We start from the raw sequence: 139,285 nt of genomic DNA on the forward strand, positions 1-139,285 counted from the left end.
GGTGTTGAGTTTTCTCCCTTCCTTGGGTAGGGTCCTTCAGACTCACCCCCTAGAGTGGTTTTAGAGGGTCGGAGCCCAAGGGCTGCTTGGATCTTTTTGGCAGATGCTGGATAGCTTCCATTTTAGCACCTCCCTGCCAGTGCGCATGCGCACACACAAATAAAAACTGTTTCTTGCCAGTGAGACATTCCTTTATGTTTTAACATGAAAAAGAGGAAAAGCATTCATTTATGTTTTAACATGAAAAAAAGGACTTGTCAGGAACAGTCCTGACAAGACGTAATGTTCTAAGGAGACGTGGCTGAGCAGTGTGTGGGAGCAGCTCTGAATTATTTTCTCCCATAAACTGGTTATTTCCCTATTCTTTTTTTCTTATTTTTTTTAAAGCTTTTATTTATTTATTTGACAGAGATCACAAGTAAGCAGAGAAGCAGGCAGAGAGAGAGGAAGGGAAGCAGGCTCCCCACTGAGCAGAGATTCCCCACGTGGAGCTTGATCCCAGGACCCTGAGATCATGACCTGAGCCGAAGGCCGATGCTTAACCCACTGAGCCACCCAGGCGCCCCCTTATTTCTCTATTTTTAATGCCTTGGATCAGGGAAGGCATTTTCAGGGATCATAACAGGAGAGAGATTTGACCACCATAAAAAACTTCAAAATGTTGAGTAAAGCCACCAAAAACAAAGCCAAAAGAAAGCAGCAAAGTGAGATGCGGTGGTGAAACGGAATGGGGAGGACGCTCTTACCTTTTGACCCACTAATTGCTCTCTCGGGAAGGCCCTAAGGAAGCAGCCGGAAGCTGGGGGAGAGGCACCGTAGATGCTTTGTACAAAGAAGCTGACAGGATCCAAAGCCCCTGGTGCCCAGGGTCTCTCAGGTGGGGAGGGATTCTGGGGGATTCTTTCCCCTTCTATTTCCAGTCTTCCTGAATTATCCATAATGGGGAGAGCCTTTTTAAAAGGAGGAATTCAGAAGCAGACAGAGAGCCCCTGATGCAAACAAAGGTGTCCACTATTGCGCTGTTTGGGAATTAACAAACAGTCCAGACACGCAAGGGAAGGACACAGGTATTCACGAGTGGGGTGTCTACACTCGGGCCATTGCTCCGCCATTCGTGAAGAGTCCGCTTTCAGAGTAAAGTGCAACAAGCGGGGGAAACACTTAGGATCTGTCTCCCAGAACCGTTCAAGGGGCCAAGGGCACCGCAGGACGTTGACCAGTTTGTAGCTGTCTGGAAACACGTGCGCGAAGGAGGAGACTGGAGGCTCTGCCCCCGCAGGTGGATTGCAGGGGGTTCTTCCTCCTTCTGTCGTGGTCCTGCACCTCCTCGGCTTCCTCCTGTGTTGCCCATGGCGGGGGCGCCGGGTGGGCCCGCCTGACCCCCCCGCCTCTGGCAGCAGAGCCAGACTCTGGCTGCGGAGCAGGTGCCAGCAGGCAGACCCCATCCAGAGACACAAGGAGGCAGAAGACACCCAGGGTCACGGCTGGGGCCTGGCGTGTTTGCACCCAGCGCTCCCGGCGGCAGTGGCCTCAGGGTCCTGTCGTCCTGGGGGTCACTCCTGAGGGCCTGACCGGAGCCCACAGCTCCAGCCTCCCAGGCTGCCGTCGGCGCCCCCATCCCTCTTTTAACCCCCTTCCTGTTTAATACCCCTGCAGTGGCTTCATTTAGGCTCTGATCCCGGCCCCAACAAAACCATGAGTCGCTCTCCTACTCAGGGAAACAAAATTCGAGAGCTTTCCTGGATTTCTAGATGCAAATGAAGCCTCTGAGGCAGACAGAGGGTGGGGCTGTGCTCATTGGTCAGAGAGAGAAAGGGCAGAGCACAGCAGAGAGGCTGAGGGTCTCCCCAGGGCCATGGGGTGTTGCAATTGTCTGATGCGCTCAGGTTTTAATATTAGAATCCCACTTAAGCCAACGCTGTTCCTAGAACAAGGCCCCCCAGGCCATGACGCACTTGCTGTCCTTTCTGTAGACCCCCGACTGGGGTCGGCGGGAGCCTTTCCTGCTGCTCCGGTCCCGCGGGGACCACGCTCCCGCCACAGCTCTCCCTCCCTCCTCTGCAGCGAGCATTGGTCGCCTGCATCTTTCGCTTTTCTCTTTCACCTGAGCCGTGGAATTTGCCAGCATCAAGGTTCACGGCGTCTCCCTCCGGTTCTTAGGCATGCGGCTGTGTGGGGAAGGAGGGGCGAGTGAGACCTGCTGCAGACCCACAGCGGGAAGGGCCCTGGGCACCGCGGCAGACGTGGGCCCATCCCAACCCCCTGCCCCATTCTCGAAGCGGATCGTGCGGACGGACAACACGCAGGTCTCCCCCATCTGAGGAAAAGCAGGGCCTGTGAGGACAGACTTGCGTGGGGGGGGGGGGGGGATCAGGGTCCTCTGCCTGGGAGCTGAAGGCCCCGCTGTCCCCATGGGCCCCGGGCGCCTTGGATCAGCAGATGGGACGAGAGCCTGGGCGGGGGAGGACCAATGAGGGGCAGCCGGAGGCTCGAAGGGCAGAGGCCACCTAGGAGACTTTATTCGCATGTTCACACTCCTCTCCGTGCCAGGCCAGCCCAACCAGAGCACTGAGCCCAGGCTGCAGTTCGGGCAGGAGTCCCGGAGCCTCGTGGGGGTGACAGGGTGGCAGGTGGGGCTCCTGGCCCCACTCACACGTGCTGCCTCCTGTGGCGCAGCACCTCTGTGGGCGTGAACAGAAAGTCCTTCTGGCAGGCCTCGCAGTGGTAGGGCCTCTGCAGGGCAGACGTCTTCTGGACGGGTTCGGGGGCGGCTTCCTCTGCCCCTACAAGACAAGTAGGCTGTCGGGGGTGGGAGTCACTCCTGCGTGTTCCCACCCCACCCTCCAAGTCCCAGGCACCCAGAGGACTCAGGCCAACTCCCAGTCTCTGGGGCCTCTGGTTCCACCTCCTCAGGGAAGCCTTCCTTGATTAACACACACACACACACACACACACAGGCAAGTCTCTACTCTGTGTGTCTCGTCGTGTCTGTCTCTGTCACCCCCTGGGACACAGAGAATGAGGAAGAGCACATCCTGGCACGGGGACCGTGGGGTCCCACTGCCACCTCCCAGACCAGCCCCGGCTGCTGTGGTGGGGTCTGCCTGCTGTGGCATCCCCTGGGTGACAAAGGGACAGGGTGGCTGAGCCAAAGACAGCAGCCGGACAGAGAAAAGAACAAGAGACACAGCAACAGACAGAAACCTAGGCAGACAGAGTCAGCCTCACATGGAGCCCAGAGAGACAGACACAAAAGAATGAGAAAGAGGCAATGTTCTGGGCCCTCCCGTCCCTGGTTCCCGGTCTCTGTGACAAAACCCGATGTGGCACCAACTAGAGCCAGAGGGCTGAGGGTCCTCAGTCCCCAGACGGGGAGCGGATGAAGGCCCAGCCTCGCAGTAAAGGAGGTGCGGGTGGACACAGCTGCCCCGGCCTCCCCCACGTCCCTACCTGGCGGGCCGTCCTGCGGGGCCTCGGAGCACGTGTTTTCGTGGGCGATGCGCTCCAAGGGCGTCAGGGGCAGGTGCAGGCCGCAGTGGGGGCAGGTCCAAAAGGTGCGGAGACAGTCACTGTACAGGTCCGTGTCACTCTGGGGCAGGAAGTCTGCATCAGGATGTAGCCCCCTGCCCCACTCACCAACCCTTGCCTGCGACCTGTGCTAGCACCCCTCGGGGCTGACGGGCCCCACGCCAAAACCACCTCCTGCCCTAAGCTGGGATGTGGCTGGTCGCGGGGAGGCCGGGACTCCCTCCGTTTAGGGTCAGGGGTGGGGTGATGGGCCGAGGTGGGGTCCATGCTTACCGCAAGGCAGTTGTAGGTGAGAAAGTCAGCGACTGCGTAGCCCCCTTTGGTGGGGTGGGGGGAGAGGGTAGAGCTGCCAAAGAGACCCGGGAGACTGGGGGCAGCGGTGATGGTCTGGGGTCCCACATATAGGTTCTGGACTTCCAGCCCTGTGAGCCGCCGGAGGCTGTAGGGAACCTGGGGAAGGAAAGAGAGACAGACTCAAGGAAACATTGTTAGGGCACCTGGATCCAGCTATGCCTGAAATTGGACCCAGGACAGGGCCAACTGCTCAAATCGGTCACAGCACGGTCTCAGCCACTGGCTATAAGAGGCTGGTCTAGCATCCATGCCGGTGCCCCTTTTCTGCTCCCGGTCACCTGTGGGACAACAACCCAACCCACCATCACCCAGCACGCTGGTCCATCCCCCCTGCCCTGGTTCCCCGGGCCTGCAGCTCTGGGAAACCACCCTGGTGCACACCCTTCTCTCTACTCCATCTGCATGCAGACCTGGGAGCAATTCCCAGCTGCCCACTTACGAGGTGGGGAACGGACCTCACACCTGCCCCGCCCAGTTCTTCCCTGCGCCCTCTGTGAACAGACTGCTTCTTACAGCTTCCCTCTCTGGCCTGCACACCCTTCACCCCTCATGAGAGCACCTCACACAGCATGTGCAGTGGTGCTCAATAAATGCACACAGAACTGCGCGGGTTGGGGGAAGGAGTCCCGCAGGGGCTAATGGCTTGGCCTCTGCCGCTGGGTGCCTGGGGTCAAATGCAAACCCCAAAGCATGACCAGGGAAGGAGGGGGAAGACAGGCCTTCCGGCCTCTGAATGTGGGCACAGCCATGCAGGCAGCACGGACCTCAGATGCCACGAACCGCAGCAGGTCCCGGCTCAGGTCTGCCACCTCCCTGCGGTCCCCCGGAGCCACCGCGTCCTCCCCTTCGTCCACCTCTGGCCGCTGCCTCTGGGCCTGATGGGCCAAGTGCCGGTCCAGGATGCTTTCCCATTGGGTCCGGAGCCGCACAGAAGCTGCCAGAAGCCGGAGCGCGCTCTCACTGTCCGCAAGCTGGAGCTCCAGCCAGCCGTCAGCCACCACGCGTGAGCAGTCGCCATTGGTGTCTAGGGACCGGCTGAAGAGCAGGAGGGACTGGAAGGGAGGGGACGAGAGGCAGACGGTGGGGTGGGGTGCGGGGCAGGACACCAGCTTCGAGAGACCCTGTCCACCCCTCATTCCCCCCACTTGTCCGTTCACCCGCACCCCCCACCACACCCCCCCACGTGCCAGGCCCCTTCCCGCCTTGGCTGCAAGCGAGCGTCCCTGCCCCCCCAAGCACGGACACTGTACTTGGACAAACAGACCAACCAAAGTCAAAGCGTAAACTGCACTACATTCTAGGAAGTCCGGGTCCTCATCCAGTCTCGCCAGTGGCGGTGACCTCGCAGATGCCTCTGTCAAAGTCGCCTCAGACAGGGTCCCTCCCATGTGAACAGTCACTATTTATGCTTCCCCCCTAGCCTCGCTCCTCTGTAGAGCGGGAAGGGAGGGCGGGCCTCGGCGGGCAGGGTGGTGTGCAGAACTCAGGAGGCGGGGCAGCTAACGCTGGCAGGACTCTCCCTTCTTGGCTATAGACATACACACCAACCTATCCACAGCCCACACGTGGCCCCGGCCCCCACCCTCTCCTGCCAGGACAACTACAGTCGCCTCCTCGCTGGGGTCCTGATACTGCCCTGCATCAGACCCTGTTCCAACCCTACTCAAACCCTCCCAGGAGATGGGGAGACGCCCCAGCCTCTCGGACCTCCTCTCTCTGACCCTAGCTCCAGCCACTTTCCCCTTCACTACCTCTGGTCCAGCTGTTCCCTGGGCACAGTGGGCATGCATGTGCCTCAGGGCCTTTGCACTTGCTGTTCCAAGACACTCTTCTCCCTAAGTATCCTGGTGGCTCCTTCCTTCGTTCCACTGCACCTTCTCAGTGAGGCCCACACTGATCGCCTTCCTATTACAGCCTGTTCCCTACCCTCACCCCACCCTAACCCCTTTACCCTATTCTTTTCATTTTCCCCAAGTCCTCCTAACCCGCTAGCATGTCTGTCATTACTGCCATCCTCCCCAGCTGCATGTGACCCCTGCGCCAGCAGGGACCAGGGCTGATCTTACTGCCTGCTGGGCTGTTGGTGCCTAGGCCAATCCCCGGCACCCAGCAGGTGCTCAGCCAAGCGCTTACTGGATGAATACTCGAAGGCAGAGACAGCAGCAAGGGGGGGAAGGCGGCTCTTCCGCCCAGCCTGGCCTCCTGCCCCAGGGACATGGTCAGGCTGCGTGGCAGCTGGGACACACCTGCAGAGCAGGGACGCGGACACAGTTCACCAGGTAGGGCTTGTTGGTCTCCAGCAGCGAGACGAAGATGAGGAGCTGGTGCTTGCTGCTCACCTTGTCCTTGTCATCTGCAATGGTCCGGATGGCGGCTCAGGGCGCCCCCCCGCCACCCGATCTCCTGCCCACAGCAGCCCCCGCTGGTCTGTCCCCCCAGGGCCATTTCCATGCGGTAGGAAATACTGCTGATTTCACCAGGCATCACAGCAGCGAAAACACCAGACCTTGTTTTACGCTTCTCAGCGACAGGCCTGGGACCAGATCCCAGCAAAAAGAAGCAAAACGTAAGGTGACAGAAGACACAAGGTGGCAGGAAGCTGGGCGAGGCTACCGCGGGCTCGTCCCATTCTTCCCCAGGAAGGGGTCTGGGACTTTTCAAAATGAAAAAATAAAGGAGGAAAACAATGTAACAAGAAGAGAGCAGACTGTCTAGAAATTTACAGCTGTTAAAAGATTTGAGGGGAAGGTTTCAAATTCTACCCTCACTGTTTTTAAAATTATAAACCTCAGGGGCACCTGGGTGGCTCAGTGGGTTAAAGCCTCTGCCTTCGGCTCAGGTCATGATCCCAGGGTCCTGGGATCAAGCCCCGAATCGGGCTCTCTGCTCAGCAGGAAGCCTGCTTCCCTTCCTCTCTCTGCCTGCCTCTCTGCCTACTTGTAATCTCTGTCAAAATCTTAAAAAAAATAAAATAAAATTACAAACCTTACCTTTTGGAGTTAATGTTCACATTTTACCGTGGTTACTTTGTTTATAAACAAGGACAGAGAGCAGCTGTCCCAGAACTCACACAGAGGGCACCCTGACCAGGCCCCTGCCTGGCCCAGCGCTTAGATGCTGCGTTCCAGGCCCCAGCGGCCAGGAGGGGCGCCCTGGGGCAGGACCAAGCTCGGGCGCTCATAGAGCCCCTGGGACAGGTCCTCTCTACTTGCTAAAAGCTCTGGCCTGGGGTGTGGCCACAGCGCCTCACTAGTCACCATGGGGAGGATGGGGCTCAGCGTGGGAGTGAGTCCCCAAGAGGTCTGGCTCTTGGGACCCCAACACCCCGACACCAGCCGGGTCCCGGGTCCCAGCTGACAGGTCCCATGTCAGCAAAGTATGGGCGGGAGCCAGGAGGCAAGCCCCGATGGTGAGGGGTCCCCTGACGTTATTGTCCCCCCACCCCTCACTCCCCTCCCAAGGGGATTTTCTCTCCCTGCCTAGACTCCCAGTACCTCGGCTGGCTTCGCCACCCCTGGCCGCCTGCTCCTGCGTGTGCAGTACCTCCGGGCTGTTGGCAAAGATGCAGGTGGGGTGCAGCACGGTCCCCTGCTTGGACTGCGTGTGGAAGATCTGCAGAGGCAGATGCCAAGTGACAGAGGCCCTCAGACCTACTCCTCCGCTGCCCACAATCCTTTTCCTCCACTCTCTCGGCCAGATTCCCCAGCCACGTCTCTGCTCAGGAGTCCCCTCCTCCAGGAAGCCTTCCCTGACACCCCCACCCCTGCCCCGGTGCACTGGAGCCCCATGAGGGCAGGGCCAGGACTGTTCCTGTGTCCTTAGCACCGAGCACGGCCAAGAAGGTATGCCGAGGGGCAAAGCGCCAGAGGAGGCCCACCTGGTCCGAGTCCTTGCGGCTGCTGTTGAACGGGTCCGGGACGGCGAGCTGAGGGTAGAGGCCCCGGCCCAGCACCAGCTTGAGCAGTGCCATCTGGTCCCGTGTCAGGTCTTGGGCCGAGCTGGTGGCTGCCTGTAGCTGATCCAGGCTGTGCCGCAGCTGAAACTTCACATCCTGCGAGAGGAAGGGGGGGGGTAAGGCAGGTTCCTGGGGGGCCAGCCCGGTACCCGAGGGGCTGCCACTAGGACCCCAGGGAGCCACAGAGTACGGGGGTCAGGTCCTGTCTGTGCCCCCCGACCCCCGGCACCCACCTGGATGTCCACGCCATCACCAGCCCCCCGGTCCTCGTCGCTGGAGCCGCCGTCCACACCCTCCTGCAGCCGCAGCACCTTGCGCCGCCGCCCCCCGCCCTCCTCATGCTGGCGTTTCAGACGGTACAGCTCCCTGCGCTCCCGGCGCTCCTGCAGCCGGCGCGAACTGTCGCCTGGTGTCGCGGGCTGTGCCCGGGCCAGCAGCCCGTGGTCCTCCAACAGCTCCTGGGGATAGGCGGAGCCCGGGTGAGGGACACAGGGCAGGCTGAGTCTGGGGCTCCGGTCCTGGGCCTGCCACTCGCCGGCCCCTCCATTTCAGAGGACTTGGGATATCGTGTGCGACACAGAGAGAGGAGCCCCGGCCTTTCACCACCCTCTCGGACTCTGCAAGCCAACCAAAGCCAAAGCAAGGCCCTGGAAAGCTGGAGATGCCGAGAACAGTCCGAGCATCTGCGGTCCCCGACGGGGGTGGGGATGGGGGGCATCTCCTAAAATCGCACAATAGGCCATGGTCGGGTGACCGCCCCCTCTGGGCCCCAGTGTGGCCATGCACAACCACGGACAGCCATGCCACTGGGGACTTACCCTGTTCTAAAGGCACTTTCGTCTATTAACTTTTTTTTTAGATTTTATTTATTTATTTGACAGAGAGATCACAAGCAGGCAGAGAGGAGGGGAGGCAGGCTCCCCGCTGAGCAGAGAGCCCGATGTGGGGCTCAATCCCAGGACCCTGAGATCATGACCCGAGTGGAAGGCAGAGGCTTAACCCACTGAGCCACCCAAGTGCCTCTCATCTATTAACTCATTTAATCCTCACAGGATGGCACAGAGGCCAAGGCCCAGGGCCGTGCAGGAACTTGCCCAGGGCCGCACTGCTAGCAAATGACAGAGCTGGGACTTGCCACTGGGACATCCGCTCAGATCTGGTGTGCCAGCTGCTGCCCCCTGCTGCCTCCCAGAGCTCAGCACCCTGCTCCAGATGGCAAGGTTCTTTGTGAGGATATAGCATGTGACCATTGACCCTGTCCACTTCTCCAGAAAGCCCTCCTGGATTTCCACCCATGACTCACCCAGGCCACCCCACATCTGAGTGTCTAATGGCTGTGGAGGTGGGTATAGGGTGGGACACCGACTGCTCCATCAGAGAAAGAAAGGGGGGTGCCCCCGCACTAGCTCTCCCACCCCCACCTGGCCCCCTCACCGGTCCTGAGCCTCACCTTGAACTGGCGCCGCAGGTTGGCCATCTCGTACAGCCGGTGCTCCTCTACACCCCGGCGGCGGCACCACTTGCGTGAGTTTCTGCTCCGCTCAGATTTCACCTGGGTGGGGGACCGGACGCCGGGGGGTCAGGGCCTGGTCGGTTAGAGAAGGGTGTAGGGGCTGACCCAGCACCCAGACACCCCCAGCCGCCCCCAGAATGGGCCCAAACAGCAGTCCCTGGAAAAGGAGGCAGGAACACATGTGTTCTCCTTCTTCTCCCAAGTCTCGGTGTCACTGCTTCCTCCTACAGGAAGCCTTCCAGACTACACTGGGTCAGACATCCCCTCTGGGCACACCCAGCCCCTTGGACTGCCATCACAGCCCATTCTGGGAGGTCACAGCCCAGGGACAGGTCTGCCTCCCTGCACAGGACTGTGTGACCCTGGAGGGCAGGGCCGAGGGCCTTCAGTCAGTCACCACCAGGTCCCTGGGACTGCCTGGCCAGAGCATGTGCTGGATACTAAGTGCCATCCTAGGAGCGTTGGCCCTTCCTCTGGGCGGCAGTGGTCTTACTCAGTGCTTTGGAAACACTCCCCTCCCCTCGACACTGGGCCCCAGCACCTGCTGGTCCCATGGCCATGGAAGCAGATGTTGGGAGACAGGGGCCTTCTAGTCCGCAGAGGGCTCAGGGTCCTCGCCGGGGTAGTGGGCCTCTTCTCGTCCCACTAGCAATGTCACAGACAGGAGCCCTACTGCTGGCCTCACCTGCACCCAGGCGTTGAAGACGTTGAAGAGCGTGAAGGGGTCCCCGTGGTCACTCTCCAGGGGCCGCCGTGCCGCCGCACACTCCGGGTGGCTCTGGGCACTGCGGGTGAAGGGTGACTGGACGCTGAGGGCAGCCGCGATGGTGAGCACGGGCTCCGCCAGGTGGAACATGCAGCCCAGGATCAGCATCTTCCCTGGCAGGTCAGGGAGATGCTGAGCTGAGCCTCTTGGTGACTGGGACCGCCGCCCTCCCCGCCCTCCCACTCCCAGCCGGCCCCCCACCCCTTCCACCTTATCCACAAAGGGCCCTGGGAGCCACAATGACAGAATCGAGCCCACACTCTGCCTCCCAGGCATGCAAGCTTGGGCAAAGCCTCAGTTTCCCATCTGTAGGTTGGGGGGTGACCACAATCTTGCCCCCTGAGGCACCAGGTGGGCACGGTCGGAGGGCTGGTCCCAGCATTGCCCTGCCTGCCTGGCTCCCTGCTCTATATCCGGCGCCCCCTCCTGGCTTGGCTCTCCTTCCCCGCACGCCCCCCTTCCTCTATAAGGAAACTCCACTGGAGCCCTGACAGCCTGGCCTGCCTGACACACCACAGACTCCTGTGCCTCTGGACAGGTCCTCTCCTGCACTTTGCATACAAGGTGGAGGCGGCGGACGCAGGGGCCGATGGAGGTGGGGAAGGGAGGAGCAGGAGAAGGGAAGACAGGGAGACATCAAAGCAGCAGGTCCCTGGTCTGGACCCCCAGGCCCTCGCCTGTCTGTCCTGTAGTCAGCAACCTGCGTAACACATTTCTGACTCATCCTTACCAGTCCCTTTGGCCGCCTCTCTGGAAAGTTCCTGTTACACATCTAACCTTATAAAATAAAACATGGCAAGAAAATGAGGCTGTCCCAGGGCTCTCTAGCTCTGTCCTCTGGGCAAGTCCCTCCCTCTTCCTGCGCCTCTGTTTCCCCGTCAGTGAAATGAGCCAACAGCCGCATCTGGCTGCCGGGAGAACGAACCGGGCTTCACCGGGGAAGCATCCGGCGCCCCACCTGGCACAGGGGAGGCAGGACTGAGCCATCTGGGCCTGGAACCTCCTGGCACTGAGTCAGCTGTGCCGCCTGCCCTGTGAGGCTTGGGGACAGACAGTGTCCGCCCGGCTGCGGGTGCCTCCCAGCTCTGCCCACGACGTGACCCTCAGAGGCTGCAGTGAGTCACTCCCCTGTCACACCAGGTCCAGCCCAGGGCCTGTTGCCCACCTGCTCCGGACCCTGGGGTGCAGGTCCTTGTCCCTGGCCAAGCTTCAACTTTCTCACCTATACAGAAGGGGTGACCAAATGCCCTTCCGTCACCAGATGAGAGTGAAATGATACAAGGCACACAAAGCCTTTCACTGACACACAGCGAAGGCCCACAGAACGTTCTTTTTCACTTCGGATCAGATTCCCCTGGCTCTAGCCCTGTGTCCTTCTAAAGCAAACAGAACCGTCTTCATAACCATGAGAGGCCCTTGGGGTCGGTGGTTCCCAGTCTCCTGTGCCCCCTGAAGCTCCGGCTGGTGCCCTGAGGGGACGTGAATGATGGGAACACGGCCGGATGGTTCTGTGGAGCATCACGCCTGGCCAACAGTGCCACAGCGAGTCCTGCTCGCCCGGGAATATTGGCAGGCCACAGAGCATCCAGCTCGTCACGAGTCACGAGAATCAGAGCAGGACACATGTCAGTCAGTGAGCTTCTCAGAAGGGCCTGGGATGACTCAAGGATGAGCAGGAGGAAGAAGCGGGCTGTGTTGACATCCTTACGACACCAAGGAGGGGCCAGCAGGGCGGAGCTGGGAACAGGGTGTGCGGAGGAGACAGGGGCCTGTTGGTTTACTCCCACACCCCAGTGCCCAGAAAGAACGGTCTGGCACAGGGAACTTATGAGTGATCAGACAGGGCCCAGAGAAAGTACAGGCCGGCCTACGAGTCACGCAGGGCATGAATGGTCCCCACGGCCACTCCCAGCGCCCTGGGTGATCACCCTGGAGGACGTCCTCACCAATCACGACATCCACAGGCAGCTGAGCCAGCAGGGATCCGATGGGGGTAAGGGACTCGGAGCTGTCCAGGGCCCCCTGGTCCCGGAGGTAGAGGATGGCCGTTTCGAGGCTGGCTGGTGGCGGAGGCTCAATGAAAGGGAAGGTTCGCGGGTCCCCCATGCTCATGCTTTTCATCTGGAATGACAATTGAGCCCCCCAGGAATGGGGGACACGGGAGCTACTGTGCAGCACTGGCCGGGGGCTCACAGATCACAAACTCATGCTACCTTAAATCTCCCAATGTCAAGGCCACTGTACAGAGGCAGGGGAGAGGGGCCACTGGCTGTCTGTCCAGCACCTCTTCTCCCAGACCAAGGACAGCAGCAGAAGTCCTTAGCCATTCCTAAGCCAGACCACCCCACACAATGGATGCACAGCCTTGTGAAATCCTCTCTTTGGCTCGGTAGTTTGAGGCGGGCCGGCCTCCCTCCCTGCCACCCAGAAGGATGCCCTGTGCTCATGAAAAAACCTTTACGTTAGAAGCTCTGGGTGTGGGGCAAAGGCCAGATTTTTTTTATTTCAGCTCTCGAGGTGATTCCAGTGAGTGGCTGCGGCCGGAGGTCCCCTCTCTGAGCTACTCAGCCAAGGCCACGGCCCCAGGCAGTTCCAAGTCAACCAGGAGACACCAGTGACCTAGTGCTGCTGACGAGCCGGGGTGGGAGATCGGCCAGGGGCCTTCAGGGAAAGGTTCCCGGGGCCTTAAAAATGAGGCCTTGAGGGGTGGCAGTTTCGTCTGCCTCTGGATGGTAGCGAGGGAGGTGGTGACGCCATGGCTGCTGAGCCAGGTGGCACGTACGGGCCAGCATTGAAGCCCGACAGCCTCAGACAGAAACCTGCTGGGACACCTGTGGCAACTTAAATCACCTCTCTGTGCAACTGGTTCCTTATCCAGAAATTGGAATAAGACTACCTGCCCCCTAGTATTTGTGGGGATCCAAACAGTTCTAGACCCACAACACCAAGAAGGGCGCCCGGCCCACAGGGAATGTGAGATAAGCGCACCGTCACTGCCTCCACTGCTACGCTTGGCAGAGCTGATGACGGATGGAAGACAGAAAAGGCTAGAACAAGGGGCACCTGGGTGGCTCAGTAGGTTGAGCTCTGCCTTCGGCTCAGGTCATGATCCCAGGGTCCTGGGAGTCCCGCATCGAGCTCCTTGCTCGGCAGGGAGCCTGCTTCCTCCTCTCTCTCTCTCTGCCTGCCTCTCTGCCTACTTGTGATCTCTGCTGTCAAATTTTTTTTAAAAGGCTAGAACAAGCCTGAGCCCTAGAGGACATCACCGACCCAGTTCAATAACCAAGCCTTCTGCTACCCTGTCTGCAGACCGTGCCTCACCTAAAATGGCCCATCGTCCAGATCGGGCAGGCCGCACGGGTCAGGAATGCACAGAGGATCCCAAGTGGCATTTTTGAAAAAACAAAATCTGACAGAAACCCTTGGGGTGCACCACCTGCGGGCAGGGGGCTGGTTTGTGCCCCGAGCCACTCCGCCCACCCCAGAGGAGGCTGCTGTTGTGGAAAGCCCCTCCCCACCCGCCTTGGCCATCCTCTGCCCAGGCAGAGCCCAGGGCCACGCTCTCCATGGGGAGGGGTGAGCCCTGGAGTGAGCGCTAATGGGGCAGGGTGAGTGTGGGGGCCCTGGCCCTCACGCCCTCCATGCTCCTCCGCAGGCTGCACCAGGAAGGGGCCTGGGTCCCCCCATGAAAGAAACTGCCCAGCACCCTGAGGACTAAGGTCTGTGTGTCGGCCACTCCGTGAGGGGGCCCACGCGGCCCTGCAGCCCAACCGCAGCAAAGCTGCCTGGGAGCCAGGACCAGACTGTCCCGAGAAGTCCCAGTTTCAAGAGCCGCTTTGGGGTGGACTGGCTGTCACCGCTGAAAGCATTCCAATGGGGGCCCAAGCCTGGGGACCCAGGGACAACCCTGCCCTTGCCAGGAGAGCGGACGTTTGGAAGCACAGCGCTCCCCTGCCCCGCCCACCTGCATGGCACAGAGGGTCCCGCTGGAGGCCTCACCTGCAGCACCAGCGCGTCCAGCGCTACCCTCCGAATCTCCGGGACGGGATAGGGGGCAAAGGCGTCGTAGTCAGACTCAGCATAGAGCCGGAAGCAGACGCCGGGACCTGTGCGGCCGGCCCGGCCCTTGCGCTGCTCAGCACTGGCCTGACTGATCCAGAACTCCTGCAGCCGGTGCAGCTTGGCCTGCGGGTCGTAGCCCATCTCCTTCACCTTCCCTGCGCAGGGAAAGAACGGCCGGTGCAGTAGCCGCAGGGCCCCCACCTCGGGCTCAGCCCCTGCCGCCTCCGCCCCTGCTGCCTCCGCTGCCTCCTCTATCCCAGTAACACGGCCCTGACCCTGACATCTTGACTCAGCCTTTTGCTCTTCATTCACAGGTCTCAGATTTGCATATTCAGAAGCCAGGTTATCTAACCATTCTTATTAGGCACCTGCTGTATGCCAGGCTCTGTATGGGGCTCAGCTGTAAACACTGTCCCCAGCCTCATGGGGCTGAACAGAACAGAGGTCATCAACGCTAAGACCAGCTCTGGCCACTTTCATTGCCTCTGAAAATGGGACGCACCTCAGAAGCAATGACAAATCCATATTTCATGGCCAGCATTTAAAAATTTCGATGGTGCGTAAAATTATGGGATGTTTTATCACGGCGATCCCCAGATTCGGTAAGGTCACTGCTAACACCGAGGGCTCTCTCTGTGCGGGGTACCACCCAAAATACCCAGGGGAATGTATTCACTCACTGAAGCCTTCCAGCCCGAGGGAGGCTCTGCTATTACTGTTGCTTTACAAATGAGCGAACAGACACACACAGTCTCAGGGACGCCACCTCGCTCACACAGCCAGGCTGGCCCCAGCGTCTCTCAACCGCTACGCTACACTGACTTCCCAGAGAACCGTCTAGCTGGGAAGACAGAAAAGAAATAGACCAACAGATATAAAATATAAGGCCCATACTCTGAGGAACAATGGGTCTCGTAAGGGAAGCTACAGCGGGAAGAGGAAGGGGAAATCACCAAAGCGGACAAGCTGAGCCTCTCTGATGGTGACACGTTTATGCAGGCCCTGAAATGAGATGAGGGGGTGAGCCTTGTGGATATCTGGAAAAAGACGGCTCTTGGCAGGAACACCAGTAAGTGCAAAGGCCCTGAGGCAGGAGCAAGTTTGGAATGTCTGACAAGATGCTAGCGCTGCTCTACAGCCCTAAAAACCACCTACTCTCTGCTTTGGTCTGGAGTCCCCCACTGCATTTACACATCTCCAGACCCCACACTTCTCTCTAGCAACTGAGGGGTGGCAGGGAGCAGTCCTTACCAGAATCGACAACAAAGCGGATCCCATCAATGGTGACAGAAGTCTCAGCGATGTTGGTGGAGAGGATGCATTTCCGAACTCCAGGGGGTGCCACATCGAATACCTGGGGGGGGGGTGTAGGGAGGAGGTGACATCCGGGACTAACGGACTCCTTGCTGACCCATGTCCAGTGGCCTCCCTGACGTGTCCTGGATGGCCCACAGGCATTTCACACTCACCTACAGTATCTTGAATAGTCTTAGCGCCTCTCACTGAACGCTTTCCTCCTCCTCGAGTTCCCATCTCGGAGATGGCTCATCACACACATGCGCTACAAACCTGGGCTGTCCTGACTCCCCTGCCCCTCCCCACTCCAGCCACACCTGCATGTTTTGAATGTTTCCAAAATTCATTCCATTCTCCCCAAACCCACAGCCCTGTCCTGGTCCAGGCCCTCCCTTCCAGCCCAGGTCCTGCCCCAGCCTCCTTCCTGGCCTCTGGCCTCCCACCCATGATCACACACAGCAGAGGGATCTGCTAAAGGACAAACAAGCGCCACTCCCCACCTTGCTAGAACCCTCCTGTGCCTCCAGGAGCACTCGGGACAAAGCCCAAGCACCACAATGGGTCTTCGAGGCCACGCAGCCTAGGTCTGCCCACCTCTCACTAGCACCCAGCCTGCCTTCCCCATCACAGACCCCAGACGCCCTGCAGGTGGTCTCCCAGGGACCCCACCTTTCTCTCACTGCAGGCCCTTTGCACAAGCTCTTCTCTTGGGCCCAGGAGACCAACACAGTGGACAAGAGTGGAGGGTCTGCAACTAGGCCTGGGGGCCAGATCCAGTCTCCTGTCTGTTTTTGTGAATCAAGTTTTAACCCAGCACAGCCTCACCTGTGTCGGTCTGCACCTGCCTTCCTACTGTGAATGGAATAGTTGTGCTAGATGTGAAATGGCTCACAAAACCCACAACTCTGGGGCCACCTGAGTGACCCAGCTGGTTTAGTTTCTGACTTTAGTTCAGGTCATGATCTTGAGGTCCTAGGATCAAGCCCTACATCAGGTCCCCCTCTGAGCGGGGAGACTGCTTCTCCCCCTCCTTCTGCCCCTCCCCCCTGCTTACGCTCTGTGTCTCTCTCTCTCAAATAAACAAAAGAACAAACCTACGACTTTGTGCTCCCTGGCCCTTTACAGGAAGTTGGTAACCTCTGGTTAACAGCGTGGGCTCTGGTGCCAAACTACCATATTCCAAAGCCTGGCTCAACTACTTATGTGAGCTCACACAAGTGCCTGACCCACTGTGTCTGTGTCTGTCCTGGGTAACAGCGGACCCTGGCAGACAGGGCTGCTGGAAGGTCTCAACAAGGCAAGGCGCACACACAGCTGCCCGCTCCGGCCGGCTCCACACACATTAGCCAAGACACCCTTCTCCCTGCCCCCTTCCTAGGCTGGGGCTTTCTAGGGTCTCAGTTTTGAAGTTTCTTCCTCCAGGAAGCCCTCCCTGAATCCACCACAACTGTGCTCTGCTCTCCCATTTCCAGAACTTTTCTTTTCCATTTGTAAATTATCATGGCTTGCCATCTCCCTCCACAGACCGGCAGCTACTTGAGGGGAAAGACCATATCTTGGCTCCCAGCGTGTCCCAAAGAGCTCCCTTGGCGTGAGGGGAAGCACTGAGGAGGTGGTCTTTTCAATCAATGACTGAGGGTGACCTGAAGGGTCTCCTCCCCAGGGGACTGCAGTGGTCACCCTCCACAAAGGCCTCGATGCAGCCCGCCTCCTGGGATCCACACCCTCACCCAGTATCTTCCCCCTGATCAGAGCAGCCCAGGTCAGCTAACGGGACCCTGCAGACATGACGGCTGGGTTGTCCAAGGCCAGGCCGTGAAAGATGTTGTGGCTTCTGCTTGGTTCTCTTGGAGAGAGCCAGCCACCAAGCTGGGATGGCACTCAAACAGCCCACACGGAGGGAAACTGAGGCCCCGGCCAACAGCCTACCACAGAATGAGCCATCTTATAGGAAGGCCCTCTGGCCCCAGGCCAGCCTTCAGATGGAAGCAGCCCCAGCCGACCTCTCAGCTGCACCCCCCCAAGACAGCCTGGGCCAGAGGCACGCCCCCACCCCTCCAAGCCTCTCGCAAATTCCCAACCTGTAGGAGCCATGGGAAAAGAGAACAGTATGCATTCGCCAGCTGCCAGGTTTGGGGGCTCCATTACAAGGCAACAGACAACTACCAGGATGACCCAAAGGCCTCTCTGCCAGCCCCTCCTGTTCCGGCAGGGCAGCCTCTTGACCCTTCCCCACCCCTGGCTCGCAGACTCCCACCTCCACACCAGAGCTCGAGGACTCCCGTACTCACACCCTGACGCCCTCCCTCCCTTGGCTACTCCAAGCCCTCCTTGTCCCACAAAGCTCCACTCATGCCCCCTGCTCACCACGAAGCTCACCTTGGCAATACTTCCTCGACCGCCCACAGCCCCCTCCTCCCTGCCCACCCCACCTGGCCTGGTCGCACAGGCCATGCGTGGTACCTTGTCCTGGTCGGCCACAGAGAGGGCGCTGTGCAGCGGCAGCACCACCCAGCGCTGGGTGCGGCCGGCGTACGCCTGGGCGGCCTCCAGGACCGAGCTGATCTCCGCCATGCCACTGAGGAAGACGAGGACATCGCCCCGCTCCTCGGGAGGGTACTTGTTGTCAATGGCCTCCAGCACCCTGAGGAAAGGCCGGGGGTCCAGCTTCTCAGACTTGGACGCTGGTGGCTCGGCCTCCTGTGGCTGGTACACGACCTGCGGGGAGATGACAGGGGCGCGCCTGTCACCTGAGGCGGGGGCGTCAGGGGGGTGGTGTGTGGCAGACAGTGCAGGGAGATGGCGCAGGCCCATCAAGCAGGTTAATGAGAGGAGAAGGTTCTAAAAGGACAGCATATCAGAGTAACCAGAAGGCTCCTGGGGACGTGTGAGTTTCGCATCTGGCCACTGGCCACATACAGGTATTGATGCGTGAAAACTGGCCGAGCTCCACGCACGACACATGCTCTCTCTCAGGTTAGGAGGGGACCTTCAGCACAGAATTTTAAAGGGTGGGGCCAGGACCAAAAGCCTAGAAAAATCACTTCTCAGACAGCATGCTCCCCCCTTTGTATTTTTTTTACGGCTGCCTGGAAGACAGAAGGATGGGTATTTGGAACCCAAAACCACAGGGACCGACCGGTGCGGTTCCTGGTGCTGGGAACTCCGGGGCTCCTACCAACTCCCGCTGCAAGAGGAAGGAGTGGCTTTCAAAACACAGAGAGAACTGAGAGCGGGGGCAGACCGGCATGGAGGGCCACTGGGAAGCCACGTGGGAGGGGTCCACGAGTGCCACCCAGAGTGGGAGGGTGGACACATACGGAAAGGGGTGCAAAAGGGGATCCGAAAGAGCAGAGAGAGGCTGTGGGCCCAGGTAGTGCCTGCGAGCAGGATTCCAGGCCCCACTCTGCTGCTCCATGCCTTCCAGCCTCTATCTTACCTCCAGGGGTGAAAATCCCTGGCACAGGGCGCCCACGGCTGTGGTGGGGCCCCCATGAGTATTCACTCTGCTTTCTGACAAAACCACCATGCTAGCCACAGCAAAGAGGCCTGACCGAAGGGAGCAAAGTTCAGGGCAAAAGTTTCCAGAGAACCTGAAGACCTGGGAAGGGAGGTCAAGGAGTATGTGGAGTCAGGCCTGGGCAGGACCGCTGTGGGGACAGGGTGAGGTTGTGGGGGGAAGACAGTGTGTCGAGTGGAGTGGGAGACCCACAGTGGCCCCAGAGACCCAGCCCCTTCCTTCCTGGGCACGCCATCCCCTAGCAAGAGAGAGTACCTTCCAGCCCCCTCACCTCGAAGTGGGGTGGGATGCAGAGAGAATGAGACAGCTGCAAGGTCATGTCCAACTTAAAGACAAAAGGGCCTTTTCCTGGACTGGGGCTCTCTCCCTCTTCCTGAAAGCTTTGACCAGACAGACCTGGTCAGCTCCCTAGGACAGTGGTGCTGGGCCAGGGTGGGGGGCACCCCCAGGGGCATTTGGTAACATCAGGAGACGTCCTGGGCCATCACTCCTGGGGGAGGAGAACGCTGCTGGCAGCTGGGAGGAGAAGCCAGGGAGGCTGCTGAACAGCCTACAACAGGCAGGGCAGTCCCCACAGAAGAAGAATTATCCAAAAGGTCAAGAGTGTGGAGACTGAGCAGCCCCACCCCCTGAGACAGGAGAAAAGAAGAGCCCAAGTCCCTGAAGGACCACATGCAACAGAGCTGCACACTGGCCTGGACCGGCAGGACTGTTACATAAGAGGAATATAAACTCGTAGCTTTCCAAGGCTGGGTCTCCTCCCCGGGGCACTGAGCACCTGCCCGGCAGAATGTACACGCTCAGAAAACAGCAGCTTTAAAAGAGAGAGGGCGAGCGAGACCGCCTTTCACGGAAAGATGGGAATCTGAGCCGGAGGGAAGGGACAGGTCCGGGCTGGCCAGAGAGCGGGTGGGAGGACTGGAGGACGTGGGGGCAGCACTGACCGTGATGGGGAACAGCCTCCCAGGCACCTGTACCACCGGGGCATTGCCGAAGTAGCTGGAGAAGAGTGAGATGTTGATGGTGGCTGACATGAGGATGACCTTAAGGTCCGGCCGCTGGGGCAGCAGGCGCCGGAGGACACCCAGGAGGAAGTCGTTGTGGAGGTGACGTTCATGGACTTCATCCACTATGAGGACCTGGTACTGGGGCAGGCTGGGCTCCCGCTGGATCTGCCGCAGGAGCAGCCCCACTGTCAGGAACACGATCTTGGTGGCCGCTGTCCGCGTGCTCTCAAAGCGGATCTGGTAGCCAACCTGAGATGGGGAGGGGGTGGGGGTCAGGGGAGGCGCCTGGACCTCAGCGCCAGCCCTCACCCGCCCACACTGAACATTCAAGCAAACGCCCCCACTCCCCGGCCCCCTCAGACTCGGGAGTACAACAGGTGTGGACCCCATCTCTGCCGCTTAGTGCTGCTGACTCTGGGCGAGCACTTCCATACCCCCAGAGACATTTTCACCCCTAAATGCTGGGAGAAGGGGCGCCTGGGTGGCTCAATGGGTTAAACCTCTGCCTTCAGCTCGGGTCATGATTCCACGGTCCTGGGATCGAGCCCCGCATCGGACTCTCTGCTCAGCGGGGAGCCTGCTTCCCTCTCTCTGCCTGCCTCTCTGCCTGCTTGTGATCTCTCTCTGTCTCTGTCTTTCTCTCACTCTGTTAAATAAATAAATAAATAAAATATTAAATGCTGGGAGAATGGGACGTGTTCATGCACATAAAGTGTCTGGCACAGAGCCTGGTGTCTATGCTAATTAATGATCATGGAGATAGTCCACCTTTCTTTGAGTCCCTACTCTAACCACTGAAATGGGCGCCCCCCCGCTAATTTCATCCTCACAGCCACCGTGAAAAGAACCACTACTCTCACCTCACCGATGGGGAAACTGAAGTCACTCATCCAAGGCAAAACACAGTTCAAAAGTGGTACTGGGAGGAAATGATCTCTTTTTTAAAAATGTTATTGATTTGAGAGAGACAGAAAGCACAGTGGGGAGGGGCAAAGGGAGAAGGAGAGAGAGAATCCCAAGCAGCCCCAGATGGAATTCGATCCCACAACCGTGGGATCGTGACCTGAGCCGAAACCAAGAAGAGTCAAGCTACTTGACCAGCTGCGCTACCCAGGCGCCCTGTGAGAAAATGATCTTAACCCCTACTTCACGTCACACACACATCAATTCCTGACAAATTATAATTTTTTTTGTAAAGATTTTATTTATTTAATAGAGGTCACAGGTAGGCAGAGAGGCAGGCAGAGAGAGAGGAAGGGAAGCAGTCTCCCTGCGGAGCAGAGAGCCCGATACGGGGCTCGATCCCAGGACCCTGGGATCACAACCTGAACCAAGGCTTTTAACCCACTGAGCCACCCAGACGCCCCGACAAATTATAATTTGAAAGGTAAATATTTTTAGGAAAAAACACAGGATGCATTTATGTCAAGGTAGGGAGATACTCCTTAAACAGAACCCAGAGTGCCAACCACAGAAAGAAAAATGACAGACTGGAACATACTTAAATAAAGAAACACTGTCATCAAAAGAAGCCTTTAGAAAATGGAAGACAGGGGCACCTGGGTGGCTCAGTGGGTTAAAGCCTCTGCCTTCGGCTCAGGTCATGATCCTAGGGTCCTGGGATCGAGCCCCGAATCGGGCTCTCTGCTCAGCAGGGAGCCTGCTTCCTCCTTTCTCTGCCTGCTTCTCTGCCTGCTTGTGATCTCCGTCTGTCAAATAAATAAATAAAATCTTTAAAAAAGAAAATGGAAGACAGCTCACAGAGACAACATCTGCCATACAGAAATCCTACAAAGGACCTATTTCGCTCATCTTTAAACCCCAAATGTCAAGAAAAAAAAGACAACACAAAAGACAAACCAGGAAAAAGACCTGAACAGACACTTGGGAAAAAGGATTTCCAGTTGGCCAACAAACGCGTTCAACCCTCAGTTGTCAGACTAATGCAAATGAAAACGTGCTACTGCGACCCACCCACCCAGAAAAGCCAGAACAAGAAAGAGTAACTGTAACAGGGCCAGCTGGGAGTGTGGATGGGTGCGGCCACTTCGCAAAGCATTTTGGCAGCATCTGCTGTAGCCAGACGTCCCTGCAGATCTGATGAGCTGGCGGGCACCTTCCTGGCTACATCCCCGATAGAAATATGTACCGACAAACACCTAATGGCATGTGCTAGAATGCTGACCGCAGCACCCGCACATAAGAGCCGGAAACTGGAAATGCCCCAAGTTCCTGTCAATAGCGGAAGGGACGGATACCTTGTGGTGTCTTCACAGGGGACACTGAACAGCAGCGACAGAGAACTGTGCACCCACATGCTCTACCGCAGACAAGACTCACAAGATTGGTACCGAGCGCCAGAGGCCGGGCACCAAAGAGAACACACGTTTTGATTCCACTTATAAAAAGTAAATAAAAGAGTCAAAGTTGATCTGTGGGATTTCCTCTTTAACTCAGTTATCATGACGTAAGACGATAATGTATCACTCAGAACAGTGACCACTCTTGGGGGCTCAGGGCAGTAACTGGGGCAGGGTGTGGGGGAGACAGAGGGTTTCTGGAGTGTTTACATAAATGAACTCAATTTGTGAAAATTCACTGAGCTACATAAGATACGCACATTCTTCTGTTTAGGGTATTAGAATTTCAATAACGATTCATAAGTGGTAGAGCCTGGATTCGAACCCTTGAAACCATTAGTAAAGAAGTATCCTCACTCTCTTTCTTACGGCTGCTAAAAACCAAATGATCCCTGGGACATTTCCAATTTTTTGCTGTTAAAAATATTACATGAGGGGCGCCTGGGTGGTTCGGGGGTTAAGCCTCTGCCTTCGGCTCAGGTCATGATCTCAGGGTCCTAGGATCAAGTCCCGCATCGGGCTCTCTGCTCAGTGGGGAGCCTGCTTCCCCCGACCGCCTGCCTGCCTCTCTGCCTACTTGTAATCTCTCTCTCTCTCAAATAAAAAAATAAAATCTTTAAAAAAAAAAAAAAAAAAGAAGTTACATGGGAGGTGGGGGGCACCTGGGTGGCTCAGTTGGTTAAGTGTCCCATTCTTGATTTGGCTCAGGTCATGATCTCAGGATCACGCCCCACTTCAGTCTCTGCGTGCAGCCTGCTTGAGAGTCTCTCTCCTGCTCTCCACACTCCCACGCTCTCAAAAATAAAATTTTAAGAAAGGGTTATGGGTAACGCACTGGAACCACACTGGGGCTAATCTGCAGATCGAGCTCTAGAAGAATCCTTGCTAAGTGAAAAGGTAAGTGGTCTGGTAACCTTCACTGGTACTATGATAAGGGCAACAACCTAGGCTCGAGGTTGTGCTGGGAAACCCAGAAAGCCGACGTGGCCCACTCACCTGTGAGCCGTACTGACTAAGGCTCTCGAAGCTGACACGCTTGGCCAGGGAGATGCAGGCGATCCGCCGGGGCTGGGTGCATGCCACATGACTGAAGCCAGCGGCCAGCAGGTACTGGGGCACCTGGGTGGACTTGCCACAGCCCGTGTCCCCGGCCACGACCACCACCTGGTGCTCCTTCAGCGTCTGCAGGACGCGGTTCCCGTACTGGGCGATGGGAAGCGCCGCCCGCTCACGCTGCAGTTTGGCCAACCGGCTGAACGCCTGCTTCTGGCCGAAGTCCAGGTAGTGCAGCAGGGCTCGGCGGAACTCGGCCACTCTCTCCGGGGGCTGCCTGGCTAGCCCCCGGGAGTCCCGGGTGTCGGGGCCCAGAATCGAGAGGTTGATGCGGTAGCGTGGGTCGTAAGTGCGAGGTAGGTCAGCCAGGGCTGGGATGCTGTGCTGGGGACGCGCTGGGGCTTTCTCCCCCTTACTGGTGGCCTTGAGATTCTGGAATCTCTGCAAGCGTTCAAAGAAGGCCCAGAACTTCTGGCACTCCTCCGAACCCTGACGTATATAATCCTCGTCACGGAAAAAGGCATCCTCGAAAATGCGTCGTGTCTCTGGACAATTCCAGTCCCATTTCTCGAGGGCCTCCTCCTCGCTGGGATCCCAGAGTCGGCCTCTGTGATCCCCGCCCTCCTTCGTTCTGGGAGGAGGCATGCTGTGGTTATCACAGCTCTGTCCTAAAGTCGCAAGGAGAGAACCACTCCCTCTTCAAAGAGACAATCTCCCTCCTCATTGATGGTCCAGGATGACCACGGGCAATGACAAAGGTGCTCAGGGACTGGCTCAAGCTGGTGATACCCAGGGCCCCTCACGACTCCAGCAGTGATTTCTGGGACAGATGCCAGTCCATCCTGGGTTTTCAGGTCCGGAACACCTGGAGGAGAGAAGCCACTCATTCGTTTTTAGAAACATTTCCTGAAAGCCTGCTGTTTTGTAGGCACTGGACTAGGCCACCCTGAGCCTTCTTATGTGGTCGTGGTCACAGGCAAGAGACAGACAATCCTGTGATGGGACTGTGGGAACCCACAGGAGCTGCCTGACCGTGCTTGGTAATCTAGAAAAGGATGCTCAGAGATGTTTGACCTGAAACCTGAAGAAGGCGGGTCACAGGGACAATCAACAGCAGAACCTTGCCATGAGACAGTAACACAAGAGGGGTGTGGCACAAAGGAAAGAGTAAGGCAAGGGTTTCTGGGGTCTCTGAGCTTCAGGACGCCTAGGAACGCTTTGAAATCGAGTGCACAATTTTGCAAGTGTCAGATTATCCTCCGTCCTTGCTTGCCTGGCACATCCCTTCCTTTTCTGGTAACAGTACCCACTGGCTCCCCTACCCTGTGAACAGCAGCCCTTCCTGGATTCCACCCAGCTCTGCTGGTCTTGAAGTCAGGAAACCCCTGATTGGGCAAGCGACAAAGGCCTGGCTAATCATGTTCCCCAACTCCTCCTCCTTCAACCAGTGATTGGTGCGAGAAGTGGAAACATGACCCACAGGGGGCCAATCATGGTCTTTCTCTGGAACTTACACTAGGTTGCCAGGACAGAAAAGCCCTTCTGGTACCTACTGTGGTCACAGGGATGACGTATAAACCTGGAGCTGTCCGTAGTAGCTCATGAACCTGAATCTTTCCTAGAAATTTAGCCTAGAGAAAAGCCTGCCCTTGGACACAGGGAAGGATGTGCCAGGACAACCACTGAGCAACTACAAGGAGAGAAGTGGAAGAGAGAGGGAAGAAGCTTGGCTTGGTCCACTCCGACCCTCATGTCCCAGTAACACAAGAAAATACCTTCTTGGGCAAAGTTGGTTTTCTCTCAGCTGCCTAAGTCCGAACTAATATGAGAGCATAGCCTCGTAGCTACAATTTTCTGGAGTGAAGCACCTCACTCAGATTCTTAAAGTTTATGACCTTAAGAGGATTCAGAGCCTTCCTTGGTATAGGTCTTGGAGTCAGGCAGATCTGGGTTTGAATCTCTGAACTTCATCATTTGTTAGATGTGTGGCCACCTGCAAATTGAAAATGGGAATAGTATCTACTTCCAAACACTGCAATGCTTAGCACCTAGCCTGGCACAGAGGAGCTAAACAGTAACCAGAATTCAAGTCCACTCTTCCTCCCGGTGATGACTAACGTGCGGAAATCAGTGAGAGAAACCAAAGCATATAGCCTGGAAAATTACACTCAAAAGGCCACCATTTGGGGCTCCTGGGTAGCTCATTTGGTTTAAGCGACCGACTCTTGATTTTGGCTCAGGTCATGATCTCAGGGTCATGGGATCAAGCCCCACACCAGGCTCTATGATCAGCGGGGTGTCTGCTTGAAATCCTCTCTCTAGAATAAATCTTAAAAACAAAAAAGGCCACAATTCACCTTTTTCTGAAATGAGCAATGATTTCACCTACTCTCCCTTCAGTCTCTCGGTGCCACCCGGAACAGATTTCAGAGATTCGATCTCTGCAGTCCCGGGGGATCTCGGGCCATCCTTGGGAGTTTATTAGAGACAGAAAGGGGGTTCCTGCTGACGAAGAACCTGTGAGCCAGCGGAGTGGTTTCCCACAGGAGCAGCAGCCCGTGATTATCATTTTCCAGCAAACACCACTAGTGGCTTCATAGGGAACTCCTGTTGCAGGGGAGGCAGCAAGAGGAAAAAGCCTTAGAAGGCTGTTGATACTGAGCCTGGGATCCCGAGAAAAGGATCTCGAATGAAACAAAGAGCATTCCTCCCAGCTGCAAGCTGCCTATGAGCGTGTGGGCCCAACTGGCCGCAAGTACCATGGTTCTCAAAGAGTCTCTTCTTGTAGGCAACCATGTAGATTTCCTGGGTCCCCTCGGTCCTCTGTCACAGTGTCTGTGACTATCTCTGGGTCTTGTGGCAGTGGCCTGCAGAGCTCTCCCCCACTCTGGCTGTCCGTCCTCATGTCTCAGCCTGTCTTTTTCAGCTCACCGTGCTCAGCCCTCTTTCCTTTCAGAGACTGGTCCTGTCTCTCCTCATTTCTCTTATCTTCAGGTCTGAGGTCTCTCCAACAAGCCTTCTCCACCTGACCCTCTTCACTCCTCGTTGGTAATCCATCTGACTTCCTCATTTGCTCGTTCAGTCGTCTTTTTCGGACGCTCCATTTTTGTCTCTCTCCAATTCCCAGTCTGTTACCACCTCTCCCACCACTATGACCATTCATCTCCATTTCTCCACCTAACATTTTGTCTCCCAGTTCTGCTGCTTTGAAGCTAACAGAGCTCCCCATGGATCAGGTGCTATTCTACATCACACACGTATATCTGTGTGCACAACTACATACATACACACATCTACACTTTCCTCATGTTAAAAAGAGGCACCTGGGTGGTATAGCCAGTTAAGCGTCTCTTGGTTTCAATTAAGGTCATGATCTGAGGGTCGTGAAATCAAGCTCCACGTTACTGGAGGCTCTCTCTTTCCCTCTCCCTCTGCCCTTGTCCCCTTCTCTAAAATAAATAAATCTTTTTTTTTTTTCCTAATATTTTATTTACTTATTTTACAGAGAGAGATCACAACCAGGCAGAGAGGCAGGCAGAGAGAGAGGGGGAAAGCAGGCTCCCCACCAAGCAGGGAGCCCGATGCGGGGCTCGATCCCAGGACCCTGGAACCATGACCCGAGCCGAAGGCAGAGGCTTAACCCACTGAGCCACCCAGGCGCCCCTAAAATAAATAAACCTTAAAAAAAAAAAAAAGTGCTATTATCACTCCTTGTCATTGAGCGAACGACAGGTTAAGTACACAGTGCGACAAGGAATTCAAATCTAGGGAGTCAGGCTCCCATTTATTCCTCTTCATCTTAGCGGGAGTCTCCGTGGTCTGGCTTTATCTCCCCATTTTTAAACTTGACACTGTCTTTTCAGTTCTCTTTGCTCTCCAAGCTTACCAAATGCACTCGCTCTCCCGAGCCCCATGTCTCCACACTGGGACGGCTCTCTTCATCGGGCTGCCCAAATCACCCAGCTCCCATCCATCTCATTCACTTCCCACATCCGGCTTCCTCTCCAAGTCTCTTTCCTTGGGGGCTCTTCCCCTTTCTCAGTCCCCCCATCAGCTTTTGCCAGGTTCTCCCTATGCCACTGCATCCGTCTCTGTGCATCTGTCAGTCTCCATCAACGAAGAGAAATCTCACTAAGATGGAGCTAGGAGGCTGGAAGGATGAGAGCTCTATGAGGATACCACCTGAGGTCAGTACAGGAACTGTCAATTAGAGGCTCCAAAAGAACTACCAGCAGGAAAGAATCATCAATTACAGGTGGCAACAGGGAAGGAGGTACAGCAGCATCTCCTACAAGAAAAGGACCACCCCACAACTCGGCCAGAGAGAAACCATCAACACCCTGAACTCTTGCGCTCTTCCAACAGACTTTCCATTCAAAACAACCCCTCCCAACTTCCTCCTCTTCCTCCATAAAATTATCTTCTCTTTTATTGGACTCGCCAATGATTTTTGCTGTAGCTGGCTTGTCCCAGACTGCAAGTCGCGGTTATCCCCCAAGTAAACCCATATTGGCTGGTAAAGTAACATTCTAAGGTCAAAGACAGTCTTGTTCCTCCGTTTGTCTACTTCTGTTCGGTGGCTTGCCCCCCACCCCCAAGTTCACGGTGCGACCCCATTTCTCTGCAGCCTCTGGGAGGCGCCCTCGGGGGACCCCATTAGCTCCCTGCCCCCCATCGCCACAGTATGCGGCTTCCGTCCTCTCTCTGCCTCCTCGTCTCTCGGTCCCTCAGCTTCTCCAAGCTTCTTTTCGTGACTCCCATTCCTGCCAGTCTCGAGCTTCTGTGTCGCCCAGGTGTTCTCGGGGCGCTCAGGCTCAATCTCCGTCCGCTTCTCCCGGGTCCCTTGTCTCCTCCAACGCACGTCCTCATGGTGGAACTTCCCTTCTCACCCCTAAGCTCGCTCCCAGCTACCCAACCCGGTCCGACACCCGCCATCGCCGCCTCCACGGCCCAGCTCAGCCGCCCCGCCCCTCACCTCACTAGCCGCCGGGATCACTCCAACTTCCGGTCCCCAGCGCCCCTCGCGCGCGCGAAGCCGGTTCTACGCCTGCGCACGCCACCCTCACGGCCACGCCCCACCCCGCTGCAAGCAAAGGAGCCTGGGCGCTACGGCCAAAACCCATTCTGCGCCTGCGCACAACATGCTTCAGCTCTTCCTCTCTTCAAGCTGAGCCATGGATGACGCTGCGCCCTCTAGAGGTCGACTGTAGCGCTGCAGCGGAGACTTGCAAGCGCCTCCCCTCTGCCCCTCCACCGCCCCCAATGCACCGCGCGCGCTCTGCGCTCCCCCAAACTTTCTTTGCACTGGATCGTCCCCACGCCAGAGAGAAAGCTGGCCAGAACCATATTAAACACTAGGGCTATTAAAGTGCTCCTGTGATTCATTCACTATAATCCATAATTATGACTCAGCTCAACTCCCCAGCCTCATGAAGGCAGGGGCCACTCTCGTCTTGGAGGTCCCGTGCTGTCCAGCGTCCACCACTAGGATCAGAGAGTTAGTCAATGTTTGTTGAATGCATGATTAAACAAATGAGAAATTAGAGTCCTCTCTAGTCCTAGGCACTCCAGTCATTGTGGGTCTGAGCCTCAGTTTCCATATTTACAACATGAAGATAATATCTGCTTTTCAAGATCGTTGGGGAAAGTAAGCGGAAAATGTGCACATACGGTACATAAATTGCTTTTTCACTACTGTGCACCGTAGGCACTCAATAAATGTTAGATCTTTCCTTCTCCTTACAGTCTCCCATCATTCTCCTTTCTCCTTAAGAGAATGTTGCAGTTGAGAAGGTAGAGCCTTCAGTTCCAGAGCCAGTTCTAGGCACTGAGAATTCAGCAATGAACAAAACAGATGAAGCCAGGCTCCCAGGGAGTTCGGGTTTTAGTAGGAGAAACTGACATTTAAATATTTTTATTTATTTTTTTAAAGATTTTATTTATTTATTTGACAGATAGAGATCACAAGTAGGCAGAGAGGCAGGCAGAGAGAGAGAGAGGAGGAAGCAAGCAGAGAGCCCGACGCGGGGCTCGATCCCACGACCCTGGGATCATGACCCAAGCCGAAGGCAGAGGCTTTAATCCACTGAGCCACCCAGGTGCCCCTAAATATTTTTATTTAAATAAAAATAAAAAGAATGTCAAGCAGTATCTCCAGGCTCTGTGCAGAAGAACAAAGCAGTAAAGGGGCAAGGAGTCATGGTATTTTAAGTAGCCTGGTTAGAGAGGACAGTTCTGAGGAAGTAGTAGTATTGGAGCAGAAATAAGTGAGGCAGCAAGCCATGGAGCACACCAGAGCTGGAGGAAATCACAAGTGCAGATTGCCATGGCAACATTGTTGGTGAGTTCAGAGGTCAGCAAGCTGGCTTGTGTGGAGGGGGTAAAAGTGGGGGAAATAACAGGAAATGAGGTGAGGAAAGGAGGAGAGTAGACCAGGCACACTAAGGTGAGGATTTTGGCTTCTCATCTGAGTGAGGTGGGAGCCATGGGAGGAGTTTGAGCAGAGGAGGGACCTCTGACCTTGCGAGATTCTGTTTCCCTTGGTGAGAAACGGATATAGGGAACCAAGAAGAGGAAAGAGGGCCTGGAAAGCAGCTGATGCAGTAAGTGAGAGAAGGAGGGGGGACATGACACAGGATGATGGCTGAGAAGGTGGTGAGAAGTGCAGAATGGTTCTGTGCATACTTTAAGGCAGAGCCCGGAGGCGTTGGCTGACAGATTGGCCATTGAATGTGAGAGAAAGAGAGGCGTCAAGGATGAGCCCGACTTTTTTGGCCTCAGTGCCTGAAAATACAGAGTTGCTGTATTTTCCTGATCCACTGAGATCAGGAAAATAGAGGAGGGCTAAGAGAGAAAATCCAGAGCTCCTTTTTGAATGTATTCAAGTTTGAGTCCTGTGTTGGACATTGAGTTAGGATGTCAAGATGAAAGTTGGCTGCAATTATTAAACCTTTGGAAAACAATCTGAACATAGAGAAGCCAATTCATATGTCATGATCAAAAGAAGAAGGGGAAGAAATTGACCAAGCATTGCTTGAACTTTCCAAAAGAGAACTCCAATTTCTTTTTAAAGAAAAATGGGAGGAAGTAAACAACAGATACGACTTCACCATGTATGTCGCAAACTACCAACCCAAGGACTGAGTAGCAAACTTGAAATTCGTTCTTGGAAAAATATTAAGACCTGGTGCTTTGGAAACAAGAAAATCGATACGTTCAAAAAACAAATGAAATTAAGAGCAGAAAAGGGGAAGTTACAACAAACAAAAAGCAAGATTATTTTGAATAATCAGTCAGTTAAGTGACTGCCTTCAGCCAGGGTCCTGGGATCGAGGCCTACATCGGTCAGTCTCCTTGCCCAGTCTCTCACTCGGCCTGCCATTCCCCTGGCTTGTGTTTGCTCTCCAGCCCCCACATCCACTGTGTCAAATAAATAAAAAATCTTTTTTAAAAAATTGTAAAGGGGCACCTGGGGGGCTCAATGGGTTGGGCCTCTGCCTTCGGCTCGGGTTGTGGTGTCGGGGTCCTGGGATCGAGACCCACGTCGGGCTCTCTGCTTGGCAGGGAACCTGCTTCCCCCTCTCTCTCTGCCTGCGTCTCTGCCTGGTTGTGCGCTCTCTCTCTCTGTGTCAAATAAATAATAATAAAAAAATCTTTAAAAATTTTTTTAAAAATCGTAAATAAAAAAGATTTTTAAAAAAGAAGAGATAGCAAGAAAAAGATCTTCAACATTGGGGAGCTCACAGTCTAGTTGGAAAACAGGGTGTAGACAAATGAAGATAGTTTTGCTATTTCTCAGGCCTGGGATGGGTGGAGAAGAGATTAAAATTAAAAGGGCTCAGGGTGCCTGGGTGGCTCAGTGGGTTAAGCCACTGCCTTCGGCTCAGGTCATGATCTCAGGGTCCTGGGATCGAGTCCCGCATCGGGCTCTCTGCTCAGTGGGGAGCCTGCTTCCCTCTCTCTCTCTATGCCTGCCTCTCTGTCTACTTGTGATCTCTCTCTGTCCAATAAATAAATAAAATCTTTAAAAAAAAAAAAATTAAAAGGGCTCAGATGTTGTCATGGGGAATTTACAATGTACCTGGGAACTTGTGTTTCAGAAACTCAACCCAGAGAAGACAACACTATTCCCTCCTCAGAGGGGAATGAATCAGAGAGGACTCCCTGGAGAAAAGTGTCATTTGAGCAAGGCATGGAAGGAAGATTTCAGAGATAAGAGCATGGGCAGCAGAGTCAAGTGAACCCGGGATCAAATCTCAGTTCTACAATTTATTTGCTGTGTGATCTTGGGCAGATGACCTCCCCTCTCTGGGCTTCCTCTTATAAAATGAAGCATCTCCCTTTACTTCCCTGTGCTGGTGTGGGACTTACCTTAAAGGAGAAGCTCTGTGGGAGATGCTGTCCTGTAGTCATGACCCTACATTCAGATGTCACTACTATGTGGCTTCAAAGATGTGAGCAGGAGAGATTCTCAAGTGAGATTCCCAAGCAACCCTGTCTTGGGAAACAGCCTGCACTGATGGAAAGATTCCAGTCTTCACTGGCCCACCAGGGACTCCTGGGCTGGCTGTTGAGCTTCAAAACTAGCAGCTGAGAAACTCATTTTTTTATTTGAACTCATTTGCATCTGAGTACCACCGAGAGCTGGTGATTACCACATAGGGCACCACGGATCTGAAGGCCATTCTAGGCAGTGGCACCAACTTGAGAAAAGGCCTAGAGGCATGAAAATTATACAGCCCAGAGGATCTGTCTTTGTCTCCTGTGGCTGCTAAAAGAAGTGACCATAAACTTAGCATCTCAGAAGAGTACAAATTTATTCCATTAAAGTTTTGGAGGTCAGGCACCTACAATCAAGGTGTCAACAGGCCCCTTCCTGAATTCCTTGGCCGATGGCCCTTTCCATCCATCACTCTGATAGTTCTTTCCTCTGTCAAATTTCCTGCTCGTGACTCTGACCCTCCTGCCTCTGTCTTAGAAGGATCCTTGGGATTGCCTTGGCCCCACCCAGATCATGTGGGAAGCTCTCCCCACCTCAAGATCCCTAATCACACCTGCGAAGTTCCCTTATGTAAGGTCGCATATTCCCCGGTTCAGGCGTTTTGGATGTGGACCCCATTAGGGGCCCTGATTCTGTCCACTGCAGCGGTGTGAACATAAGTGCATCCAGCAGCAGAGAGAAGCCTTGAATAGCAAGCTAAGGAGCTTGGACATAAACAGTTCCTTCAAAACAGAGCCATAATCTGTCACCTTCTCACCACCTCTGCTAGTACCCTGACCCAACTGTGCATCTCTTCTTGCTTGGACCGTGGTAGTAGTCTCTTCGCCAAAGTGGTAGCTCATGTTCCTTCCCCCTCCCCCATAGTCTGGTCTCCACCAGCAACCAGAGGGATCCTATTAAAATCTAAGTCAGATCAAGACATGACTGCTCCAAATCAGGTTGCCTGATTTAGGAAAAAAAACATTTTTTTTTTTTTTTTTACAGAATGCTCACTTGAATTTGAATTCAGATAAACAACAAATAATTTTTATTTTAAAGAATTTTTCAAGATTTTTATTTTTTTCAAGACTTTTCTTATTTATTTGAAAGAGAAAACGAGCAGTGGGGAGGGGCAGGGGAAAAGGGAGAGAGAGTCTTCAGCAGACTCCACACGGACTGTAGAGCCTGGCTCAGGCTCCATCCTGATCACAACTTGAGCCGAAACCATGAGTCAGATGCTTAACTGACTGCACCACCCAGACACCCGTAAATATTTTATTTTTAAGTCATCTCTACACCCAATGTGGGGCTTGAACTCACAACCCCAAAATTAAGAGTCACATGCTCTACTGACTGAGCCAGACATGCATCCCCAACAACAAATACTTTCTTTAAGATTTTATTTATTTATTTATTTATTTATCAGAGAGAGAGAGCACAAGCAGGGGAAGCAGCAGGCAGAGGAGAACAGACTCCCTGCTGAGCAAGGAACCCGATGCGGCACTCGATCCCAGGATCCTGAGATCATGACCTGAGCTGAAGGCAGAGGCTTAACTGACTGAGCCACCCAGACGTCCGAACAAATAATTTTTTTTTAAGGATGTCTCAAATGTTGCATGGGACATACTCATGCTAAAAAAACAAACAAACAAACAACTTTTTTGCTGTTTATCTGAAACTCAAATTTAATTTGGTGTATATTTTATCTGATAACTGCAGCTCAGAACACTGCCATGGCTCTCCAAACACTTGCTGTGGCCTGGAGGGCTTTCAAATCCAGCCCCCCCACTACCTCTCTCCCTCTGTCTCACCCTACTTTCCCTCTTGCTGCCTCTGCTTCATCCACATTGGCCTCTTTGCTCTTCCTGAAGTATGCTGAGCATTTTGTGCCTCAGGGCCTTTGTACTTGCTGCTCCCAGTGCTTGGCATGATTTTCTGCCAGATTTAAGCATGACTCCTCCCTCCCTTCCTCAGGTTTGGGCTCAAATATCACCTTACTCAATGGGCCTTGCCTAGCTTACTATATCCCTGCCCCACTCAGTCCTCCTTATCCCCTTTAGGTTAGCCCTTGCCACAACTTGTTATATTGCATATCTTCTCCTTTGCTTATTTCCTGTCTTCCTCCAGTAAAATGTCGGCTCCCTTTGTGTCTCTTGGTCACTGCTATTTCCTCAGTGCCTATAACAGGGCCTTACACATAGTAGGTGCTTAATGAATGTTTGTTGAATGAATAAAGTAAGAAATGATATCATTGAGCCACTGGATCCAGCTATGCCTGAAGCTAGCTTGCGAAATCCAAGGGTCGCACACAGACCAGTTTCCTTCTAGCCTACACTGCCATCTCTGAGACTAGATCATGGCTGGTGGATTTCTGGCCGACGGCATTTTCATCCTTGCTCTGTGACTCCTTTAGGGCCCGTCGACAGGCGGCTGGTAGTGATCTGCACAGTTGAGTCCTCCCAAAATACAAGAAGAGCACAGGATTGAGACAGCTGTGAGCCAGAGCGAGGCCGTTGACCAGCGGTTCAGCCTGCAGGGCCCGGGCCAGGAGCCTGGAGTGTGGGGCAGCGGCAGTGATGACCAGCCCCAGCAGGTGGTAGGGGGCCCAGCAGACAAAGAAACCCACCACTACGGCCATGCCCAGGGGCCAACGGTGTCGGGCCGCACGGCACAGAAGGGCACCGTGGCAGCTGGCCACCACCACCAGCGGCCCCAGGAAGCCAAAAATAAAGCGGATGGCGGTCACCGCGCTCTCCAGCACCACAGAGCCGCCGTAGTCCACCACGCACTCCAGCCGGTGAGGGAAATGCTCCTGGTGCAACCGGCGGTAGATGGCCGAGGGCACAGTGAGCAGCAAGGCCACGGTCCAGGCGACCCCGCAGGCTGCCTGCACCCTGCGTGCCCGCCCCGCCGCAGCCCCCCAGCTGGGCCTGAAGGCCAGCAGGCAGAGGTCCGCGCTGAGAGCGGCCAGAAGGAGCACGCTGGCATACATGGACAGCAGGATGACCGAGGGCAGCGCCCGACACCCCACCGCCCCATACGGCCAGTGGCCCCCGCGTGCTATGGGCACCGCCAGGAGGGGCAGAGACGCACAGCAGAGCAGATCGGCCACGGCCACATGTAGGAACCAGGTGGCCCCGACCCTCCGGCGGGCCTCTTTCCAGGTCACCCAGGCCACCATCACGTTGCCGGGCACCCCCACCAGGAAGACCGCGGCGTAGAGCAGAAACACGGCGGTGCGCAGTGGGTAGGCAGAGATGCAGGTGCCGTCCATGCAGTCCACGGGGAGATCCAGAACCCCGTCGTAATCCCCATACTCGTAGCTCAGAGAAGTGTTCTCCATCCAGGCCCCAGACACCTGAACGGGAGAGAAATCATGAAAACTCCTTGACAAACCCCTCAGGGTGTAGGAACCCCCACTAGCCGCTTGGAAGCTGGGCCAGGACAGCGTCAGAACTCCAGTGCGTCCTAATATTGGAATTCTAGAAGACTAACATCTTAGAACTCGCTGGGGAGCATCCTGTAATTCCAGAATAGGGCCCCATCAGAACCCAGGCAGGTCAGAAGACTGGAATTCTAGAACACCAGAGGTTGAGGACACTAACCCATGAGCATCCTGGGATTCTAGAACATTGCAGTGCTAGAACCTGATCGTGATAAAGAAAATATTTTGGAATCCCAAAATAGTATACTATTAGAACCCCAGGCGAGGGGCGCCTGGGTGGTCCAGTGGGTTAAGCCTCTGCCTTCAGCTCAGGTCATGATCTCAGGATCCTGGGATCAAGCCCCACACACGTCTCTCTACTCAGCAGGGAGCCTGCTTCCTCCTCTCTCTCTGCCTGCCTCTCTGCCTACTTGTGATCTCTCTCTCTGCCAAATAAATTTAAAAAAAAAAAGAAAAAGAACCCCAGCCGATTATTATTTGGAATTCTAGAATAGCATTGTGTGACTCAACATTGGTGTTGATGGAATTTTTTTTTTAAGATTTTATTTATTTATTGGGGCACCTGGGTGGCTCAGTGGGTTAAGCCGCTGCCTTCGGCTCAGGTCATGATCTCAGGGTCCTGGGATCGAGCCCTGCATCGGGCTCTCTGCTCAGCAGGGAGCCTGCTTCCCTCTCTCTCTGCCTGGCTCTCCATCTACTTGTGATTTCTCTGTGTCAAATAAATAAATAAACCTTTAAAAAAAAAAAACAAAAGATTTTATTTATTTATTTGAGAGAGGGAGAGAGCCCAAGCTGGGTGAGGGGTAGAGGGAGAAGCTGACTCCCCACTGAGCAGGGAGCCTGATTCGGGACTCAATCCCATGACCCTGGGATCATGACCTGAGCCGAAAGCAGTGAACTAACTAAGCACTCAGGCACCCCTAGAATTTAAAATATTGGAATCCGAATATCCATCAAGAGGGGGAAAGGTTAATACATATTGACAACAAAAGTACTTGTCCTAATTCTTCTTCATTGGTGTTTTTGAATCTTGGTGCCATGAAAAATGTCTCTCCGGAGCAATTATGTCATTTTGTTTTTTACATAAACTCGATCATAAACCCAGACCACGAAGTGCACACATCACGTAGCACCAGCTCTCTGGGCTTCACAACATTATCACAGCCAGGAGATGGGCACCAAGACCAAGAAACAGAACATTTCTAGAATCCTACTACAAGCAGTTTCTGAAAATCATGATGGCGTTAGGAAAACAAGAAAAATAAAATGTTGAATTCTCTGCCCAGGAGATTCATTCATTCATTCCTTCGTTCATTCCAGAAAGTTCCTGAGTACCTTCTCTCTTCCAGGACTGCTGCACACCAGGGGCCATGACAAACAAAAGAAAAAAATTCTTTTCTCTTGGAGCTGACACTCTAGCGGGAAGAGTCAGATAAGGAAGAAACAAGTCAAAAAAGGAATACATAAGTGAAATACAGTGTCTTAGAAGGTGATAAATGCTAGAGCAAAAAAAAAAAAAAAAACACCACAGGGGATTTTAAATGAGTGGTCAAGGAGGGGCTTTCTTGAGCAAAGCCATAAAGGAAGTGAGGGACGATCTGAGAGGAGAGAGTTCCAGGCAGAGGGAATAGCCAGTGCAAAGGCCCTGAGGTGAAAACATGATGGTCATGTTCAAGGAACAGTGAGGATGTCAGCGTGGCTGGAATGGAGTTGGTAAGGCAGAGAAGGGGAAGGTAAGCACAGAAAGATATCATGGACCATGGAAGGCTTTGTCAAGGCATTTATCTTTTATGTCCCATGAGATTGGGGCCATAGGAGGATGCTAAGCAGTGAGGTGAGGTGCTATTATCATAGCAATAATAATAATATATTATAATATTGCTATTACTATGATAATAGAATATATAGTAATAGAATACATAATAATGCTATTAGTAATATTAATATATTAATATTATATAATAGTAATATACTAATATATACTAGTATATACTAGTATTATATATCAAATATATTAAATATTATATATAGTATGTTATATATAAATATATGCTATGACTATATTATATAGTATATAAAAATATATACTATCTATAATATGTTATATACTTACTATATATTATATATGACATAATATACTATATAAAATATATAATTAGTAATAGATTACTACATTCCATATAATACATATTATAAAATATTATTACTATAATAGTAATAAAATATATAATATAATATTACTATTACTTACCATTATATTATTATTATTATTATTATTAGAAGCTGTCCTCCATTGAGCCCACTCTGTTATGTGTTGAGCACTGCTCCAGGAACCTTTAAATCTTAAATCGTTTGATTCTTATAACAACCCTCTGCTTCTTTATTTTTAACTATTTTTTTAAGATTTTTTCATGTATTCATTTGACAGGCAGAGATCACAAGTAGGCAGAGAGGGAAGTGGGGGGTGGTGAGAAGCAGGCTTCCTGCTGAGCAGAGACCCCCCAATGTGGGGTTCAATCACAGGACCCTGAGATCATGACCTGAGCTGAAGACAGAGGCTTTAACCCACTGAGCCACGGAGGTGCCCCAACCCTCTGATTCTAATACTGTCCTTTTATGCAGGTTATTATTATACCCATTCTGCAGACAAGAAAACTGAGGCCCAGAGAAGTAACTTACCTAAGATCATTCAGGTAAGCAAGTAACAGAATTGAGTTTTGAACCGCGTCAGCCCCACTCTGGAACTCTGGGCCCCAAAACACATTCACCCAAAAACCTTAGATTCAGAAGACACAAGGTGGCACAGCCGGTGGCCCTGAGCAGACCCGGGCTCCGTAACTCGGTTTCACTTGGCTCTCTCTCTTGGTTTCCTCATCTGAGAAGTGAGTCACGGAGGTGAACCTACCTCACCAGTTTGGGGGAGGCCTCGTGGAGGTGACGTGTGATAAAGCTCGTGGCACAGGGAAAGGGCTCAGGCGGATGGTGGGTCATCCCCCCTATGTCAGAATGGCCTGACCCTGAGGCTCCCTGCTGGCTCTCGTGGGTGAGCCAGCACTACCCAGGGCTCTAGGGGCATTGATGCAACAGGAAAAGCAGAGGGGAAGTGGAGCGTTGCCCTGTCCCCTCCTTCCTGCCAAGTAGTTGCGAAGAGGCCCAGCCACTTTGTGTGTGTGTGTGTGTGTGTACATGCGTGTGTGTTTGGAGTTTCGCATGATGCATTCGTAGTATTTTTATCACTAGAGTAAAAGGTGTGCAGCCTTTAAAAATTCAGACCCTCACCAGCTGTGTGATCTTGGGCAAGTCACTTAACCTCTCTGTTCTTCAGCATCCTCTTCTGTAAAAAGAGAATATTACTATTCCTACCTTAGAGGTAATTCAGCAGGCGAATCGGAGTGGAGAGCTGGCTGGACCCAGAGAGCATTAGTCATGTGGAAGTTGCTGGTACCTACTGGTACACAGACACACCCTCTCTCCCAACCCTCAGACCCTGCCCTGCCCAGCTTTTATACTGGTCAAAATCCGGGAACCCTAATGTTGGCAGCTCAACCAACTGTGGTATTTCCCTTTGAATATCTCTGACAGAAATGCAACATCCAACAGCTACTGTGTTATCTCCTTATCTTTTCCACATAAGGAGTGTGTTTTCCATCCACTGCCCTATCTGCACACACGTCAGCCCTTTCCTGCAGCCGTTAGAGGGTCAACCCACACGCTGGATGGACCAGGCTCATGAACCAGCGTCAGACTGTAAATAAAGGACGTTTAATGATAATCACGAAGAGCCTTGTTATTTTATCATCATTTTGTACAGTAAATTAGATTCATGTCTACATAGAAAACACAATTACCATTATTATAATAATTATCATTTTATAATGTTTACGATAGCCGATGACATTTACCAAGTACCTATCATGGATCAGGCCGAGCCCTTATGACAAGCGCCGAAGTTCGTATTCTTGTGACGCTCCATTTCCCAAACCGGCCGCGGCTTTGGGCTCTGCCATGTCCCTGGCATCTAGAAAACCACGCGGCATCCAGCAAGTGCTTTGTTGCTATTTAGCGAGTGAAAGAATAAAGAGGGAAACAGAGGCACAGAGTGGCAAAGGGGTCACTTCGGTTTCTCTCTCGGTTCCTTGAGCCCACAGGCACCCATGTGCGTGCGCTTTGCATGGGTGTGTTTGTAAGTCACCCATTCTTGTTGGAACTTCTGTCTAGGGAACCGCGGAGCCAAATCCGCGGACACGTCGCCCCTCCCCCCAGAGAAGCACACACATGCTCATCAAAAGACCCGTGCCAGGAAAGACTTTCCTATGGGAAGTCACCCAGTTGTCACCCCCAGGGAAATGCATAAACGTACCCTGGTATGGGGGTCCCTGGGGGGCTCAGTCAGTTAAGTGTCTGCCTCTGGCTCAGGTCCTGGGATTGAGTCCTGCATCCGGCTCCCTGCTCATCAGGAACCTGCTTCTCTCTCTCCCTCTGCCCTCTGCTGCTCCCCCTGCTTGTGCTCTCTCCTCTCTCTCTTGCTCTCAAATAAATAAATAAAATCTTAAAAAAAAAAAGAAGAAGAAGAAGAAGAAACCATAGCGTGGTGTACTCCGGCCGTGGAATATTCTATAGCAGAACAAAGCGCACAGGCGAATGTGGATGGATTTCACACAGACGCTGCTAAAGGAAGGAGGCAGACAGACGCGCAGGGGAGGTGGCTGAGGGATACCATTCACGTCAAGTTCAAAAACAAGCAGGAGAGGTCTGTGGGGGTGGGTAGCAGCGGGTTGGGGGAACAGGGGGCACATCGACACTAGGTCTGTGCTCTTCCTTGAGCCGGGAGCCTATTCCCTGTGCACACCCAGCTCGTGGAGACACACAGAGCTTCCCAGCTCTGACGTGTGTGTCTGTTATCCGTGGAACTAAAATTAAATCTTCCTTCTTAGGAAGCAGAACTGGTGAGTCAAAAGGCTAGTTCACTGGACAAGTGGCCGTTGGATGGATTTTCCAGAAAATGCAAGGGCTCCTGGAGTTTGGAGACTGGCCCTTTGCCCTACACCTGAGTGTGCCAGATGTGTGGACAGTTTGACCAGAAGCTTTTCTATTGGGCCGCCCATGAGAATTCCAAGAGCCTGGAATTCCAGTGTGGTGGTCATAAAATCCCACCTCTCCAATTCTCCATCTGATTCCAAATTCTGAAAAGTATTCGCCTTCAAAGCTGAGATGACAGGGCGCCTGGGTGGCTCAGTGGGTTAAGCCTCTGCCTTCGGCGCAGGTCATGATCTCAGGGTCCTGGGACCGAGCCCCATGTCGGGCTCTGCTGGGGGAGGGAGGGAGCCTGCTTCCCCCACCCCCCTGCCTCTCCGCCTATGTGTGATCTCTCTCTCTGTCAAATAAATAAATAAAAACTTAAAAAAAAAAAAAAAAGCTGAGATGGCCCAATGCCATCCTCTCTCCCTCCGTCCCTCCCTCCGCCCTCCTTCCCTCCATCCTCACCTTGACCAGATGCCACTTGGAAACCCTATCCGGACTCACAGCCAAGACCCAGGAGGGCTGGGGTCTCTCCCAGCGTCCGGCAGCTGGTGAATTCCTGGAAGTCCGTCCCTCTTGCCAGAGCTCCTACGGGACACTGAGCACGGCCACTTCCCGGGCCCCAGCAAATCTTCATAAGCAGGGGGAAAATGAGAATGGCCTTTTCCTACTCCAAGGGTGTGTTTGTCCTGTATTCTTCCCATGACTCACACATCCCAAAATTACTGGGCAGCAAATGAAACTGGAGAGAACTCAGGTGGGTGGAGAGTTGACCCAGGGTCACCAACCCCAGCAGCAATGCCACCAGTTCCTGGAAGCTGGACCTGCATGCGGTCTGACCTCAAAGGCCTGGGGGTCTTGGCTGGAACTCACTCCTCCAGGGGGCCCTCTGACGTCACCCTCAGAGAGCACCCACACACAGCTCGCTACCCTCCTCCCAGCCTCCAGCTGTGTACCAGCCCCCTCTCTCTGCCCTCTGCAGAGCCTTGAAGACAGATAAATATTCCTCCCACCTTCTGTGGACTGAGGGAGACAGCTCAGGGTCACATTCCCGACAAAAAGGCCAAGGCCACCAACCACAGGGCAGACAGAACCATCCCCTCCATCCTGTTCCCCGCAGCTTCCCGTCTCTGAAATGGGAACATGTTGACCATCGTGGTCCCTAACCTCCCTCCCAGCCCAGGTGCGGGGCTGAGAACGTGAACTTGAGGGCCAGAATGATGAGATTCATAGTCCAGGTCCACCGTGGGTGAGACCAGGGGCCTCGGCCTCTCTGGGCCTCAACTCCCTCCTCTGTGCAATGGCCGTTCTGCCACCAGCAGCAAATGCGTAAAGAGATTTCAAGCGCTTCGGTGGGTTCCGGGCACATGGGCACATCAGCTATGCCTACCGACATTACTGATGTGTTGAATTAACAAGGATGAAAAGAATACAATGGAACTTAAAATGTCCATTTCAAGAAGGCTTAGCAAGAGGAAGTTGTTCTCCAGTTTCAGAACGCTTAGTCCGCGGTTCTTCTGTGTGTGTGGGTGTACCGTCGCTCTGTGCGTGCCTTGGGGTCGAGGGGATAGATTTACACATTTCCTTTGATGTTGTTTAGGGAATAAAATCGTGTTGTTAGAGGAAGTTATTTTGAGTCAACAAACAAGCTCACTATGTGACCTGTGACATGTCCCATCCTCTCCCATGGTGACAGCGTCTTGGCGGAGCCTTGTCCTGGCCCCAGACCCTCCCGATGAGATGACGACAGCAGAAGTGCAGGGTGGGGACTGTCCTTCATCAGCCCAAACTTCCCCTGATCTCAAGTTCACAGGGGGGTGTCTCTCAGATCAGTAGGGTTTCATAAACACCGCGGCCTCTGAGCCTTGGGGCGCACGTTTCTCACGTTTCTCAGATTTGGGGGTGGGGGGTGAGGCTTTCTGCCTGAGCAGAAAGTCAGATGCAAAGTCTCATGTGGGGCCCAATCCCAGGACCCTGAGATCATGACCTGACCCCAAGGCAGAGGCTTAACCCACTGAGCCATCCAGGCGCACCCCGGAGACACAGCTTTAATAGTAAAGGAGGGTCTGCTCTAGGGGTGGGATTTCTTTTTATAGCCACTCCAAAAGATCCAAGTACCAGCCCCTCATCATGGGAGTAGCTAGAAGAAGGAGATCTGAGACAGTGACGTTGACATGGAAAATTGCCATGTTGTGGGTCAAAACGGTTGTGGAGCGCCTGGGTGGCTCAGTCCCTTAAGCCTCTGCCTCTGGCTCAGGTCATGATCCTAGGGTCCTGGGATTTAGTCCCACATCGGGCTCCCTGCTCTGTAGGGAGCCTGCTTCTCCCTCTCCCTCTGCTGCTCCCCCAGCTTGTGCTCTCACTCTCTCTCACACACACACACAACTAAAGAAATAAAATCTTTTATTTATTTATTTATTTGACAGAGAGATCACAAGTAGGCAGAGAGGCGGGGAGGGGGGGGGGGAAGCAGGCCCCCTGCTGAGCAGAGAGCATGATGCGGAGCTCAATCCCAGGACCCTGGGGTCATGACCTGAGTCAAAGGCAGAGGCATAACCCACTAAGCCACCCAGGCGCCCCAAGAAATAAAATCTTTAAAAAAAAATGGGTTGCATTCCAGCAAATCTGTAATGAGAAAACAGTTTAGCGGTTGCCAGGGGCTGGGGGGTGGATGGGGTTTTTTGGGGTGATGCAAATGTTTCAGAACGAGAGAATGGTGACAGTTGCACCCACCGGCAATGTACTAAATGCCATGGATGGTGAATTTTATGTGACTTGTATTTTACAATTTTTAAAGTAATAAATAAGTCATTACACCCCTTAACCCCAAAAATGGGATGAAGTTTGGCAGTTTCTTAGAGTTCAACCTAACCTAATTTTTAAAAATTTTATTTATTTATTTATTTGAGAGAGAATGAGTGAGAGAGAGCGTGGGAGAGGAGAAGATCAGAGGGAGAAGCCGACTCCCCAAGGAGCTGGGAGCCCGAGGCGGGAACTTGATCCCGGAAGTCTGGGATCATGACCTGAGCCGAAGGCAGTCGCTCAACCAACTGAGCCACCCAGGCGCCCAACCTAACCTAATTTTTTTTTTTTTTTTAAGATTTCATTTGCTTATTTGAAAGACAGAGATCACAAGTAGGCAGAGAGGCAGGCAGAGAGAGAAAGAGAGAGAGGAGGAAGCAGGCTCCCCGCCAAGCAGAGAGCCTGATATGGGGCTCGACCCTAGGATCATGACCCAAGCTGAAGGCAGAGGCTTTAAACCACTGAGCCACCCAGGTGCCCCCCAACCTAATTTTTAAATTATTTTTTTTTTTTTTTAGAAATTTTCTTTTTAAGTAATCACTACCCATAAGGTGGGGTTCAAACCTACGACCCCAAGATCAAGAGTCACAAACTCCACCAACTGAGCTGGCCAGGTGTCCCCGACCTGACACAATTATAGAAATCTGAAAGGATAAATGAATGCCTAATATGGGGAAACAAGTCCCTTTTGAACAATGTATATTATTACGTGATATTTGATGCACAGAAAAGAGCGTAGGTAACATCGTGTGAGCTGTCAAGATCAACCGTCAAACGTAAAAACCACCATCAGTCTTTGAGTCTTTGAATCTCAACATCGAGGCTCAGTAAACTTTTTCAGTAAAATAACAAGGAGTAAATATTTGGGGTTTTGCTGGCCAAGAGGTCCCTTGTGGTCCCTGCCACAGCGACTCAATCTGCTGTGGTGGCATGAAAGTGGCCATAGACTGAATGGCCATAGCCGTGTTTCAATAAAACTTTATTTACAAAAACAAGCAGTGGGCCACATTTGGCCCCCAGGCTGGAGTTTGCTGATTCCTGATCTAGGTCAAAGACTCTGAAGTCTTGAAATTACAGACTCGTAGAACATTGGAATCCTAGGCTATTGGATCCAAGGGATCGAACAGTGTGAGTTGCAGACTATTTGAATCATGGGATTCTAGAACATCACATTAGAGCTTGGGAGTGTTAGACAGATAGGGCTCCAGCTACTGGGTGTTAGAGTTTCGTAGATGGTTTGGACATTAGTGAAGGCGTTCTCTCAAGCCCTCTGCTGTCCAGTATGGTAGCCACTGGCCCCAGGAGGCTCCCAGGCATTTGGAATGTGAGGGCCTCTGAGATGATGTGAGTGGAAAATACATCCCAGACTTCAAAGATGGGTAAGAAGAACTAATGTGAGGGGCACCTGGGTGACTCAATGGGTTAAGTCACTGCCTTTGGCTCAGGTCATGATCTCAAGGTCCTGGGATCGAGCCTCGCATTGGGATCTCTGCTCACCAGGGAGCCTGCTTCCCCCTCTCTCTGCCTGCCTCTGTGCCTACTTGTGATCTCTCTCTGTCAAATAAATAAATAAAATATTTTTAAAAAGCAATGTGAGATCTCTTGATAACCTTTTCTATTGATCACCTATTAAAATAATACTTTAAATATATTTGGCTTAATAAAATATATCACCCAAAAAATAAAAAAAATAAAATATATCACCCAAATGCATGTTATCTGATTCTTTTGTTTGCTCTTTGCTTATCTCTCTTTGCTTAGCTGCTGGAAAAACGCAAGCTGCCTTTTGTGGCTCACATCATGTTCCTATCAGCTTGAAACCTGGAGTGACCTGATCCTGGAGGTCAGAGGTGTGGGGCCCGGGGAAGGTCACATGACACAGACGCAGGGGAGGAGGCTGTGATCCAGGTCCTGGAGAGCCTGGTCCAAGGCATAGGTGGGTGGGTGGGTGACAGGGGACTTGGTGGTGGCGTGGGGGTGTGGCCGGGGACGGACACAGATAACTCAGCCAAACCCAATTATCCACTTCCTTTCCCACCACTTCCTCTTCGGGACTTGTTGATGCAGCAGATCCCCCAAGCCCCAGATGTGGCAACGGCCTGGCCCTTCGGCCTACTTCCCTCCCCGGCAGGGCTGATCAACACCTCAGAGAAGCCACCTGGATCCACACTGGCTGGCCTCCAAGTGTTTCTAGAAGACCACTGTGGGGTCTGGCACTAGGAACAGCATCTCCTTCCCAGATCAGAGCGAGGAAAAGACCTCACTGCCTACAGCGCCCCCTCCAGGAAATCTAACGTCTGGCCAGGAACAGAGATGGAGAGAGGGCGTGGGGGGAATGGGGGGTAGAGGAGGAAGTCAAGAAGGACTTCCTGGAGGAGGCTTCATCCTGACAGAAGGTAGAATAGGGACAGTGCCTGGGTGGCTCAGTGGCTTAAGCGTCTGGCTTTGGCTCAGGTTATGATCCCATGATCCTGGGAGTGAGCTCCGCATCGGGCTCCCTGATCAATGGGGAGCCTCCTTCTCCCTTTCCCTCTGCCTGCTGCTCCCCCTGCTTGCTTGTGTTCTGTCAAATAAATAAAATCTTTTTTTTTTTAAGATTTTATTTATTTATTTGGCAGACAGAGATCACAAGTAGGCAGAGAGGCAGGCAGAGAGAGGGGGCAAGCAGGCTCCCTGCAGAGCAGAGTGCCCAATACGGGGCTCAATCCCAGAACCCTGGGATCACAACCTGCAAAGGCGGAGGCTTAACCCACTGAGCCACCCAGGCACCCCAAATAAATAAAATCTTAAAAAAAAAAAAAAAAAAGAGTAGGGACAGGGATGATCTTTTAAAAACAGGCCAGCCGCCGGAAGACCAGACAGAAAGCAAGGCAGACACCCAAGTCTGGGAAGATGGGGGAGCTTCGACCTGGAAGGGTGTTGGGTGTGAAGGGGGTGGCCTCCAGCCTGGGTCCCAGGCACAGGCTTGGTAACTTTGTGGACTGTAGGGCTTCCCTGGGATGGAGATTAGAGGGGAGGGGAAGGCTTTCAAGAACGTGACAAGGTCAACTGGAGCAAGGTCAGGGGTTGCCCAGGGCACATCACAAGAGAGAGCAGAGAAGGTATCAGTGAAGCTGTAACTGGGGGCAACATGTTGGTGACAGAAAACCCCAGAACGCAAGCCCTTAAGGGCTAAGGAAGAAACTCTGCCGATTGGAGGCTGCAAGAAAGGGTCTCAGAGAGAGGACACCCAGCTGTGGGAAGAGGGTGGGGAGGGATGTTGGCTGTCTAGCTAGAAGGGACATCCAAGGGGCGCCTGGGTGGCTCAGTCCTTAAGCCTCTGCCTTCAGCTCAGGTCATGATCCTGGGGTCCTGGGATGGAGCCCCGCATCGGGCTCCCTGCTCAGCGGGGAGCCTGCTTCTCCCTCTCCTGCTCCCCCTGCTCATGCTCCCTCTCTCGCTGTGTCTCTCTCTGTCAAATAAATAAAATCCTTAATTAAAAAAAAAGGAAAAAGAAGAAGGGACATCCAAGATCACAGGGGTCTCTTGGGGTGGTACCAGGTGCCTCCCCCCAGACCTGAGGCTTCTGTCTCCGCCAATGACTGTGGTGCCTGGAGATCTGCACATGTCCTGACATTTATTACCAAAACCACACACAGCACCTTCTAGAAGTGCCCAACAGAGCACTGTTCTACATGCTTAGAGAGTGTCTTTATTTTTTTAAAATGTATTTACTTATTTGAAAGAGAGGGCGGGCACACACACACACACACACACACACACACACCACGCTCGGGGTGGTGGGGAGGGGCAGAGGGAGAGAGAGAGAATCTCAAACGGATTCACTCCCTGCTCAGCAGGGAGCCTGACACTGGGCTTGATCCCTGACGCTGAGATCACGACCTGAGCCAAAATCACGAGTCTGATGCTCAACTGACTGAGCCACCCAGGCGCCCCCGAGGCATTGCCTTTAAATGAAAGTTGTTACCTGGGCAGATAGGAAAATACTGCCCTAGCAGGATCCAAAAGCATTTGGCTGCAGTCACACAAGAACCCAGCCCAGCCCTGAGGGCTGTTCCTGGGCTCAACCTGCCGTTGCAAAGAGGAAGGATGAGGCTATACCCACATTGTCTGCTTTGGAAAGGCCACCAGCCCCGTGTGGCCGTGCAACTGAAATGGGCCAGTCCGAATTGAGACATGCTGTGTGTGACACATACCCAAGATTTTGAAGATTTGGGGGCACCTGAGTAGCTCAGTTAAGCATCAGACTTGATTTTGGCTCAGGTCATGATCTCAGTGTTGTGAGATCAAGCCCCATGATGGGCTCCGTGCCCAGCGGGGAGTCTGCCTGGGATTCTCTCTCTCTCCCTCTGCCCGCCCCCCCCACACTCACTCGCCCTCTCTCTCTCTCTCTCTCAAATAAGTAAATAAAATCGTTTTTTTATTAAATATTTTATTTATTTATTTGACAGACAGATCACAAGTAGGCAGAGAGGCAGGCAGAGAGAGGAAGGGAAGCAGACTCCCCGCAGAGCAGAGAGCTCTATGCAAGGCTCGATCCCAGGACCCCAAGACTATGACCTGAGCCGAAGGCTGAGGCTTTAACCCACTGAGCCACCCAGGCACCCCAGTAAATAAAATCTTTAAAAATATATTTTGGATATATTGTGTTAGGTAAAATATAGCATGACTGTAATAATATTTTATGTATTAAGTATTATTATATAATATAATAAAATATATTAGTAGCATTATTATTATAATACTGTATTAATATAGTGTTAATATGTTAATATACATTTTCTATATCATGAAATGCAATTAGGTTTCATATTATCTAATCACAAATATAATTTTGTATAACAATTATGTAACATTGTTATTCATAAAATACACAAGTAATATATAATATTCATATGATATAATTAATATACCAGTATAATTGTTAACATATAATTATATCATAAAATACATTACTATTATTTCATCTCTTTTTAATTTTTTTTAAGACTTTATTTATTTATGTGAGAGAGAGCATGAGAGGTGAGAAGGTCAGAGGGAGAAGCAGACTCCTTGCTGAGCAGGGAGCCCGACACAGGACTCGATCCTGGGACTCCAGGATCATGATCTGAGCCGAAGGCAGTCACTTAACCACCTGAGCTGCCCAGGCGTCCCTCTTCTTAATATTTTTAAGTTAATGTATTTATTTAAGTCATCTCCACACCCAACATGGGGCTTAAGCTCACAACCTTGAGATCAAGAGGCTCACCCTCCCCTGAGTCAGCCAGGCGCCCCTGGTCCTCCTTAATTTTTTAGAGTAACAACTAGTAAATTGAAAACTACCGGGGGACTCGCATCATATTTCTGTCGGACTGTGCTGGTCTGTACAATATTTCTAGCCAATCCACACACAAGCACGCACACACACAAAACACCAGAGAAATGTTTTAAAGTTATTTATAAATAACATGACATTACGATGTTGTTGGTTTTTTAAATTTTCATTACTCAAGTGCTGCAGACTAGTTTTTTCTACTTTAAGAAGAAAAGCAGTGGGAGGAGCAGCGGGGGTGGGGGGTGGAGAGAATCTAGGCAGATTCCCCACTGAGCTCAGACAATGCCTCCTCCCAAAGCGGGGCTTGATCCCAGGACCCCAGATCATGAGCTGCCGAAATCAAGAGTCAGATGCTTAACCCACTAAGCCACCCAGGCTCCCACAGACTTTTTTTTAAGATTAAGATTTAAGATTATTTATTTATTTGACAGAGATCACAAGTAGGCAGAGAAGCAGGCAGAGAAAGGAGGGAAACAAGCTCCCCGCTGAGCAGAGAGCCGGATGCAGGACTCGATTCCAGGACCTTGAGATCATGACCTGAGCCGAAGGCAGAGGCTTTAACCCACGGAGCCACCCAGGCGCCCCCCAGACTTTTTTTTTTAAGTCGAAATGTTACATGATTGATAGAGCATTCCTTGAAAGGGCAAATGTGGAGAGCAGAATCATGGTTGTCAAGGGTCCGGGATAGGGCTGGGAGGCTGGAGGGACATGGGGGTGGCTGACAAGGGGCATAAAAGGGATGCCAGTGGTGATGAACGTGTCCTGCCCCTCGAGGGTATCAATGTCAACATCCTAGTAATGATTTCTTTTTAAAGATTATTTATTTATTTATTTGACAGACAGAGATCACAAGTAGGCAGATAGGCAGGAAAAGAGAGAGGAGGAAGCAGGCTCCTACTGAGCAGAGAGCCCGATGCGGGGCTCCATCCCAGGACCCTGGAATCATGACCCGAGCAGAAGGCAGAGGCTTTACCCCACTAAGCCACCCAGGCGCCCCAATATCCTAGTAATGATCTTGTAACATCATTTTGCAAGAGCTTCCCATAGTGAAGCAGGTCAAGGGCACACAAGATCCCCTGTATCATTTCTTACAACTGCATGGGAATTCACAGCAAGAGCAAAATTCAAAGTTTCTTTATGTCTAAAGAAAAGTTTCTTTTCTTTCTTTTTGAGAAGTGCACACAAAACAGCAGTTTATGAAGTAAAAAGTCAAATTTCCCTGTGACCATCTTTCCCCTAGATCCCCAACCAACATTTCCCAACCTCGCCTTCACATCTGCTCTCCACCAGAACATGTAACATCTTTGGACTTTATGCATTTTCTCAAAACCCAATTACATAACAGTTTAACTTGCTGCTTGTCTTTAAACCAATTCGCTGAGAAAAGCTTAGCCAGTGAATTTTGCCTTGTCCTTGACCAGAATATGTTTTGAGAGGGTCCTTACAGTTTTTTTCCCCATGTATTTATAAAATAAATACATCATCATCATTTAAAGGTTGGAATGTTTCCATGTGTCTGTTTTCTCTGTGTCCAATGTATTCTATTCACTACCTGCCCTTGCGCACGGACAGACAGAGGGGACACCCGTTGGGGGAGCTGCCAGTAATACTGGTTTCTGCTTGCTTTCCAAAGCCCTTGGATGGAAAGAAAAGTCCAGGGTCCCTAGAGGGGCCCGTTCATCCTGCAAGCGCAGGAGGACCCGTCTGGGAAAGATGGAAAGGAATGGAGGAACATTCACTCAAAAACATCAGCACCGCACCAAGGGCTGGGAGCAAGAGAGGCAGAGAGAGAAGGGACAGGCGGGAAAGAGGGGCGAGCACTGAGCAGATGGGAGGGAGGCTGGGAGGCCCTCCCCTCACACCGGCTGGCTCTTCGGGGCTGGGGTGTCCACCGTGGAGAGGGTGAAGGACTTGCTGTCCCTGCTCAGGGACTCCTCGGTCAGTACCTGCCGCAGCCTGGCCGGGAGGGACTTGAGGAAGCGGCTGTGGAATCCCTGGGCAGCCACCACGTAGATGATGGGGTTTATACAGCAGTTGATGTAAGCAAAGGCCACACACAGGGAGTCCAGGCTAGACACGGAGGTAAATTTCTCCGAGCTCTTGGGGAACACCGCCAGCATCAGCCCCGTCACCTGATAGGGCAGCCAGAAGATGAAGAAGCTGGTCACCACGGCCACCACCACCTTGAGTGTCTTGGTGGAGCGCGTGGCCCTGCGGCTCCAGGTCCGGAACAGGAGGAAGGTGTAACAGATGGTCAGCGTCACCAGCGGCCACAGGAAGCCCACAATCAGCCGGAGGAGAGCCACACCTCTCTCCACCAGGACCCCATCGGAGCCATAGTTCACACCGCAGGTTGTCCGCAAGGGAAAGTAGTCGGTGCGCACCCGGCGGAAGAGGAAGGAGGGGATGGTGAGCAGCAGGGCCACCATCCAGGCCACGCCGCAGGTCCCCCAGGCCAGCCGCGCACCCCGGTAGTTCTGGCACCAGATGGGGTTAAACACCAGCAGAAAGCGGTCGGCGCTGATGGCGGCCAGGAGAAAGATGCTGGCGTACATGTTGAGCAGGATAAGTGAGGGCAGGATGCGGCAGGCGGTGCCACCGAAGGGCCAGTGGCCGTGCTGCACAGTGGCAGCAAACAGGATGGGCAGTGCCAGGCAGGACAGGAGATCGGCCACCGCCAGGTTGAGAAACCAGATGGCGTTGATGGTCCGCTGGAACTCGTACCTGGTCACCCAGACCACTAGGGAGTTGCCCGGCACCCCTATCAGGAAGACGACAGAGAAGAGCACCAGGGCGATGGTGTCGGGAACGGACAGCCTGCGGGTGCTGGGAGACTGGTCCACAGACATGTTGGGGTCCAGGGTGGCAGTGCCATAGTCGAAGTACTCAGAAGTGCTGTACTCCAAAGACGCCTGGAGGGAGTCAGAGAGGCAAAGGGAGGGTGAGACTGCGGGCCGGTGCCGGACACGTGGCGGAGCTCCGCAGCGGGGAGCCCCAGATGTCTCCCCAGGAAAATGGTGGTGTTGAGGGCTGAGAGACTGCGAGGGTGTCAGACCACTTATAAGAGTGGGAAACCCTTCCACGCTGATGAGTCCCCCTGCTGTGCTCTTGCTGCCTGCTGAAGTCTCTGGATGGCCCTGTGATCCAGCAACCGAATGGTTAAAATCCAGTCCTGATTGCTCAGTACTCTAACACAGGGCTTCTTAGCTATTTTTACGGTCACCAACAAGCTGAGATGAGAGTACTAGGTAGTTACCCCATGGGCACCCACCATCACCGCTGTCAGCCCCTTTTGCTGCCTTCCGCTCACTGAGGCAGCTCCCCAGAGAAGGCAGTGGCTCTGCAGGGCTTCATTGACTTGGGCAGAGCATATAAGGGAGGGGAAAGGGAGAACCAAAAACACTCAGGCTCGCCTGGGTGGTTCAGTGGGTTAAGCATCTGCCTTCGACTCAGGTCATGATCTAGGGTCCTGGGATTGAGCCCCGTGTCAGTCTCCCTGCTCAGCAGAGAGTCTGCTTCCTCCCTCTCCCTCTCCCTCTGTGTGCTTTCTCTCTCTCTTTCTGTGTCAAATAAATAAATAAAATTAAAAAAAAAAAAAAGAATGATAGAGACCTGTCAAAAGGACACAAAGAGAGCCTGGGAGAGACCCCTAGCTGAAGATGAGTAAAGAAGGAGAAGGAGGAAGAGGAGAAGGAGAAGAAGGAAAAAAGAAATGAAACACATTAATATATAAAGATCTAAGAGTTCAAAATTATAATAAAAACAAGCAAACTCATTGGTCACTTTTTTTCTGGAAAGGGAACAATTCGAGCATTTATCCTGCCATTTTTGCACAAGGTAAATTTCAGGGAAAGCAAGAGTCAATGGGGGAAAGCCATCCTTTAGAGGAAAACCTAGCAACAATACCTGCAGAAGGAAGGACAATGCAGGAAATGATGGGTCCTGATGAGGACCACCAACATCGATAAAACCACCGGGTGAAAGGCTGGTGGGAGTTTTACAACAAACAGGCTGGGCTCGTAGCCCAAACCAGCCAATCAACTTCAGTGTCTGGAGAAGAGAGACGATCAGACATTCTGTTCTATGTCGTGTGATGCTTTAGAAAGGACGCAGCACTGCCTTTGAGTAATTCTTGCCAAATGAATGACCGTGAGTCTAATCAAGGTTCTAGGTCAAAAATTAATGGTCTTTGTACACCTGGGTAGCCCTGTCGGTTGAGCATCTGACTCTTGCTTTCGGCTCAGGTAGTGATCTCAGGGATCGAGCCCCATGTTGGGCTCTGTTCTGGGCATGGAGACTGCTTGGGATTCTCTCTCTCCCTCTGCTTCTTCCCCTACTCTCTCTCTCTCTCTCTCAAAACAAAACAAAACTATAGTCCACAGGAAAAGTGGGGGAGAGAGGAACATGGTAAATAACACCATAGGGATGAAATCAGACCACAGGAAACTCTAGAGGACAAATGATCTGTTTACTCCCACAAATAAATGGCATTGAGAAAGAAAGAAAGAAAGAGAGAGGGGGAGAAGAAAGAAAAAGGAAGGGAAGAGAGGGAGGGAGAAAGAAAAGAAAAGAAAAAAAGGAAAGGAAAATGTCATTGATGAAAAGAGATTTAGAGGCAAATCAAGCAAAGGTAATACAGAGACCTCATTTGGACGCTGATTGGAAGAATCAGCTGCAAAGCCAGACTTTTTTTTTTTTAAGATTTTATTTATTTATTTATTTGTGAGAGAGAGCAAAAGAGCACAAGAAGGGGGAGCAAGAGAGGGAGAAGCCAACTCCCCACTAAGCAGGGAGCCAGCTGTGGGACTCGATCCCACTACCCTGGGATCATGACCTGACCTGAAGGTAGACCCTTAACCATCTAAGCCACCCAGTTGCCCCTAAATTAGACATTTTTGAGACAATCTGGGACACTTAAAAATGGAGTGGGTATTTGACAACAGTAAGGAATCGGTGCTAGTTTTATTGAGGGCGATGTGGTTTTTGTGTTTATGCTTTAAAAAAAGGATTGGGAAGGCTGTTTCTTTTTTTTTTTTTTATAAAGATTTTATTTATTTGACAGAGATCACAAGTAGGCAGAGAGGCAGGCAGAGAGAGAGAGGGAGAAGCAGGCGCCCTGCCGAGGACCAGGACCCTGAGATCATGACCTGAGCTGAAGGCAGAGGCTTAACCCACTGAGCCACCCAGGTGCCCCTGGGGAAAAGCTGTTTCTGATAAAGATACATTGCTGGTAAAATACCATGTCTTGGATTCGCTCCAGCAATGGAGCGCACCTGGCTGGCTTGGTAGGTGGAGTGTGCAACTCTTGATCTCAGGGTTGTAAGTTCGAGCCCCATGATGGGTGTAGAGATTACTTTAAAAAAATTTTTTTAACTTTGTTTTTCTTTTTCAGAGAAAGGGAGTGTGTCCACATGCGTGCAGGTGAGCTGGGATTGGGGGGAGAGGGGCAGAGGGAAAGAGAGAATCCCAAGCAGGCTGCACACCCAGCCCAGAGCCCTACCTGAGGCTCCATCTCACAACCCTATGATCATGACCTGAGCCGAAATCAAGAGTCCGGCCCTTAACTGGCTGAGCCATCTAGGCGTGCCCCGCCTCCCCCTCCCCTGCCATTTAAAGGTCTTCAAAAAAAAAATTTTTTTTTTTCCAAAAAAACACTCCAGCAAAAGAAATCGCTGGGAAGCAGGAGACAGGACAGAGGAGTGTGGGTGACTAAGAACAGCAAAACACTGATAACTGTTGAGGTGGGGTCACGGGTCCCCTGAGGGTCATCATTCTCTCTACTTCTGTGTGTTTGAATTAAAAAAAAAAAAAAAAAAAAAAATATATATATATATATATATATATATATATAGTTTTATTTATTTTATTTATAGTTTTATTTATTTATTTGACAGAGGGAGACACAGTGGGAAAGGGAACACAAGCAGGGGGAGGGGCAGAGGGAGAAGCAGGCTTCCCGCTGAGCAGGGAGCCTGTAGCTGGGATTGATCCCAAGACGATCCCAAGACCCTGGGATCATGACCTGAGCCGAAGGCAGACACTTAATGACTGAGTCACCCATGCACCCCTGAAATTTTCCATAATAAAATAAAATAAAGAGCAGAGGGGACCTGAGCCCTTCTTCCCAAACCGAGCTGTTCTGAGTACCATGTCCCCCAAAAGAGAGTCTGTGAGTTGCAGCAGAGCTGGAGAGAGCCTCATAGGCAAATCCGTGTTCCAGGGACACAAGACACAGCAGTGAAATCCCCATGGAATGATGATTATGCCGAAGCATCCAGCAGTTACCGGGTGCTTACCAAGTGCCAGACATAACATAACCTCTTCTGATCCTGGCCACGCCCCCTAAAAGTTGGTACTATTAATGTGCCCATTTTCTCAATGCGGACCCGGAGGCATAAGAAGGTGAAATAGCCTGTTCTGGGTCACAGGGTTTGGGATTCAAACCTATACAGGCTGGCATGCAAACCCACGCAGGCTGCCCCTGACCATTTCCAAGAAGGGCTATGGATGGAGGAAGAAACTCCAGTGGCAAACTCTGTGGCCCTGGGGGCTAGCCCGCCCGTGAAGGCCACTTTGTCACCAACCTGGAGAAAGGGGACAGAGAAGAAGGGAAATAGTTGTTATAGAAATCTCCAGAGCTGGACGCCTCGATTGACAGGCTTTGGTTCCTACCCCCCGAAACACCCACCTGGCAGAGTATTTAAGACGACAAACGTTCTGGGACCCGGGCAGCCAAGTGCCTGGCACTCCGCGTGGACACAGGAAAGGGCAGCTAATACAAACGTTATTTCTCCATGTTATGATGATCAAAGAGCTCAGATCTTTCCCTGAACCACTTTTTTATTTCTCAATCCCTTTATGTTGCTGGAAAGTGGGCCAGGCTGGTGGCCCCAGGGGGTCCTGGCTGGTATGGAACCATATGCGGATGACATCATGACTCAAAGGGAAAGGGTCAGTGTCGGCTGAGGAGGGGAGGAGCAGCATGTGGTAGGTCCACCCCATTAAATAGGATTGAGCCCTAAAAAAGAACGAGGCGAGCCACCATGGGTGGCTTCGGGGGTGACTTCTTCTGGGGTGACGTTCTAGAAACATAGCTCACGACCACATGACATAATGAGTGTCCTACAAACACCACTGGATCGTACACATTAATACAGTGAATTATACGTTATGTGAATTTTACTCAATTAAAAAAAAAGCAAACAAAACAATGCCACTGTCATTGATGAGGGAGCAGGAGGCTGGCTGAGGACAAAGCAAAAGCTGGCGCCTTGCACCCCCTCTTCACCCGCTCCCCTCCATGTGTGTGGCATTCCTCAGGCACCCATGACTGCCATAAAACGATAAATAGTTAACTTGCAGGGATCACAATCCTGCAGAACAGGAATCTCCCTTGCCCTACAAGATGTCCTAGAGACCTGAACAGGGAGGTTACCTTATCAATAGCACAAATTTCCAGAGGCGAATAACTCTTGGTTCCTGAAGCCCTAATGTCCCCCTCCCACCATAAACTGGAGGAGACTGGGGTAGAAAGGAATGTAAATGATAGCCAGATCATAATGCCCCACCAAGAATCCCCCATTATCTTGATGTTAGTGCTTGACCTAAAGACGACATTAATCAAGCCATAATGGCAAAGACTCCCCCCCGGCACCTTGTAGACCCTCCCTAGCATGTGAGAACTCTGTCGAAATCCCCCATTCCTTCACCACCTCCCCCCAACCGTGGGGTATATAACATGCCTACCCTCACAACCCGGGGCAGCAGCTCTTCCTGCCCACGGGTTCTGTCCCCGTGCTTTAATAAACCACCATTTTGCACCAATGACGTCTTAAGAATTCTTTCTTTAGTCGTCGGCTCCGAACCTCCTCACCACACCGAACCTGACTTAAGGTTCTGGGACTTCATCATTTTTGGCGAGCCAGCCAGGAGATTTGTGAGTCTTTACATTCGGACTCTGAGCTTCGGTGCAAATTGGTGAGTACTTTCTCTCCTTTTCCTGTATTCTCATTCCAGGGCTTTTTCAAGGAGTATGGTCTTATTGGAACACTTGCATGTCAATTGCTCAGGCTGTAATCCTCTAGCCCGTGGCTACTCCACGGGGAGGAGAGCGTCTGCCTTTTGACTGTAAGCTAGTACCCTGGCCGGAATGGCAATAAGACCCAGAAACTTGATGGCCTCACTCTATTCCTGTTCTTGTATAAAGTTGTCTCTCTTGGGCACGGGACAGCCACCTAAGTCACCAGGACGGCTGCCAATCTTAAGACTCCCGTGTGAGGTTTCCTCCTGATTGATCTAATGTGATCCCCTCCACATGCCCGGTCTAGCCACTTCTGGCCACGAGACCTCCACTGGGAGCCGGCCGAAACCAGTACCCGATTGAATTAAAACGCAACCGGGGACCGTTTCCTAGGGAAGTTGGCTGTAAGGACCACATGTGTTGGAATGTCGCATAGACCATGATGGATTTCAATCTTTACTGTTTCTCGTCAGTGTCTTCTGCAAACCGCCTAAAGCTATGAAATCGGGTAATTTCCCCTTGCCAAACTTCTCTAGCATTTTTGTGGGTTAATATGGCAAAACAGTATGCAGTCTTCAGGATAGACAATGGCTTGGCATGGCACAATTTCCTAGTCCATTCACCAGGCACCCATCTGTAGCCTAGGATGCGATGGGGAAGTGGAGGGACGCCGGCACCCCTCCAGGGCCTTTTAAGGCATGACGTTGATCAATAGCGATATCTTGAGGGATGCCTCTGGTCGCTTTTGACACACAGGAACCTCTGACATATCCTGCGTGGGACGCTACCCAGGAGTCAGGGGAGATTTGGTAATGGACCTTCATTACTTTTCTGGAAGCATGGCCTCAGTAGGCTTCCTCAGTTCCCAAGGACTCTACCTTGGGGTGCCTTTTAACCCACTGGAAATAATTTGGATTGCAAAACTTAGGAAAGGACTGAGCTCCTGTAACACTGCATGGCCTCAGTGGGATCTATCAGTTAGATCTCTGCAGGAAGCAGGGCAAATGGACCTGGGGTGCCTGCATAGCTCATACCTAGGCCTTCATTGCTCTGCACCAGGACCCCAGACTAAGGGGCTTTTGCGGAATGTGTTTGCCCAAATGAGTCAGCTGTAAACTTTCTCCTGACATATTCGATGATAATTACGTAAATAAGCCTTCTTCTAGTAAACCCAGGTTGCTGGGCCATCCCTAGCAAAGGGGACTCTGGCTTTATTTCTTTCTGTTTCTCCTAATGATGTGGGGGCTTCTCCCTCACTCACTTCCCGTGTTAATGGCTATAACTGGAGCCAACTGGGTGTTGGTCTAACTCGAGACAGAGACCATAAGGAATATTCCCAAGCAGCTGCCGAAACTCTCTTTGTTTCGGGGAAGTTTCCCTGTGTTCTCTGGCCTGACTTGGACTGCCTAACCCCTCCCCCCTTGCTGGTGGGAAAGCATGGCGTCTGCTCCTCTGTTGGGGCTTATGAGCTCTGAAACCGGGAATCCCTTCTCTGCCTCGTGGCAGCACTTTGTTTCCTCTGTTTTCCCCTTCTGTTTCTGCACCAAGGTGCGTGCAGCCTGCATAACTAGCCTCTAGATCATGCACCACGGCTCCTTCTCTCTTCACTGTCAAGGAGCAAGAAGAACACCCCCACTCCAGATCTTCCCACGCATGTCTCAGGTAAACATTCAAATTGGAGTGGGCCCAGGTGGAACGTAAATCAGTATTGAAACTAAGTTAAGTGTGTTGGTTTAATTAAGATAGATGCATCTTTGAAGTTAACAGCAGTAAATGTGAAGCTTTATTCTATCAAAGTTTACTGAAGGTCAAATAAGCTTGTGTTATTAAAATTTGTTAGCAAAGAAATGACTAAACTGATGGTTAATTGTCTGTCTCAAAGTTCTAATGGGTAATTGTTGAAGTAGCTTTCAAAGTCTTTGGTAACCTGAAAGTTTTAAAGTTTTGCTTGGATGACAAATGGAATTAAATTGTGGACATCAGTATCTTAACCAAACAGGATAAAATGCTAAGTCGTTAATTACTGGACGTAGGTTTGTGCTTTTTGACTTCTTACTGCAAAGAAACTAAGAGTATTTAAATCTGTTGGTAAACTTGTTTGCCACTTAACTGATTCATAAATTTGCCACCTGAAGAATTCTGTGGTAGCAGTTCACAATTGGTTAATAACTAAAGGTGTTTCTAAGAATACAAAGTTCTGCTTAGTGTAACTAAGACTGATGGAAATAAAGGGAAACTGTATGTAGGAAAGTAGGAGATATGTAAGAAAGATTTAAGGAATGGGAATACATTTTGTTGAAGGTAAAGGAAGGTAATTTTGTCCTAAATGAGATGGTTGTTTGGAAGGAAATGACTTGGGACGAAACCTGAATGCAAAGGAAAGTTGTAGAAGGTTTGTGAAGGGAAATCTTCAGAAAAGGAATTTTAGCTATGGTCAAGAATGGATTAAGATTGAAATGAATGGGTTTTAAAGGTACATTGGTACAAGACTGAAATTCTCTGTTCAAAAGGTCAATGTTTTCTTAGATCAATTGATCTGCTGTTAAGAAAATGTAAATGGTTTTCTCTTTGCCTGCCCAGAAAAACGAGTTTCTATGTTCAGTTTTATCAGGTGTTTAACATCCCTAATTATATTTAGGCATGTGCTTTAAAACTTTCTAAGATTTTAGCAAATGTTGACAAGATTTAAATCGTAAATCTCTTTAACTCAGGCTTTTCCTTGGTATGTGAAGTTGCTCATGAAGTACTACTGAACCAATGATAAACCTTGGGTTACATTTGGGAAAATGCTATAACTACTCTAGAGATTCTACGCACTTCCTAAAGTTTTAACGTTTTGAGAGATCATCGCTTGATACTGTAATTATGGAAATGCTATGTATCACAGAAATAACCTGATTTCCTTGCAGCTAAATTGTAAACTCCCGTGTCTCTTTAGCTCTAACCATATCCATTCTGAGTTTTTGTCATTTATAATTGTTTTAATTCTCTGGTAAAATGAGTTTTACCTTCAAGGAGATTCCTAAAAAGGACTTTCAGGACAAATACAGATATTTGATATGCTTGAAAATCCTAAAACTGAAATGGGTAAGAATTTCCAAAACGGACTAAAGCCACATTCACCAGAATTAGTAACATGGGACTAAATGAACTAAAAGATTATAGTGTTGTGTCTCTTAATGTTTTGTCTTACTTTAAACATTGCTCGTTCTCTCTAATGTTTGCTCTTCCAGACTAGGGATACTTTTTCTTAAGTTATCTGTAAATTATAGAGATGTAAAAGTGCTCATTTGTAAAAGTGCTCAAAGCATTCAAATTTTCTCTCTATATGAACCCTCTGAAACCAAAAGGTCTCAGTAAGCATTCTTCTATGGCAATCAGTTATTTGCATAAGTTCAATAAGAATCTGTTCTCCTTGTAACAGGAAAGAATTGGAAACACGGGTTATTTTACCAAGGCTTTGACTGGGATGTCATATTTGAAAAGACTCAGATATGACCAGACAGCTTTAAGGAACTAAGGTTGACTTTATGAAACCTGGAGCCATAAAGCCCCTTGGGACTGTTGGCCTGATACCTTGCTTACAGAGTTCCTAGCAGCCTCACCAGGTGAGTAAAGAATGTCACTCCTTGGTAGGTGCAGTCTCGGGAAGAGGAATTCGCCCAAAGGCATTGCAGGCATGCCTGATGGCAAGTACAGGGCTTGGCTTCTGGCCTGGAGAGGCTACTAAAAGTTCAACCTAGAGATTCCTTATACAAAGTTCCAGCAAAGCAGATTCTAAAAGATCTATTGATCACACTCACTGTTCTTGCTGAGCTTATGTAAATAATAGGCCAAGTTTGTTAAAACTGGACTTGTTTCACAAGTGAATTAGTCCTGATTTGGCTATCTCTGGAAATGAGGGTTATTTTAGAGAGAAAAATTATGTTTTAATAACACACCTTTATGGATGTTAAATTCTAGATTTGATTGTCTTTAAATGTTTACCTAAGCTATACAATTTGAGGTAAACTTCAGAGAAGTTGCACAATAGCTTCTTTAGTCGATCTTACTGTTTTGTGGGGATATTAGCAGACCCCACAGCACATGATTAAACAACTGGAATAATGAAATTGCCTAAAAGCCAACCTATCGCACTCCATAGGATTATCTATGGACTTGTGGAGATAATGGATGACCCCACTTTCTTTGAGTGGATTGAATGATCCATGGGGGACTCCCCTTATCTCTTGACAAGTTTTCTCACTTGCCAGTGATCCTCTGTAATCAGGATATTATTAAGGCCGGACCACTCAAAGGTCTTCTTATTGGTTTCACCCCTTTGTCATATTTATCCTAGAGGCCACCTCTGTTGAGGTGCAATTGCAAATAGATGCTTTAGCTAAGCATGGAACAGCCCTCCTATAAAGGAGCCTCAAAGCTCACTATGGGACAGTCCTTGACTGTAATGATGTCACATCAGGTCCAGATTTGTCTTAGAAGCCAAAGACCACCACTGGATGATGGAGGCCAACTTACTAAATACTGGGCTACACTAACAGATGTGCCAGAAATAATACTTAAAACTTGTCAAACTTTAAACCTAGTTACCTGTATGCCTGAACCTGACCACTGTACTTCTTTCTCTATAGAGCAAAAAGGTTATTTATCTTGCTTACTCTATCTGGCCAGATTTAAGATGCCCCTGTTAAAAATATAAATGACAGTTGGTTTTCTGATGACAGTAGTTTTCATAGAAAAAATAAGAAAAGCTAGGTGTGCCATAGTGCTCACTAGCACTTTGCAATTGCCAAAGTCTAAGAATTAACATTTATACTGACTCCAAATATGCTTTCCTGGTACTACATGCCCATGGAGCTATTTGGAAGGAAAGGGGATTGCTATCAAGCCATAACTCCCCAATCAAATATGAGCCTAAGTTATAAAACCCTCCTTATCGCTATACTGAAGATGGCATATATCAGATCCGGGATACATATTTGTGGTTCACACCCACGATTGGACAGCTCAGTTAAAAGGCAGTTTTATGCTGGGAACAAAAGAATCATACGTAGGATACTTGGACAAATAACACACAGTATCGAGGATGGCTATCATTAGAAATGTGTTCCCAAATAATAGTACTCCAGGCTACTGAATGTTTTGCTACTGATTGGGTAAGGTGACCTGGCATTAGATGACCAGCTCCAAACGGAACCCACTGGATGTGTGGAACTAACCTGTGGCCCTGGCTTCCTCCAGGGTGGATAGGTCGCTGTACTTTAGGATTTGCCTGGATCCATGGGCGCATTACTAAAACCATCACCACTCCAGCTAATCTCCCCAACTTGAAACAAAGATGGACACAATCTGTTTTTAAATGGTATGATCACTTAGCATCCATTTTTGTTCCATCTGCGGGACTAGAGGATGTCATGTGGCACGTAGAAGCCCTTAATAAATATACTACAAAGGCACTCAATGATCCACTAAATGGCATCTCCCTCCTTAATACCAAAGTCTCACAAATACGCAAGGCAGTCCTACAAAATAGGATGGCCTTGGATGTCCTGACAGCAGCCCAGGGTGGCAAATGTGCAATTATCAAGACAGAATGTTGCGTATACATCCCAGACTATCACAAAAATGTCACAGGAATAATAAAGGATATGAACACCCAGATTAAGGCCCTACAAGATCCTTCTCTCTCTCTCAGTAAATGGTTAAGTTCCTAATTTGAAGGAGGACTATGGCCAAATCTCCTTTTCGGGCTTCTTATTCTTATCGCCTTATTAATCCTAATATGTTGCTTTGTTCCATGTTTCTCCACTTGGTGCCGAGACTCCATTGCTACAATGACTACACCACGACAGACGATCCTTGTCGCGCGCGAGGACGCCTCTTCACTGTCAGCGCTGGATTCAGCTGCCTCCACCTTTTGTAACTCCCTTATACGTTCCTACCCTGACCAATATTGGCCCGAGCAGGTAGGGACAGCTCTACGCCCCTATTCAGCACGAAGAAGTTACAGAAGATGAGACCTTCCACCTTCAACCACCTTAAAGATTTAAGGGTCAAAATTGTTCAGGGGGGAATGATGAGGGAGCAGGAGGCTGGCTGAGGACAAAGCAAAAGCTGGCGCCTTGCACCCCCTCTTCACCCGCTCCCCTCCATGTGTGTGGCATTCCTCAGGCACCCATGACTGCCATAAAACGATAAATAGTTAACTTGCAGGGATCACAATCCTGCAGAACAGGAATCTCCCTTGCCCTACAAGATGTCCTAGAGACCTGAACAGGGAGGTTACCTTATCAATAGCACAAATTTCCAGAGGCGAATAACTCTTGGTTCCTGAAGCCCTAATGTCCCCCTCCCACCATAAACTGGAGGAGACTGGGGTAGAAAGGAATGTAAATGATAGCCAGATCATAATGCCCCACCAAGAATCCCCCATTATCTTGATGTTAGTGCTTGACCTAAAGACGACATTAATCAAGCCATAATGGCAAAGACTCCCCCCCGGCACCTTGTAGACCCTCCCTAGCATGTGAGAACTCTGTCGAAATCCCCCATTCCTTCACCACCTCCCCCCAACCGTGGGGTATATAACATGCCTACCCTCACAACCCGGGGCAGCAGCTCTTCCTGCCCACGGGTTCTGTCCCCGTGCTTTAATAAACCACCATTTTGCACCAATGACGTCTTAAGAATTCTTTCTTTAGTCGTCGGCTCCGAACCTCCTCACCACACCGAACCTGACTTAAGGTTCTGGGACTTCATCATCATGAACCCAAGGGAAGGGTGAGGGATTGTTTGTTCCTCATGAACGGGGACAACACAGGCAGGACAACCAAATGCCATGTGACATGCTGGGCTGGAGCCCAGGGCAGAAAAAACCCGTTCGTGGCAAAGGGTGTGTTTGAACAACAGAGCGAGTCTGCACAGGGTCTGAAGCCTAGACACTAATATTCCACCAAATGTTAATTTCCCGACAAGGGTAACTATGCTCTGTTCATGTCTGTGACGGTGATCGCTCTTGAGAAATGAACACTACGGTATTTGGGGGCCCAAGGGCGTGATGCTTACCCTTACCCTCAAACTATTCAGAAAAAAAGATGACCCCCAGACATAGATACAGATGATAGAGTGAGGATAAAGATGGGGAGACGACTGACTGATAAAGCAAATTTGGAGACTCTGGTAAAGACTAGATTACATGGGAGTTCTTTGTACTATTCTTGTAATTTTTCTGTAAGTGTGAAAATTGTTCAAAAGACAAAGTTCCAATTGTTGAGATATTTCTAGGGCTAAATAGGCCCGGCTGGGAGCCTTACACCCACCCTCCCCCACCCCCACCTCCCTACCCCAGTTCCCTGGCTCCTTCCCATTTTCTTCTGGGACCCACCCACCCCCATCCCTCCACTCCCCCACCCCCATCCCCATGCTCCGTTTACTAAAGGGTTAAAGCCAGGCACAGCAGGGGTCCACCGCCACCCCTCTCCCCACCCCCACCCCATCCTCCCCACCTTAGCAGCTGCTCAATACTGGGTACATGAAGGTTTTGACTCAGACTCTAAACGGGGAGCATCCCTCCCCACACCCTGCTCTCGGGCTCCCCACTCCTCACATCAGCTGACAAAGTTCCTTCCTGGTGTGAGCTCTTGGGGCCCTTTTCCCTCCCCTGACTTTAGGAGGGCAGGGGGAATAAAAAGTGCTGATTCCAACACCCTGCGGCTTTTTCAGGATCCTCCCAGTGCAAGTGACTTGAAATGTTGCGCCCTTGCGGGCATCCCTACAAAGACAAAGAAAATAACCGGAGTGTCCAGCAAGAGGGGACTGGCTAAGTGACGGATGACATATCACCATCTGGGAGAATGAGGGGTTGATGCATGGCTGGGGACGGAGCTCCAAGGTCCAGGGGAACCACTGCCAGAAAGCAAGGACCACCAGGGGCCCCTGGAAGGCTCGTTGCCTGGAGCACACAACTCTTGATCTCAGGGGTTGTGAGTTTGAGCCCTACTCTGGGTGTAGAGATTACTTAAAAACAAACAACAACAAAATATACATATATAGATACTTTTTCAATAAATAAATAAAATAAAATCTTAAAAATAATAAAAAGCAAGGACCAGACGGCGCATAAAGCAGCCAACCTGAAAAAGAAGACTCTGGCTTCCTCTCCCTCTCTCCTTCCCTCCTCTGTATCTCTGTCTCTACTTCTAGCCTGTACCTGTCTCTCTCTCTCTCTCTCTATCCCCAGAACAGCTCTAGAGGCAGATAGAGGAAGCTTGTACCAGTGCTTAGCCCCTGGGGGGATGGGGGGGAGGTGGGAAGTGGGGGAGAGCAAGGGAGCAGGGGGAGGGGCGGGGACTGGGGGGGGGGGGCAGGCACTGGAAGGAAGCATTTCACTGTGTATATTTTTGTTCCTCTTGTATGAGGAACCATGCCCGTGCATGCCCTGCCCGTTCTAAGAAACAGACATCATCGTACAGCAAAGATAAAAGAATTTGTGGTTCCACGGTTCTAGGCAGGGTTCTTTGCCACACAATGTTAATCAGCTAATCAGCTGGGGGACCCTGACCCACCAGGCACCTACCCACAGAGACATTATAAGGAGGGATGAGTGAACCCCCAAGGAGCGAGGGCTGAGTGTTGTTGGAGAGCCCTGCACGGTGTGGGGTGAGGATGGGCTGTATCCCCAACCAATAAGAGCTTTCTGCACCTGTTCTTGACAGCAGCCACCAGCAACATATGGCCACTGGGCGAGTGAAAGGGGCTGACATTTGGGCGGTTTAATTAAATTTCAATAACCACACATGGCTAGTCGCTGCCCGATTGGACAGCACAGGTCCGGGGCTACAAAGGGGCCAGACACAGTTCCAAGCCCTTCCCAGGGGTTAGTTCATTAACGAACTCATAACAGTATTGACGTCCCAACATCCAGAAGCATGGGATACTATTGTTCCTAAGTCCAGAGGCCTGGGTTTCTTTCCCCAATATTTTATACTTAAGTAACCTCACCCCCAACACAGGGCTCGAACCCTCCACCCCACAATCAAGAGCCGCACCATGTACCCACCCAGCTGGCCAGGCACCCCTCACCAGCCATGTTGAGAGGATGGTGGCCGTGAGGAGACGTGCACGGATCAGAGAACAGGGTAAAGGAGAGGCCACGGGACTTACAAGAATAGCAATCATGGTTCTCAAGCTCTATTCTAAGCCCTTGGTTTGTATGAGCTCATTGAACCCACGGAACAACCCTATGAGAGTTGTCACTGTTGCAACAGCCATCTCACAGATGGGAAAACTGAGGCTCCTCTTAGAGCTTAAGAGAGCTTCCTGAGTTCTCCCCGCCGGTAGCAAGCGGCAGAGTTGAGAGAGAACTTCTGAGAGCTTGAGGCCTGAGTGGCTACATGGTACAGGGCGCTGGGAGGGTCAGGGTTGGGGGGGGCAGGGCAGTGCGTTCAAAGCCACAGCCACAGGTGAGAGCCAGGGAATGTGCTACCCACCAGAAAATGAAAGAAGGCCAGCGTGGCCGGCAGGGGGCCAGGATGAAGTTGGAAGGGCCACCCAGGCTATCCATGCTCAAGAATTTGTATCTTATCCTTGGGTCATGGGGAGCCATGGGGGGAGTTTGAGCTACAGAAGGGCTAGGTTAGTTTCAGTTTACAAAGATCCCTCTGGCCACTGTGAGACAGTGAGAGGAGAGGCAGCAGGACCAGAGAGGAGCTGAGAAGGAGCTCCTGGTCACTGAAGATGGGAACGCAGATGGGGGGCGGGGGTTCATGGCCAAGAGGAGGAAGCCAAGTAGAAGGATTTGAAAGCACCGAGGAGACAGAGTCGTGCAAGTGGTACGCCATAAACTCTGCCCCAGGCCCTGGCCTCCCTCTCCTGGCTTCCTGTAGGGGATCTTTCCATCCACCCCCAACCTTCCAGGAAGGGAAGTCTTGCCAACCGTGCCCCCACAGAAGGAAAAGAACAGACCCCCTTAGAGACGCTGTCAGAGCCACAAAATCCACAGGAGACAAGGTCTGCTTCTCCCTCCCCTGCCACAAACTACAAACATTCCTACAACCACACATCTCTGAATAATCCACCCACAGAACCCCATGGAGCCATCAGAGGTCGCATCCCCGGAGAAATGGGATATGAGAGTGAGGTGGGCATCTTGTCTCCGATCATTTTTCTTGAACTGCACAACCTCTGTGACCCCCTCAGCGTTCACAGTTTTTAAACCCTGCAAAAAACACAAGCCTCCAGTCCTTGAGGGACACAGTGAACTGCCTCACGGGTTGGCAAAAATCAAAGAAGTTGGATGGGGGGGGCACCTGGGTGGCCCAGTGGGTTGAGCCTCTGCCTTTGGCTGAGGTCATGATCTCAGGGTCCTGGGATCAAGCCTTGCTTCGGGCTCTCTGCTCAGCAGGGAACCTGCTTCCTCCTCTCTCTGCCTGCCTCTCTGCCTACTTGTGATCTCTCTCTCTGGCAAATAAATAAATAAAACCTTTAAAAAAAAAAGTTAGATGGGCAGGTGAGGGGGCAGGCAGACCCTCTCCTGCACTGCAGATGGGACATAGAAGCTGGGTGTGAATTTGGCAAGACCCGTTAGGATAACAATTGCCCATGGACTCAGCCTTGGCAGTTCTGGAGACCCAGACCTGAGGCCAACAATGTAACTTTGGCTTTAAAGGCAAAATATAGGAAACAACCAAGATTCTCCATTGAGAGGGGATGGACCCACCCAGTAGACTATTATATGGTGGATAAAAAGACAGAAGGAATTCCCTGGAAATACACAGAGATGATAACAGCATCTTCCTCATAGATGTAAATGCAAAGAGTCTAGCACAGGGTTGGGGCATACAATAAGTGCTCAATAAATACTGCTTAAATATATTCTATGTTAATCATGAAAAAAAAAGCAAGATGTAGGCTAAGGTGCAGAATGTACTTCTACTTGCAGGGGGCAGAAAGGATAGACACATCACAAGCGTTGAGCGCTGACTGTATGCCTGGTAAGAGCTTTCCGAGTATTATTTAACACTCTCAACGAGCTTATGATGTTGGTTCTAATACTGTAGGATTGTTACCCCCGTCTTCAAGGTAAAGAGAGGGAACTCCAAAAAAGGACTCGTGTTTTGCACAGGAGAGGCAGAATTTGAAGCTTATTTCAATTTGATACCCTGGCCAGACTACCGGCTACCTCATTCCCTGCACCTCTGTCCTTGAGCACCTGTAGACTTTCTGGAAGGATCCAACACAAGCCGGTGTCCACAGTCGCCTCTGGGGGCCGTGACAAGAAGTCCAAGGCTCTGGGCTGGGCAGGGAGAGTGACTTCTCACTGAACACCCTTTGGTATTTGGGATCATTTTATGGAAAGGAAAAGAAGGCAAAGCCCTTAGCTGGTTTCTCAAAGTCCAGTTGGTCCTGGTCAGGCCTCCAAAGTGGGATGAGGCAATGCCAAGCCCCTCCCTGGTCAGCTACTATGTCCTCCGTTTCCTCTTTCACCCCGATGAAGCAAAACGAGAACCAGACAAGGTACCAAATCACAGTCCTGCCTCTCTCGAAGCACGTCCTGGGGGGCACAGGTGCACATGGCAGGGGGAACCTCTCTGAGCCTGGAGACCATCTCCCTCTGATACCCACAGAATCCACGGGACAGCCTGGGTCAACCACAAAGGACCCGGGCCATTTCTGCTCTTGCCTGAGCCTCAGTTTCCCTGTCTCTACAATTCAGAACATCTGAAGTCAGAATGAGTCACTTTCTTTCTCCCAAGCCGGCTCTTTTCAGCCCCCCACGCTTCCCTCCTGCCATTCCCAAAGCCCGAAAGACCTCCTCTGGATCTCTCCACTTGAGGAAGGGCGTCATCCGTTCAGACCCAAGTCTCGCATGTCCTGCCCTGGGGACCTTTCGGATTCCAGCTCTAGGGCATCTTGGTGTCTCTATAATCCCTTGACAGTCCTTCCTTCTTAGCTGCCTCCCAGCCCCGGGGGAGTCTGAGATGAGGGTCAGGGAGAAGGGAGGAGACTGAGGACAGAGAGAGGAGGACGGAGAGGGAGAAAGAGTGTGAAGGGGAGAGGTGGAGGGGGGAGAGAGACCCAGCAAGGAGAGAGGGAGGGAGGTGGTGCCCGTGCCCATGATCCCTCTGGGGAACTCACCATGTTCAGGTCTCCCAGGGTCCCCGCTGATCAAAGGTCCCTCCTGCCCACAGACTGTGGTTTCTAAGCCCCAGGGGAGGGTGCAGAGCGCAGGGAGGAAATGACCAGTCTTTCCCCTCTGGGGTTCTTATTGGTCTGTGTACTGGGCACCCCATCTGGGGCACTCACCCAGAGAGTTCCGAACACCTCCTTCCAGTCAGAGGAGGGAGGCTGGGCTTGCAAAACTGAGGAAGTCCCTCGCCTGACAAGGGTGCAATCCAGATAAAAGAGCCCCTCCCCCAGCGTTCTAGGCTCAAGCCCTCTCTTGGCCTCAGTTTCCCCATTTGGGACCTTCTAGGGTCCCCGGTGGCTGCAGAAAAAGCTCAGAGGTCCAGCTGGCTCAAATTCCTCCCAAGGGTTCTGGGGAGCAGGGATGGTGAGCCCCAGCCTCCCGGCCAGGTTGCTTTGAAGCCCAGAGAAGCAGAGCAGGTCTGTGGAGGCGACCCAGGCCTTGGGGACTGGTACATCCTCCTGCCTTGGGGTTGGAAGGTGGCCAACAAACCCAGGAATGTATCCTGTCACAGATCTGGAGGCCGGAAGTCTGAAATCGGGGCAGCATCAGGGCTGTGCTCCCCAGTCCCTGGAGGCACTAGAGGGGAATCGGTTCCTGCCTCTTCCAGCTTCTGGGGACTTTGGTTGGTGGCCATCACTCCAATCTCTGCCTCTGGGGTCACATCTCGTATTCTCCTATGGTGGGTCCCAAACTCCCCTCTGCCTCCCCCTTGTGATTATACTTAAGGTCCCCCTGAATAATCCAGGATAATCTCCCATTGCAAGATCCTTAACAGCAAAGTCCCTTTTGCTATTTAAGGTCACACCACAGGTTCTAGGAATTAGGATGTGGACATCATTGGGAACCTTCCTGAGCCTCCCGCGATGAGCGTGGTTGTGATGATAAGCACAGAGACAGGCTCATTTTCTGTGTCTTCTCCTTTTTTAAAAAAATTATTTATTTATTTACTTGACACAGAGACACAAAGAGTGTGGGAGGCCGCAATAAGGCTCGAGACGAGGACCAAACCAGGCCCTGACTTGTGCCTCCTTTAAAGTCTGAATCACCTCACAAAAGGTTTAGGACGGGAGAAGTTGAGTAGCATGGAGAAAGGGTCTGTGCTATGTGTTGTGCGTTCGCCTACGTGACTCCCCACATGTTTGCTAAACAAATGAGAACAATTCGGTTGGGGTCATAAGTTTATGGCTGGTCCTTGCTGCCCTAGTACAGCCCATAAATCACTTTCAGGGTTGCTGTCTCAATACAGAACAATTGTACTGGCATCAGCCATTTGGCGTCACGAGGTCTGCTTCTAGTTAAATGTGAAACTTATTATGGAAACTCGTGGTTGTTTAACTAGACACAGGTGTATTACTTTTCCTATTATCACTCTATATGGCCTTAGTGCTTTGAATAAACTTAGCACCGTTGGACATCCTCGTCAGTGCTCCTCCTGCCCCCATCTCTTTGCTTTTCGAGTTCTTTTCTTCATCCTCTTACTCTCACATTCCCGGTCGATTTGTAGCACTGGCCAACGCGACAAGAGAGAGCAGGAGCAGGGGAAGGGGCAGAGAAAGAAGCAGACTTCCTGCTGAGCAGGGAGCCTGACCAGGACTCGACCAGAGGACCCTCAGAGCATGATTGAGCCAAAGGCAGATGCTGAACCCACTGAACCACCCAGGTGCCCCTTTCCTGTGCTCTTCAGCAGCTCTGGAATAAAGCACCCAGGTCTTTTCTCCACAAATAGCATTTTTCTCCAGCAGCCTTAAACCTTGTAAAATATCTAGCTTTCTTTTCATGGCAAAGGTAGTCCATGAGCACTGCAAACATTTGAGCAATGCAGAGATACACTACTCAAACCAAAAAAAAAAATTGTTTTCTTTTTTAAAGTGACAAGTCTCCACTCCATCCTTCCGAAACTCCTAGTGAGCTTGGAGTGTGCTAGACTTTTAAAAGTGTGGTAATTGTATTTGGGGACAGACACGCAGGTGGACAATGTTCGGCAAGTTTTAATTGCGCTAAATGAAGCCGCGTGGGGGGTCTCCATGGACTCAGCACGGATTTGGAAGGTCCCTTGGTGAGGTTTTTGTGCCCATGGAGAGGTGTTGTTACACACTCTGGCCTCAAGGGGAGCGCCTGAGCTGGGGGAGACTCAGAAAGCCAGGTCACATCCCCTTGATGTTTTTTAGGATTTTGGACCAAAGTTGTGTATTGCCTTAAATTATGGGTTATTTTTCTTTTTTAAGATTTTATTTATCTTTATTTGAGGAAGTGAGCATGAGTCAAGGGGAGGGGCAGAGGGAGAGGCTGAGCAGGGCGAGTGACCAGGTACTTGATTTCAGGACGCTGAAATCATGACCTGAGCCGAACCGCTAACCCACTGAGCCACCCAGGTGCCCCACATCCCAGGTTCTTAACTTTTTCTATATCTTAGACCCTTGGTGAAGCTATCAACTCAGATTTTTTTTTTCTTGCGACTTATTTTGATGTGATTTAATTGGAACTTAAATCGGAAGTGGCAAGGAGAATAAAAGCAACACCTGTATGCTCTTCACCCAGATTCACACATTGTTGCATTTGCCCCCCCCCCCCCGGCGGGTGCTTTCTTTAGTATGCTCTCACTGTATACTTGGGGGAAGGCAGGCTCTTGATTTCAGCTTAGGTCATGATATCAGGGTCAAGGGATCCAGGCCCCCTCCCACCCTCTGCCTCCAGCTGGGCACTTAAGGGGGAGTCGACTGAAGATTTTCTCTCTCTCTCTCTGCTCCTCTCCCCTCTCTGATATAAATAAATAAATAAATAAATAAATAAATAAAAGAAATTTTAAAAGAAGAGCATACCCAGGCAGCTCAGTCAGCTGAGCAGCTGATTTGATTTCTGCTCAGTCATGATCCCGGGGTCATGAGATGGAGCCCGGCATCTGGGTTCCTGCTCAGCGGGGAGTCTGCTGGAGATTCTCTCTCTCCCCCCCCCTCTCTCCCACTCTCTCTTTCTCTCCCTCCTCCTCTCCCCTGCTTTCTCTCTCTCTGAAATAAATCAATCTCAAAAAAAAAAAAAAAAAAAAGATGAAGGCAGTGGGGGAGGGAGGAAGAGGGTGGAAGGGAGAGATATTTGTCTTAAGAAACTGGCTCCCCCAATGGTGGGGGCTGGGAAGCCTTGGGAAGCTGACAGAGAAGGTCTGCATTAATATCTATATATCTCTATTTTTGCATTTTCCTCCAGAATCACTTGAGGGTAAGCTGGAAACCCCGTGGCTCTTCACCACAGGGCAAGCAGGAAATGTACTACTGATACAATCCCCCATCTTTCTTCAAATTTCCCCAGTTGTTCCAATAAGGTTCTCTTATCACCTTTGCTTCCCAAAGCATGTTTTTTTAAAATACATTTAAAAACACCTTTTGTCCATTTTTAACGGCATAACAAATCCATTCTTTGCTGGAAAGCTGTTATTTAATCATTTCCCTATTGGTGGAATTAGGTGGTTTCCAACCTTTTTGTTCATACCACTGTGCACATCCTTATACACATACTTTGGTGCCTGCATACAAGCATTTTTTAAAGATTTGATTTATTATTTATTTGAAAGAGAGACAGAGAGAGAATGAGTAGTGGGGAAGAGCAGGAGAGAGGGAGAAGCAGACCCGCCACTGAGCAGGGAGCCTAACTCAGGACTCTCCCAGGACTCCAAAATCAGGACCAGAGTTGAAATCAAGAGTTAGATGCTCAACCCACTGAGCCACCCAGGTACCCCTAGACACCTTACTTAACACCCCTTAACAGTAAGGGGGAAAAGAAGGAGGGGCACAGATGGGTGATCCTTTTAAGGGTGGGACTCTGTTGCTGCCCATGCTCTTCCTACTGCACAGCCTACTGGCTAGAATGTGTCACATGACCATGCCTGGTGCAAGGGAGGCAGAGAAAAGCCGCTGTGAGCTAGGTGTTCTTGCATCCTGTGAACACTCCTTTCTGGTGGGCAGATGGGAAAATACATTCTAGAAGACCACAGAAGTCAGTTACAAACAGCATCAGGAAGGGCAGCTTTAATTTTAAATGACAGTCTTATTTATTACTGCCAAAATAAGAAACCTAGAAGAGTATCAGGTGCCTGGCAGGCTCAGTCAGAAGGCCATGTGACTCTTGATATCAATTGTGAGTTCAAGCCCCACACTGAGTGTGGAAATTACTAAAAAAAATTTTAAATAAACTTAAAAAAAAAAAAAAAAAAGATGGGATGCCTGGGTGGCTCAGTCAGTTAAGCATTTGCCCTTGGTCCTGGGATCAAACCCCACATTGGGCTCCTTGCTCATCAGGGAACCTGCTTCTCCTTCTGCCTCTCCCCTGCTTGTTCCCCCTCCAAATAAATAAAACCTTTTTTAAAAAAAATCTTAAAGAAAAAAATCTAGCAGAGGAAAATGTGTGAGAGAAGAAGAATGGGCCAATAAATTTCTTCTGTTATTTCTGTTATTGTCAGACAACTATGAGATGCTCAACGGTCCACAAGACCACCCTCACTTCTGAGTCTGGAAACTGTTGTGCTCATGGTTACAGTTTATTACATGCAAAGGACAGAGACTGTAAACAGCCAAGGGAAGACATGCAGGGAGCAGAGATCAGGAGCGCTTGGTACTCAGAGTTTCCACTTGTCCTCCCTCCACAGAGACACAGACAGTTCTTTCTTTTCTTTTCTTTTCTTTTTTAAGATTTTTATTTATTTATTTGACAGACAGAGATCACAAGTAGGCAGAGAAGCAGGCAGAGAGAGAGGAAGAAGCAGGCTCCCTGCTGAGCAGAAAGCCCGATGCGGGGCTCAATCCCAGGACCCTGGGATCATGACCTGAGCTGAAAGCAGAGGCTTTAACCCACTGAGCCACCCAGGCGCCCCCAGAGAGTTCTTTCTTAGCAACAGTGTGTGACGATACAGATTGAATGTTGCCTACCAGGATGCCCACCAAAGCTTTGATGTCCAGTCTTTGCCAGGGCTTAGTCACGTAAACCTGGTGGGTCACCACTGTGGCTGGTCTCAGTCTCCAGTCCCTCTGGAAGTCTAGCTGATTGACACCATGTGACCTAAAACCCCCCACCTTAAATCACATTGTTAGACCATCTGGAGTTGCCCAAGGCTCCATGTAAACCAAGATAGTCTTATCAGGCTTCATTCCAAGGGCTTCAGTTACCTTTTAGGAGCTGAGGAAAAGTCAGAAGTCTCTTTGGACACAGGTAAATGTTTTATTACCTATCAATGGATCATAATGATGGAGTTTTGGGGGGTTAAAAGTTACTTACATAGGGATGTCTGGGGGGCTCAGCAGGTTAAGCATCTGCCTTTGGCTCAGGTCATGATCCCAGGGTCCTCAGAAAGAGCCATGTGTGGGGCTCCTTGTTCAGCAGGGAGTCTGCTTTTCCCTCTCCCTCTTCCCCTCCCCCAGTTTGTCCTCTCTCACTCTCTGAGCAATAAATAAAATCTTTTTTTTTTTTTAAGCTACTTACATAGGACACAACAAAATCTGAAGTTTTAGATGTCCTATAAGATTCCTTTGTTAGAAGAGTGCCTGGGTGGCTCAGTGGATTAAGCCTCTGCCTTCAGCTCAGGTCATGATCCCAGGGTCCTGGGATTGAAACCCACATCAAGCTCTCTGCTTGGCCGGGAGCCTGCTTCCCTTCCTCTCTCTCTGCCTCTCTCTCTGCCTGTCTCTCTGCCTACCTGTGATCTCTGTCTGTCAAACAAATAAATTAAAAAAAAATTTTTTTTAATAAAAATTAAAAAAAATTAAAAGAGTTTCCTTTGTTAGAAATAATATTTATAGGGGCAATTTTACGATGCAGAATCATATCTGCTTTCCTGAAATTATGAAGGATGAAAGATTTTTTTTTTTAATGTTGCTGATATTTGTTCTTATTAGTAGTTAGAAAGACGGAGTTTCAAAATAAAGTGCTGGGATTCTTTCAGTTTGCCCTGAGAGTAAAAAAAAAAGAAAGAAAATTGGTAGTAGGTCTGATGACTCAGAAAGTGCAAGAAGGTACATTATTTATCTTCAACGAAGGATTTGTACCTAGACTCCATAAAGAATTCACAGAGGGGCGCCTGGGTGGCTCAGACAGTTGAGCGACCAACTCTTGATTTCAGCTCAGGTCATGATCTCAGGGTTGTAGGATTGAGTCCCGCTTGGGCGCCCTGCTCAGAGTGGAACCTGCTTGAGATTATCTCTCTCTCTCTCTCTGCCAGTCCTCCCTCTAAAATAAATGAATGTGTCTCTTTAAAGATTTTATTTAATTTGACAGAAAGAGTCACAGCAAGAGGGAACATAAGCAGGGGGAGTGGGAGAGGGAGAAGCAGGCTTCCTGCTGAGCAAGGAGCCCAATGTGGGGCTCAATCCCAGGACCCTGGGATCATGACCTGAGTCAAAGGCAGAAGCCTAATGACTGAGACACCCAGGCACCCCTAAATAAATAAATCTTCAAAAAAAAAAAAGTTCAAGGACAGACAAAACTAGATTTTGCTGTCATAAGCCCAGATAGACATTCTTGTTGGGGGGTAGAAATTGTAAGGGGTGTGGGGCTGAGTGGGTCTAGGGAGTGGAAACTTGCTTTTCCTTGATCTGAAAGGCAGAGGCTTAACCAACAGAGCCAACCAGGTGCCCTGAGACACTTTAATTTGTACTCACATCTCCTGGTGTCTGAAGTTGGCTGGGCCAAGTGTGTGGCTTGAGCCACCATGGCCCAAAGAGGAGCAGCTGTGGCCAGCCACCACCCTGCCAGCTACCACAGGAAGCCCCAAGCAAGACACATGTTGGCCACTCACCCTGAGGCTCCCACGTGGTAGCCACAGGGTCCCCTGAGGAAGGATGTGGTGGGCCCACTGGCAGCAGTGGTTAGGCCCACACCCAACCAGGATCAGGATCTTCTGACCCTGCCCAGACTGACTCCCAGAGCTTCCAGCCCCTGCTGAGTGGGGAACCAGGTGGTGACAGGAAGCCCAGGGTGGGGGCGGGGGGTGGGGGAGGCTGGGAGGAGGCCAGGGGCCAAGCTGTGTCAGGCAGAGGGCCTCTGGAAGGCCGTGGGAAAAGAGCATCATCAGCAAGACAAAGTACCCCACACACTTCCCAAGAACCAAGCCAGATCACAATGAGAAGTGCCAGGCCTGACTGAATACAGAACATGGTAATTACTACTCTGAACTTTCTAGAAGTTTCTAATCTTAAAATAGCACAGATGTGAAAAGTGTGAGCATCTCTGGTCCTAAAATGTCAATTGTAAGATATTTTTGTAAAGATTTTATTTAATTATTTGAGAGAGAGAGCATAAGCAGGAAAGAGAGGCAGAGAGAGAAGCAGCCCCCCTCTGTGTGCCGAGCAAGGAGCCCGATGTGGGGCCTCTATCCCAAGACCTTGGGATCATGACTTGAGCTGAAGGCAGATGCTTAACTGACTGAGCCCCCCAGGTGCCCCTTAACATACCTTTTTTGTGTTCATTTATTTTGACGTTATTACAACACACTCCACTCTTTTGGACATGCAGTCCTATACATCTTGACAAAACCCTGAGCTGAATTACCACCACCACAAATGAGATCCAGAAGAGTCTCATCACCCCCAGAAAACTCCCTCAGGCTGCCTCTCTGTAGTCAGCCCCTCCCCCACCTGTAACCCTAGGCAACTACTGATCTCTTCTCCATCAGCAGAGTTTTGCCTTTTCCAGAATGTTCTATAAATGGAATCATACTGTATGCAGCTTTCTGAACCGACTTCTCTCACTTAGCACAATACATTTAAATTTCATCCCTGTTACCGTGTGTAGCAAAAGTCCCTCTTAACCTTAAGCAGTATTCTGCTGTACTGATGGGGGACAGATGGTTTATTTGTTAGTCAGTCTGAAGGACATTCGAGTCATTTCCGATTTGGGACGATTACTAAAAAAGCTGCTGTCAGGGGCACTTCAGTAGGTGGAGAGTGCAACTCTACATCTAGGGGTTGTAAGTTCGAGCCCCATGTTGAGTGAAGAGATTACTTAAAAATAGAACTTCAGGGTGCCTGGGTGGCTCAGTCATTAAGCATCTGCCTTCAGCTCAGGTCATGATCCCAGGGTCCTGGGATCAAATCCCAAATAGGGCTCCGGGCTCAGTGGGAAACCTGCTTCTCCCTCTCCCACTCCCCCTGCTAATGTTCTCTCTCTCGCTGTCTCTCTCTCTCTGTCAAATAAATAAATCTTTAAAAAATAAAGAAAATGGTTTTTTAAAAAAAAGAAAATAGAGCAAGATATGGAAAGGACTCACAATTTTGCTTACATTTCCCCAAAAGCAGAGAAAATGACTGAGACAATGATTTAGGTGATGGTAGTTTATTTGGGGGTTGATCTCAGGAAGCAGGAGTGATGAGGTAGAGAACAGAGCCCAAGAGAAGGGTGAAAGGCCAATAAAAGATGTGTTCGTCACCTTGGTACAGTTTGTGGGCACCAGGGGCTCGATGCTAGGGACCCTATGAGGAACCAGGCAGAACATGCCTCAGGATCTTCCCACGGAAGGATGGGGAAGCTGGGCATTGATGCCACCTCTCTGATCTTGCTTTGGGTATGGGTTGCCCCAACTTGGGAGATCGTAATCCCCTCCCACTTTGGGGGCTGCACCTGAAGTCCAAATAAGTTAAAGCCAGAAAAAGCTGAACTGAGAGGCTCACTCTGTGCTGGAAAACATCAGCCCCAGCTGTGGGTGAACCAAGGTGGGGACAGGGATCCACAGTGTCTACCACACATGGTCCTTGACAATTTTTCCCTTTTTTAAAAAAACCAGAAAATTGTCTCTTCTCTGGCCAGATGCAGTAATTCGCTCTCTACCTACTTTTTTTTTTTTTTTAACAAATAGAAATCAGTTTCTCTGCTTCACTTCTAAATCAATGCTTAAAGAAAAATAATGTAAAACTATCAAGTTTAAAGGCGACTGAATGGGTTACCTTTTCCGAAGCACCATATTGTCGGCATGCCCGGGAGGCTCGCATATTTCAGCCAGGCGTGGAAGAAACAACACCCAGTGAAGTGGAGCTAATGGGACAGGTAAAGCAAGCATAATAAATATCCTCAGAGAACTAAGGGAGGTTATTGAAAATTCCAAGCCAGAAGAGGATGTTATGAGGTAGAACCTAACTGGAGACAAGGGATATCAACACTATAATTGCTGAAATAAAGAACTCAATAGGTGTGTTAAATGGCAGGATAGACACAGCTCAAGAATAAATGAGGGAGCTCAAAATGCTAGCCCTGAAGGCATCCATACGGGACAGAGGGAAGGAGAGACTTGAAGTAATAATATGAGATATGTGGATGATATAAATGAAAGTTCTGGGCGCCCAGCTCGCTTAGTGGGTGGAACATGGGACTCTTGATCTTGGGATCCTGAGTTTGAGCTCCACCTTGGGTGTGGAGATTACTTAAGGCAATAAAAATTTTAAAATAAACAAATAGATAAGGGGCCTGGGTGGTTCAGTCCGGTTGAGCATCTGCCCTTCAGCTTGGGTCATGATCCCAGAGTCCCAGGATCAAGGCTGGAGCCCCCATATCAGGCTCCCTGCTCAGCAGGGCATCTGCTTCTCCCTCTCCCTCTGCCCTTCCCCCTACTCCTGCTTTCTCTTTCTCGCTCACTCTTTCTCTCTCTTAACTAAAGAAAGAAAATAATAATTAAAATAAGGTAAAATCTTTTAAGAAATAAAATTAAGTTCTAACTTCTATCCTATAGAATCTCTCTGGAGAAAAGAAAGAGTAGATAGGGACACACTATGGGAAAAAAAGTGTTAACTAAGAATTTTATAAGTCATATTAATATTACAAATAATAACTAAGAATATCAACCAAGAACTAAGGACACAATGCCTCATACTGAAGTGTCTATTGTATGATAAGCAAGAAAGATTGGGTGGGGGAGACTAAAAAAATAAATATTAGCCAGGTTTTAAAATATCAAAGTATTAGGGAAAACCACAAACGTCTCCAGAAAAGGGAGACTCTTTTTTTTTTTTTTAAAGAGTACAGGGGTGTTTGGGTGGCTCAGTTGGTTAACCATCTGCCTTCAGCTCAGGTCATGATCCCAGAGTCCTGGGATCGATCGATTCCCATAGGCTCCCTGCTCTCCTTCTGCCTGCTGCTCCCAACTTTGCTCATGCTTTCTCTGTCTTGCTCACGCTCTCTGAAACAAATACATAAAATCTTACAAAAAAAAAAAAAAAAAAGGAAATCCCCCTCCCACAAGAAAGAATACAAATCAGACTGTCATCCAACATTTCCACACCAACTCTAGATGCTAGGAGATAACACAGTAACATCCCCCATGTGACGAAAGACTGAACAAGGATTGTATAACCAGATGAATGAAGGGGATACTCAAAAACTCGGAAAACTCCCCTCCCATAGACCCTCTTTGGAAGAACTCAGGACAAACAAGAAGAGGGGTTAATTCAGGGTAAGTTCAAACCCCAAGTTCTAAAACCCCAAGTTTTAGAAACAAGGTGAGAAACAAAATAAGTAGTGACCACAAAAATAAATGCTTGTCCACACAAGTGCAGATAAAACTCACTGATGTCAAAACGGGAGAGTTGCAGGATGTAGATGGAAGGATGGCCAAATCACACTTAGACTCTTATCTTGTTTGGGGGAGGACATACACACTGATACGCATCAAGCACAGATAAGAGGGGCACCTGGGTGGCTCAGTCAGTTAAGCATCTCTTGGGTTCAGGCATGACCCCAGGGTCCTGGGATCAAGCCCCGAATTGGGCTCCCTGCTCAGCAGGGAGTCTGCTTCTCCCTCTGCCTCTGTCTCTCCCCATGCTCATGCTCTCTCCCCCTCTCTCTCAAATGTACTCTTTCTCTCAAGTAAATAAAATCTTAAAAAAAAAACCTCTCCCTTTTATGACAACACAGATGGACCTTGAAGTCATAAAGCTGAAATGAGTCAAAGACAGACAAATATTGCACAATCTCATTTACATGTGAATATTTTTTAAAATACAGGAAAAAAAGACTGGTGGTTGCAGGGAAGCGGGGTGAAGGTGGTCAAAAGGTACAGACGTCCAGTAATAAAATACATTAAGTCCCATGGATTCCAGGTACAGCACCATGAGTATAATAGATAATAGTGTATTATAGGGGTGCCTGGGCAGGCTCAGTCCATAGAGTACGTGATTCTGGATCTCATGGTTGTAAGTTCAAACCCCATCTTGGGCATAGAGACTACTCAAAAATAAAATCTTAAAATAATAAGTAATAATAATTATTATAATTATAATAGATTATATATTTGAAAACTGCCAAGGAAGTAGATCTTAACAGTTCTCATCACCAGAAAGGAAAAAAAAAAATTGTTAACTATGTATGTATGGTGACAGATGTTAACTGAACTTATTGTGGCAATCGTTTTTACAATATATACAAATACTGAATCGTTAGGTTGTACAGCTGAAACTCATGTAACGTGATATGTCGATTTTACCTCAATTTTAAAAACAGAATTCCAAATTCATGGAGGTCTTTGCAGGCAGATAAACCTTTGTATGTGACTGGACAGGTTTTTGACCCCTCTGCACCCATCCCACATCTATAAAACGAGGGCAAAAAATATATAGTGCATAGGGTTGTTGTCAGAATGTTATGATCAAATGAGAAACACCTCACCATAGTAAAGCTTTTTATTTATTTTTTAAAGATTTATTTATTTATGGAGGGGCATAGGGAGAATTCAAGCAGACTCCCCTGCTGAGCATGGAGCCAGACGCAGGGCTCGGATCCAACGACCCTGATCATGACTTGAGCAGAAACCAAGAGTCCAACACTCAAGTGACTGCATCACCCAGGTTCCCCCATAATGAAGCTTTTTACGTGACTGTAGTGCTTGTGGAATTGAGTGAAAGCTGAGGATGCAAAACCAAAGCAAGACATGTAATTTGTTTCTTGCTAAATCCATTGGAGTATATAACAGAATTGCTATGTGCTCTTTTTTAAACTTCATTAAAATAGAATTGATGTGCTCTCAGCACATCTCGAGAATGAAATGTGTGAAACCTTCACCACAGTCAGGTTAACAAACATTTCCATAAAGCCCAGAAGGTTCTTTGGGCTTCTCTGTAACTGATCACTCCCTCCACCCTCTGCCCTCAGGAAACCACTGATCTGCCTTCCAGCACAAGGGATTAGTTTCCATTTCCTAGAATGTTGTACATGTGCATAGAATCGACCAGGAGGAGGGGATTTGCCTTGCCTGGCTTCTTTCATTCATGCTCTGGTCATCCATCATGGTTCACGTATAGCCCATTCCTTTTTCTGGCGAAGCTGTAGCCCACTGTAGGGGTGGTAGGCAAAAGCATGGCCCCCCGGTGCTCCCTGCCCTGGTAACTGATCCCCCAACAAAAGCTCCGGATGCCGAGGCTCAGGGGAGCCTTCCTGGTTGGCAGTACACCATGTGCGTGTGATCACATAATGTTGCCAGGAAAGGTGCGCACTGTCCCCATAACTCTGTGGGGATAGACAAGCAGAAGATCACGCCTGGTCTCTCCCAGATGCTACCCTGCACACCCTTCCCCTTGGCTGACTCGAACCTCTCTCCTTGCCCTGTGATAAGTCATGAACACGATGATAACAGCTCTTCCAGGTTCTGTAAGTCACTAAACACAAGCATTGTCTTGGGGATGAGCAACAGATGCTCCTGTCTTGTGGGGGGGTGGGGGGAATCTCTCAGCTTCTGACCCTCTCAGAATTCCCAAGCTTTACCTCCATTTGCTCTCCATCTTCAGCTTTCTTTCCACTCCCCAAACCCAGATATCACCCATCCCCCAGGACTTCCCCTCCCCCAGTTTCCTTGTCTCCTTCTCTCTCTTCTCTACTTCCCTGCCTCACCCCTTCTCTTCCCAGCCAACCCCACTCCACATGCTGCTCCATTTCTTGGTTTGGCTCTCTCCATGGCTAACTGCACACCACCTGCTTGTCTCTTTCTCAGAATTCTCATCCCCTCTCTTCTTAGTGCGTCGTCCTCCTCTAAGTCAGCCCAGATTTCAGCATTTCCTTCTCTCCATCCCTCTTCCCTTGGCCTCTGTCCACCATCCAGCCTCTCGTTCCTCCTCCATCCAGGTCTTCCTTCAGCCCCAGACCTCCTCCCTGCTCCGTGTCACTGTCTCTCAGTGTCCTTACCTCTCCCTGGGTTCCCCCCACCTCCCTGTCTCTCCTTCACCCAGCCTCTGGGGGGCTCTCCATACCCTCTGACCCTCGCTTGCTTCGTGTCTCTGAGCCACTTCCAGGGAACTCAGGCCCTTCCAGCCTCATCCCATCAGACCCACCATCTGTCCTTCTCCCTTCTACCTTGGCATGTTCATCCCCTTCTCTCTCTTCACTCCATCTCTTCTTCTTTCCCTTATCCTCCCTCTCCACCTCTCAGTCTCCTGTCTTCCTCCTGATCTTTTGTTCTGTTTCTCTCCTCCTCAGCCCCTGACCATTTTTCCTTTCCATATCACAGCCCTTCCTCCACTCCTCTCTTCAGTCTCCCTCCTTCCCAACTCTATAAGGGTTCTGTCTCCCTCGGAACCTCTCTCCCTCCACTTCTCTCCATATTTCCATCTCTCCATCTCTCTCTCTTTTTAAAGATTTTATTTATTTATTTGAGAGGGAGTGAGTGAGCATGAGCAGGGGGAGCAGCAGAGGGAGAAGGAGAAGCAGACTTCCTGCTAAGCAAGGAGCCTGATGCAGGACTCAATCCTGGAAACCTGACATCATGATCTGAGCCAAAATCAAGAGTCAGACACTCAGTCAACTGAGCCACCCAGGCATCCCTCCATCTCCCCATCTCTTGACATCTCTTCACACCTCCATTTCTCTTTCACCTTTGGCCTCAGAGACTCCCCACTACCCAAGGTGCCACAGCCCCCTTCCCCCAATGTCTCAGTGCCAGCTCAGCTCCCACCCTCCCACCTGCACCATCCCCTGTCACCTCCCTGCCCCCTGCCTGACATTTTGCCTTAAGAGCTTCCAGAGTTACAGCTGTCCCTTCTCTCTTGACAAAAACATTTGATTCTTCTTATCACAATGAAGTGGGGGACAGAACATAGTCAAGCAGAAAGCAGATAACAAGAGACACTCCCCTTGGTCCTTATCAAATTCAGAGCAAGCGCTTCCTAGGTGGTCACCTACATTGCTTCCGTCCTCTGATAGAAAATTTTCAGTGACCCACAGTCCCGAGCCCCAGGCATCCTGGGCAGCAAGGATAGACAACAGAGAGATTTCTCAGGCTCTGGGCATCACCCTATAAGAGAACTGGATGAAAAAGGCTAAACATGTTGCCAGACCTTTACTGTCGCTCTAGGAGGAGCTATGAAGAGCCCAGGGTGTATCAGTTAACTATTTCTATTGTTATAGACTGAATACTTGTGTCCCTTCCCACATTTGTATGGTAAAACCCTATCCCCCAGTGTGATAGAATCAGGAAGCAGGGACTAGGGGGTGATGAGATCACAAAAGTTGAGCCCTCATGAATGGGATCAGTGCCTTTATTTTGTTTAAAGATTTTATTTATTTTTCAAAGATTTAATTTATCCAAGAAATTGTGTATGCACAAGCAAGGGGAGGACCAGAGGGAGAGGGAAAGAATGCAAGCAGACTCCACACTGCGCACAGAGCCCAATGCAGGGCTCCATCCCATGAGCCTGAGATCAAGACCAGAGCCAAAACCAAGAGTTGGACCTCAACCAACTAAGCCACCCAGGTGCCCCCCAAATTTTATTTTTTTAGGTCACTTTCACACCCAACGTGGGGCTCGTACTCACAACGTCAAGATCAAGAGCCACACGCTCCAGTAACTGAGCCAGCCAGGCGCCCCCAGGGTCAGTACTCTTACACACGAGATCTCAGGGACTCTCACTCTTTCCGCCACTGGAGGACACCACAAGATGATGGCCAACTGCACAGCAGGACGTGGGAACCTGCTGGCATCCTGATCATGGACTTCTAGCCTCCAAACCCATGAGAATAAATATTTGTTGTTTTAGCCACTCAGCCTTTGGTAATTCACTCTAGCAGCCCTCATGTAATAAATATCTCCAAATATGAATGGCTTCAAACAATACCTTTGTTGTTGTTCACAGGTCTGTGGGTTAGCTGGATGGGTCTTTTGGTCTTGGATGAGCTCATCCACCACATATGACCTCAGCTGGGGTCTGGAGGTGCCTCTGTCTCTGGGAGTTGGCAGGATATCAGCTGGGTGACTTAGGACAGTCTCTTGTCCTCCAGCAGGTGAGCCCAAAATGACTCCCATGACAGTGGACACTTTCTAAGAGAACAAACAGAAGACACAGACTCTTGAGACCCAGAATCAAGACTGACACCATATCACTTTCTATTGATCAAGGCCAGCCCAAATTCAAGGGGTAGGGAAACTGACTCCCCACACTGAGGGCAAGAACTGCAAAGTCCCAATGCAAACGGTGTAGATGGAGAGGGTGGTTTGGAGCCAATCTTTTTGTTTTACTTGTGCCACTGGTGGACAGCTGTGATCCTATTCTTTCATATAAATCTAAGGGGAAAACAAACCCAGGGTGCCTGGGTGGTTCAATCAGTTAAGCGTCTGCCTTCAGCCCCGGTCGTGACCTCAGGTCCTGGGATCAAGCCCCAAATTGGGCTCCCTGCTCAGCAGAGTCTGCTTCTCCCTCTCTCTCTGCTGCTCTCCCTGCTTGTGCTCTCTCACTCTCTCCATCAAATAAATAAAATCTTTAAAATATATATATACCACTCTAGGTATTTTAAGCATAAAGGGATCTAACTCAGGGAATTTAGGGATTTAAAAGGTCATGGGCTACAGCTCCTACAGAAAACAGGCAGTCCCTCAAAAACTTCAGCATAGGGGGCGCCTGGGTGGCTCAGTGAGTTAAAGCCTCTGCCTTTAGCTCAGGTCATGATCTCAGGGTCCTGGGATGGAGCCCCGCGTCAGGCTCTCTGCTCAGCAGGGACCCTGCTTCCTCCTCTCTCTCTACCCGCCTCTCTGCCTACCTGTGATCGCTGTCTGTCAAATAAATAAATAAAATCTTCACAAAAAGAGAACTTCAACATAGAATTAGTATATGACCCAGCAATGCCAGCCCTACATAAATAACCCAAAGACTTGAAAACAGGGACTCAAACAGAACCTTGCCAGCCAATGTTCATTGCAGCGTTGTTCACAATAGCCAGAAGGTGGGAACAACCCAAGTGTCCATCAACAGAGGAATGGATAAACAAAATGAGGTATAAATAGATTATAAACTTTATTTATAAAATAAATAAACATGAACAATGTTTACATGAACAATCCTCAAAGACATGATATTAAGGGACATGAGCCTGACACAGAAGAATAAATATGATATGAAACATTCTACTTAAATGAAATATCTAGAATAGGCAAATTTGGAGCACCTGGGGGGACCCAGTCTGCTAAGCACCTGACTCGATCTCAGCTCAGGTCTTGATCTCAGGGTGGTGAGTTCAGGCCCCACACTGGGCTCCACACTGGGTGTGAAGCCCACTTAGGAAGCAAGGAAGGAAGGAAGGGAGGGAGGGGAGGGAGGAAGGAAGGGGAAAAGGCAGAAGGTAGTTGTTTGTTTGTTTGTAGATTTTATTTTTAAGTAATCTCTCCCTTCAACATGGGGCTGGGATCATGACCTGAGCTGAAGGCAGACCCTTATCCAGATGAGCCACTCAGGCGCCCCACCAGTGGGATTTCCAGCCAGAGTACCTATACTCGGGCTTTCCATATGGTTTGGGCTGAGAAGCAAAAGGAGCAGGGAAACCGGCCTGGTGTAGAGTCAGACTGCCTGGTTTTCATCTACGCACACACGCACCCTGCGACACACACACTTACCGCTCCGTCAATTACCCTTTACCTCTCTGGGGTGCGATGTTAACCTCAGTGCCTTTTTACACCGTCCCTGCCCGGACGCCCAGACTTGGATTCTCAGTTTCAGGTTTGAGCACAGTGTCCTGGTCCTCCCATCCCCCTGCCTCCCCCTAGGACAGCCTTGGCTGGGATGGGTCCATCTGCGCAGCTCAACTTACTTTCACAAGTAGTCATTCCATCCATCTCATCTCCTTGGAAGGAATGTACTTCCCACTCTTTATACCAAGCGGCCGTGCAACTTGCTTGGCCAGCAGGAGGAAGGCACACAGGACCCAAGCAGGGGCTTGAAATGCAGTTGGGCTCACACAGCTGCTGTTGCTAGAAGAACCTTCCTGGGATAGCCCGTGGGTCCCATGCTTTGGATGCACCTACCAAGGCTAGCCAAGGTCAGCCTACCCACCAACACCTGAGAGAGCCTAGCCAGGATCATCAAGCCACCCAACTGGAGCCCAGACCCAATCAGTCAAGCCCCAGATAACCTCAGATTTAGAGGAGAGGTCAGCCAAGATCAGCAGAGCCTTCCAAGCACGATCAGCTGACCCTCAGCCGACCCCCCCAGATGCCTGTGCTAAACAAACATCCATATGTGTGGGTCACACACAGGTTTTCATTCTTGATCACCCAATGAGGAAACTGACAGTTACCAGCTGTATACCCACAGACTCAACATCATTACATAGTGGCAATGTGACTATGGGATGGCCAGATTATTTTATTTAGGATCCATGGGCCACATAGCAAGAGTGTGCTGGGAATGTTGTCAGAAATTGTACCCAGCGCCAGATGTTAAATGTACAGGATCTGGATGGCTGAAGGCGGTTTTACAACTGTGTAAGTTTCAGGATGATGTGGTTGGAGGGTTAACAGGCTTGGAAAACCCATTCTCGGGACTTCCCATGACTTGGCTGGACTTCACCCAGATTCTTCCGGAGGCTACATGACTTGTAACATTGCAACAGATCGAATGCAGAAGCAGCTCTGAGAATCCAGTTGTCTTTTATTGAGCTAGACATTAAATATTCTCAAAAATGTGAAATAATGTCACTCTTCTCATTAAATTTTTTTGTTTTGGAAAACAGCAGTTTTCTTTCTTTCTTTTTTTTTTTTTTTTAAGATTGTATTTATTTATTTGACACAGAGAGAGAGCACAAGCAAGGGGAGCAACAGGCAGAGAGAAAGGGAGAAGCAGACTCCTCACCGGCAAGGAGTCAGACACTGGGCTCGATCCCAGGACTCCAGGATCATGACCTGAGCCAAAGGCAGATGCTTAATCAACTGAACAACCCAGGCGCCCGAACATAGCACTTTTTATTTAAAATGTTGTTTATGCTAAAATGCAAGGAGTTTCCAAATGTCCAGCAACAGAGGCACCTGGGTGGATCAGTTAAGCGTCTGACTCTTGATTTCAGCTCAGATCATGATCTCAGGTCCTGAGATCGAGCCCCACACTGGGCTCTCTGCTCAGTGGGGACCTTGCTTCCCCCCTCTCTCTCCCTACCTTTCTGCCTGCTTGTGATCTCTGTCTGTCAAATAAATAAATAAATTTTTTAAAAACATTCTCTCGTTCCCTCTCCCTCTGCCTCTCCCCCCACTTTGCTCATGCTCTCTCTCAAAAAAATTAAAAAAATTTAAAAACAGATGAATGGATAAACCAAGTGTGATACATACATTCAATGGAATATTACTTGGCCTTAGAAAGGGAGGAAATTCTGACACATGCTACAGCTTGGATGAAACTTGACCACAGGATGTTAAGTGAAATGAGAAAGATACAAAAGGACAAATATTGGATTACTATGAGGCACATAATATGAGGCTTATATGAGATCATAGGACAGGCAAACTCTGAGGCAGAAAATAGACTAGAGGTTACCTGGGATTGAGGAAGGGGGGAAGGGGAATGGGGAGCATTGTTCGATGGGTACAGAGTTTCAGTTTGGGAAGATGGAAACATTCTGGAAAGGAATGGTAGTGATCCTTGCAGGACAGTGTGAATGTTCTTCATGTTACTAACTGTGCACCTAAAATGTTTAAAATGGTAAATTTTACGTTACATATATTTTGCCACAATAAAATATTTACCAAAAATGTAATGAATTTATTATGGTTATTTTAAATGACTCCATAAGTAAATTTTTTAACTTCTCAGTCTTTTTTTTTACTTTTATGTAATCTCCATACCCAATGTCGGGCTCAAACCCACAACCCAGAGACCAAGAGCCACTGGCTCCACCCGCTGAGCCAGCTAGGCACCCCTTGAACTTCTCAGCCTTAATTTAACACTAAATATTAATAGGCACAACTCACATACACAAGAGCTGTTTGGGGTCCTCAATAATTTTTAAGGCTGTAGGAGGGCATAGGTGGCTCAGTGGGTTAAAGCCTTTGCCTTTAGCTCAGGTCATGATCCCAGGATCTGGGGATCAAACCCCACATCGGGCTTTCTGCTCAGCAGGGAGCCTGCTTCCTCCTCTCTCTGCCTGCCTCTCTGCCTACTTGTGATCTCTGACAAATAAATAAATAAAATCTTTAATAATAGTAATTTTTAAGATTGTTAAAAAAAATCCTAAGAGAAACAAGTTTGAGAACTTCTGCTCTGTGAGCAACTGAGCTGAGCCTGAGCTAACTGTCCCTGACACATCTCTGCCAGAATCAACCAATTCCCGATTAAAAGGCAAAAAAATGTAGTTTTAGGTTTCTTCCGGCCGAAGCAGACAGGCGACATCTAGTGGAAGTACGAAGTATTGCTTGACGGCGCGAAATTTCTCGGTAATTTTGTAGCGGACACAACTCAGTGCTCTCTCACAAACACACACGCACACGGTCAAACACGCCTTCACACACACAAACTCTCATACAGACCCACATACACAAACATACACAAACACACACAGCAATACTGTAACACAGAGACCCAGCCTCACATATGGGCACAGAGTCACACACGCATACACACACGACACTATAAATAGCATGATTAACAAAAGGCACTTAGTAAATGACCCCCATTCTCTCTTTTTTTATTGTAATGGAAAATGAGTTTCTTCCCAAAGCCATTAAATAAATGTTGAACAAGTAATTAAGATGAATCTAGGTTTGGCAGCATGCCCGATTAGAGGTCCACGATCCCTTAGCTGAAGTCCTTGGGGACGGATGCATTTCAGAACTCAGAACTGCTCCAGTTTTAGAAAGGCAATTCTGAGCTAATGCTATATTTTGCGTAACACTCCCAGGGGCCTGAGGCAGCCCCCTCCCCATCAGACATGTTCATATATTTGCAGCAAAACACGTGTGAAAATTCACACCAAAAGGAGATAAAATAAAGAGCGTAAATAACTCCTATTAGTTCACCTGCCACCACGTGGGCCAAAATTACCCCCAAAGAAATATTTCTCGGTTGTCACAGCTTTTACGAATTCGGAACTGTGGATAAGGGACAAGGGGTACTGTTAGCAGACCCCTCGCAAGTGCAGGCACTTAGATTCCAGCTTGGATTGTAAACCTGGGATTCCATCCCCGGGGAGGTGGCGACTGGGCAGACGGCGACCCTTCGGCGCCCCCTCCTGGCAGTCCCACCCCTCGCAGCTCGGCTGCAGAAGGGATGTCTACTGACTTTGGCCTGATCCAGCGATGGGTCCTGATTGGCCTAAACCATCCGAGTAATCCCGCCTTCACTTGCCAGTAAAGTGGTTGAACCCAAGGCTTAACCAACCGCACCTGACCATTGGCTCAGGCTCAGGCATTGGCTCCAGGTTTGTGATGTGACATGCACTGATCCAATGAAACTGAAGGAAGGTCCTTCAGTACACCAATAGGGGCCAGGCCTCCGTCCCTCCGAGGGATGGGAAGGAGTTCAGGGAGGCGCCCTGCGAAGCCGCTCGGGCATGAGCTGACTCTATACAGAGAAAGAACCAGAAACGGTTTGCTGAGGGCCCAGCTGTCCGACAGCGCCACCGTGCTGGGGCCAAGGCCATGCTTCCCTGAGGCTCCTCCCGGCGACGGCATGGCGGGTACTAGTGCCCGCCCGCTACCACCCCACCCAGCACTCTGATGGGCAGCCTTTGCTTGAGGACCCCGAGAAACAAACCGCCACCCCGACTCCCTGGGGACCCTGTGCCAGCCTCAGGCCCTCTGGCCCAGTCCCTCCCTCCTCTCCCTCCTCTCACGGCAACCAGAGGGGTGGAGGCGCGATGGTTGCAAAACCCTGTGCTCCATTAAAATGGTTTAAATGGTACTTTTATGCTTCGTGTACTTTACACACACCACGGATTTTGACCACCCACTTTTCTTCCAGGCCACCATCTTATCCTGATCGACCCACCATTGGCCACCACCGTCCCTCCCTCACCTGAACCACGGGAGTGGCTCCCCCCTGGGCTCCCCACTTGGCTCCCACCCTCACCCCGTACCGCTCCTTCCCACCCCGCAATGAGAAAGTCCTGTTGACAGCTAAGCTGGCTCTGTCCCTCCTTAGCTCACAGACTTCCCATGGCTTCACCTCACTCCAAGCAAAAGCCGAAGCCCTCAGGGCAGCCCCCAAGGCTCTGCACAATTAGTCCCCTTCTTCGCTCTCTGCTCACCTCCTCCTGCTCTCCCCATCACTCACTCTGCTCACTCACTGGCCTCATGGTGGTTCCTTGAACAAGCCAAGCACCTGAGCCTAAGGGCCACCACACTTGCTGTTTCAACTTCCTGGCACAAGCTTCCCTCAGAGATCAGCAGGCCCTGCCCTCACTTCTGCCCAGTGACCAGCAACTCCATCCCACTCTGTCACCTTGACCCTGATGATTTTCCTCCTTGGTGCTTCTTATGACTGAACATAACATATATCTAAGTTATTAATCCTATTTTTTGTCTGTATCTCCTATAATATGTCAGCTCCCTGGAGAGCAGGGAGTTTTGCCTGTTTTGTTCATGGCTGTGATCCCAGTGCCTAAAATAATGCCTCGCACATCATAAAGGCGCAGTAAATGTTTGCTAAGCCTACAATTAAGAGACAGTGGCCAAAAAAGAGACTGAGAGATCATGAAGAGAGACCAGCACAGGGGAGGCGATAGGGCAGAGGGGGCTAAACCAGGGAAGAAATGAAAAAGTAGTTTGGATGGGAGAGCAAGGTGGGCCTGTGGGGGTAAAATGGGGGAGGGAGAAGAAAGGGAGAGAAAAGCAAGAGTGTGAGTCAGAGAGTCGAGTGAGGGACAGAGGCCAATGCTACACTGAGACAGGTCAGGGGAAGACAGTCAGAGACACATGAGAGGAGGGCGGGAGAGGATGGTAGAGAGGGAGACACAGAGACAGGAAGAGAAACGGAGGGATGGGGAGAAATGGAGCTGGGGAGAAGAGGGCAGGAAGCTAGAAAGACAGCCCCGGGGGAACAGAGAGGCAGCAGCAGTCCCCACCTCCAACTCACCACTTGCTGGTCTCCAGAAGCTCCAGATTGACTTGATGTCCCTTGGGATCCAGGCTGGAGTTTTTGAATCCCTGAGGGACAGAAGCGGGTGGAGAGAAAGAACATGTGATGCTGTTCAAAAGGCTCCAGGCAGATCACTAGCTTATTTAATCCTCACTGAAACTCTGTACTATTATCATCTTCGCTTTACAGGACCAGAAAGGTTGAGGAACCTGCCCAAGGTCACAGAGCCAGTGAGAGGAGGAAGAGCGGGAATTTGAATCTGGGCATCTTGGCCCTAGAATCAGTGCTCTTTAACCATCACCTGTGCTAACTATAAAGGGGCGCTGTCTTCCTGGGTTCCCCTTCCATCTGGAGACCCCCTCTGAGAAGTGGTGCTGGAAGGGTAGAAGGGAGGCAACCAGAATGACTGACATTCTCAGCCCAGTCCTCATCCACAGATGTCCCAGCCTGAGGGAGGAGGCTAAGCTTCACTCTTCTGGCAAAGTCCCAGTTCAAGGGATGAGGCTGGACAGGAAAACTGCTTCCTGCCTATAGGGTCCAATGTTCTGCCCAGAGCCAGGCCTCAGTCTTCTGCGTAGGAAGAAAGACTAAACTACCTTTGACTCTTTCAGCAGGACCTAAGTTTCTCTGCCTCTGTCCACCAGGAGTGATGGAGACCAGGGAGGTTGTACTCCTCTTCAAAGGCAGCACAGCGCTGGTAACTTCCTCTGTGATTTCCAGGGAGGCAGAGAAGCCCACTACCACCCCTGTCCACCCTCCTCTCAGACCCCAGGATGAAGGCCTCAGTCCCTTCCAGTAGCATCCTGACATCTCAGGGTGACTGAGCTTCTATCCCTGACATTGTAATTATAGTAGTCACAATCCCCCAAACCCTAATTCTTGCCTGAAATCATCCCATCTCTCCCCTCATCTCCTGTGTTGTAATAGGAGGGCAGACCCTCTACCTCCCTCCAGACGCCCTCCTCTTCTGCCCCAAGTATCCGCAGAGCTGTGAGGTCCTTCACACTGTCTGACCTTCAACTGCCCCATTGCAGTGAAGCCTCCTCCCAGGCCCAAAAACCACATGATGGCGAGAGAAGAACACCCACCTCACTCCCACCCAGGTCAGGGGAGAAGCCACCCGATCCACCCAGGGCAAGAGAGATGAAGATCAGACGCGGGTAAGGCCTTCCCCTCACAAACTTGAAAGTAGAGCCATCTCGCAAACAATACAACACAGCACCGGGCAGTTGGGGCTGGAATTTATTGCACAAGGACATGGACACGGAGATTGAGACAGGAGGGCGGTGGGCTCTATGCTCAAAATACTAGGGAGGGTGTCAGGAGGCAGAGGTCAGGATGGGCTCTGCCAGATGGTGGAGGACCCCGGCCTGACGGCAGAGGAGCGAGGCCCCGGGCCAGCTCCCCTTGGCGCCCCCACCCCCATTCTTCTGGATGACGACTCCGGAGACGCTAGGCGAAGTCATGAAGAGGGAGCCCGGGCCCAACCGGGTAACGGAGCATCCGCCGTGGGGGCGCGGGCTCTCGAGAGGCGGCGATCCAGCTTGGGTTGGAAGGGAGGGTTACCCGGGTCCTCGCCCCCCCGCAGCCTCCGGCGTCTCTCTGGGTGTCTGACGGTTCGGGCGGCGGCTGGGGTCGCTGTGGCGGCGGCGGCGACGGCTGCGCGGCAGCTCGAGCTGGGGTCGTGGCCCGCCGGGGGCTCCCAGAAGGCAGGAGACCGAGGCAGCGGCGGGCGCCGGGGCAGGCGGCACGCCCGGACGGGCGGCGCACGGAGGGGACGGCGCGCTGGGCGGCGGGCCCGCAGGGCCCGCGGGGGGCCGCGTGGGAACCCAGATGAGCCCGTAATAGACGGCGAGCAGCACGGCGGCCAACGAGACGCAGAGGAAGTAGGCGCAGACCGGGGCGAGGCGCAGCCAGCGGCCCCGCGGGCCTTCGCTCAGCCCCGCGCCACCCGGGCTCTCGCCGCCGCCGCCCACGCAGCTCGTGCCCCGCATCCCCGCAGCCCACTGGGCCCCGCGCAGCAGCCAGCGCAGGCCCCGCCCCCGCGCCCTGGCCCGCCCCCGCCACCCACCCCCTCGGAGGACCGCCTCCGCGTTCTAAATCTCCCTCGTCCAACCCCGCCCCCGCCAGCATGGTCACGCCCCCAAACGGGCGGGTCTCCACCGAGCTCTGGGTCCGCCCCCTCCCCAGTCTCTAGCCAACCATCATCAAGCTAAGGCTTAACTAGCGTCCCGACCCCACCCCTCACTTAGCTCTGACCCCGCCCTAGGCCTGCAAAGATAGCTCCCTGCGCTTCCCACTACCCCCAGGCTTCGGTGTGATGCCCACACCTCTTACCTGAGAGCCCGCCCAGAGCCTAGCCCCGCCCTCCCCTTTCTGGCCTCCTCCCCCCAGCCTTAACCCCATCCCCTTTCGGGATTTAGACTTCTCCCAGGCATCCAGCCCCGCCTCCGAGCTCCACGGCCTTGCGAGGTTCAAGCCTCACAAAGCACCCCGGTCCTTAGCCCGCAGGCCCGCTCCGCTTCTAACTTGCCTTTCTCCGAATCAGACTCGAAATCTATTGCATTCGAAGCCACCCTCTTCTCTCCCTGGACTCCCGCTCTCTAGTCCAGGCTCCACCCCTTTCCTCCGCCTCACTCCACTAGTTCTAGCACCGTACTGAACACGCCCCCGACCGAGGGCTGCACCCCACACCCGCATTAGGAACGCCCATCTAAACCGGCTCTCGCCGCTCCATCCACATCTAAGGCCATCCTGCGCTCTAACTCCGTCCGCCAGACTTCTGGCCCCGCGCCGGCATCATAACCACGCCCCCGGCAGGACCTCCTCCGTACTTAGTGTCCTGAGGCCTAAACACCCCCGAAGCCCCAGCTGGGCCCCACAACCCAATCACGCCCCTTCCCCAACTCCTCCCCACCACCCTCTATTTCTCCCTCTCCCTAAAGTCACGGGATTCAGAGCGGTCTCCGGGGAGGAGAGAGCGCAGCCTGGGAATCCAGACTAACCCCCTCCTGCCGCCCCCACCCCATCAAGGCGGGGAAGCTTCAGTCCCCTCCCAGCAGCGTCTTCAAGAATTCGGGGAGGCCTGCGGGAGGAGGGGAGGGGAGGGAAGACGTATCAGGGGGGTGGAGAAAGGAAGACCCCCTTCCTCCCGCCTCTTCCGCCATGGAAAAGCCCGCCAAGCATAGCAACCCAGCCTGCCCTGCCAGAAACACAGTTCAAAGGTTAGCGGAAGCACTGCGTTTAATAGGCGACGGGGCCCGGTAATTCCGAGTCCAGTGGAAGAGTCACCGGCTATCTGCCAGGCCCCAGATGTAAACCGGGAGGCAGCAATCTAGGCCCGGGGACCGGCATCTATCACCCCATGGCTTCCATTAGGTGGGTGATTAGGGGCGTCTCAGCCCTCCCGGTTTCACGGCGCCCCCTGAAGCGTGAGACTGGACTATTGCCCTGGCCCCACCCCGTTCACGGTCCCTGGCTCCGCCCCCCTTACATTTAACCCTCTTCTGGCGGGAGTGTGACGGAAGCAGAGGACAGAGGCGCAAGGCGGCAGGTTAGTGCAGAGCGCGGAGGCCACGGTCGGCGGGCGCGGTCAGCGGGCGGCCCCGGTCAGCGGGCGGCCCCCGGTGGCGGAGCGGCAGCCACCACCTTGCAGAAACGCACCCTCTGGAAGTCGGTGATCTCCGCGGTCTCCTGGCCCTCGGTGCCCGCCTCTGAGGAAAGAAGAGGCAGTCAGCGGAGGGGACGGTCTCCCCAGCCCTCCACCAGGACACCTCCTCCCCCGCCCGTCCAGTTCTGTCTCTGATCCCAACTAAGCCCGGCTGCAGTCACCCCGTGCTAAATGGTTTATGGGTTTCGGACTCCCCTCATCTTCGCAAAGGACCCACAAGCTGCGTGTACCCCAACAGAAGCCTGTTTACAATCGATGAAATCATTGTAGTCACCCTAAACTCTGTCCTCGCACACCCCAGCCGCCGCCCCCCTCACACTCCCACAGGCATAAACTGACTCCCATCACGCCCGCCTTATTGGACCTGTTCCTCTCTGCCCTTGCCCACGAAGAGTGCTGACCAGATCTCCCTTGGCTCTGCCCCAAACTCTAACCCCGCTCCTGGGGAGGTCCCTGGATCGCAACCTAGTTTGATGGAGGTGGAAGCAGCCTTGGGCCCAACATTCTCATGGGGGTCTGCGTTTCTATTCTAATTTATCCTACGTGGTTAGACCTCAAAAAGCCAATCCTGCCCTCAGCTAAATCTGTATTTCTACCCCTCTCCTATTTAAATTCCTAATTTTGCCCTCAGCCCCGCCCCCTTGAACCTAGCCCCACCCCATTACTTTTAGAGGACATCCCCAGACACCGGGGTCTGCCTCCAAATCCCAGTCCCATCTCGGCTCCACCTCCTCACAGCCCCCCGCCCTCCACTCAATCCCCAGCACGAGATTCTCCAGTTAGCTCCACCGCCTTGACCTTGGCCCCAGTCTCGCAGGATCCTAGCACTGTAGCCTCACCCCCACATCCACAGCTATGCCCCACATACCCAGCTCCACTCTTGTCCTACTCTCCCCAAACTCTCCCCTCAGCGCCAGAGGGAGAAAAAGAGGAAGGAAGCGGGCCCCGTTGGGCCCCGTCCACTCCCCCACCTGGAGCTGCGTCAGACCTTTCCTCCTCTGCTTTCTGGGTTCCTGGGAGGCTGGGCCCACTCTCCAGGGAGGCAGGGGCTGGCTGGTCACCTCCTGGGGAAGGAGGAGGCCCAGTCAAGTCCCTACCCCTCCCAATTCTCCCCCACCCTGAGAGAGAAGGCCCTGGGGGAGAGAGGGGTGTTCAAGGACACACTTGGGGAGTATCATTTGAGGACTTGAACTCTTTATTGGGGACGGGGCATTCCAGAGACAGGCATGGACTGTCTTCCCAGCCACCAGGGCGGTGGGGCACCCATGGTCCCGGGGCCCAGCCCCAGACAGCCCCCACAGCCAGTGCACCCCCGGAGCGCGTGCATACACACACAAGCAGCTAGCTTCATGCATTTCCAAAAGGCCAGGCCTCGCCCAGGGACAGGACACCAGCCGGGTGGGCATCCCTGGGAGAATTCAGCTCCATCTCTTCACCCCAGTCAGACACGGGTTGGTGGTCCCCAGGGAGTGAAAAGGGGCTAGAAGGCGTGACAGGGGCCTGGGGCAGTGGCGGGGGCTTCTCTGGCCTGGACGGCTCTGTGTCAGCCTGCTCACCGGTGGGACTTCCGGTGCGGCTTCCCATAGGGCTTCTGGTGGCCTCTGCCTCCAGAGGTTGGTGGTCTTGGGCTGGTTCTTCCTCCTCATCATCAGCCTCTTCTTCTTCTTCCTCGACCTCCTCTTCTTCCTCCTCCTCCTCCTCACTCACATCTTCCCACTCCTCATCCTCCCCCTCGTCCTCCTCCCCCTCGTCCTCCTCCCCCTCATCCTCAGGGGGCCGGTGGGCAGGAGGAGCTGGGGTCTCCAGCGGCTGTGGGGAACACAAGGCAGATCGGGGAGAGGAGGTGGGCCCCGAGCACCCCCAGGCCCCCTCCCCAGCGATGAGAGCCCGCCTTACCTGCGTGGTCGTCTCCTCAGGGGCAGTGGGCTGGGGGGCCTCAGGGGCCGGGGACACTGCCTCCTTCGTTTCCCAGCGGTCATCATGGTCACTGGAGGGGACAGAGGAAAGAGGTGAGGACCGGGTGGCCAGGAAGAAGGGGCATCTCACCTCCAGGTCCTCCACCGGAGAAAAGCTGCCAAATTCAACTCAGGGCGCGAGGGGGCTGGAGCTTTCCAGGAGCGAAGCCAGCACATGGGAGAGCCGAGAAGGAAATGGGGGGGTGTGTCCCCAGGTGTCAGGGACTGACAGATGGAGGGGCGGCAGGTGGCAGAAGAGAAGCAAATGGAGATGAAGGGAGAGATGGAGGTAAAGCAGAGAGCTAGGCCTGAACTCCCCAGAAACAAGAGCCAGACCCACAGAGAGTCAAGCATTGAGAAAAGACAGGTGCGAGACAGCACAGACATGCCCCCACGTGCAGGAGTCAGAACCACCACGGATCAAGCCAGAAGCCCTGCTGGGGGTGCGAGGATGTGCACACACCAAAGGAAGGGGTGCCCCCACCTGTAGGCACGAGGGGCTGCCTTGGTCTGGGGTCGGCTACTCTTCCTCCTCCTGCGGCTGACCTCAGCTTTGTGCTGGGTCAGGAACTCCCTGAAAGTGGGGGGCTTGGGGGGCCGCGTCCAGGCCTGGTCGTCTGCAACAGAATCCGGGAGGAGTCGGGGACAGGGGCATGGCACAAAGTCACCCCTGTGCCGGGCCCTGCCAGCTGCACCCCCCGCCCCAGGACACCCACTCACCATAGCGGTGGGATGGTTCGAGCACAGCAGCTGGGCCATCCTTGAACCTGGGAAAAAGAGAAAGGGGGTGAGCATGCAGCTGGGGGAACAGTGGGAGAAAGAGGGGTGGGAAGAGACAGGGAGACAGATGGGGGCCGGGGTCAAAAATCAAGATCATAGAAGAAGAGATGGTCAACCAGAGGAGGTCACTGATTAGAAGGCAGACAGAATCAGGGGATGGGCAAGAGGCAAACTTGGCATTGTAGTGACAAATAGAAAACAGTATTTGACCCCAAAAAAACAAAAATTTAGGAAGTACATCATCTCTAGCTTCCAGTCTGGCCTCTGTTCCTATCACTGTCTCCCATCTCCCTGGCTAAACAGAGTCTCCTACCACAGAGCTCCACCTCAGGGCCTTTGCACCTGCTGCTCTTGGGACACTTCCCCAGACTTTTCTGTGGCCTGCACACTCACCTCCTCCAGGCCTCAGCTCAGACCCTCCTAAACCCCTAACATAATCACATGTTATTTTACATATATCACCAAAGTCTAAAACAAGAGCCTCCATCCCTCTCCATATTCTTTGCTGTTCTTTTCTTTGCTGTTCTTTGTGACCTGCCCCTGGATCGATTTTCTACCTTTCCAACTCGACTCGAGGTTCCCTGAAGGCAGAAGTGTTTCGTTCATCACTGTATTGCCATCACCTTTCATGACACAGATAAGAGACTCAATAAATATTTGCTGACAGGGGCGCCTATGTGGCTCAGTCGGTTAAGCATCTGCCTTCAGCTCTGGTCAACGAGCCTGGTGAGAGCCAGATCAAGCCCTGTGTGGGGCTCCCTGCTCAGTGGGGAGCCTGCTTCTCCCTCTTCCTCTACCCTCCACAACTAGCCGTGCATGCTCTTGCTCTCCCTCAAAATCTTTAAAAAAAAATTTTTTTTGCTGGGGCGCCTGGGTGGCTCGGTTGGTTAATTGTCTGCCTTCAGCTCAGATCATGTTCCCAAGGTCCTGGATTCGAGCTCCACATCGGGCTGCCTGGTCAATGGGGAGCTTGCTTCTCCTTCTGGCTGCTACTCCCCTGCTTGTACTTTCTTTCACTATATCTCTATCAAATAGAAAAATAAAATCTTAAATAGTAAAATAAATCTTAAAAAATAAAATCATAAAAAAAAAGCTATGGAAATCAAAGCACGCACAGGCTAATGGACTGACTGCAAGCTGCCTCAGAGACACAAGGGACGAACCCTGACAAGGTCTCCCTAAAAGCCTCCAAAGGGTCAGCTACAGTATCTGTGCAACGTAGTCTCGCACTTGCACAAGCTCTGCCCCCTGATCCAGAAATGAATGCTCCGCACACTGGGCACACAGCCAACAGCCTCTCTGTCCAGCCAGCGCCAACCGAACAGGGCCGGCGTGAGAACTTCCGGAGCAGCGGGGCAGGCAGCGGCATAACAACGACAATGGCAGGGGCGCCGGGGGTGGGGGGCTCACTCGGCTGGACGTTCGACTCTTGAGTTCAGCTCCCGTCATGATTTTGGGGTCATGGGATCAAGCCCCACGTGGGGCTTTGCACTCAGCAAGGAGTCTGCGTGAGGACTATCTTTGTCTCACCTTCTGTCCCCACCCCACCCCCAATAAAATTAATAAATAAATAAACTCCAGCTGCAGGTCTAACAATGACTGCTGCCTGGCTCTTCGGTCCGGAGACCAGCCCTCCTGTCAATGACACAAGGAAGAGCTTCACCTGAAGTTGGACTAACGGGCTGCTTCCTGGGGCCCAAAAGGGGACCCGGCCAGATAAGGGTAAAGGTGCCCCCCGGATGAGGGGTGTGGGTTCGGGGGCAGGCATGCAGTTTGAAGGTCCCATCACCGGCCGCCCGTCCTTGCACCTTCCCTATTTAGAATTTCCATCCGTGCCCTTAGCCAGGGCACTGCTGCACAAACCACCAACTAGATCAGCTTAGTTTCCCGCCACAGCAATGCCGCCGTCGCCAACAGGGCAGGGAGCATGTCCCCCTCCCTCCCACACACCTGCCAATGCCACGCCCAGCACTTCTCCAGAGAGCGTCTGCCACCTGAGCCCCAGAACGATCCCATGGGGAGCCAAGTGCAGCCTGCACCAGGGAGCCAAGCCCGGCCGGGATGCCAGAGACAGAGACAGAGGGAAGTCAGGGTCAAGGCCAAGGAGCCAAACGGGGGCGAGCAGAGGGGACACTCACATCCCGTCGGTCTTCTCAGCATCCCACTCCCGCCGCCACTGGCCAGTGGGCTTGCGGTGTCTCTGCAGCCGCTCCTGGTCGATCTTCTCCCTCTCCTGCTTCCAGCGCAGATATTCTGACCGCTCCCGGCCCGTCATGGACAGCGTCATGTCCCCAGCACTGCCTAGGCCAGCCCGGCGGCCCTGCCCACCCACAGACAGGCAGTCAGGGCCCCATTCCCCAGGCCGGCCCACCCAGCCCCCATGTGCCTGCTGCACTCAGCAGTAGGGCCATGCCCAACATAAGGGGCAACAGGCTGGAGGCTAGAACCAGGTCAGCTCCAGAGGCACCTCTGCGGAGAGGCCGTCCCAGATCGCTCCCTCGCAAGTAGCGCCCTCTCTAGTTTCTCTCCCTGATGGAGTTTTCTTCACAACCTTTTGCACTACCTGACACCCCACTGCAGGTTGGTTTACACAGCCCCCCGCCGAATCAATTCCACTGGGGCAGTAGCTTGGCCCTAAGACAGTCCCAGTGGACACCTGAGTGGCTCAGTCATTAAAGTCATTGCCTTCAGCTCAGGGCATGATCTCTGGGTCCTGGGATCGAGTTCCCAGCACAGTGGGGAGTCTCTTCCCCTTCTCCCTCTACCAAGTACCCCCGCTTGTGCTTGCTCGCTCGTTCTCTCTCCCTCAAATACATAAAATCTTAAAAAAAGAAAGAAAAAAAAAAAGAAAAAGAAAAAGCCCTAGCACCTAAGTCCATATCCAGCACCCAAAATGTCCCATAAACACTACTGACATTCACGAGAGGACGTCGCCCAAAGGCTCCATAAAGCTAAAGAGGAAAGCACGACGGTGCCCAAACAAGAACAGACCATCAGCTCGAGGCTGAGGCTGCCCCCACACCCGCTGTCTTGGCCACCCTGGGCCTGGTGCTCGGGCACCCCCCTGGCAACCCCCATCAAGAGTGACTGCAGGAAGGACAGGCCGTTGGCAGACTGGGGCTCGACCCAGGGTGCCCCGGCTGCTGGCACCCACCTGCCGCTCCTGCTCTAGGCCGCAGCGCACCCGCTCGAAGTCAGGCCCCCCCCAGTTGCGCCCATGCCGTCGGCTGCCTTCCCGCCGGTCCCGCTCAGGCTCCTCCAGGGGCCCGCTGCGTCGTCGGGGGTCATCCAGGAAGTTCCGCACCGGGTTGGGCTCCAGCACACCTTCCTACGGGCACAGGGAGTGGGGGAGGAGGGGCTGGAGAGCTCATGGGGGCCCAGGAGGCTCCACCCCACCACAGGGACACCCAGGGCACTGACCCGCTGGTTGCGTTCGTACTCCGCTATCTTCTCCATCTCCTCATTCATCTTCTCAATGTTCTGCCGGCGCCGCTCCTCCCACTCCTGGGGGCAGGCAGGACACAGAGACAGGGACACCGGGAGTCAGCATCCGCGCAGAGAAACAACCACAGCAGGCCGGAGACTCTCTGCAGACGGGCCTGCTCACCAAGCCGGCTCCGGGCTGGCATCTGGGCATTTGGCTCCCGGCACATCCCCGGGCAACGGTTAGCTACGAAGGGAGCTCAAAGCACCTCAGCTGTCTGTGCCGATGGTGTGGCATATACTGGGCGCCCGCTTTCCTGCTGGGGTCTGGAACTGGGGTTTGTATAAGGCAGAGGGGACCTACGGAAACCCCAGGCAGGGAGTCCCTGGTAGGCAGCCCTTTGTCATCAGGATTCAATGCTGGAGGAATTGAGGGCACTGTAAGGTATGGCTATAACAGACCAGATCACTTCTGAGCCCGCATTTGATCCCCTCCAGATGTAGTCCCCTCCACCTCCTCCCCTCCGTTTCCCACTGTAATAGATCTCAGCCGCCAATCTTTCTAGGGGACCCTTGCACCCGGAAAAGGAGCCAGGGACCACAACACCCCACAGCTGTCACAGAAATGATGTTGTAACAGCAGTAATAACCTGGCAGATGGCGAGGTGCCCCCCCTCCGCCGTACAATCCATTCTCCCCTTCTTCTGTGGGAACAGAACTTTAGATGAGCACACAGCCAAGTTGCCAGAGAGGACATTTGCGTTCCCACAGCTTGGCATATGGGGGAGAAATAAACTTCCACCCGGGTTAAGCCACGGTGTCCTGAGGTCTTTTGAGGACAACAGCTTAACGTGTGCAAATCATAAACACCCGCAAGTAATGTTCTTCAAGTGCTTCCCTGGAGGGCTTCGAAGCCTGATGTCCCAGAATGTTCGCAATACCCTTGAAACCTGACTCTTATTACTCTCCTCAGAAGCTCCCAGGGGGAAGTGAGCTGCCCAAGGGCAGGGAATTAATTGAACCAAGTTGACCCCAAGTCCAAGGTGGGCCCTGAGCCACTCTGCTAGACAGTCTCCCAGCCCCTGACCCGCGCATCTGGGAGGGAGAGCAGTTGCAGGTACATCAATGCTCCCCACGAAGAAATCCAGCTGCGAGATGGACAGAGTAAGAGAGCGAGGGAGCGCGCATGGACCGGACGGAAACGTTGCACCAGAATGAGCAACAGGAGGGGAGATAACAAAAAAAACAAAAACAGGGAGAGCACACGAAGCACCCATCAGGGGGAGGGAGGGAGGAATGAGAGTGAGAAAGAGCAGATGGGGGGACTGAAAAAGCTGATGGAGAGGTGGAGAAAGACAACAAACAGATACCGGTCCACATTGAGAGTAGGACCAAAGAGCAACGAGACGGTAAGGGTAAGGGCCTCTGCCGGATGACCCCGGCCTATCCCGAGATTCTACCTTGGATTTGCGGTCGGCAGCTGAGGCATCTCCAGCTCCAGAGAGATGAGGGGACCCCCTGGCCCGGCCCCTCCTGCCACGGCCACCAGCTCCTCCTCGAGGCTGCTCCCCAGAACCGGCCTCCCAGCTACGGGCTGTCCGGCCCATGCCTGCCCGCCCTCCCTGCTGGGGGGGCATCCGGCCTCCCTTGCTGGCCCCTGGAGGTCGCGAGGTCCCAGGAGACCTCCGGGAGGAACCCAAGCTCTTCTCCTGGAGGAGGGAAGGGAGGAAAAGTACAGTCACCGGGATGAGGAGACTGGGACCCCCCAAACCTGAGAGCAGCGGTGAGATTGGAGACCAGCCCCAGGGCTGAGGCAGCCAGCACAGGAGAGCTCTCAGGCCCCAGGTCTCCATGCTCACCCCCTCTCTGTCCTGAGGAGTCCCCCACCCCAGTGCGGAGCTCACCGCCTCCACTGCCATGTTCTCCTTCTCCACTGAGCGGCCTTTCCGGGGAGCTGTCACAGCCACTCCCTCGAGTTCAGCTTTTTTCCGGTCCTCCTCAATTTCCTAGAACCAAACAGCAGGAAGAGAGTGTCAGAGATACTGGTGCCAGCTGGATTCCCACAGCCCCCTGAACTCCCCCCAAGACTAGCCCCCACCTAGGCCTCTCTCCTGAGCTTGACAGGAAAGCTGGTCAGTTCAGCATCTTCCCCACCACTGCCACACCACGCTATTCTCTAGCTCAGAAGCCTCCTGGGGTACCCATCTCTTGAGTATGAGCCAAAGGCTTCCCCACAACCTATGGGGCCCTACAGGGTCCGGCCTCATGACCACTTGACCTCATCCCCTACCCTCTCCCCTCCTTCTCCCCCTCACTCACCCTGCCCTTCTCACTGTTCCTAGAACATATCAGGCTCAGACCTGCCTCAGGGCCTTTGCGCCTACTGCCCCCTCTGCTGGGAACACTCTTACCCCAGAGAGCCTTTAGTCCCTCATCTCCTTCAGGTTTCTGCTCCTGAAATGTCCCCTTCTCAGAGAAACCTTCCCTGACCTTTCCTACCATTCTCTTGGCCCTTCTCCTGTTCACTACCCGGCATTACATGTATTTTGCCTACTGTCCGCCTTCCCCCATGCAACAGATGCTACCTGAGGACAGGGGTATCTCGCTCTTTTGTTCACTGATGTATACCCCAAAGCTAGAATCATCCATGACACACAACAGAAACTCAATATGCCTCTTTTTTTTTTTTTTTAAGTAAACGAATGAATGCATGGAAAATGAATAAATGAAACCCATTCTTCCTCTCAGGCCTCTTTTCAGGAAGAGCTCCATCAACCACCCTGGCACTTTTGGCAAAGACCTGAGCCGCATCGTGACCTCTCGCTCCTCACAGCCTGTCACTGAGCCCTCCCAAAAGCCCTGTCCCTTGCCCGGCACCTCCTCTCCTTCCTCCTTGGTCTCGGGGCTCCAGTATCCCCTCCTCCCAACCAACACCAGACAGCAGCCAGGGGGCTCTTCCTAAAAGGCTACTCTGACCTTATCCTGCTACTGCTCCAAAGCCCTCCAGGGCTCCCCGGTGCCCTCAAGAGAAAGTCCAAACTCCCAGTCTGGCTGCCAGGGTCAATACACCTCCACTGACCTTCCAACCTTAAGCTCCGAGTTTCTACACAAATTGTTCCCTCCGCCTGAAACACATACAGCTCTTCTTTCCAGCTGGCTAACTCACCCTTCGGGTCTCAGAATCTCCTCCTCCAGGAAGCCCTCCCAAGTATCCCCACACTGGGTGAAGAGCCCCCTTTGGCTCCCGCCTGACCTCTAATCTCTTGCGGTTTAACCCAGCCTACTGCGGGTCATCACTGCCTAAGGAACGGCCGGTGCTCCTACTGGACTGTGAACTCTGGACTGTAAAGTCTGGAATAACCTCACGGATGTCTCAGTCATAGCTGTGTGTCCAGCCACACTCAGCCTAGAGCCTGGCAGTGAAGGCCCCGTAAGTATTCCTGCATGAACGATGGAACGATGGAATGAAAGAAGGAATGGCAGGCTAAGGCCTTTGGCTTTTATCCTGAGAGTGATGGGGAGCCATGAAAAGATTTGAAGGGAGAGGTGAGAGAAACTCACTGCGGGGAGGAGAGGGGATGGGGTCTCCCAGGGCGGGGCTAGGGCACCTGGTAGCGCCGGATGAGGGCCTCATTCTTTCGCCGAAGAGCCTCGATCCTCTTGTCCAACTCGGCATCCTTCTCCTCCTTCGATTTCAGATCCAGTGTGGCTGACTGAGAGAAGGAGACAACTGAGAACAGTAAGAAAAACCTATACCCAACCCATTGCCATTGGATCCAGGGTCTCAGTCCTGGGTCCCCTCCTCCCAAGCCCCTGACCCAAAGCGTAGATTCTAGAGAGCCCAGTTTCCATCTCACCATTCCACTGGCAAGGTGGGGCCAGGGTCCCAGCAACCTTCCCCTGTAGAATCTGGACACAGCACTGGGGGTTCCTGAAGGCAAAGGGAACAAAAGGACTAAGGCCAATGGCTCCCCAATCTGCTTCTGTCTCACCCATACCCAGGATCCTCCCAAACACACAGGCACATGAACAACCCCAGCTGCACCCACAAGAGAATTCTAGTCCTCACCACCATTCCCTCTTCTTGTGCGAGCCCGACCCCTACCGGGAGAAATCTAAAGTCCACCACCTTCTGGACATTTGTGCCCATTCCCTACTTAAACACTAGAGTCGCACCCACCTTGGGAAAGCTCTGGTCCCACCCTACAGCTTAAGGAAACATCCAACACTGCTCCCTTCCAAAACAAGATTCTAGCCCAGCCTCTAGACCCCGGTGCTGGGAGTTTTAACCCAGGCCTCCATCTCCGGAGTGCTTTAGACACATCCTCCCGCTCCCTATCTGTACAAGAAGATTCTAAGCCCACCTTTCTTTGCCCACTCCGGTGCCCCTCCATCCCCGTGAACCGTCTAAACCCACCTCTTTCCCAGGAACGGTTCAAAATAACCCCACACAAAAACAAGCTCGAACCCTACACCTTGCCCTGACCCTGGGAGAGCACTTTAAACCCAGGCCTCCCTGTGGGATGTCCAAGCCCCGCCTCCAACGTCCGGAGAAAGGTACCGCTGCCTCCCCAACAACCCCGCAGATTCCCAAAACAGGCCCGGTGTCCACTGGCGAGGCTTCCTGGGCTTGGCTCAACCCAGGGAATACTCTACCCGCCCCGACGCAGACAAAACTTCCCCGCCCGCGCGCGCCTTCGCAGGGAAAAGCTCCAGCCTCTACCGGGTCGGGAAGGCCAAGGCCCCGCCCCACCCCAGGACCAACTTTCTCCGCCCCGCCTTTCCCGCTAATCCCTTGACCCCGCCCACACGCGCGTCTTTAACCAGACCCGGCTTCTGACTCTCCCAGCCCTCCCCCAGGCCCCTCCCCCTGGGTCCCACAGCAACAGCCTGAACACGCCCCCTACTCTCGCGTTATTACACCGGCCCCGCCTACGATTTACCCAGCCAACCTCCCGGTCACGCCCCCTGCCTCCCAGCCCCGCCTCATCGTGTCAAACTATGGCCCCGCCCCCAGTACCCCCTCCGAGGTTCTGGCCCCGCCTCCAGCGTCCGCGCGGACGCTCAGACACCGGGCAAAACTTTCTGACTCCACCTTCAGCATGCCCAGCCAGCACTCTGGCTCCGCCCCTGCCACCCACAACTTTTTGACCCCGGCCCCACCCTCGGAAGTCAGGGCCGACGATCTGGAGCCACTTCACGCTCAGGCAAAACTTTCTGGCCCCTCCCCCAGCACTTTCGGCCAGAGTGCCAGCCCCGCCCCCTAGCTCTCTGGGCCCCACTTTGGCTCCGCCCCCAGCACGGGCAAAACTTTACAGCCTCACGCCCCGGCCCCACCCACAGCCCGGCCCGCCCGGGTCCTGCCCACCCGCCGACGTCCCGCCCCACCTGGGCCCCTCCAGCTTCCCATGTGGGCGTCCTGTCCCCGCCCCCCCGCAGAGTACGCTGCCCCGCCCGCACCCGCTCCCTCTCCCCCCACGTGGGACGCCAGGCCCCGCCCCCTCCGGGAGCGCTCCCGACCCCCTCCCCCGGTCACCTGTCCCGGAGACCCCGCGGCGTCCGCTACTCCGGCTCCGTCGGCCTCCGCGTCCGCAGCTCCCGGGCCGTTCGCGTCACTTCCCGCCCGCACCACGTGAAGAGGGGAACTAAAGAGGGCCACTTCCGGTCCTGCCGGCCCGTTTCCGGGAACCTTAAAGGCGCCGCGCCCCCTCGGTTGCAGGTGGGCGTGAGTCTAGATGGTCCACAAGGGTATTCTGGAAGCTTGCTCAACTTCGTTTGGCCTAGATTACCTCCTTCCGGGGAAAGGAGACAACAACCCCTTTCCGGCCTTTACCTGCTTCCTCTTTCCTGGTTCCAATAAATAGATACCAGGCACGAGGCAAAGACTCCTGATGCCAGATTGTGCTGGGGGTGACTGGGGAATCCCTCATGCTCCTGCCAATGAAACCTTAGAGTAGAAGCTTAAAAATTTCAACCGATTGAATCTTTTCCTGCATTCTCTAAATCTGCACTGAGTGCCAGGCTAGGGGAAGGTGCAGTGCATGGGGAGGAAGGGGGTCAAAGAGATGAGCTGGTGAGGGGAGGCACAAGTAAATACGAAATAACAGATACAGAAATGTGGGAGATACCTTACAGAGAGGCCTCCGGATAACAGGCGGTCGCTGTCCAGGCCGACAACAGGGCCTGTGCAAAGGCCCTGTGGTGCGTGAGTGTCTTGCATTACAGGGACTGAAGGAAGCTCAGAGAGGGATCCACAGGATTTTGTTACAGAGGCCAGGGGGTTACACGCATTAACCAAAAATTCGATGTAATGAACCTATCATTACAATTGATAAAAAGTGTTGACAGTTACAAGTGGGCAGACCAGATTCCCTGAGGTTGCTGGCAATTTTATCTTGAGACTCAAGACAGGAAGAGTGGAAGCACCTTCTAATCCCTGGTCCCTTACAAGGTTACTGTTAACAGCTTTTCAAAGACCTTTTCTACATATATAACCGAATTTTTTGGGAAGTCCCCAAATTTCTGCCAAGTTCACTATCTACTGCTTCAGGTCTTTATTCAGATGTTAGCCCCACTTAATAGGCCTTCCTTGAAGCTGCCTGTCTAGAGATTGCAAAATCTCCCATCCCTTTTCTTCTTCCCACTCTAGTTTTCCATTTTACCATTCACCCTCTAAACTACCCAGTGTCTTATTTCTCTTCTTCTCTGCCTGTCTGCTCCCCTGTATCTCCTCTTTTTATAACTTGCTGCATCCCCAGTGCCTTCAACAGGGCCTCATACACAGTAAGCTGTCTCCTCCCCACACACACAAAAAAATGTATTTATAAATGGATCAATCTCTGTTATGACTATTTCCTCCCTTCTTATGAAACAAAACCAGATATACTACGCTGAGATCATATATCTTTATTTAAGCAATGGATGGTTGACAACCTTTAAAACTTCTGTGTGATATTCCGTCCTAGAGATGGGCCATAATCCGCCCTGCCTGGTCTCATGGATGTTTTGAGTTGTTTCCAAATTGGGGAGATGGCTGACAATGCTACACTGAACTTCTCTGGGCACACATCTTTGTAAGTGTATGACCCATAAGCTTGCTCAAAAAGGACTCCTGATATCATGATTAAGACCACAGACTCTGAAACCAGAAGGCCCAGGTTTGAATCTCAGATCTATCACTTACCAATCACATGACCTTGATCTATCACTTACCAACCACGTGACCTTGAGCAACGTATCAAACTTCTCTGGAGTTCAACTTCATCTGTGAAGGAGATACCATAACACCTCCCTACTGGGTCTGTAGTGCAGAAGTGAGTGGATTAATGAATGAAAACACAGAAAGTGCTTGGCGCGAGGCCTGAGACATTGTTAAGTTCTCAATACATGGAGACCATTATTATGACTTCTAGGTAGACAAATTCCCAGATCAAAAGGGAATTTACATTATGATGTTTCAGTAAAAATAAACCACGGTGGATGCAGGTAGTTTAGGGCCTGAAGTGTCTACAAGGTCAGAAGCCCTCTTGAAACAGAGAGTGAAAAAAAGTATAAGACAAGAGCACCATCCAGGTTGTTGGACAGAGTGCTGGCTCTGTTGGACGAGACATCTGGAGGCTCGTACTTCATCTGCCTCACAGGACAGCCTCGTCTGATGCTGGCGGCTCAGCAAAAAAGCCATGCCCACTTCCACTCACCCAAGCAAGGCCAGAGTGCGTGTTTCCCCACAACCTTGCTAACACAGTGTTTTAACACTTTCAGTCTTTCCCAGTTCAATGGCCTAAGAGTTATGTAGTCTGAGTCACTTCTCCCTGGCTAAAAAGTGGCATTTTCACACACATGCATATATGCATATATCCGTTGCTTGTGGGGGTGGAATGAAAGAGGGATGCTGAAAAGTACAGTAAGATTCTGTCTTTGGGGCGCCTGGTTAGCTCAGTGGGTTAAGCCTCTGCCTTTGGCTCAGGTCATGATCCCAGGGTCCTGGGATCGAGTCCTGCATCGGGCTCTCTGCTCAGCAGGGAGCCTGCTTCCCTTTCTCTCTCTCTCTCTGCCTGCCTCCCTGCCTACTTGTGATCTCTCTCTGTCAAATAAATAAATAAAAATCTTTAAAAAAAAAAAAAAGATTCCACCTTCGTTTGCATCTGTGTTGTAATGTTAAAAAAAAATAATAATCTTGAGATAAGGCGAAGATCCTGGACCATTTCAAGGAGCCCACTGTAATCCCAAGGGTCCTTATAAGAGGGAAGCAGAGGGAGAGGCAACATATCATGTGGCTGCCACTGAAGATGGAGGAAGAACCCACAAGCCAAAGAATGTGAGGAATGCCACTGGGAAAAGTTTCAAAAAGGTCAGGGGACTGATTCTCCCCCGAGCCTCCCCAGGGAGTGTGGCCAGGCTGACACCCTGATTTTGGCCCAGGGAGGTTGCTTCTGCAACCTCTCTTACAGAACCTCTCTTACAGCTGTAAGAGAATAAATGTGTGTTGTTTGATGGCAGCAAAAGGCTCTTAGAACAGTGTCTGGCACACAGTGGGTATGCTTAACGTTACTCATTTTTTTTTTTTTAAGATTTATTTATTTGAGAGGGACAGACAGATGGGGGAGGGGGGATGGAGGGGCAGAGGGAGAAGAGAGAGAAACTCCAAGGGGACTCTGGACTCTGCCCTGAGCACCGAGCCCTACACAGGGTACGATCTCATGACCCCAAGATCACGACCTGAGCTGAAACCAAGAATCAGTCACTTAACCCACTGAGCCACCCAGGCGCCCCTTAACTGTCTTATTATTACCTGAAACACCCCTGGCCAGACCAAGGCCTCTGGCAACAGGTCACAGTCACAGACATTTGCTGCCTTATTGGTTAAAGGGCTGCTCCCTTTGCATCTGCCTCACGGTCTGATAGGCCTTGTTGATGCCCATTTTACAGAGAGGAAGACAGGCTCACTGAGGCTCCCCTGCACAGTGGGTCACAGCTGCTTGGTAGTAACCAACAACCACAAACTGTATGACTTACACCAGCATAAGTGGGGCACTCAGCGGGGATGGGCAGGAGGGGAGCGCAGTGGGTGAAACATTGGACTCTTGGTCTGGGCTGAGGTCATGATCTCAGAGTCCTGGGATCCAGCCCTGCATCCGGTCCGCGCTCAGCGGGGAGTCCGCTTAGAGACCTAGAGATTCTACCCCCTCCCGCCTGTACCTTCCTCTCCCCCCACCCACGTGTGCGCCCGCTCTCCCTTTCACGCTCTCATAAAGAAAGAAAGAATGAATGAATGAAAGAAAAAAGAAAGAAAATGTTTTAAAAAATTTAGAAATGGGGCGCCTGGGTGACTCAGTGGGTTAAGCCTCTGCCTTCAGCACAGGTCATGATCCCAGGGTCCTGAGATCTAGCCCCGCATCAGGCTCTCTGCTCAGCAGAGAGCCTGCTTCTCCCTCTCCCTCTGCCTGCCGCTCTGCCTACTCGTATTCTCTATCTCTGTGTCAAATGAATTGAAAAAAAAATTATAAATAGCAGACGTGTATCTTTCCACAGTTCCAGAGGCCACAAGTCCGAAATCAAAGTGTGGGCAGACTTGCCCCTTCCCTAGGCTCTGAGCTAAGACCTGTCCCAGGCCCTTCTCGGTGGCTACACGCATCACTCCCATCTCTGCCTGGGTCTTCATGTGGCCTTCCTCTCCACGGCTCTGTGTCTCCTCCTTTTCTGTCTCTTCCAGGGACACCAGTCGTGGGGTGTAGGGCCTCCCTGATCCAGGATGATCACTTCTCAAGATCCCTAATTGAAATTCACCAGCAAAGGCCCTTATTCCAGAGATGGTCCCATTTTCAGGTTCCTGATGAAGGCATCTTGGCGACAGCAGCAGCAGGGCCAGGATTGGAACCTAGTCCCAGGGTCTTGCAAGCCTTCACGTGGCCCAGCCCTCCGTAGAGCCCCGCACACCAGAAAGATCCAAAGGAATCAATCTTAAGGAATGTTGCTCCAGGCCCACGGAACAATGTTTTGGGTCCTGGATGGTGGCACAGGCTAGTCCTCCTGCTTGGAAACCTCTTCCACCAGGCTCAGTGCTAAGGTCACTTCCCCCAGGAAACCCTCCTACCCCCAGCTAGGTCGGGTGCCACTCTGGGCTGTACCCCCCCCCCACCGCCCTGATTCTCACATCCCAGTCCTGCCCACCCCAGTCCTCACTGCCCAGGGGCAGGGCTGGGGTTTTTGCTGTCACCACTGAGTCCCCAGAACCGTCCAGCACAAGGCCATAGTAGTTCTCAATACATATGGAATCACTAAAGCAACCTCGTTCTCCCAGAGCTTCGGTGTCCCCAAACCATTAGCCCAGCAGGACCCAACTCCATCCTATCCCAAATATGCTTTATGACACAAACTCCTTGCAAAATACCGCTTGTACTCCCCTCTAAATGAAATGCCTACACAGTATGTCCTACCTACATACAACTTTTTTTTTTTTTTTCGTTTTTAAGATTTTATTCATCCTTTTGAAAGACGGGGAACGAGGCAGGGAGAGGGGCAGAGGGAGAAGGAGAAGCAGACTCCCTGTTGAGCAGAGAGCTCATTCAGGGCTCCATCCCAGGAACCCAGGATCATGACGTGAGCAGGTCGATGCTTCACTGAAGCATCCCTTTTTTTTTTTTTTCTTTTTTAACTTAAATAAACCCTACCCCCAACCTGGAGCTCGAACACACGACCCCAAGACCAAGAGTCGCATGCTCTTCCGACTGAGCCAACCAAGCACCCCTATACACATCATTTTTAATATAAAACCTAAATTGACCATAAAGGAGAAATTACAGAAATCGAAGGGAAGAAATTTATAATAAAGCAACACACGTGAACCCTGGAAATCGTCAAGAAGTAGTCAAACGCTTTCAGCTCTTACAACGAATAGGCTTGGGTGTTGGAACGCTTGCTAATGAAACAACATCCTTTTGCGAGTAGCAGAGATTTCTAAAAAGGGCTGAGCGCATGCAGCCCAGTCTTCCACGCGAGTCTTTCGGGGGACCCTGGAATACCGCAGCTGGTGGCTGTGGTGAGCTCCTCGGGTGTGACTTTGACAGCAGGAGCAGGGTTGCAGGCGTGACGTGATGATCCAGAATGATGCATCACCCTCGGTTGATTTCTGAACACAACGTAGCACAATTTTCCCTCGACGCAAGTAGGGGACTCCCTGGAAAATTCATGCTATACTGAAACCCTGCAAATAACACTTTGTGTCTACCCACAAAAGAATGTCTCAGGTGCAAAGGCCTGACAAGGTCAAGCGGTGGTAAAGATCGTGTGCAGCCACGGGAACGCTTGCCCACGGCTGGAGGGGGATACAAAATGTCGCCGCGACTGTGGGTAACCTCTGGGCAATTTCAGCTATGGTTGGATGCGAACACTCACCCTAGGCGCCAGCAAACACACTCGTCAGGATCGACCCAACAGAAATGCATGCACACATTCACCAAGCAACATGTCACCTATGAGAATGTTCATAGCAGCGGGACGCCTGGGTAGCTGGTTTGGGCTTAGGTCATGATCCCAGGGTCCTGGGATCGGGCTCCCTGCTCCAGGACAAGTCTTCTTCCTCTCCTTCTGCCTGCTGCTCCCCCTGCTTGTGCTCTCTCTCTTTGTCAAATGAATAAATAATTTTTTTTTTAAAGGGGGTTAGGGCGCCTGGGTGACTCAGTGGGTTAAGCCGCTGCCTTCAGCTCAGGTCGTGATCTTGGGGTCCTGGGATCGGGTCCCGCATCCGGCTCTCTGCTCAGCGGGGAGCCTGCTTCCCTCTCTCTCTCTCTGCCTGCCTCCCTGCCTACTTGTGATCTCTCTCTGTCAAATAAATAAATAAAAATCTTTTTTTTAATTTCTAAAAAATTAAAAAAAAAATAAAATAAATAAAAAGGGGGTTAGATGTTCATAGCAGCTTTAACATAATTGCCCCTCTGATGGGCTGATTTGTGTCCCCCCCCATTCATGTGTCAATCACCCAACCCCCGCCCCAGGGCGTCAGAATGTGACCTAATTTGGACAACGGCCTTTTACAGAGGTAATTCAGCGAAAATGAGGTAATTAGGGTGGGCCCTAATCCTATGTGACTGGTGTCCTTATAAGAAGAGATTAGTATACACGCACACAGAGTATACAAACCTGTGGGAGGCCACAGGGAGAAAACAGCCATCCCCCAAGCCCAGGAGAGAGGCCGCAGAAGAAACCAAACCTGCTGGCTCCTTGAGGTAGGACTTCTCGCCTCCAGGGTTATGAGAAAAGAAAGTTTTCTTGCTTCATGCCATCCAGTCTGGGCTGCTTGGTGGTGGCCGCACTGAGCAAAACTGATACCACCCCAAATCAGAAGCAACCAGAACGCCCATCAGCGGGGCAATGGATATTCTCACTGCGGTGTCTTGACACAGGGGGAGACCATCCAGCAGGGAAAATGAACCATCTTTCCCCACGCTCAGCGGCATGCACGAATCTTAGGAACATTATGGCGAGTGACAAAAGCCAGACGGACACAAAGAAGCACATACCATGTGATTCTGCTCATAGGAAGTTCTGGAACAGGCAAAAGTCACCTCTGCTGTTAGAATCGGGGATTATGGGGCTCCTGGGGGGCTCTGGTCATGATCTCAGGGTTCTGGGATGGAGCCCCTCTTCGGACTCCCTGTTCGGTGGGAAGCCTGCGTCTCCCCCTCCCACTCCCTTTGCCCGCGTTCTTTCTCTCGCTGTCTCAAATAAATAAAGTTAAAAAAAAAAAAAAAGATTTGAGGATAATGATAGTCCAGGGGGGAGGGACTCGAAAGGGCCTCCTCCTGGGAAGAGGCTGGAGCTTGTCAGGTTTTATCCCTTTCCCTGGGGAGCTGATGATGTGGAGTTTTACACTTGGGATTTGTGGGGTTTAGGAAAGGGTGTATGTTATGCCTTTGTCTCAACAACGTTTTAAAGAACTTTGGAAATAGGAGCGCCTGGGTGGCTCAGTGGGTTAAAGTCTCTGCCTTCGGCTCAGGCCATGATCCCAGAGTCCTGGGAGAGAGCCCCGCATCCGGCCCTCTGCTCAGCGGGGAGCCTGCTTCCTCCTCCTCTGCCTATCTCTCTGCCTACTTGTGATCTCTCTCTGTCAAATAAATAAATAAAATCTTTTTTTTTTTAAAGACACCATTAAAAATACCTTGTGTTTAAAAAAAAAAATACCTTGTGTTTGTACGTGAAATGGAGCTAAGTTCTAGCATCAGTACATAGTTCCCAAACTACGTGAAGATCTCATAGGAAATTTGACAGCCAAGCGGGCCGACTTTCGCGGAGCGAGTTTCCCGCTCGCCACCAGGAGCCGCTGTGGCGCACTCCTTGCCGCTTTACACGCGGGACAAGCATTCATTCAATGAACAGTACTTGAACCATGAAAACCCTCTCCGTGCCCGGCTTCGTTCTGGTTTTCCGACTGTGAAACGGAGATCAGAACGTACAGCTGTCCTGGAGGCTTGTCCCTGTCCCCGTGGAGCTCACTTTCTCCAAGAGAAGACGGACCCTACATAGCTAAACAAATGAATATGTTAATAAGAGCGCTGCGGAGCAAAATAAGGCTGGGTGACAGGACAGAGATGGTTCCGGAAGGCTTCTCTGAGGAGGTGACGTTTGAGCAGAGACCAGAATGAAACGTGGGGGCAGACAAGCCAGATGAATACGGGGGCGACCCAGGTGAAGGAAAGAAAGACGGTGGCTCCGTTCACTAGCAGCAAGGTGGAAAGGGAGAATCAGGTAGACCCAGCCAAGCCCAGAAGGAAGTAAAGAGTGACATATTCTCTGGCGCAAACACCTCAGGCTGAGGTACCTACAAGATGATCTCCTATGAGGCTGGAGAGGCAAGGAAGCAACCAGCGCGTCCTGCCTGGACGACGTGACATAAGATAAAGTAGAGTATTTGTTTTATCATGATTGCTTTAAAGTCCCAACTGGCTTGCCTACAGCCACATCTCCAACCCTGAAAGAGAGTCTGTGCTAATATTTAAACAGTATATATTTACGTTTTTATTTTAATTCCAGCTAGTTAACCTACAGTGCTTAAAGAGCATTTTCTACGTGGCGGCCTCACTTTTGTTGCATGAATTATCTTCTAAGCACATCCCAAAGCCCTTCTAAACAACCACTTTACAAAGCAGGACACTAAAGCCCAGAGATGCTGTGAGTTGCCCAGGGTCACCCGTCCAGCTGGGATTCGAGCCTGTAGGGATCTTTCTGACTCCAGAGCTCACTATACCACCTCTCTGACAAGTCTAGTACAATTCTTAGCAGTATCGTGATAGGCAAGGTACTTAATCTTTCTGTGACTCAGTTTCCCCATGTGGAAAATGGCACTCATGATAACATGCCAGAAGGATTATATAAGATAAGTGCCGGGAACAGTGCCTCACACACTGCATGTTTTTGCTGTTACTGCAATGATCCATTGAATCTGCCAACAGCTACTGAGCCAGTAATGTAGACTTCACTTTCAAAATCTATACATCTGAATAAATCCAGAATCCTACCACATCTCCTACCTCTACTTCCTGCCTTTCAGGATAGTCATAGGATTTAACGACGTCGTGTACACAGTAGGTGTGTCATTATTTACAATTGATATTTCTCTCAGTCCCTTCCTCCTTCCAGCTGCTCCGGCCAAAACCTGGAGTTGCCCAAACTTCTCTCTTTCCTTCACATCCACACCCAATGCCTCAGCCAATCCCATCGGCTCCCCCTTGGATCTGACCCAAGGATCACCTCCTTGCTGGGCTCCCTGCTTTCTGCTCACAGCCTGTTTCCCACTTGACCGCCAGAGGACGCCTGTTAGGACTAAATCAGCTCACCTCCCTCTGCTCAGAACCCTCCAGAGGCTCCCACCTTGTCAGAGTAAAAGCTAAAGTCTTCATCTGGATTTAACCCCCTCTCAGACCTCGACTTCCATCCCTCTCCCCTTCTTCACTCACTCCCAGCTGTTCCCAGCTGCAGAGGAGCTTCTCACCATCCTGGACATGCCCACTCTGGTCTCAGGACCTTTGCACCTGCCCTTCCTTCTGTCTGGACACCCCTTGCTTCTTCACCTGCTTTGGGCCTTTACTAAACTATCACTTCCTCGGTCACCCTTGAGAATAAGACCACACTCAACACTCTTGAGCCCTCTCCCCTGCTTCCTTTCTGGACTTCGAGACTCCCTTTGCATTTTTTTTTTTTTAAGATTTTATTTATTTATTTGACAGAGAGAGATCACAAGTAGGCAGAGAGAGGAGGAAGCAGGCTCCCTGCTGAGCAGAGAGCCCGATGCGAGACTCGATCCCAGGACCCTGAGATCATGACCTGAGCTGAAGGTAGCGGCTTAACCCACTGAGCCACCCAGGCGCCCCTCCCTTTGCATTCTTATTTGCGTTCTTTATTGTCTGTCTCCCCTAGACCAGAGATTCAGCCTCATGGATTGGGACATGGGTTTTTGTCTGTTCTGTTCACTGTTGTATTCCCAGTGCCTTCAACATTGCCTGGCCCAGAGGAGGCCCTCGATAAGCCTCTGCCAAATGAATGAATGAATGAATGAATGAATGAATGACCGACCACAGACATCCTGGTAGTCTTACCCATTCCCTTCTCTCCCCATGTAAGCCCCCAGAGGGCTCCATTCACCAGCTGTGACCTTAGGCAGCCGACCTCAGTTTACCCACTGTAAATGGAATTTAAGATGGTCTCTTCCCCAGCGGGATCGTTGTGAGGATTAAATGGGTTCCTATTTGCAGCGTTCATAACCCCGCGACGTGGTCAGTTGGCAAAGGTGGACTTTTTGCGCCGCACGTGTGCTTCCGCATTTCGCCGCTCGGGGGCAGCAGGCGCCCGAAGGATTCGCCCGCGCGGCCCGCGCGGGAAAATGAGCGGGGGTAACTCCAGCAGAGGAAGCTGATGAAATCCAAGCCAACTAACAGTGAGCTCATCCCGCCCGGGCGCCTCCGGAAGCCACGGGGCCGCCAGGCCTCTGCCTGGCCGGAGCGATAAAGCTCCGGTGCTGAACCAGGGCGGGAAGTCCTTCCTGAAGTCTGCCCTGCGTGGGGCCTGCTGCCAGAATCCTAGGCCTGCAGGGAGGGGCGAGGATGAAGTCGCGAATAGTCCCCTGGCTGTCTCCGCAGAATGAAAAGTGAATTCTGAGCATGGCTGTGGGAGTGAGAGAGAAAGGGGATGGGGGAGGGCGGAGGGGGGAGAGTCAGAGACAAGAGGTGGGAGAGACAAGGGAAGGGGAGACGAAACGGGGGGGGGGAGACTGAGGCAGAGTTAGGGGGAGACGGAGACTGAGGAGACAGCTCGGCAAAGTCAGAGAGAGGGACAGAGATGGAGAGAGACAGAGAGACATCAGGACTTGCAGAGATGGCGAGACAGACCCTGGAAGAGACAGAGACGGGGTGTGGGAGACAGAGGCAGAGAGCGCGCGACGGCAGGGGCACAGAGGGAGCGAGAGAGCAACGTGGGAAAGACGGAGCCGCGCCGAGACCTAGCGAGTGGCAGAGACGCGGGAAGCCGAGGCACAGAGCCCCGCGGGGGAGATGGACGGAGTCCCGGGGACAGAGCCGCAGACTGTGGGCGCACCAGTAGGGAGAGGGTCGGCTGCAAGGGCGGGCCGGGCGCGGAGTGCGGCGCGGGGAGGGCCCCTCCCCACCCCCCATCCCCGGGGCGGCGGCGGCGGCGGCGGCGGCCGAGTTCCCGAGTTACCAAGTTACCGCAGGATTCGCGAGCTTCTCACTGGCGAGGCCGCAGCCAATCAGAAGGCAGCGCCGCTGTTCTCGGGCAGGAGGCCCGGAGACGCGCGCACCTTCCCCCGACACCCAGCGAAGCACGCGGACACACAATCGCAATAGCTCGCACACACACACTGTCCCAGGGACGCGCAGCATCGCCCCCACACGCGCGCACCATCACCGTGACACGCACACAGACGTGCACACACCGGGAGCACGCCGAGACCCACGGCATCGCAGGGGCACACCGAATCTCACTCGGCAGACACAGTCCCAGGATATACACGAGCACTGCCCGGACCCACAACCACAACGACACACCTTAGGCCAACACACAACCGCATCCGTGCAGTCTCTATGACTTAGTCCCTAGAACACACAGTATCAGGGACACACACACACACACACGATCACAGTGACACCCTCATAACCCCACAGCCAATTTATCCCCGTGACACACAACCGCAGTGACACACTCAGTCACGGTGGTTCACAACATTGCAGAGACACCATTTTATTAACATATATAAAGTCCCATATAGAGAGAGACACACATCACCCTGACAACACAACCACAATGACACAATTACAACGACACACATACAATGACACGAAGAGTTGTGTGGATGCACATATGCTCAGTAATGCATGGTGTCATGAACACACAACACTTCAGATACAATGACAGTGTTACACACACAATCCCACCATACACAACACTGTTCAGACACACACAGTAACAGTGACACGCATGCACATCTCTTGACACACAGCGGAGCGCAATGGCATACAACAGTGACACAACATACCCAGCACACTACACCACAGTAATGTTACACCAATGCGTCCTACCACATTAACCCAAGGGTACAATGACACAGCACTTTCACAAACACTTCTACTAACACACGATTCCCACACATAGACAGTCCCCATGCCACACCAACACAATCACACAGACACACACCATCATATACAATCCCCATGTCATGCCAACACAATCACATGGACATACACTGATGTTGTGTCCACAATCACATGGACACACACCATCTCACCTATGCACACCAGCCCACTGCACAAAACAACACATTGACACAACACACAGATACATCATCGCACTCACGCACAGCACACCAGAACATCACACAATAGCATATTGATGCACAACCTCAGTCACAGACACCCAGTGGGACAAATGTAGCAGGCTGACACACCATAGCACCTTCCTGACACACACAACCGACGGACACACAATAGCACACTAACAGTCACACACACCCACATATCGCACCCTGACACAACCACCACCCTCATAAGTCAACCCCTTGACAAGCAGCACACTGACCCAGCAGAGCTCCAGAGAACTCTCCAGCACACACACGCACACAAACACACAGTCACACAAACACTGCCCCATCCTTGCCCTTGCCCCAGTAAGATGTGTGCAGTGTGGGATGCTGGAGGGGGTGGGTGTGCTGAGTGGGCTTGTGTGTGTGTGTGTGTGTGTGTGTGCTTATGCCTCCTCTTCCCGGCCCTTCTTGGGGGGCGGGGCCATGCGGCAGCCGCTGTTACCGGGTAAACTTCCCCGCCCCCCCCCAGCGCGGCCATTAGTCAACCCCCCCCAGGATGATGTCATCGCCTCATTCTGGAGGCTGAGTAATCCTCGACTCCGCCCCCCCCCGCCCCAGGTACCGGGGTAGGGGCGGGCCGCACCTGGGCTCACAGGGTCTGGAGCTAGGGGCTCTGCTCCCTGGGTTTCCCTGGGGTGGGGACTGAGGAATCTGAGCCGCTCTGGAGTGGCCTGGGGACTCACATCAGGGTCCCTTGAGGCTGGAGGCTCCCAGTCCTGGATCCCTGGTGGCCAACTAAAGGCACTGGAAGGCTGGAACTTCCCGATCTGGGGTCCAGAGCATCGGAGGGTCCTGGAACTGGGAAGAACGCCCCTGCACCACTGTGAGGGGCTAGGTCACCTCTGCAGGTGTCTGGGGGAGTGTCTGAGAGACTTGGAGTATAGACTCCGAAGTCCTTGACACTGTGAGGCTGGTACCCTGGGGGCGGGGGCTGGGCGGTGGGTGTCCGGGAGTAGAGGGAGTGGCTGTGGGGTCAGATGCCTGGGTCCTGGGAAATCAGCAGCCTGACGCTGGGGAAGAGGGCTCAGAAGGGAGGGAAGCTAGCAGGTCTGCACCCTGGATCTGGGCAGGTGGTCATCCGGATGAGTTGGGACACATGAGGGTCTGGTGACTTTTGGGGGGTGTGGGGGGGCTTCCAGTACCAATACGGGTGAGGGCCAGGATGCCCAGGGTCTCTGGGCATCCCAGGGCCTGAGATCCAAAGGCCCGAGTCCCTGTTTGGGGAGATGGGGGGCGGTGGGGGGAATGCTGCGTCCTAACTTTTATTGCATCAGACAGACCTGGAGTCCCCTTTTGGGGGCACCATCAGTCCTTGTTTCTTGGGGCTAGGAAACTAACATCCTCCAGGGTGAGGAGGCTCATATCTTGATGTCACAGTAGAGGGCATGCCTGGGTCCTTTGGGGAGGGCGGGGTCACTTATGGGGTCGGGACGCTGTGTCCTTTTCAGAGGAGGGGGAAATCCTCAGCGTCTCTTTCAAGATGCCTGAATCTCGTTCTGGGGTGGGGGTGGGGGGACAAACAGCCTCTGCCCTCGTGAGGTCAAGACGCCCACGTCTCCTCTGGGAGGTGAACGCTCAGCCCCTGTGTTCACAAGGCCAACTCCAGCGTACCGTCCTGGCGGGGCGGAGGGACGGGATGCGCAGCCCCTGTTTCCAGCCCATCCCAAGTGCCCATCCTCGCCCCGAGATGAGGTGGGGTGGAGGGGGGTTTGGGGTGGGAGGATGGGACGGTGCCCAGCCCGGGCCTCACCCCAGCCCCGCAGGCTTGCAGGCCTTGTGCCCGGCAGCTCCCCGGGGCCCGGTTCCCCGCCCCCCGCGCCGAGGGCTCCCCCAGATCCAGGCGGGCGGGCGCGGCGGCGGCCAATGAGCGCGCTCGCCGTCTCCGGGAGCTGGGCCGGCTCTGCCCGCCTGGCATTGGGCACGCGGTGGGCAGCGGCGGGCGGGGCCTGGGGGTCCTCGCGCCTGGTTGGGCCAGGCTTGTTGCTGGGTAACGGGGCGGCGAGTTTCCCCTGGCAACGGCGGCGGGTACCGCTCACTGGCTGGCCGAGAAGGAGGGGGGGCGGGGGCGCAGGCAGGCCCCGCAGACCCCAGCAACAGCGCGCGGCCCCCGCCCCGCCGGGGAACGGTAACCTTCACACACGCCGGCCGCTCGGACCCTGCGGACACCCGCGCCCCCGCCCAGCCCCCACGCGGCTCCCGTCCAGCCTCCGGGCCTGGGAGGCCGGCTACATCGAGGAACCCAGGAGGCCCCCTCCCCTCCGTGGAGAGCCAGGACTTAGGCCCTGCAGTGAAAAGTTAAGTCCTTCCCAACTCCCTCTCCCCGCGCTGAGAAATCTACTCACCCAGAATCGCATACAAGATACCGCGGAAGCTGATGGGTCGCCAGTAAACCAGCTGGGACGTTTATTTTCTTGAATCGATGATTCACACGGAGGCTACTCCTTCGGGCCACTGTTCTGAGTGTGTTACAAACAGAAACCCACGTAATCTTCACAGTTCCTTTTTGGGTCCCGCGGTGACCCTCTTTCTACAAATAAGGAAACTGAGACAGAGAGGGAAAGCTACTTGCTCAAGGTCATCATTTGAACCCGGCAGTGGGGCTCCAAAGTCTGGGTCTTCACTGTGCTGAATGTCTCTCTCTCAGAGGCATTCATATTCACAGCTTTCTTTAAAATTATTTTTTATCATTTTTATTTTGTTTAAAGATTTAATTTATTTGACAGAGAGAGACACAGGGAGAGAGGGAACACAAACAAGCAGGGGGAGTGGGAGAGGGAGAAGCAGGTTTCCTGTTGGAGCAGGGAGCCGGATGGATGCAAGGCTCCATCCCAGGACCCTGAGATCATGACCTGAGCCGAAAGCAGATGCTTAATCCACTGAGCCACCCAGGCGCCCTTATCATTTTTATTTTTTAAGTAACTCTTTGCCCCTGATGTGGGACTTGAACTCGTGACCCTTAGATCAAGAGCCTGTGAGAAATTGGGTGAAGCAAAACCCACTAGTGGCTGGCCTGTGGGCCCCTGGTTTGAGACCCCTGCCCCAACTTGAGGGTCTTAGCTTAAAGTCCTTGTTTGGATTCTCATAGAGTCAGTGCACTCCCACATTGGTAGTATTCATGATGGGTAACATGTATGAATCACCCACTAGGCCCCAGGGCTCTCTTTTTCTTGATCTTCTTACTCTGCTAAATCCTGTGAGGTAGGGACCTGTGCTGTCTCGACACCAAGAGGAGGAAACTGAGACTCAGGCACATGACTGCTGAGCCAAGGCCACACAGCTAGCAGGCGGCAGAGTGAGGGATTCTAACTCAGGCCATTGAGAACGTAGTTCATTCTCTTTGGTGAGATCTGCAAGCAACTTTGGTGGGGATGGGCCACAGCTGTGGGGATGCTGATTGAGTGCTCTTAGCCGACTCTCCACAGCACGGAATCATCTGGGCCCAAATAGAGGAGGTTGAGAACCCCCGGTGTATGCCAAGTCCGACTCCCCCACCATCACAGCCGCCACCGCCACCCACCGCCTCCCCATCAACCACCTCACCACCAACCCCCAACCCCTTTCATCTCTCCAGCTGATCTCTCTCGCTGTCTCTTTCTGACTTTCTCCACTTCCCTGAGCTGAGTGTTAACTGTCTCTGTTTGTATCTCTTTTTACCTCTGCTTCTCACCCTTCATCAGGGGTGTGGGTGAGCCCTCCAATCTTAAGAGACCCTTGTCCTCCCCCAAAAAAGAGGCCCTTTTCCCCTATCCAGGGGAGCAGAGACCAGAGGCAGGGTTGGAAGGAGCCCCAGAATGCTCTTCCAGGAACCTAGAGAGGAGGGAGTCCCTTGGTCCCTCAGGAGACCCGGTAGAGGTCAAGGTAGGGATATGTAGTCTGGAAGATGCAGGTGGGGCCTTCTCCGTCCCTGTGCCCTAGGGTAGGGGTCTCCAAAGGGCAGCCCTCAAACTAGTCACAAACATTCTTGGCCACACAGTGTTTAATCTGGAGTTTGTATGTCTCTAGAAGGAAAAATACTTGTTCCAATTAGCCCCAGTCCCCACCACGCCCTATTGTCTGACTCTGGACTCCTTTCTCTCATTTATTTAATCATGAGGTTGAGCCCCCCGGTCTGGGGTGATAGGATGCCAGAATTTGGAACAGGATCTGGACTAGACGGTGAGAAGAATCATGACCGGTGGCAGTGCTTATGGTGCTTATGACTTGCTAAAATTCTAGGCCCACTTCTCTGCCCACCAAGCCGGATTCCTAGCATTCTTCACAGTCATTCCTCACTCCCATCCCCACCCCCGGCTCAGAACACTCTAACACATCTGGTCTCCTGGTGTCCAGACTTAGATTGGGCAACCAGATGGCACAGACCCATAAGAAAGGGGTACAGGATAGACTGGGAGCTAGCCCAGGGCTGGGGCCTGTCTCCCAACTTCATTAGTGCCAGGCACAGAGCGAACACCCACAATAATTAGTTATACTAGTGATAATAGCTACCATTTATTAGGTGCTCAGTCGGTGTCAGACAACGCACTCAGTAACTTCCATGCATGACCTCATTTCATAAACGTCCAAAGCAGCATCTCTCACACACCTTTAAACTTGGTCTACAGTCAAAAATACGCTTTCTCCGTGACCTCATATGTATTCACTAGGTATAAGCAATGTTTCCACAAAACAGTATTTTCTTTAACTTCATGATTTCTTTAAAATGATGTCCTATTTTATATTTTTGTTTTTTTAAAAGTCTGGTCAAGAGCCCCTCAAGTCATAGGTAGAAGGATTGATAAGAAAGGGGCACCAGGGAAGTATGGGGTAGGGGTGACAGAAATGTCCCAAATCTTGCTTGGGGTGGTGTACAGTCATTTGCACACATGGCAGATATTTGTTACAACTCACCAGACTGTGCACCTAAAAAGAGTAAACTTCATTACATGGATATATGTCTCAATAAAGTTAAGTAAAAAACAGTAAGATCCACAAAAGTCATCTCACAATGCATGGTTTACTCATGACCCACAGTCTGAAGAGCACTGGAAGGAAGGAAGGGACGAATGAATGAGGGAAGGGAAGGAGAGAGGGAGGCTGAGGGAGTCCCCACTATGTATGTCTGTATGTATGTATTATGGAGGTAAGTAAGCTCTACACCCACTGCGGGACTTGAACTCAAGACCTGGAGACCAAGAGTCACGTCCTCTAGGAACTGAACCAACCAGCCCCCCCCCCAACTCCCGTATATTTAAAGTAGGAAGATTTCACAGATGTGCACCTCCGGCTCCTCTTGGGACATGGGGGGATCTGGGCCCGGAGGGAACCAAGTGTGGGAGAACCTGGAGAAGCCCACTTTCCGCTCAGGTCTGGCATCCTTTCTCAGCCAGCCCATGCCTCCCGAGGTGCTCAGATGACTGGCCCTGTGTGACTCATAGGTTGGGCTCATAGGTTGGGCTAGAGGTGTGACATAGAGGGAATGGAAAGTGCATAGGTGCCTGAGCTCCTGAGTCCTGGGGAGAGGGAAGGAGATGGGGTCACCACCGCAGAGCGAGGAAAGACCGGCAAGGAGTAACTGAGAAAGGGAAGTGAAAGCCAGGAGGCAGGGTGCTAGCACAGCCCGCAGGGGCAGCCTGCCCGGGCATGTCCCATCTGGTGCTAGGGGTTTCCTTCTTGCCCTGAGTCCCCTGCCAGCCAGATTTGTGGCAAGTGTGGCCAGGTGTGCCTGCTCCAGAGAGTGTCCCCGGCAGTGGGCCAGTTACCAGGAACCTGTGACAGGTGTGCTTCGGGACTGTTCTGGGGGGTCCGTTTTTGTTTGTGTCTGACTTGATCTGTATCCCAAAGGTCAGTTACTGACAGCTGTAATGAGCCAGTTGTGAACTGGTGTGGGTGCGTTTGTGTGTGTCCCTGTAGGAGCTTTACCTAGATCAAGCTCTGTGTTCAGGTGTCCCTGTGACAGGTGTGTGCGTGTGTGTGCGCGCGCGTGTCCACCTGCACCTATCATGAAGCGTGTGTTTCCTGAGAAGCGCTCAGCCTCAGACCGTGACTGCGTGTGCTTGCTGGGGTGCCCGTTCCGTGGCAATGTTGGTGAACACAGTTTGTGGGTGCCCTGTGCTTATCAGTGTGCGCGTTTGTGCAACACAGCCCCTTCCTTGTGTCCGTCCGCGTGTCCCGGGGACCCTGTCAGCTAGCCGGTCTCTTTGGTTGTGTCTGGGTGCAAGACTGTGCGCCCCAGTCAGCGTGGGAGCCGGCATATCCGCTGCCCGGTCCAGGGGGTGCATTTGTGCGAGTGTGGCCGTGCGCCTGAGAGTGGCTTGTCGCCGTGGCCCTGTCAGCACGTGACTTTGTGTACCCTGGAGCGCCAGCCGGTCAGTTGGCGTACGCGTCTCTAGGCGCGTGTGTCTGCGGGTCCTAGTCAGTGTGTCAGTGTGTCAGTGCGTGTGTCCGGCTGTCCCGCCGGCCAAGCGGCCCGGGTCGGCACGCCTCGGTCCTCCTCGCCGCGGGCCAGGCCCCGCCCCGCCCCCGGCTGCAGGGAAACCCCCGCGCGGAGGTAGGGGGGCGCGGCGCGCGCCTGCAAGTCCCGACTTGTCCGCCGCGGGCGGGTGGGCGGGCGGGGCCGTGGCGTCACGAGGGGGCGGGGCGTGGGACCCGCCGGGCGGGGGCGGGGCGGGGCGGGGCGGCCGCCGAGCGGGCAGGGGATCCGCCGGGCGGCCTGAGACGCGGCGCGAGCCACATGCGAGCGGGCGCCTGGCGGCGGCGGCGGCGGCACTGACGGCGGCAGCAGCAGACTCGGCAGCGGGGGCCACGACGCGGACGCGCCTACAGCCCGAGCGGGAGCAGCAGCAGCCACAGCCACAGCAGCCGCCACTGCAGTTAGAGCAGCAGTAGCAGCCGCCGCAGCAGCAGCAGCCGCCGCAGCGAGCGGCGCTAGGCGGGCGCGCCCTCTCGAAGGAAGCCGCCCGCCCCCCATCACCGCCCCCTCCGGCGTGTTCATGCCCCCGGGGTGAGTGTGCGCACCCCGAGTCCCCGCGGGCCGCGACTGGCCAGGCCGGGTGGGCTCCCTGGAGGAGGTGGCAGGAGTGCGCTGGGAGAGCAGTGGGAGCGCGCTGCATCCCCACCCCGTGCCTCCCTCTCTCCCCACCCTCCATCCCACGAACGACCCCGGGTTGGGGTCGCTGGGCGGGAGGCACTAAGGGTCCGGGAGCGCAGGTGCCTCAGCGGTCCGGCGGGTTTGTTTACAAACAATGGGGCGCGGGCTCGGCAGCGCCCCCTGGCGGCCAGTGCGTGCCCGGGGAAGTGAGTCGACCCCGACTGCCCCGGCCCCCGCAGTCCGGGAGGGGCGCGCGGGGGGGGGGGCGGGCGGCTGGTAGAGGCGGCCACACCCCAGGCGCGCGCCCGCTGGGGGCGGCGACGTGGGGGGGGGCGGCTCCCGGGCCGTGAAGTCTGCGGCTCCTGCGGGCGGGGGCTGCGCCCCAGCAACAGCCGGTTATTGGCCCCTCGCTCGCCTGGCGGGCGGGGCGGGCGCACGTGGCGGCGGCGGGGTGGGGGGGGTGTGCTGTGACAGCAGAGGGGGGCGTCTGGGCCCGCCGTGGGAGCGCGCGTGTGCGGGGTTGTGGATCTGCAGGTGTCTCGCCTGGGTGTGTGCATGTGTCTGGCTCCGAGTTAGTACTGGGGTCCGCAGGGGGTGGAGGTGTCAGGGGGAATGTTGGGGCTGTGGCCGGTCGGGGTGTGTGCTTGAGTCTCCCCATGTGTGTTTGTGTGATGGTCTGTGTATGCCGTGCCCGAGGGCTGGGTGCTGTTTATGCGTGGTGTACCTGCGTGTGTATGTGTGTGTGTGTTGTGTGCTCTGTGAGAGTTGTCAGTGGGTGCTGTTTGGGGTTGATTCCCTGGGTCTGTGTTGCCTGCGTGAGCTACAGTATGTGGCTGGGATGTTTGTGTGTTGCTTGAGTGAGCTGGGTGTGAGGGTTTGTGTGCGCGTGTCTTGCCCGATGTGCTGTTTCTGTGTGCTTGTGTGTCTTGACTGTGTGTACTGTCTGTGTCGATCTCTAGGGCATGTGTCTCAGCTAAGCATTTGCGATGGTATGCCTGCTGAGCGCAGTGGCTGTTTTCTGTCCAGGTGCGTGAGCACGCGTGCGTGTGTGTGTGGGGGGGGGTGTCTCAGGCTGTGTTTGGCTTGTGTGTCTGGCATCTGAGTCTGGGAATTGAGGACTCGGTGGGGTCTATGTGGTGCTGTCAGTGGGTGTTACTGGCAGTCCAGGGCTGTGTCTGAGCCTGTGTGTGTCTTGTGTGTGTGTGTGTGTGTGTGTGTGTGTGTGTGTTGGGTCTGAGGGGCTTGTCTCTGTGATCGGCTGGCTCATGTGTGTCATGTGGGCTGCGTGTGTGGAGTGTTTATGTCGGTCACGTGAGACCAGTGTTTTCTGTGGGTGCCTGAGGTGTGTGCGCTGCCACAGTTGTGTGGGATTAGAGTTGGCTGGGGTGTGTGCGTGTGTGCATGTGTGTCCGAGGCTGACAGTTGGGGATGGTGTTTTGAGGTTGGTGGTGGAGGGTTAGCTGAGGTCTGCTCTTCGGCGTGTGTGCTGACGCGTCTGGGTCTGATGACAGGAGTGTGTATGTGCCTCATTTCCATGCGTCCCGGGATCTGAGAGTTGGTGATGGAGGGGTCATATTTCGGGTGTGTTGGTCTCTGTGTATGTCCACGGATGTCCGTGGGGTGTTGGTATTTGTGTAAGCCCTGAGGTGTGCAGGTCTGACCTCGTGGGTGTGTGTATGTGTGTGGGGGGAGGGGCATGTGTCTGAGAAGGGGGACAGTGCCCGTGTGGTGTTTGCGATGGCTGCATTGTGCGTGTGTGTCCACGCGCATATCAACAGTGGGTCAGTGGGTTCTGACAGTTTGTGTATGTGTGTGCACAGGGATGGAGGGGCTGGGATTGTGGCAGCCCGTCTGCATTCTGATGGTCTGTGTGTATGTGTATGTCCACGTTTTGGTCAGGGTGTGTGTGTGTGTGCATATGTGTGTCCTGTACTGAGTAGCAATCTCAGAGATCAGAACCATTTCTGTGCCAATGGGAGATGAGGTGGGAGGTCAGGCTGGCCAGTCCCAAGGAAGCCCTTACCTGTGTGGCATGTACCCTTCACCACCTCCCTCACCCCTCCCGGAAGTAGTATTTGCCATTGAGGTCCTGCATGAGTCCCTGTGCATGGCCATCGCCGTGTTCCGGAAGTCAGCCCCACCAGCCCATGCTCTGGGTGACTCCCAGGCTGGGTGAGTTTGTGTTCTGAGGCTGTCTCCCCTCCTGCACACACACACACACACACACACACACACACATACTCCTGACAGACTCTTCCATCTGAGTCCTGTGTGAGCCCTTGGACTTGCTGTGAGAGCTGTCCTGTGCCTCCTTGACCGTCGTGGGCTCCCATCACCACGTGCATGGGAGGCGGTCCCCACCTGGGGGGCCCTGCAACAGACCCTCGGTGGCCATCTGTTCTGTGGGACCATCGCAGCTGCCTGCAGCTGCCCGTCTGGGCCCTGTGTGTTGGGAGACCTTCCCTGGACCCCTGCCCCCCAAAGGTGCTGGTGGCTGTGTGCAGGAGTGAGTGGGGGTGTCCTGTGTGCCCCCTGCACTGCCTGCCTGACCGCACCCCTCTCCCCCTATCCTGCAGGCCCCAGGGAGCGCCATGGCCCGAGCACGCCAGGAGGGCAGCTCCCCGGAGCCCGTAGAGGGCCTGTCCCGCGACGGCCCGCGCCCCTTTCCCCTCAGCCGCCTGGTGCCCTCGGCCGTGTCCTGTGGCCTCTGCGAGCCCGGCCTGCCTGCCGCCCCCGCCGCCCCCGCCCTGCTGCCCGCCGCCTACCTCTGCGCCCCTACCGCCCCTCCCGCCGTCACCGCCGCCCTGGGGGGCCCCCGCTGGCCTGGGGGTCCCCGCAGCCGGCCCCGAGGCCCGCGCCCCGACGGTGAGTGCCGCCCCACACGGGCGCCCTGGGATGCGGGGAGCCAGGAAAGAGACATTGAGGAACTGGAGAAGTGGGAGCGAGCGGGGGGAGGAGGTGGCGAGCCGGCCGGGCCACAGGGAGGGTGTGGCCAGTGTGGTCTTTGTGTTGCAAGAAGCAGGAAGACTGAGTGGGAGGCTGGGGGTGGGGGGAGGCGGGGTGGGAAGTCCCTCCTGGAATCTGACTGCAGTCCCCGAGTTGCAGCCCACGGCCTTTTCCGGGCCGGGGCAGCAGCTGTTTCCCAGCCCCCACCTCCCCGAGTCTGGGTCTCCTTAACCTCCCAGAGGACGATAGTTGGAGGGAGTGTGGGCAGAGCGAGAGGACTGTCACTTCGGGACTTGGGGGGTGGCCTTTTGCCTTTATCTGCATCTCTCGCCAGGGCCGCCCTCTCTGCAGTCTGGGAGGAGGAAGGAGAGGGGGAGGGGCCATTGTGTGGGGAAAGTGGGGGTGGGGGAGGCCAGAGTGGGAAAGTGAGTCTTGGGGAGGGAAGGGTTAAAGGTCCCCTGCCGGATGGGCTGTTAACCCTGTGGTGCCCTGCCAGCCCCATCCCAGCCTATGCTCGGTGGCAGGGAAGATCGTTCCGCTTTCCCTCTCCACCCCAACCCCTCACCCTGAACCTGGAGCCCGGGGAGATCAGGGGAGAGAAAACTTCCCCGGTTGGGCTCCCCAGCAGCAGAGGCAAGAGGGGACCCGATTTCAACACCACAGACACAGCTGTGGAAACTGAGGCCCCCGTTTTAGGCCTGAGGATCCCCCTCGCCAGGACCTGGTGTGGCTCTGGAGAGAGGCAGATAACTGCGGGGCGGCCCAGAAGGGGTGGGGCAGGAAGGCATATCCCGAATCCCAGCCCCCCCAGGCCCGGGCTCGCTCGGAGGCAGCCAGTCTGGCCTTCTGGTCTCCGTGCCCCTGCCACATCCGGGGGTGTGGCTTCGCTGTGGTTGGACACCAGAGGGCAGGAGACCTGAGGCTTGTGACTGCGTGTAGTCAGTCGCCGTATCCCTATGTGACCTTGGGCCACTTCTTAGGATGGGCCTCAGTTTCCCCATCTGTTAAGTGGAACAGGCAAAATTTGGTCCCGTTTTGTAATAGTTGGGTCGGATAAGAGGGAGATTTCCAGACTAACACGGGCAGTGGGGGAGAGGGGTAAGCTGGCTAGCCAGGTAACCCCGAGAGAGGCCTCCCCAGGACATCCTCTTGCTTTCTGGCGCCTGGGGAGCGGAAGCCGAGAAACCTGGCTTTTGGAAGGGAAAAACAGAATCGCTAGAAATGAGGCGGGGAGCAGAAAGGAAATTGGGAGGCTGGAAAATGGAGAAGCGGGCCCTGGCTAATTGGTCCCGGGGCCGCCTCAGGCCCGACAGGGGTGGTGGGTGCTGACCACGGCCCCCCCTTCCCGGCTTTTCCCAGGTCCTCAGCCCTCACTCTCGCCGGCGGAGCCGCACCTGGAATCGCCGGTGCCCAGTGCCCCGGGGGCCCTGGCGGGCGGCCCCACCCAGGCAGCCCCGGGAGTCCGGGGGGAGGAGGAGCAGTGGGCCCGGGAGATCGGGGCCCAGCTGCGGAGGATGGCGGACGACCTCAACGCGCTGTACGAGCGGCGGGTGAGTGCTGGGGGCGGGGTAGACGGCAGGTGGGACTTCCCGCCCCGGAGGGGGCTGCGGGCGGGCCCCGCCAGATGTGCGGCAGCTGCTGCCCGGCGCGGCGGGGTCGCGTTGGGGACAGGCAGGTGGGAGGGGCGGCGGGCCCGCGGACCTGCCGAAGGGACCGCGCCGTGGCGGCTGGCACAAGCCGAGTCAGGACCGGGACCGCCTCGAGCGCCGCGGCGCGCCCGCGGCCCGCGGCCGCGGGGACTGAGGGCGGCGCTCGGCGGAGCGGCTCATATATCCCGGGCTATTTATAGCCGGTGAGTCAGCAGCGGCGGCGCGGCCGCGCCCGCCCCTCCCACCCGCCGGCGCGCGCGGCCTGCAGCGCGCCACACAGCTTCCCGGGCGGCCCGGGAGGAGCGGGCCGTGAGCCCCGCCCCCGCGGGAAGCCCCGCCCCCAAGCCCGCGGCTCGGCCTCTGATTAAGACAAAATCTTGGGAGCTTATGGCGTAGAATAGAGAATAACAAATATCAGGGCGCCGAACACCCAGCTCTGTCTAATCTGAATATTACACCCGCGCTGCTTGCTTATTGAAAGAAAAACAAAACCCGGATGTTGTCAAGCCCCTCGCTCCCCCCGCAACCCTCTTCTCCTTTCCAAAGGAAACCTCTTAAGTTGGCGTGTCCCATGACTCCGCAGGTGTTGATCCCTCTACAGGCTAGTGAACAGGCCACAAACAATGCTTAGGTTGGCGGGATGTTTTTGGGCTACATATACGAGATGTGGTGTGTTTCTCTCCAAACTTTTCCCCTCCTGTATTAGGCTTTGAGATTGATCCGTGTGGGCAAAGCGTTTTCGCTGTTTCTGTAGCGTTCTTTTGGATCAACATACAGTATCCTTGTTCATTTTCTCATTGATGGGTATTTAGGATTTTAAAAAAAAGAATGCTTCAAATTTCATCAGCTTGTTTTTTGTTTGTTCGTTTTGGTTTTGGTTTCTTCCTGAGGATACACATTTTTGGTGCACTTGTGTGTACCCCACAGTACAGACGTGGCTGCTTGGCTTTACCTGGTGATTGCTAGATTGCTCCCAGAGATGACTGTGCCGGGCAGCACCCCAAAGCAGTGAAACATTGGCGGGCTTTCCCGTGGATGCCATTCTGACATGCGCCCTTTGCTACCTCCCAGCTTCGAGAGTTGGTGGGGAGTAAGGAGAGGGTGGGGATTGGTACAGGGCATCCCACAGCCTGGAACCCACTAGGGTCATAAGGATGGTTTATCTGACTTTGTTCTCATCAGTCGGAGGAGCTTTCCATCCTTTCAAGGGGATGAGACCAGGGGGGCTCTGCCTGTTAGCGTGGGCCTGGCCCTGCACTCAGGATAGGGAATGGGAGAGAGCTACAGCTTACCTTTCCTTTGTACTGGGGGTAGGGGGAGTCTTTTCTTCCATGTGGCTTCCTTCGTTCTCACTTGCCTAGCAATGTGGAACTGAGAGGGTCCTAGAAGCCACCGCAAACTTTCATCCTGTTGCTGGAAAGAGGGCACGGGTTAGCTTTGCCTGCACAGATTTCCGTGCAGCCTCAGCACAGAAGGTGAACTGTTCTTCCCAGGACTTGTCCTTCCACGATCGTTCTAGAATCACTGAGACTATAGGCTCCCTGCTCCCTTCTCTGTCACTTCCCAGCCTTTGAGGGGAAGGCAGGACAGTCTGCTATCCAGCCGCCCCCCAATCCTGCCACCCCCCAGTCCTGGCTGATTTTGGTCCGGAGACTAGGGGAGCACTTGCTGGGCTCAGGCACTGTGCTGAGGACACTGGGTCTGCAACCTTGCCGTCCATCCTATTCTGTTCTAGATGAGGACGCTGTCCTCCCTTGAGGTGACTGACTTGGACCTTGGTGGGGGGAGGAGCGGGGATATGGACGCAGTCAGCAATGGTAGTGCCCACCGCTGAGGGCTGGTAGCTTACCCTTAGGAACCTGCCTCCCTCATCCTGGCCCTTGGGCCTAATCACCCACACGCCCCTGTCCCCCTGTCGGAAGCCCACTCTAACTTCCTCTTTTCCCTCTCCCTAGAGACAAGAAGAGCAGCAGCGACACCGCCCCTCCCCCTGGAGGGTCCTGTACAATCTCATCATGGGACTCCTGCCCTTACCCAGGGGCCGTGGAGCCCCAGAGATGGAGCCCAATTAGGTGCCTGCACCCGCCCGGTGGACGTCAGGGACTTGGGGGGCAGGACCCTCCCACCTCCTGATGCTCTGGCCAGCGCGGGGGACTTTTTCTGCACCATGTAGCATACTGGACTACCAGCCCTGCCCGTCCCAGGGGCGGGCCAGGGCCGCCACTCCAGCCCCAGTCCCGGCCTAGCCTGGGGACACTGATGGAGATGTGGACTCCTGGGTCCCTGGCTGGGAAGCCAGGGGAGAGAGGGCTGACGGACTCAGCGTCTGAAGGCAGCGGTGACGGAGAGGGTGGGGACGGAGCCACCCGTCTCTGCCGCCCACCACCATCTCAGGAAAGGCTGCTGGTGCTGGCTGCCCGTTCCAGCTGCAGGGGTGACACTGGGGGCGGGGGGAACCTCCCTCCTAGTGCTCCTTCACTTTGGGCCTAGCCTCAGGCCCCTGGTGCTTCCCCCCCTCCTCCTGGGGAGGGGGCCCGTGAAGAGCAAATGAGCCAAACGTGACCACTAGCCTCCTGGAGCCAGAGAATGGGGTGGTTCTGATGGCTGCCCCAGCCCAGCGCCCAGCCATCTTCCCTGAGCCAGCCGGCGGGTGGTGGGTATGCCTGCCTCACCTTCATCTGGGGGTGGCCAGGAGGGGCCCAGACTGTGAATCCTGTGCTCTGCCCGTGACCACCCCCCGCCCCCATCAATCCCATTGCATAGGTTTAGAGAGAGCACGTGTGACCACTGGCATTCATTTGGGGGGTGGGATATTTTGGCGGAAACCGCCCCAGCCTTAGTCCCCAGGGCAAAGCGCTGGGGGGAAGATGGGGAGTCAGGGAGGGGGGGAAATCGCAGAAGAGGGAGGAGTCTGGGAGCGGGGAGGGATGGCCCAGCCTGTAAAATACTGTATATGCGCTGCTGTAGATACCGGAATGAATTTTCTGTACATGTTTGGTTAATTTTTTTTGTACATGATTTTTGTATGTTTCCTTTTCAATAAAATCAGATTGGAACAGTGGATACTCTTTCTGCTTTCTTTCCCCACGGCGTGGTCTGGTCCAAGCCTCCGTGACCCCTCTCTGGGACGAGGTGGAGGTGGGAGAGGCAGTCCACCCACAGAGCCCATCAGGCTCTCCAGCTGTATCCAACGGGAGGCTGAGGAGCACGGGCACCACTGTATACACCCGGCCTCCATGCATCCCTATACAACTCCCCATAAAAGCAAAGCCCTAGAAGAGCAGAGCTTCGTTTTGTCTTGTTTAAGAGTTCAAGTCATCTCCACACCCCACGTGGGTTTCGAACTCGCAAGCCTGAGGCCAAGAGTCCCACGCCCCACTAGTGGAGTCAGCCAGGGCCTCTGAAGGCAGGGGGTAGGTTTCTCTGGTGCTTTATCCTCACTTTATCCCCACTGGATAAAGAACATCCTGGAAGCTCCATGTTTGGGGAATGAATGAATGACCTAGAACTTCTAAAGAAGCGCCAGCAGGAATCCCAGGGCGCATGTCAGCCATCAGGCTGCCTTTGTCCCCACCCTCCTGGACGGAGAGCATCTCAAGCTATGACCCTTCTAAAGGATCGGGGTAAACGGGCACAATCACTTTGGAAAGGAATCTGGCAAAAGCTTGTCAAGCAGGGGAGGGGCATTATCTGTGCCAGCAACTGGCTTCCTGGGTGCCCTCCCTTAGAAATGCATGGGCATGAGTGTCCAAAGGTTGGCAACTCGAGAAAACAACTCTACGTCTCCAGCAGCAGTTGAAAGGGTCTCAAGTCTGCTCTAGGCATACAACAGAATAATGGACAGGGGGTAGCCGGAATGAACTAGAACTCTACCCATAAATAACAAGTAACAGTGAGCAAAAAAAAAAAAAAAGCGGGTGGCAAAATGGTGGCAGGTACCTGGGTGTTGTTATATTAATCTCTGTATTTTCTGTTGGGACTTAAACACTGTGCACAGAGGCCAAGGATAGGGGCGTTCACACCCAGCCCTCTGTCTGGCTGCTCCTCAGCAGAGAATGCTTCCCACGCGGGCAACCTAGGGCTTCTCCTTTCCAGGAACAGTTCGTGGAATCACTGATATAGTGGAATTAGGTCTATCGATTTTTTAATTTGTTTTCCCTTTTCGTTCCGGTTTCCGCTCTCCTGCCTTCTCTTGGATTATTTGAATACCTTTTTCCAGTTATTTTTGAGATTTCACTCTCGGCAGTTCGGTCTCTAGTATTGCTCTAGGGAAGACGCCCGCAGGTGCACTCTTTCTCGGTCTGTCTGGAGTCCGTATGGTGTCATTTCACTTCCAGCAGAATCCACCACCACTCAGGCCACACATCCTTGCCATTCCTCCCACTGTTCTGTGCTGTCGTTGTCACATGGCTTACATCTCCACTCACAAACCCCTCATGGCAATGGCATAACTTTTTTTTTTTTTTTAAAGATTTTATTTGTCAGAGAGAGTGAGCGAGCACAAGCAGGCAGAGTGGCAGACAGAGGCAGAGAGAGGCTCCCCGCTGTACAAGGAGCCCAATGTGGGACTCGATCCCAGGACTCTGGGATCATGACCCGAGCGGAAGGCAGCGGTTTAATCAGCTGAACCACCCAGGCATCCATAGCTTTTTTTTTTTTTTAAGATTTTATTTATTTATTTGACAGACAGAGATCACAAGTAGGCAGAGAGGCAGGCAGAGAGAGAGGGAGGAAGCAGGCTCCCTGCTGAGCAGAGAGCCCGATGCAGGGCTTGATCCCAGGACCCTGAGATCATGACCTGAGCTGAAGGCAGACGCTTAACTGACTGAGCCACCCAGGCGACCCATAACTTTTGCTTTAAAACCATATACATTTTAAAGAAATGAAGCAGCTAGATAGTCTAGCAATCTGAGTTCCAAGCAATCAGCCTGAGTTCCAAGTTTCTCCTGGGATAATGTCCCGAACACCTGAAGAACTCCCATTAGCATTTTGTGTAGTGACTTTCTGCCAGTGACAAGTTCTCTTAGTCTTCTTTTATCTGAAAATACTTGTTTTTCAAGTATTGAAAAATACTTTTTCAATGGTTATAAAATTCTGGGGTCATTTTCTTGAATCATGGTTGCCCTGCTTGTAATGTGTTATTTCTGTCAGCTGCTTTCAAGACTTTATTTGAAAAATCTTTGTCTCTTTTTGAGACTGGAGAATTCCCATTAATATATTTCCCACTCATGGAGTCTCTCATCCCCATTCTATTAGGTCTACCAGTGGATCTTTAGAATCACAGATATTGTATTGTTGGTGTTAGAACATCCATTTTGTTAACATTTTTCATTTCTCTGCTGAGATTTCCTATTTTTCAACATTATACTTTTACCTCAATGAGCACAGTTGTAATAACTGCTTTAGAGTCCTTGCCTGCTAACTCCAGCACTTTTTTTTTTTTTTTAAAGATTTTATTTATTTATTTGACAGAGAGAGATCACAGTAGGAGAGAGGAAGGGAAGAGATCACAGAGAGAGAGGAAGGGAAGCAGGCCCCCTGCTGAGCAGAGAGCCCGATGTGGGACTTGATCCCAGGACCCTGAGATCATGACCTGAGCTGAAGGCAGAGGCTTTAACCCACTGAGCCACCCAGGCGCCCCGAGCACTTGTTTTTTTTGTTGTTGTTGTTAACATAGGCTCCACACCCAACATGGGGCTTGAACTCATGAACCCGAGATCAGGAGTCGCATGCTCTACCCACTGAGCCAGCAAGGTGCCCCCCTAACACTTGGGTTCTCTTGGTCATCTTGTCTCTTCCCTTGAGAATGAGTCACGTTTCCCTAATTCTATGTGTATTAGGTAATTCTGCCTTGTGTCCAGATGTGTTAAGGTTGTAGACGTTCTGGATTCTGTTATATTCCTCCAAAGAAATGTGAAAGGTCTTGCTGTAGGGATATTTGTATTTGCTAGACTCAACTTACCGTAGGGGGTGATGGTGTAAATCTGGATCGCTTCAGCCATGCTCGCAGTCAGCCCCACATATCCACAGCCTGGTGATCAGCAAGAGACTTGGGCTGAATTTATACAGGTCACTTGGGGGAAGGGAACCTCCCTGGCGCTCTCCTTTCCAGTTGCTGTGGTTCCTCTAGGCTCTGTCCTCTGATTCTTCAGGCCAGGAAGACAGCTGGTTCTCTACCTGAGTCTTGGCTGCCCGGCTGTGCTGGGACTGCAGCCCGCCCTCGGGGTGCACACACCAGAAATGAACACACACCAGACAACTCACCCTGTGGTGAGCTCTTCTTGCAACTTTCAACTCACCCTCTCCCCAAAATCCACCTGCTTTTGAGCACTCTCCAGAGCCTTCCAGTAGTTTCGGGGTTATTTTTGGGGGGTGGTTGTTTTTAGCATTTTGTCTAGAATATATAGTTTATTTGCAGAGGGGTGGGGTCGGTTGTCTGTTAGAAATTTACTCCACCACACCAGAAACAGAGCTTCTGTATTTTGACAGACCTAAACCTATTTTGTTTTTAGGCTCCCCACCAAGCAGAGAGCCCAATGTGGGACTTGATCCCAGGACCCTGAAATCATGACCTGAGCTGAAGGCAGAGGCTTAACCTATTGAGCCACCCCATGTCCCTAAACCTATTATTTTTTAGGTTTGAAAGTGGAGAACCCTACTCCGCTACACAGGGTAGATGGAAAGAGCCACAGACCCAGGGACAGTCCAAGTCAGTGACGGCCATATTTTATTTGCAAAGTCCACAGGACTCAAATAAAATAAGAGAAGGATTAGTTTTTCCAGGAGGAAAGGAAACACGTAAAGTCATCTCTGCTGGCCTCCTCTCTTGGAACCAAGATGCTGAGTGGCTCTCTGGCTTAGCAAAGCAGATGCTCAGAGCACCTGGCAAATGAGGTCCAGAGCCGAACCTCTGCCACTGGCAAACCGTGCCCCCCCGCCCCAGCAAACTAATCCCAACTTAACCGGCACTCCTCGGCCGCCTCCAGTAATTCCACTCTGCAATGGTTGCTTCTGGAAGGGAGAGATTTACTTTTCATTGTTTATGTTGCATCTTCCTTCCTTAAAAACTACGTCTGCATGTCTTTGTAAACCTTTCAATTCTGCACTACGCACACCTATTATCTATCCAAACAACAAAGGATATGTAAAAAAAAACACTACCACGCCAGTCTTTTGGAAGGAAACAACATCAAGTGCATTTATATACTCTGTACATAACCGTGGCCTCAGGCTTTGGGGAGTCTTTCCCAAGGGTGTGCAAAGGGAAACAGCTAAATGTCACTCAACAGCAGACTGATCAAACAGCTTACGGGTTCATCTGTGGTTTTGGAATTCAATGTCCAATGCACTGACAAGGATCTCCAAGACACAGTGAGAAAAGGCAATTTGCAGAGAAAGCTATGTATAATAGCAGCTAACATGGAGCAACTTCTCCTCAAAGAATGTATTCATTCAACCCCCACATTAACAGAGCAGTGTACTGCGATTACCCTGTTTCACACACGGGGCAACGGAGGCACAAAAAGGTCACTTGCCCAAGGTCGCATAGCAAGTCGTGTGGTCTGGGCTTAAACCTGACAGTCTGGAAAGATTCACTGTCAAACACTGCCAAGAGTGAGCTCTGGGAGGTATGTATGAAAGTGGATACAGCTAACATATCCAAAAAGCATCTCACTTTTCCCCCCCAAATCCCGAGTTTAGCTAGGTAGTCGGCTGCTCCTGCTATGTGGCTGACATTGAGCTGCCAGGCCCTATGAGGCAGCTGGGAGGGATCTTTTCACCCCTGTATGTGTGTATTACTTGAACGTTTTACTATGAGCTTAAAAACAAAATATACCTGTCCTTCTGTGCCACCCAGTCCTGCCTACTAGGTTTCCAGGGGCGACTACTAGATCTCAGAACCTTGGGAAGGTAAAGCGTGAGTCTCTGACAAGTATAGGTGCCACTAAGTAAATGTCCACTGAGTGTCTTGTGGAGAAGCCTCCCCGTCAGCCCACATTCTGCCCCTTCCTTGTTGGGGCAGGCTGTTCTCTCTTCTGCAGTATGAGCACGACAGCAGCATCGACCCCCACGGGGCTCCTGTGAGGGTTCAAACAATTTAGCTGAAGTGCAAGCATTCTGAAAGGGGCCAGGCAGGCATGTGAGCAAAAGTGTTAGCTATTATTAAACTCTTTTGACTTGCCAACTCCAACCCAAGCCTCCATTCTTCCATCTACAAAGGGCAACCAGGACATACCTCAACAGACACACACATTTGTATTTACCAAAACATACGCAAGAAACTGACAAGCGTCTACACTGCAAAGGAAAACCACAGAACGTGAGGCTCTGATGGGACTGAGAACTTTTTAACATTGTAATGTTAACCTTTGCATGTTTTTTTTTTTTTTCGTTTATTTTGAGTAGCACCTATTCCACTAGAATGTTTTGAGGCTTCGACTTAACAGGGTCTGGCTACTAGATATCACCCTCAGACAACAGAAGTGGGGTACGGAGCAGAGAAACCTGGCAGCCCCAAAGACAGCCCCCTTCCTCTCATTTGGAAACTTGAGCATCCCGAAAATATTCGTTACCTTCACAGATTAGATCCTCCTTCCCAAGTAGCTACGAATCTCCTGGAGGTATGAGAAGCCACAGGACAATCACTGTGCTCTTCCTGGAGACTCGGCGAAGTCTATTTTTACGATAATACGAACGTTGAGGGGCGCCTGGGTGGCTCAGTTGGTTGGACGGCTCAGGTCATGATCCTGGAGTCTCAGGATCGAGTCCCACATCAGGTTCCCAGCTCCATGGGAAGTCTGCTTCTCCCTCTGACCTTCTCCTTGCTCATGTTCTCTCTCACTCTCTCTCAAATAAATAAATAAAATCTTAAAAAAAAAAATACGAACGTCGAACATGGGAGAATATGAGATTTGAAGAAATGAGAATAAAGACCGTTCTCGCCTGGGGCTGGCAGCTTCCAGCGCCCAC

At 52.5% G+C, this 139,285-nt stretch overlaps 6 protein-coding genes and 2 long non-coding RNA genes across 25 annotated transcripts; 2 read left to right on the forward strand and 6 right to left on the reverse strand.

Moving 5' to 3' along the window:
* Positions 1-364: 364 nt before the first annotated feature.
* DHX34 (DExH-box helicase 34) lies at positions 365-28,552 on the reverse strand. 9 transcript variants are annotated; one of them, XM_082710551.1, is made up of 19 exons: positions 28,390-28,427; positions 25,310-25,407; positions 23,358-24,279; positions 19,939-20,250; positions 17,938-18,192; positions 15,430-15,532; positions 14,116-14,333; positions 12,063-12,237; positions 10,036-10,229; positions 9,288-9,389; positions 8,071-8,295; positions 7,760-7,933; positions 7,377-7,479; positions 6,129-6,235; positions 4,647-4,934; positions 3,802-3,978; positions 3,451-3,589; positions 2,654-2,783; positions 365-2,168 (listed from the first exon to the last, which is right to left on the reverse strand). In XM_082710551.1, exons 3-19 carry the CDS (start codon positions 24,057-24,059, stop codon positions 2,135-2,137), a joined length of 3,438 nt encoding a protein of 1,145 aa, XP_082566677.1. In that variant the 5' UTR covers positions 24,060-24,279; positions 25,310-25,407; positions 28,390-28,427; the 3' UTR covers positions 365-2,134. The 9 variants fall into 9 exon arrangements, with proteins under 9 accessions (XP_082566677.1, XP_082566675.1, XP_082566674.1 ...); XM_082710549.1 differs by lacking the exon at positions 25,310-25,407 and adding an exon at positions 27,301-27,702 and having other exon boundaries at positions 7,377-7,494; positions 28,390-28,408; XM_082710548.1 differs by lacking the exon at positions 25,310-25,407 and having other exon boundaries at positions 7,377-7,494; positions 28,390-28,461.
* A 4,724-nt stretch (positions 28,553-33,276) lies between these two features.
* On the reverse strand, positions 33,277-91,025 carry C5AR2 (complement C5a receptor 2). Of its 4 annotated transcripts, none has more exons than XM_082710599.1 (2): positions 90,958-91,025; positions 33,277-35,251 (listed from the first exon to the last, which is right to left on the reverse strand). In XM_082710599.1, the coding sequence occupies exon 2, from the start codon at positions 35,234-35,236 to the stop codon at positions 34,223-34,225; it is 1,014 nt and encodes a 337-aa protein (XP_082566725.1). In that variant the 5' UTR covers positions 35,237-35,251; positions 90,958-91,025; the 3' UTR covers positions 33,277-34,222. The 4 variants fall into 4 exon arrangements, with proteins under 4 accessions (XP_082566725.1, XP_082566722.1, XP_082566723.1 ...); XM_082710596.1 differs by lacking the exon at positions 90,958-91,025 and adding an exon at positions 40,823-41,041; XM_082710597.1 differs by lacking the exon at positions 90,958-91,025 and adding an exon at positions 38,244-38,394.
* On the reverse strand, positions 48,624-68,854 carry C5AR1 (complement C5a receptor 1). The gene is made up of 2 exons (XM_082710594.1): positions 68,629-68,854; positions 48,624-51,385 (listed from the first exon to the last, which is right to left on the reverse strand). Exons 1-2 carry the CDS (start codon positions 68,629-68,631, stop codon positions 50,330-50,332), a joined length of 1,059 nt encoding a protein of 352 aa, XP_082566720.1. The 5' UTR covers positions 68,632-68,854; the 3' UTR covers positions 48,624-50,329.
* Positions 91,026-92,184: 1,159 nt separating the features above from the next.
* On the reverse strand, positions 92,185-93,000 carry INAFM1 (InaF motif containing 1). Its single transcript, XM_082710618.1, has one exon. It carries the CDS (start codon positions 92,952-92,954, stop codon positions 92,523-92,525), a length of 432 nt encoding a protein of 143 aa, XP_082566744.1. The 5' UTR covers positions 92,955-93,000; the 3' UTR covers positions 92,185-92,522.
* Positions 93,001-94,127: 1,127 nt separating this feature from the next.
* CCDC9 (coiled-coil domain containing 9) lies at positions 94,128-106,475 on the reverse strand. 3 transcript variants are annotated; one of them, XM_082710587.1, is made up of 14 exons: positions 106,325-106,475; positions 104,646-104,719; positions 104,397-104,501; positions 102,693-102,794; positions 102,249-102,497; positions 100,786-100,869; positions 100,520-100,693; positions 99,504-99,685; positions 97,306-97,352; positions 97,070-97,202; positions 96,527-96,617; positions 96,187-96,439; positions 95,602-95,694; positions 94,128-94,673 (listed from the first exon to the last, which is right to left on the reverse strand). In XM_082710587.1, exons 2-14 carry the CDS (start codon positions 104,646-104,648, stop codon positions 94,570-94,572), a joined length of 1,620 nt encoding a protein of 539 aa, XP_082566713.1. In that variant the 5' UTR covers positions 104,649-104,719; positions 106,325-106,475; the 3' UTR covers positions 94,128-94,569. The 3 variants fall into 3 exon arrangements, with proteins under 3 accessions (XP_082566713.1, XP_082566711.1, XP_082566712.1); XM_082710585.1 differs by lacking the exons at positions 94,128-94,673; positions 95,602-95,694 and having other exon boundaries at positions 95,808-96,439; XM_082710586.1 differs by lacking the exons at positions 94,128-94,673; positions 95,602-95,694; positions 106,325-106,475 and adding an exon at positions 105,445-105,547 and having other exon boundaries at positions 95,808-96,439.
* Positions 106,476-111,532: 5,057 nt separating this feature from the next.
* Positions 111,533-121,223, reverse strand: LOC309853203. Its single transcript, XR_014305564.1, has 2 exons — positions 120,997-121,223; positions 111,533-111,964 (listed from the first exon to the last, which is right to left on the reverse strand). It is a non-coding gene; the product is annotated as an uncharacterized lncRNA (long non-coding RNA).
* Positions 112,905-113,537, forward strand: LOC309853846. Its single transcript, XR_014305988.1, has 2 exons — positions 112,905-113,012; positions 113,190-113,537. It is a non-coding gene; the product is annotated as an uncharacterized lncRNA (long non-coding RNA).
* A 3,099-nt stretch (positions 121,224-124,322) lies between the features above and the next one.
* BBC3 (BCL2 binding component 3) lies at positions 124,323-133,376 on the forward strand. 5 transcript variants are annotated; one of them, XM_082710604.1, is made up of 4 exons: positions 124,323-124,408; positions 128,297-128,585; positions 130,026-130,216; positions 132,271-133,376. In XM_082710604.1, exons 2-4 carry the CDS (start codon positions 128,312-128,314, stop codon positions 132,385-132,387), a joined length of 582 nt encoding a protein of 193 aa, XP_082566730.1. In that variant the 5' UTR covers positions 124,323-124,408; positions 128,297-128,311; the 3' UTR covers positions 132,388-133,376. The 5 variants fall into 5 exon arrangements, with proteins under 5 accessions (XP_082566730.1, XP_082566729.1, XP_082566733.1 ...); XM_082710603.1 differs by lacking the exon at positions 124,323-124,408 and adding an exon at positions 125,319-125,633; XM_082710607.1 differs by lacking the exon at positions 124,323-124,408 and adding an exon at positions 126,243-126,267.
* The last annotated feature ends 5,909 nt before the right edge of the window (positions 133,377-139,285 follow it).

Source organism: Mustela nivalis (assembly GCF_964662115.1).
Source record: "Mustela nivalis genome assembly, chromosome: 18".
NCBI lineage: Eukaryota > Metazoa > Chordata > Mammalia > Carnivora > Mustelidae > Mustela > Mustela nivalis.

Excerpts from the sequence above, each read along its gene's own strand:
- DHX34 (XM_082710548.1), bottom strand. The coding sequence starts at position 24,059 with ATGCCTCCTCCCAGAACGAAGGAGGGCGGGGATCACAGAGGCCGACTC. Across the intron at positions 7,495-7,759 it reads GCCGCAAGGACTCGGACCAG|ATCTTCCACACGCAGTCCAA; the intron begins GTGGGCCTCCTC and ends CTGCCTCTGCAG. Across the intron at positions 2,784-3,450 it reads CCCGCAGGACGGCCCGCCAG|GGGCAGAGGAAGCCGCCCCC; the intron begins GTAGGGACGTGG and ends CTTGTCTTGTAG.
- C5AR2 (XM_082710599.1), bottom strand. The coding sequence starts at position 35,236 with ATGGAGAACACTTCTCTGAGCTACGAGTATGGGGATTACGACGGGGTT.
- INAFM1 (XM_082710618.1), bottom strand. The coding sequence starts at position 92,954 with ATGCGGGGCACGAGCTGCGTGGGCGGCGGCGGCGAGAGCCCGGGTGGC.
- CCDC9 (XM_082710585.1), bottom strand. Across the intron at positions 100,870-102,248 it reads CTGCCGACCGCAAATCCAAG|GAGTGGGAGGAGCGGCGCCG; the intron begins GTAGAATCTCGG and ends GCCTGCCCCCAG. Across the intron at positions 100,694-100,785 it reads AGTACGAACGCAACCAGCGG|GAAGGTGTGCTGGAGCCCAA; the intron begins GTCAGTGCCCTG and ends CTGTGCCCGTAG.
- BBC3 (XM_082710604.1), top strand. The coding sequence starts at position 128,312 with ATGGCCCGAGCACGCCAGGAGGGCAGCTCCCCGGAGCCCGTAGAGGGC. Across the intron at positions 128,586-130,025 it reads CCGAGGCCCGCGCCCCGACG|GTCCTCAGCCCTCACTCTCG; the intron begins GTGAGTGCCGCC and ends GGCTTTTCCCAG. Across the intron at positions 130,217-132,270 it reads ACGCGCTGTACGAGCGGCGG|AGACAAGAAGAGCAGCAGCG; the intron begins GTGAGTGCTGGG and ends CCCTCTCCCTAG.